The 144,179-nt window shown below is 44.7% G+C and overlaps 1 protein-coding gene, 1 non-coding gene and 1 pseudogene across 4 annotated transcripts; 2 read left to right on the top strand and 1 right to left on the bottom strand.

Moving 5' to 3' along the window:
* The first annotated feature begins 27,171 nt into the window (after window positions 1-27,171).
* Ttc39b (tetratricopeptide repeat domain 39B) lies at window positions 27,172-143,139 on the top strand. Of its 3 annotated transcripts, XM_075947028.1 has the most exons (20): window positions 27,172-27,355; window positions 55,087-55,121; window positions 85,152-85,244; window positions 95,600-95,707; window positions 99,244-99,375; window positions 100,254-100,330; window positions 106,271-106,338; window positions 110,284-110,348; window positions 115,767-115,872; window positions 117,007-117,072; window positions 118,148-118,256; window positions 119,020-119,087; window positions 119,168-119,227; window positions 121,060-121,221; window positions 122,522-122,613; window positions 126,687-126,813; window positions 129,513-129,621; window positions 132,780-132,894; window positions 134,898-135,014; window positions 138,240-138,615. In XM_075947028.1, the coding sequence occupies exons 1-20, from the start codon at window positions 27,314-27,316 to the stop codon at window positions 138,334-138,336; spliced, it is 1,848 nt and encodes a 615-aa protein (XP_075803143.1). In that variant the 5' UTR covers window positions 27,172-27,313; the 3' UTR covers window positions 138,337-138,615. The 3 variants fall into 3 exon arrangements, with proteins under 3 accessions (XP_075803143.1, XP_075803144.1, XP_075803145.1); XM_075947029.1 differs by lacking the exons at window positions 27,172-27,355; window positions 55,087-55,121 and adding an exon at window positions 71,763-72,049 and having other exon boundaries at window positions 138,240-143,139; XM_075947030.1 differs by lacking the exons at window positions 27,172-27,355; window positions 55,087-55,121; window positions 85,152-85,244 and adding an exon at window positions 71,766-72,049 and having other exon boundaries at window positions 138,240-143,139.
* LOC142834495 (5S ribosomal RNA) lies at window positions 36,458-36,576 on the bottom strand. The gene has a single exon (XR_012907588.1). It is a non-coding gene; the product is annotated as a 5S ribosomal RNA (ribosomal RNA).
* LOC142833542 (small ribosomal subunit protein uS2 pseudogene) lies at window positions 38,019-38,955 on the top strand (annotated as a pseudogene).
* Window positions 143,140-144,179: the final 1,040 nt, after the last annotated feature.

Raw genomic sequence — 144,179 nt, 5'->3', positions numbered from 1 at the left:
AACAGGGTATGAGGAACCCACGGGCTGTGGGTAGGAAGACAGCCTCTAAGGACTTTGATTTGACTTTTCCACGTTCTCGGAAGAGCCTGCAATTAAAGCAGAAGTTAACTAGCTGACTTGGCCGGACTCACAGTAACTGCTCTTTGCCCTGTTCTCCAGCAGTTTGCTTCTTTTAACCTCAGCTAAGCAGCTGGGAGTTGGCCTCACGTGGCTGGGATGAACCAGAGGCTGGTGCCAGATTCCACCCCCTCGTTACCTTTACCCTTTTCTAGACTTATCTCCAGTCTCCACCTGCCGTGGCCACCCTGGACTCTGGTTTCTTTGAACTAGTGAAGTTCCTGTGTTGGACCCCATTTCAAGCTAAAAGCCCCCACTCACTCACTATAGGACTTCCTTTGGGGGGGGGGTCATTTATGGTGACTTCAGGTGCTCACTTTCCTCATCTCCTTTCCTTCTAGTCCTAAGTCTGCAGTTGGGAGCTGCGGGAAGACCTGTCTCCCATGAAGGCCTTAGGTGTAACTGGCAATGCAGTGCCCACACCTTTAGCCTGCTCTCTTTTCCTTGACGCCTATCTGGGTCTACCATATTATCAGTAATGGTTTGTTGTTTTATTTTCTGATTGGGTCTCCCTAAGCAGCCCATTCTGACCTTGAACTTCTGATCCTCCTGTCTCAGCCTCCTAAATGTTCAGTTACAGCAATACTGCCTTACCTGACATTTCTTTCTCCCACAGTGGTGTGTAAACTTCGTGAGGACTGAGCGTTTTCTCCGATTTGTTCATTGCTACGTCCCCAGTGCTCAGAACACTTGGCACAGAGTGCCAATGATGATCTAAAGTAGCTCTGAGAGGACTGACTGGAAATGTCTAAAATCCCAGCACTAGGGGTCAACATGCCAGCCTGTGCTCAGAAAGCCAACCAAATACTCAAAACCAAACATGGGTATTTAATAATTAGCATGAGCTGGGCGGTAATGGTGGTACATGCCTTTAATCCCAGCACTTAGGTGGCAGAGGCAGGCAGATATCTGACTTTGAGGCCAGTCTGGTCTACAGAGAGAGTTCCAGGACAGCCAGGGCTACACAGAGAAACCTTGTTTTGAAAATAAGTGAGTAAGTAAGTAAGTAAGTAAATAAATAAATGATAAAAAGAAAAAGCACCAGCTTGATGCCTGGCAATTGGAAATAGTCATGGATAACAAGACATCCATAACAGTGACTTGAACTGAGGGTCAGCTCCTCCTAACACTGCTAATGAACTAAGCCCTCTCTTTCCAGCTGTTAGCAAGTGCGTTTTGAAAGCACAGAGGCCCCACGAGGCCCCTCTATAAGTATGACTGAGTCTGAACAGAAAACAGTTGTCTTTCTGGAAATATAGGACTACATCTATCTCTAAAATTCCTTCTCAGGGAGAAACATGAGCAATGCCTATCGCATCTCCTAAGGTCCCAATTACAGACCACTGCATGATCCCACCGTGGTTCGCCTTGGGGAACCAATGAGTTTGTTGGGCTTCCTTATAGAGCCTAGGTGAGGGGTTATTTAAAGGGGTGTGGACGCTCCTCCCCACAGCTCACACCTCGAAAGCCTTTCCCTCAGTAACTATTTCAGGGATTATGCATACTGTAGTGTGCGTTAATGTTTTGTAGTTAATGAATAATTTTCTATTGTATGAATATATTACATTTTTAATCCACTCAGCCACTGAAGCACATTGGGTTGCTTCCACAGTTTTGAACGGGGCTGCTGAGAACATTTGTGTTTGCTTGAGTGCCTGGCTTCAGTTCTTTGGGTTCTCTGCCTAGGAGGAAGTTACCGACTCACAGAAAGCCTGTGCTTAGCTTGTTGAAGGACTGCCCACCTGTTTCCCACAGCGCCTACACGGTTTTGCATTCCTACCAACAATTTTTTCTGTGCCATTACCAATGCCTTCTTCCCTTTTAACTAAACTTAGTGGTTCTTGTGGGTGTGAAATGCTACTTTATTGTAGCTTTAATTTCCCTAATGACTAATAATGTAGAATATTTCCCCCATATTCTTGTTAACTATTTATATAGCATGTTTGGAGAATTATCAATTCAAATCTCTTCCCACTTTTAAACTGGAGGCTCTAGCTCTCTCTCTCTCAAATATATATCCAAAAATGTAAATCCTCTAACTTTTTAAAAAATATTTGTTTTGGTTGTTCAGGTTTCTTTATGATTGAATATGAACTTTAGTCAGCTTTTCCAGCTCTACAAAAGAAATAATTGAGATTTTTGTAGGGATTATGCTGAATCTGTAGATTACTGTGCACAAGATCTAAAACCTTAATGTGTTGAGTCTTCTAAATCATAAAAAATACAAGGTTGCCTTTCCATTTATGTAGCGCTTTAAAGATTAATTTCACTAACTTTTTGTAGTTTTTAGGGTATAAATCTTCCACCTTCTTGTTAATTTTATTATATAAGTAGCTTTTCCTTTTCGGTTGTTACAGTAGAATTATTTTCATAACTTCCTTTCTGATTGGTCATTCCTAACATGTAAAGATACAGCCGCTTTTTAGCTAGAGAGGTAGCTTAGCAATTAAGAGCGGGAGACTCAGGTTCAACTCCCACAGCCGTTTCTTTATTTACAAGCTTTTCCATAGGTGTATTTCAAAACTCATAACCTTTTTTGTTTGTTGATATTTGTTTTTTTGAGACAGGGTTTCATTGATTAGTGCTGACTGTCCTGGATCTGCTTTATAGACAAGGCTGGCCTTGAACTAACAGTGACCGGCCTGTCTCTGCCTTCAGAGTGTTGGGATTAAAGGCCTGCGCCACCACCGCCTGGCTCAAAGTCTTAAATGCTTATCAGTTCATCAAGGGCCCCCCCCACACACACACGTAACAATTCTTAATTCCAGTCCCAAAGGGTCTATCTAACACCCTCTTCTAGCCTCCTCAGGCGTTGGACACATACAGCACACAGACATAGATGCACGCAGGCAATACACACACAACACAGTTTTTTGAAAACCTCATTTTTCTGGGTTGATCTTACATCTTATAATTTTACTGAATTTTATTACTAGCTGTCTAGGTCTTTGGTGGTTCCTTTGGTTTTCTCCATGTCTGATGTGCCATCTGTGGTTCTTTTCTGATTTGTGTGCCATGATGTTTTCTTCTATTGCCCTGGCTAGGATTTCTAGCACCAATATTGAGCAGAGATGGTGAAAGAGAACATCCTGTCTTGTTCTAGACTTTAAGAGAAAGCATTTCAGTCTTTCAACATTAAGGTTGGTAATGTCCCTGCCTGCAGGCAAGAAGATAGTTTAAAAGAGACACTTAGGACATCAGATCATTGAAGCAAGCACTGGATCCCAAAGCCTTGAATTTTCTCTGGGAATCTCATCTGGGGAAAAGAAAATGCTGAAGTCCTGGTGCCAGTCCAAGGAGGGACTCTCCTCCCTGACAGACGTCACACGTTCCTGACAGCTTATTGGAGCCGAGACAATGGTCAGTAGATGGTGGGTGAAACACATGTGTCCAGGACAGCCCAGCTGGGGACGCCTCTGCTCTTCTGCTTAAACCCAGACCTCATTCCAGTGTCCTGACGATGGACGTGTCGTGGGGCTGTCATGGGGGCTCTTTATTTGTTCCTTTTTCTAATATGGCCACATTGAGTAAACTCTTTTCTCTGTTTTTCACTATTATTTATGTATGTGTCTTTTTAATTGTCGAGTTTAGGATGAGTTTGTTGGGATAACCAAAGTTCAGACTTGTACCCTAAAAGCTTCAGTCGCAATTCTAATAATTGTCTTTTCATATATGGCCTTGATACTGTTGAATACTTTTTTTCTACTCATAGTTTAGTGGATGTTTTATTTTTATATCATAAAAAGGGCTTGGATTTTGATAATTATTTTTCCTGTATTAATTGAGATAATCATGTATGTGTTTTACCTGAGTTCTCACTAGTGTGTTCGTGTCATATAGATCGAACCATCCATGTATTCATGGAACCAATCTCCGTTTGTTGCTGGCCTTGCTTTGCTAGTATTTTATGAAGAGGCTTTTGCACTTATAACCATTAAAAATAAAAATATTTATGTTCTACATAAAGGATTGCTGAGCTGAAGATAATAAAAGAAAAAGCAGAACTCTTCTCCGTTTGCCTAAAAACAAGACAAGGATTCACGATATCCAAGAGCCTTGTTGTCTCGTCCTCCTTCTTTTTCCTACCTGAAGCCTGGACCTAGATCCTGCTTCTCAGTGTTTGCTCGTCAGCTCAGACAGAAGGGCACCAGAGGACCTGCTGACAGCTTTATTGTTCGCCTTCCCACAGTGTCCCACCTCTGCAGTCTGGGACGACTCTTCCTGGGTCCCGTCACTTCTCTAATGTGTATCCTTTGTCGGAATGCACGCCACGTAAGACAGCCTTCCAGGTCACTGCCTTCAGTGAGTTTTCTCCCGGGCTTGTGAATAACCTTGATGCGTTTCTCTCAGAAGTCAATAGCCTTTTATTATAGGACTCTATCTCAGCTACAAGTTTATGAAGGCGGAGGGCAAATTATATCCCTCCCTGAAGAAATTATTTTTCTACTGACTGATAACACACCCACGGCAAGGCAATGTGTAAGAGAATGTGTTTAATTGGGCTTAATTGGGCTTACAGTTCTAGAGGGTCAGAGTCCATGGAGGCGGGAACAGCTGGGAGCTCACATCTGCAAACGGTAAGCAGGAGGCAGAGAGTTCCCCGGGGTTGGTGCAAGGCTTCTCAAACCTCAACCGCAGCATCCCAACCTCAGTGACACACCTCCTCCAAGAAGGCCACACCTCCTCGTTCTTCCTAAACAGTTCACCAACTGGGACTAAGCATTTCGACAGATGAGCTTGTGGAGGCAGTGCAAACCTCCACACCCCCTTTAGTCAGAAGGTATGAGCTTGAGGGTTTTTTTTTGTATGTGAACTTTTTTTGACTGTGATAGCAGGGTAATGTTTCTATGCCCATTTTCCTTTTCATTGTAATTTTTGACTATTTAAAAGTGCAGCCAATATATCTTTTTTGCTGTTGTTTTGAGTGATGGACTTACTTTGCAGATCAGGTTTGCCTTGAATTCACTAGGTAGCTCAGGCTGGACTCCTCTGCTTCTTGCTTAGGATTTCAGGCATGTACTACTTTACCTGGCTTCCAAAATTGTCTTAAAGGTTTTTCTTATGATATTAATATATGTTTTAACTTATAAACTGGTAGCTTTAATTTGCAAAAACCAAACGAAATAAAACAAGTTTTGTCTGTCACATATAGACCAGATACAATAAAACAGAATAAAATAAAATAAATAAAAAATAAAAAAAAAGCACTGGGGAGTCAGGAGGAGGCAGATATCTGTGACTTGGAGGCGATTGCGGGCTACCTAGTAAAACCTGTGAGACTTTATCTCAAAACAAAACAAATCTACGGTAAAATAGTAGCCCAATGGCTAATCTTACTTCAAAAGTTTGCCAGATCTCTGGGGTGGCCAGCACTGCTGCCAGTGACCATGGTGTAAACTGCACGCCGCCCAGGGACCAAGTCTGGATCCACTGTCCTGTTGCAGCCAGGATCTGGCTCCACATCAGTGGCTCCTATTACCACTGAAGGCTGTGCAGGTGGCCAGGGGTTAACACTGGGGCCATGTTGGTGCCCGAGGGTCACACTGCCTCCAGGGCCATACAGATCAGGGTGTACAGCACAGCCCTCTGAGGCCACAGAGATGACATCTCCACCGCCCAGGGCCATGGAGACTCCAGGTCCCGCTGCAGCCTCGGGCCATGTCCGTGTCCATAGCCCGACTACAGCCAGGGACTGTGTTGATGTCTGGGACTCCTGCTATCTTCGAAGGCAGTGCAGAAGCCTGGGCTCTGGGCTGACACCTGAGTCCAAGGGTCAAGCGGCAGCCCTGGGTGCCCTGCGCAGCAACCCGGGGCTATGGGGACACCTGAGTCTGAGATACCGCTGAAGGGCATGTCTGGGGCAGGGGTCTGTGTTGTTATCTATGCTCATCGAAGACTGGGTGGATACCCATAATCTCGGCTGCCCTGAGGGCCATGCTATTGTCTGAGGGCCATTTTGCAGCTGGGATAATATCAATCTGAATGGCATGTGGGGCCATGGTAACATCCAGGCCTGGGATGCTGCCCAGGACCATGTCTGGGTCCATGGTTCAACGGCAATCTGACTCTATGGTGATATCCATGGCCCATGTTGCCACCAAAGGCCACAAGAACCCTGGGCGTCTGGGCTGCCACTTGTGACCATGCTGGAGTCTGAAGGATGTGTCGCTTTCAGGGCCATGACAACCTCAGTGGCATGTACTGCTACCAGTGGCCTTGGTACCATCCAGGCCAAGCTGCTGCAGAGGGCCATGTCTAGGCCAGTGGTCCCACTGCAGTTATTGTCTGTATTGCTGTCTGAGCCTCTGGTTACCACAAAAGGTACTGCAGATGCCTGGGTCTGGACCCTAGCACAGGGAAAAACACCTCCCAACCGTAATAGGACAGCTGGCCCCACACACACTTGGGAAAGCTCGCCTCAGCCCTCACCACAGGCCTGGGAGAGGTGGTTCCTTCCACCCCTCGCCTGAGAGGAGTGGTCCTAACGGCCTGGACTTGAAGAAAGATGCTAAAAAAGAAACCCACACTAGCTCAGAATTGAATATAATAAAAGGTTATTTATTTAGGGGTAGACTCACAGATCACAATCCTCTGCTTGAACGGGGAACAGGAACAGAATCCAGCAACCAGGAAAGAGGCCAGTTGCACGCTTTATGTTGGCATATATAGTATAAGAGGCACACCCAAGTGGGTAGGTAGCTTAAAGGCTACTAGAGCACCTCTCCCTTTTGTTTAAATAAGAAAGTGCTAAGCCTAACACAAAGTTATATACAATAAGAACAAATATCAGGTATAAAAATTAGAATTACAAGCCGGGCGGTGGTGGCGCACGCCTTTAATCCCAGCACTCGGGAGGCAGAGGCAGGCGGATCTCTGTGAGTTCGAGGCCAGCCTGGTCTACAAGAGCTAGTTCCAGGACAGGCTCCAAAGCCACAGAGAAACCCTGTCTCGAAAAACCAAAAAAAAAAAAATTAGAATTACAACCAGCACAAACAATATCAAGCAAGAAACATGTAATAAATGTTTCAATAATTATCCTATCCTAATGAGTTTAAGTCTTGTATAATAAATAACTTGGCCAAGTCATGAGAGGAAAAAAACTACAACTATCTAGTCTTCAACTCCATCAAAGATCCGAGAAGGGAAATAATATTGAGTAAGCAGGAAATGTGACCAGCCAACTCAGCTGTCACACAGGTACACATGCAGGGTTTGGAGTGGGCACACCACCATAATTACCGCATCTATGATCTGCTGGGACCACAGATGCTTGAAGAGACTGGTCCCGTGGAACCATAGCAGGCTCTCCATGTCTTGGGGCAACAGCAGGATACGTTTGCAAGTGAAGCTGTGTGGACAGAAGAGTCTACTGCACGATACACAACAGCTTCCAATACCATTAAGACAAATGAAGAGGTGATGGAGGCGGCAAAGACAGGGGAGTGAACTGTAGACAGCAGGCAGGGGAAAAACTGGGCCTGGCATGGGCTTTCACAACCTCAAAGCCCATCCCTAGAAACACACTTCCTCCCACAAGGCCACACCTCCTGTCAAGTAGTGCCATTCCCTGAATCCCTGAATACTAAGCATTCACATATATGAGCTATGGGGGCATTTGCACTCACATGGGGCTGAACTGATGAAGTTTTAGGATCTTTATCAACTTGATTTTTGTTTGAAACAATGATTTTGTTAGTTTTCTTTCCAAGGCTTATGGAAATTTTACTGTTCTGAAAACTGTCCACGGTCTACAGCAATTTTGGCAGCATTAGATTCAGAGAACAGAATTCAAATGTTTGCTCCCCCCACAAATGATCCCTCCAAAATCTGGACATTTTTGGCAAAGTTCATGAAAATGTAGTTATTTCAAAAATGAAATTAGCACTTTTCGGTTTTTGTTTTTGCTTTTTTTCCTAATAAGAGCCAGGTGGAAATGCTGGCTATACCACCAAAGCTTGACTAGCAGACACAGCCTCAAATGTGACTAGCTAACTTTAAGGAACTGAATTTGACCTCATGGTGTCGGTTAAAATCCCTTGGAATAATTTGCTTTGTAACCCTGAATACTTAGTTTGTAGAGTTGTCTTACAATGAAGAACACCTCCTTTCGGCATGCACAAGAATTCAAATTATCTCAAGAACCCCAAGAGGAGAGGAATTCAGCAGGTGCCACAGGGGAAGGGTGATGGAGAGTCCTTGGCCTGGTTTTCTAGTTTCAAAAGGCTCTTGAAAGTCATCTCTGAACTTCCTTATGGAAGGTTCTAGCAGAGCTAATTGGAGACAATCTCTACAGATCATGATATCCTTCTAAATAAAAGGTGTGTGAATTCTCAGGCCAGGCTTAATGAGACATATTTACAAATGACTATCTTGTTTTGACTATCTTTAATAAAAGAGGAACAATCACTGAGTGTATTCGCAAATGGTAAAACATTGGTATCTTTACTCACAGAACCATATCAGAGCCATCATAGCTCAGACCCATCATAGCTGAGGATGAGGTCAGTTTATTAATCTCCTTTTTCATAGCTATAATGAAAAACCGGAGACAGACTTTTTTTTTGGAAAGGAATATGTTTATTTTAGCTCATCATCTTGGAAGCCTGAGGTCTAGAGCCCCCATCTGGCGATGGCTTTCGTGGTGGTGGGATCTCAGAGAGGTGCTAAGCATTGCAAGAGACAGGAAGCTCTCACACACGTGCTTCTCTCTCTCCTTCCAAAGCCATCAGCATCCGTTCATATGGGCTTTGTTCTAATGACTTAAGCTCTAATCAGTTCCCAAAGCCCCATCTCTAAATCCAACAGCCGGATTAAATTTTCAGCCTCTGAGCACCTCACAGTGCGGATTAAGTTTCAATCCATGAAGACTGGGGCAGGGTGGGGGAGGAATATACAGACCATCTTCAAATCACAGCATTTAGAAACCAGAACCCTGGGTCTCCTGGGGCTAGAGGAAGGGTGTGTACAGCTGGCCTGGTGACTATGTAGGAATTAGACTGTGATTAGCCGCAGTGACAACCTAGGCTCTCCTACCTACTGGTCAACTGGGCAAAATCAAAGTTTATTAATATGAGACCCGTCATGGTGGCTCACCCATTTAACCCCAGCACTCTGGAAGCAGAGGCAGGTGGATGTCTGTGAGTTTGAGGTCAGCCTGGTCTACAGGGTGAGTTCCAGGACAGCCAGGGCTACATGAAGAGACCCTGTCTCAGATAACAAAATTTACACAAACAACATGACTTCTCTACATCATATCAGAAATGGCATAGTCTTATCACTTAGATAGTTTCTCCTATTTTGGAAGAATATCAAAAAGGGTATTGTAAAGGGGTTAAATCAGCTCCCTTTAGAGGGCGGGGTTTGCCTCAGGCGAATCCCTGCCAATAAAGAGTGCGCGGAGAGGCGGCTCGGCCTTTTTGTTCCTCGCTACCTGTGCTACGCTGGAACTTTGGTTCAGTAAGTTTAACAATAAACTGGTAAATATTCTTTGATATCTGCATTGCCTTTATTTTGTGCCGGTACATCTGGCGCCTCCCCCGTGGGGCTTTGCCGAGAACCGGCCCCGAATGGAGTCTCTTGCACCCCGGGGTCGCTGCGGCGGTCTCTCTGGGCGCGCGCGGAAGAAGTAGAGATTCTGAGCAGTCTCTCTGGGCGCGCGCTGAAACAGCTGAGATTCTGAGCGACTCAATTTTCCCTGCTGCTTGTTAGAGTATCAAGCAGTGAGTTTGATATCCACAGAGCCTTTTTAACAGCGCCTAAGCCTCTGTTCCGAGCCGCCCCGGCCAGATTTCCCGTGCGCAACCGCCCGCCGGCGCGCGCGCGCTGCCTGTGTCTGCTCCCCCTCCCACCACCCCCACCGCCGCCAGCGCTCAGGTCACGTGACAGCGGCTTGAGAGCCCCGACAAAAAATACTTATCAGCCTGGTGTCTGTTTCAATTTTGTTTTTGAGTCCTTTTATTTCAGATTTAGGACACGTGGATTCAACTGGGCTCTTTCGCCACCACTGGCAGGAACCAGTTATTACAGGTAAGAGAACTTTTTCTTTTCTAAATAATGTCTGACAACGTGACCGCAGCCTATTTCAATAGTTCTTTTGAATGCACCATTTGGGAGATCTTACAAGAGGTGTCTACCACACCACATATATGGATATTCCTGGGATTCTTAATTTTCCTTAGCACTATTTGGTTTGATAATAGGAAAATGATCAAATCTCTTAAGGCAGAGGTTGAACGTTTAAAAACTATTGAGAGTGACAACAATCTTCTCAAGAATCAGTTTGAAGTTCTCCAGGAAAAAAACAAATCTTTGTTTAACATGACTCGGTTAACTGAGCAAAATTTAAAAAAAGTACAGGTTGATGTTAAGAAGAAATTCATTACTATGGAAGAAGGAACAGCTGAATTGGATCGTAAGTTTCAGCAGTCCCTTTCTGATGTTAAGGAGAAATTCATTACTATGGAAAAAGGAACAGCTGAATTAGATCGTAAGTTTCAGCAGTCCCTTTCTGTAGGAACTGAAACGTTAACTGAGAGAATCAAAACTGCTGAATGTGACAATCAAATTTTGTCTAAAGCGTATGACAGATTGGCGGAAAGATTGTCAATACAAGAAGGCACGGTTTATGCCATAAAAATTATGTCCAAAGATGACAAGTTATCTCTACTGGATAAATTTCATACTCTAGAATCCTCAATGAAGGCTTTAGAACATAATTCTGGGCAGGAGATTCAGACATTACAAAAAGCAATGGTGAATAGAATTGAAAAGATTGAGGAATTTCTAAATTCTGATGAAGAAGAGCAAAGGGTAGAGAGGCAAATTTTAACTACATCTGTGGATAAATCCCTCCGGGACAATTTTCACAAAGCTCTACCTACAGCTCTACATGCCTTTCCTGTAATAACAACAGAAAAGGTGGTTGGTTCCAGAAACCCTAGGGTCATCAAGGAAGATACATGGGAGCCTGTCCGTATGAATGATCTCAAAGAAATTAAACAGGCCATCATGTCTTTTGGGATGCACTCCCCTTTTGTTAAAGAGATGCTAAAATCTTGGGCCACAACAAGCAAAGCAACCCCCTTGGACTGGCTCCAGCTGAGCTCCGCGGTCCTTGAGAGTGGACCGCACTTAAAATGAAAATGCTTATTCAGGCAAGAGGCTAGACTTTTAGAACAGCAGGAAAAGGCAAAGGGAATTGACGTTTCCCTAGATAAAATTCTAGGTAAAGGGCTCTTTTCAGACCCTCAGAAACAAGCTAATTTGGATGAAAACATACTCTCCATGTGTACTACAGCAGCCTTAAGGGCTTGGGACAGAGTACAAGACCCAGGACAGAGAATGGAATCATTTGTCACAGTTAAACAGGGTCAGAGAGAACCCTTCAGTGACTTTTTACAAAGATTAACTAAGGCTGTACAAATGGGGATACCTGACCCAGAAGCAAGACGTATAATAATTGAGTCTTTGGCTTACGAAAATGCTAATGTGGAATGCAAAAGGATCTTGAGGCCTTTAATGTTCAGATCAGCGTCCTTGGAAGAATGGGTCTTGCATACACTAGATGTTGACACATTTGACTATGGCACTGAAGCATGGGTAGAAGAAGCAATTTCCAATGGTAAAAGGAGACACCAGAATACCAAATGTTTTAATTGTGGCAAAATGGGTCATATGAAAAGGAATTGTAAACAACGGGTTTTCAGAAATAATAATAATGCGTCTTCTAGAAATAACAGGAATAGAAGGAATCAGCCTTCAGGTTTATGTAGAAGATGTGGGAAGGGCAGACATTGGACGAATGAATGCAGGTCTACAAGAGATAGACAAGGCAACCTGATACAGACGGGAAACGTGAGAGGGGGGGCCTCTCAGGCCCCCATGGCAAACATGGTTCAGACATTCCCAGTTTCTGCAGAGAACATGCCTCGTCAGGACAATTAGAAAGCCACATGCCTACTGTTACAAGCAATAGTAATCAGAAAGATGAGTTACGTGTGTTTTGGCAAACTTCTATAAATGATCAAAGACCTAAGCTGAGAGTGTGTGTAAATGGCATTTTTATTACTGGCCTACTGGACACAAGTGCTGATGTAAGTATCATTACCCCAGAATCTTGGCATCCATATTGGCCTCTTCAGAATGTAAATGTTCAGCTCCTGGGAATTGGAACCCTATCTCGAGTAAGGCAGAGCACGAGATGGGTTGAATGTATAGGGCCTGAGGGACAAATAGGAAAATTAAGGCCTTATGTAGCCAATATTGCAATGAATTTATGGGGTCGTGACCTATTACAACAATGGAATACTCAAATTAACATTCCTGCTACTTCTAGAGCCCATATTTCTGAAAGGAATATTAAAAGTTATTACAAAAGGACAAAACCGGCCATTAGGGCTGTGCAGGAACAAGCAATTGATGTCCCTTCATAAATACCAACAGCCTTGCCTCTAAAATGGTTGACTGAGAAACCAATATGGACAAAGCAATGGCCTTTAGCTGAGGAAAAGCTACAGGCTTTAGAACAGCTGGTACAAGAGCAACTAGATGCTGGACATATAGAAAAATCTACCAGCCCTTGGAATTCTCCTGTATTTGTGGTTAAGAAAAAATCAGGTAAATGGAGAATGGTGACAGATCTCAGGGCCATCAACAAGGTTATTCAACCTATGGGCCCTCTGCAATCTGGAATTCCGTTGCCCTCTTTATTACCAAAAGGATGGCCTCTCATAGTTATTGATTTGAAGGATTGTTTTTTCACTATACCTTTGCAAAAAGAAGATAGAGAAAAATTTGCCTTCACAGTGCCTACTTATAACAATTCTCAACCTTCGAGGAGGTACCACTGGACCGTCCTCCCCCAGGGTATGTTAAATAGCCCCTCCCTGTGCCAATATTTTGTGAACCAACCATTGCAAATAATACGCAAGAAATTTCCCAAATCTATTGTATACCATTACATGGACGACATATTGTTATCTGATTCAAACATAGATACCTTGAACAGGCTGTTTGAAGAAATACAGATACTGTTACCTAAATGGGGATTGCAAATTGCTCCTGAAAAGATTCAGAAGGGAGATTCTGTTAATTATTTAGGTTATAGAATAGGTTTGCAAAAAATTAAGACACAGAAGTCACAAATTCGGAGAGATCGCTTACGGACTCTTAATGACTTTCAAAGACTGTTAGGAGACATTTCCAGTTTACGACCAACTATTGGGATAACACCTGATCTAATAATTCATTTGAACAAGACCTTGGATGGTGATAAAGATTTAAACAGTCCCAGAGAATTAACAGCTGAAGCAGAAAAGGAACTGACAATGATTGAGGAGAAATTACAACAGGCACATGTGGACAGAGTGAATCCAGAGCTCGATTGTATTCTCGTCATATTACCATCAAAAATTTCTCCTACAGGAATTTTAATGCAGAGAGATGATATTATCTTGGAATGGATCTTTTTACCACATAAACCAAGTAAGAAACTGAAAACTTATGTGGAAAAAGTCTCTGAGTTAATTATAAAAGGCAAGCTGAGACTTCGTCAACTAGCAGGCATAGACCCACCAGAAATTATAGTGCCTTTCACTGCTGATGAACTAAAGAAATTATGGGAAGATAATGAACCATGGCAAAGAGCTTGTGCTATTTTTTTGGGAGACATTAATAACAACTATCCAAAAAGCAAGCGGCTCAACTTCATAAAGAGAACTTCTTGGATCCTTCCTCGAATAGTCCGTGATGCTCCAATAACTGGAGCCCGTACATTCTATACTGATGCCAATAAATCAGGGAAGGCAGGTTACAAATCAGAAGACTTGGGTAAGGTGGAACAAAGTCCTTATGATTCTGTCCAGAAGGCAGAATTATATGCCATTCTTATGGTACTAAGAGATTTTAAAGAACCTATTAATATAGTTACTGATTCACAATATGCAGAAAGAGTTATTTTACATATTGAAACTGCTGAATTTATACCTGATGATACAGAACTAACCTCATTGTTTATCCAGGTTCAAGATTTGATAAGGAACAGGCTTTGCCCTATGTACATAACACACATCCGATCCCATACGGGTCTGCCAGGTCCTCTAGCACAAGGTAATGCAGAAATTGATCAATTATTGATTGGTAGTGTGCTTCAAGCCTCTGAATTTCATAAAAAACATCATGTTAATAGCAAAGGTTTGAAGAAAGAGTTTTCTATTACATGGCAACAAGCTAAGGAGATTGTGAAGAAATGCCCTACCTGCTCTTTCTATAACCAAACGCCACTGCCAGCAGGAGTTAATCCAAAGGGCACTCATAGAAATGAAATCTGGCAGATGGATGTGTTCCACTTTGCAAAATTTGGCAAATTAAAATATGTTCATCACACCATCGACACTTATTCAGGCTTTCAGTGGGCAACTGCTTTAAGTTCAGAAAAAGCTGATTAAGTAATCACTCATTTATTAGAAGTCATGGCTATCATGGGTATACCTACACAAATAAAGACAGATAATGGTCCTGCTTATGTCTCTAGGAAGATGAAACGGTTTTTTGATCATTACAATATCAAGCATGTTACAGGTATACCATACAATCCTACAGGTCAAGCAGTCATAGAAAGATCAAATCGAACTATAAAGGATATGTTGAACAAACAAAAAGGGGTGGAAAACACCCCTAGAAATAGGTTACATAATGCTTTGTTAACCTTAAATTTTCTCAACGCTAACGAGAAGGGAACGACGGCTGCAGAAAGACATTGGATAATGAAAAAGTCTGCTGAACTAAATCAACCAGTTTATTTCAAGGATGTACTAACCTCACAATGGAAGCCAGGAGATGTGCTGCGTTGGGGAAGGGGTTTTGCTCTTATCTCCACAGGTGAGGAAAAATTATGGATACCGTCAAAATTAATAAAGGTTCGGTTTGAGGAAGAGAAGTCACTTGGAAAAGATAAATAACAATTCATTCACAAGGATGACCGACATACAGATGGTAAGGATTACTAATAGGATGGGGGCAGGGTTCTTTTCTTATCTCCACAGGAAAATATTCATCTCCAAAGAATTTGAGGGACCCTGAATATTTAATTACTGATGGATGGAAAATAGATACGACCCATTAAACATCAACAATAAAATTCTATACGTATCGTAAGTATTGGTTTTATATATATTTATTTATATTTATATGTTTTATTGAACACTTCTTTATAAATGTGTAGAGCTGGTTTTGGAGTTGGACTATGGCTCAGTCCTTCTTCAATTCCAAGCCTGTTGATAAGAGATATTTCAAAGTTTCTGTCTCAGGTCAGGAGCCATGAAATGGGACAGAATAAGAATAATTTTATACTTGATAAACTTTCTTTGCCTTCCCTCACATCTGTGTCTTTCTTTATATGTCAGTATAAGTCCTTGTTGTTAATGTTTAAATTTCCCATAACAAGCAACATATTTTCCTACAGTAATTTTTGAAGTTTCCAGGATGAAGATGGGGCCCCACAACATCAACTCAATCTGGTTTTTATGACGTCATGAATTTTTTTTTTTAAGCACTAATTTTGGATCTGTTTTTTGGTACCAATTGCAAGAGACAATTTCATATGATGCACATTTTTGACGACGCTCTGGCCGGACCTTCTCGAAACACACAGAGACTAGTTATAGTCTTCTTAAGTCAAAGGTTAATTTGGGAATTTTACCATCGTTTGCTTTCACAGGGGCCCCTAAGAAGAACGTCGCCCCCATGTCAGCTAGAAGCAATCTAAGAGGACGACGTCCCCTCTCCCAACAGAGTTTGCCCACAGGGTTAGGGACATCTTTTAGTGGTTGGTTTAGGGGTGAGGGGACGGGGAGATATTGTATGGAATTAGGGATATATATAAAAAAAAAATAGAGGGGGATTAACTGGGTTGATGGGATGATTGGTATTTGTGACTTACTGTTTTTAGAAAATTATGTTGGTACTGTTTCTTGTATATTGATATATTGAATATTGAATGTGAGTGTTCCTACCTCTATTTTGGTATAAGAGTATGCTTATATTGTATGGATACATCTATCATATCACAATGTACATTTCTACCTCTGGTACTATTTATGTAATAACATTGTTTACATTTGATAAGTAATGACATTGTTTACAGGTGAAGATCATTGTCTTCATACATTGCACAATTGTTTATTCCCTTAGTTTTCAAATTAGATAGGTATTGAGAATTACATGTTTGTCATATTATTTTTAGGTTAATCAGGTCTTTTAGATACATAGAGATTATTTTCAGTATAGATAGTATAATCTTCAGCTTCTTTGAAGAGCTGTAGAAAATGGCCTTTAATCTAACCTAGAATTCTGTGCCATCGAGACACAATTTACTCCTGGCAACACCACTCTACTCCCGAGAGAACGTTGAGCACCAAAGACACTCCACTGGGAGCTTGTCTTCCTGGCAGAACTGGCCTTTGGGTTAAGAAAAACCCATACCTCAACTACTGACTAAGATATAAACAGGATTGTCTTATCTTGCCAAGACAGGGTAGGATAATCCTAAGAAAGTTCCTTGCATTTGAGAATGGTATGTCAGTTATGTTAGGCCTTAGCCAAAGTTGGTTGACTCAACATTGCAAACGAGATTTTGGGTGATTGCCCAGGCAGTCAGTTGTCTCTGTCATTTGTTGCACATTTTGGATATCTCTTTTTTGTTAAGTAATATTTACTCCCTTCTCAGATCTTTGATGGAGTTGAAGATTATTTAATTGTAGTTACTCTTTAGCAAAACTTTTGCTCTCAATATTGTTTGTTATATTTATCATTTGTTATTATTGTTATAGTTATATTTGGTTTAGTTGTGTCTTATTTAGACAAAAGGGGGAGATAAAGGGGTTAAATCAGCTCCCTTTAGAGGGCGGGGTTTGCCTCAGGCGAATCCCTGCCAATAAAGAGTGCGCGGAGAGGCGGCTCAGCCTTTTTGTTCCTCGCTACCTGTGCTACGCTGGAACTTTGGTTCAGTAAGTTTAACAATAAACTGGTAAATATTCTTTGATATCTGCATTGCCTTTATTTTGTGCCGGTACAGTATTGTGCAATGGGTAATTTATAAATAATAGGAATTATTTATCACTATTTTAGGGACTGGATGGTGGCGCATGTCTATAATCCCAGCACTTAAGAGGCAGCAGGAACGCCATGAGACCAGACTAGACTGAGTAATGTGTTCACGGCAAGCTAGCCAGGACTAGAGTGTGAGACTGTCTAAGGCCCCCCTCTCCCTAGAAAGACCTTGTAGATGCTGGGAAGCCAAGCAGCAAGCAGACCCGGTGTCTGTCACTTATTACACTTCGCTCCTCACAGACTCTCTCGTAAAGGCAGTTACCCCATCACGAGGGCAGCCCTCATCACCAGCCTTTTCCCAAAAGGACACCCCTCCTATTAGAGCTCTAGCTCTCAGCATAAAATGTCTGGGGGCATCAATATTCCGCCCACAGCCCAGCATGAGAGCACTGTTCCTCCTCTCCCTCCTGGGCAGTTAGCCGGTGGGCTGCTCCTGGAAGCCAGGCAAGTTGTTTATGATTGAAGGGCACAGATACCTTGCAAAGCCTAAGATCAGTGACTTTCTTTCTTTCTTTTCTGGTTTTTTGAGACAGGGTTTTTCTTTGTGTAGCCCTGGCTGTCCTGGAACTGGATTTGTAGACCAGGCTGGCCTCAAACTCACAGAGATCCACCTGCCTCTGCATCCAAGAGCTGGGACTAAAGGTGCACGCCACCACCACTATGCAAGTGAAAAAGTTGATTCCTGATTTAGCAGTGATTGGCACCTGCCCCAGACTCAGCACACTAGAAACTGTGGGACTTGGGTTGTGGCCCGTGATCTGTTTTAACAAGCTCCTCAGGTACAGGCTCAAACTTGAGAGCTCTCTCTTTAGAGACATTTGGAACTTACTTATCATCAGAATGCTGAGCCAAAACTGATGTTAGAACATAGGTGTTTCTATATGCCTGGCTTTCAAAGAGGGTTTGTATCACGACCCTCTTTTTAGACTTGTGTAGAAACTACTGCCCAGACAGAAGTGTGGTCAAAACTAAGCTTAAAAGATGCAATTAGAATAGAATTGCTTCCCAGCACTCGGGAGGCAGAGGCAGGCGGATCTCTGTGAGTTCGAGGCCATCCTGGTCTACAAGAGCTAGTTCCAGGACAGGAACCAAAAAGCTATGGAGAAACTGTATCTCGAAAATAAAAAAAAATAAATAAAATAAAATAAAAGAATAGAATTGCTAAAAAACGAATAAAGCCAGCCAGGTATGGAGCTACTCCTGAAATCCTGGTGAGACAGTATTTACTCTTCCCTTAGGCAAGGGAGTGGTGGCTTGAGAGCAAGTCACAAAGCACGAGTGATCACCCCTGATTGAATCAGTGGCACATAGTCTCTCTGCTGATTGGGAGCACGCCTAAGGTATATGGACCCTTGAGTGGCTTGGCCAGTGGGGTACTTCAATAGTGATGACCTCAGTAGGCAATTCTGGCTGTGCATCCCCCACACCCTCTAAAGATCCCTGGGCAAGACAGCAAGATGGCATTCATGGTATTCCTCCCTTGGAGCATCTACTTTGGGCAACACTGTGCCATGTTTTCTTAATATATCTGCATCCACACCTCTCACTCTTGGCCACACTTCCTCATTTTTCTTGGGAATAAGACAAAGAACTCCAAAGCCAGTGGCTTTGATGATCATTGGTTACTTGGCACCCTAACTACTGAGTTAAACTCACTAAAAGCTGAAACTGCTCTGAACCCACATCACTAATATTTGTGAGGTTAAATCCCGAGTTTGTGGCTAGCCTGGACTGAAAGCAAGTTCCCATTTTAAAAAGTCAAACAAAGCCTGGTGGTGGTGGCGCACGCCTTTAATCCCAGCACTCGGGAGGCAGAGGCAGGTGAATCTCTGTGAGTTCGAGACCAGCCTGGTTTACAAAAGCTAGTTCCAGGACAGGCTCTAAAACCACAGAGAAACCCTGTCTCGAGAAACCAAAAAATAAATAAATAAATAAATAAATAAATAAATAGTCAAACAAGGCGCTCAGCGGTTAAGAACACTCTTTGCTCTTGCAGAGGGCTTGAGTTTAATTTCCAGCACCCACATGGTAGTTCACAAACATCTGTCACTTTAGTTCAGGGGATCTCACATCCTATTCTGACCTCCTCAGGCCCCAGCATGCATGTGTGGTGCATACACAGGCAGCCAAGCAAAAATAATTCAGAGAAGGGAAATAAATAAATCTAAAATAAACGGGAAAAAAGAAATGAGATAAAGATAATCACATGTTTACTGTAACTATGCATAAAATGCCACAAGGATATCTTCAGAAAGATGGGAGTGTTCTTCAGAATGTAGGGAATATTTGGAGTGTGGGACAGTGTGCGATCCTAACTTATGAGGGCAAAGATATCAGATAAGGCACAATGGAACAGATAAAGAAGTCTTGGGGAGACCTTCTCTGATGTGGGATTCCCCTCTGTATGCTGGGAATATGTTTTATTACCATTGGTTAATAAAGAAACTGCTTTGGCCTATGGCAGACAGAACAGAGCTAGGTGGGAAAACTAAACTGAATGCAGAGAGAAAGAAGGCAGAGTCAGGCAGACGCCATGTAGCTGTTGAAGGAGAAAGACTCTGGAACCTTACTGGTAGGCCCACAGCCTCATGACAATATACATATTAGTAGAAATGAGTTAATTTAAAATGTAAGAGTTATTTAATAAGAAGCCTGAGCTAATAGGCCAAACAGTGTTGTAATTAAAATAGTTTCTGTGTGATTATTCAGGTCTGGACAGCAGGGAAATTAAACGAATGAGCAGCCTCTGTCTACACTCCTCAGGAGAGAAGCTGTTTGGAGTCCCACGACCCACAACCACTGAAGCTACTCATTCTGATTGGCCACTTGCAGTTCTAAACTGATTTTGCTGGAATGGGTGGGTGTGTGGGACATCCATGCAATGCCACTTGAGTTAGATACTTGTCAGGGTTGTTCTGAAATCTCAGTGTAACAGTGGCTTGGAAGACAGCAGTGGTCTCTCATTCATGCACCGGGAAGCTAAAAGGCTGGTAGTTCAGAGAGACTTGCGTGGTAGCGTCACAGTTCTCAGGAATCCCAGCATTTTGTTCAAGCATCCAAACTTATGCCTTCCGTTCTGATGCTATTACCTCATGATCCCACAGGACAGACGCTCCAACCACAATGAGTGTTTTAGGTGATGAGAGGCTGGTAGAAGAGCAAAATGGAGCTTGTTTTCAGCAGCCTTCCTGTAAGTCAGCTGTAATATATCTCATTGGCCAGCACTTAGCTGTTTAGTCTTTTTTTTTCTTCATTATGGGCCAAACCCAGGACATCCAACTTCTGATCCTCCTGCTTCTACCTCCCAGGCATTGAGATCGTAGGCATGTACCACCAAACACTTTCCTCATTTTTTTGTGTGTGTTTTACTTATTTATTTATTTATTTTTGGTCAGGGTCTCCTATAGCTCAGGCTAGCCTTGAACTCCTTCTATAGCCAAGGGTAACCTTGAAATTCTGATCCTGTTGCTTTCACCTCCCAAGTGTTGGGAGTACAGACACATGCCACAATGTCCTTTTTGTGCAATACTGAGGAGGATTGAACCCAGTGTTTCCTCCATGCTAGGTGAGCACTCTTCCAGCATCTGGCTTCACACTGGCCACTCTTAGTTGCATAGAATTCCTTGGAAATGTAAACTTTTAGCAAGATACTATGCTGTCTTCTACAAAAATTAGATTTTCCTACTCATGGAGCAAGGGGAGCATGGAGGACAGAAGGCAATAAAGAGGCTGCTTTTTTTTTTTTTGAGACATGTTTTCTCTGTGTAATCGTCCTGGCTGTTATGGCACTCAATTTGGAGTCCAGGCTTGGCTTTGAACTCACAGAGATCCACCTGCCTCTGTCTCCGGAATACTGGGATTAGAGGTGCCCACTCCTGGTTTACAGATTTGCTTCTATTTATTCGTCTTGTTTAACTTTTTTCAGTTCTTTCTGGAAATCACATATTACCGAAGTGAGTGTTGGTTTGTTGCTCCTCTAAGTGGGAAGGTGATTGGGGGTGGATGGCAAGGGAGGGAGGGAGGGAGGAAGAGAAAGAGAGGGAAGAGGAGACAGAAAACAAAAAGTAGTCAAGCAGGCAAAATGTGCACTTACTGTGGTAGTTTGAATAAAAATGGACCCCATAGAGCCATAGAGAGTGGTACCATTTGGAGGTGTGGCCTTGTTGGAGGAAGTGTGTCACTAGCAGGTGGGCTTCTAGGTCTTGGAAGCTCATGTCCAGCCAGTGAGTCACTGTCACTTCCTGATGGCTGTGGATCCAGATGTAGAATCCCTCTCAAGCTGCCGTGCTTTCCTGCCATGAGGATAATGGACTAAACCTCTGAACCATAAGCCAGCCCCAATGAAATGGTTCCCTTTATAAGAACTGCTGTGATCATGGTGTCTCTTCACAGCAATAAAACTCTAATTAAGGCTGGGAGGTGGTGGTGCACGCCTTTAATTCCAGCATTCGGGAGGCAAAGGCAGGCAGATCTCTGTGAATTTGAGGCCAGCCTGGCCTACAAGAGTTAGTTCCAGGATAGGCTCCAAAGCTACAGAGAAACCCTGTCTCGAAAAACCAAAACCAAACAACCAAACAAAAACCCTAATAACCTTACCTTATGCCAAATTCTAAGTGTCTCACTTTTCATAATTTTAAAAAAAGTAGGACATGTTAAAGACAGTTACTCATCACATTACCTTAGAAAATAGTGTTTCCTTCCTTCCTTCCTTCCTTCCTTCCTTCCTTCCTTCCTTCCTTCCTTCCTTCCTCACTCCCTCCCTCCCTTCCCCTCCCTCCCTCCCTCCTTCCCTCCCTCCCTCCCTTCCTCCCTTTCTTCCTTTCCTCCTCCTCTCTCTCTTGTTCCTCCTGCCTTTAATTCCTGTGTGCTGAGATAGGCGCCTGCTGTGCCCACCTCCAGTACTTCCTTTGTGTGAAAGCCGGGTACTTGTGTGCGGAGGCCAGAGGATGACCTTGGGTGTCATTCAGGCGCCTCCTGGGTTGTTTTTGTTTTTTTTTTTTTTTAAAAAAAAAAACTTTATTTAACTTTATTTCATGTGCATTGGTATAACGATGTCAGATTCTTCTGGAACTGGAGTTACAGACAGCTGCGAGCTGCTATGTGGGTGCTGGGAATTGAACCCGGGTCCTCTGGAAGAGCAGTCAGTGCTCTTAACCACTGAGCCATCTCACCAGCCCCTGTTTTTGTTTTTTGAGACGTGGGTTCTCATTGACTCTGAACTTGCCAAGTGCGCTAGGCCAGCCCCAGGGCTCTGCCTGTCTTTTCCTTCTCACCTGGGATTCCAAATACATGCCAGCAGACTTGACTTTTGAAAAGCGAATTCTGGGAATTGAACTCAGGTCCTTGTGTTTAGACAGCAAAGTCTTACTGACTGAGCCATTTCCCAGACTCACCTTTTCTTTTCAGACAGCACATACCTTGCATTCTTTAATCTCCAGCATTTTTATGGCTTATGCTAATTATGGGAATTGGCATTGCAAGGTGCAAGCAATAATCTTTCATGTACTCTGAACATTTTATACTTCATTTATTAAACATCTATTAAGTGTTTATTCCATAGTTTTTGCTATAGACATAAATACAGTGATATTTTGTTTGTAATCTAACAAATAAAGTTTGCCTGAAGATCAGAGTGCAGAGCTAAACCACTAGATAGCCACAGAAGCTAGGCAGTGGAGACACACCTTTAATCCCAGCACTTGGGAGGCAGAGGCAGGTGGATCTCTGTGAGTTCAAGGCCACCCAGGGCTATACTAGATTAGAACCAGGCAGTGGTTACACTTTACCTTTAATCCCAGCACTAGGGTGGTGGAGACAGTTAAGGCTGGGCAGAGAGAGGAATGTAAGATGGGAGGAGATGGGAGCTCAGTGCAGTCTGAGGATACAGTCTGAGGACAGGATCGCCCCTTTGGTCTGAGCTTTAGTAGAGGTGAAAGGTCTCTCTGGTGGCTGCTCTGCTTCTCGGATCCTTCAGCCCCCCCCCCCAATATCTGACTCTGGGTTTTATTAAGAACAATTAGAATTTATTAAGAACAATTAGAACACATAAGCAGCTGTAGTTCATGTAACACTCTATCTTACATTGTAGTGGAGGGGGTGTTGCTGAGGGTCACGGAAATCAGCAGGTTAACACTGGCAGAGAGGAAGTCATTCAGGCAGCAAAGGGAGGTAAGTGTGGTAAAGACAGGGGGGGGTGCAGCAGGGGAGAGGGAGGGGCTATTAGGAGGACCTCTCCTTGAAGAACTGAGACAAAGCCGGCCACAAACGTGACTCACTACAAGCACTTGTAGAGATTTGAACTTCTCTTACAAAAGCAAAGGTGTAACTTTTATTTAAACGAAACATCAACAGAACCCCGACCCCAGCCGAGGAATGAGTCCATGAGGACTGAGGAGGAAACCGTCCCCAGTATTAGATTCATTTTGAAGCGGAAACTTCTCCAAGGAGCGTGGCTTTAAAATGAAACAATTCCAACATCATTCTTAATCCCTGTGCTAGCTAACCCAGGAAATGGGATATCTGAGTAATCACACTTGCCTATCAGAGCGTGAGGATTTCTGGCAAGGAGAGCCCTGTTTATTAAATGACTACCTTCTAACTGCTCACGGGGAAAGAACTGAATTATATTTGTCATCTGTGTTCTTATAAAGCTACTCATATGCTGGAAAAAATAAAGCTGACATCTGCTAAGAGCAGACAACCAGAGACGGGATGTTCCAGTGGCTACAACACGCTAATTTATTGCTTATAATTGAAACACAAACAGGCGATCAGAACTGACTGCGGAAGGGACTTGAGGCTTATAATCTCTGATCTAGGTATTCAGCACGGCCTTCCCCAAACCCAAGTTTATAAATAGACATTTCTGAAAAATTAAACTTGATTCTCGCTATAATTATATCACCAATTAGAGCCACATCTTTTGAAGTCTCTTGAAAACTGGAGAAGCAACAGAGCATTTTGGGAGGGAAGTCACCAACAAGATGGTTTCCCATCAAAGCATCACAGGAGTTTAGGAAGCAGCGGACTTTAAAAAGTGGCCCCAGGCAGGGGTAATAGTGTAGAATCTGCTCCAGGACAGGAAGGAGGTGGAGGCAGGGTGGGCAGAGGCAGGTGGAGCTCTGTAAGTTGGAGGCCAGCCTGGTCTGCAGAGTGAGTTCCAAGACAACCAGGACTGTTACAAGGAGAAATCCTGTCTCGAAAAATAAAAACAACGACAAAAAAAGCAGAACAAAAGCAAACAAATAAGAAAGAAAAGAGAAAAAAATGTTTCTAATACCAGTTTCATTGATATTTCTGTATGTATGTAATTATAAAATTCACCCATTTGAAAAGGACAATGCAGTAATTTTAATAAGGATCTTATATAGCCCAGGGTAGTCTCTAACTTGGTGTATAGTGGAACGTGACCTTGACCTTCACTCCCGTGGTCAGAGTTGAGACGTGAGGCGGGTGTGTGCTTGCCAGGTCTTTGTAGTACTGGGATACACCCAGGCCTTTCTACACGCTAGTCAATCTCCAGGCAGAAAAGGCTTCACTAGTGTGTCACCTCAATCGAACCCATTTTTCCTTGTTATTTATGGGCTAGAGATGGTTACCAGCCCTAAGGTCACGGCCTGTGCCCTGAAAGCCAAGTTCAACCACCTGTCTTTCCATAACCAAATTAATTAAAAAACCAAATTAATAGTTAAAAGCAAAAAAAAAAGAAGATTAATTCAATGTGGCCACATTGAGAAGAGGGACAAAGATTAGAGACTCCCAGGTCCATCTGTGGCAGCCAGACGCTGAAGTGCAGTTAAGGTCTCTGTGGCCGTAGGCACCTGAGTCTGGGTGGCCCAGGCCAGGGAGTAGTCCTGCCTGTCTTCTGGTTTTCTGTGTGTTTGTTAAGAGGCCTGTCAAGCTGTAAATCTCTTTCTGAGAGATAAGTTTCCCTTGGGGCTGGCTCATGCTGTAGGCTTTCTCTTCTCCCAGGATGAGGTTCCTGGAGGGGAGTTCTGATTTCTTTTTTTTTTGGGGGGGTTTTTCGAGACAGGGTTTCTCTGTGGTTTTGGAGCCTGTCCTGGAACTAGCTCTTGTAGACCAGGCGAGTTCTGATTTCTTGAGATGCAGTTTCAAAAGTCTAAAAAACAATGTGTGGGACACGTGGTTTTTGTTTTTGAGAAAGGTTATCATCATTCCTGCGTGTCTGGCTACAAAACATTTTTATATTTTTAGTTTAAAGGTGTTGCTAGATTTTTAGGGAGTCCCTTCATGGTAGCTAAAAATGACTCTAGGGCATCAAGGTCTTCTCTTGGGGGTTCTTAGTGTCATTAATGAGACAATTTAAGAATGGGCTCCATTGGAATTTAGAGGACAGTTTTTTTGAGAGTTTAAAATAAAAACTCCAGGGCAGGCAGCTGCCCAGAGGAGGCAAAAGAAGAACGATAATAATAAAAAAATAGAGCTCTTTAAGCCAGCATGGAGGTGAGACACACGAGGGAATAAAGCCTTGGAAAAGGCTTGGAAAAGTTTGGCTTTTCTGAGTAATTTAAAAAAGTGGGCAGATTTAGGAGATTGCATGTCAGCCCCTCAGTAGGATACTTTATAGGGAGGAAAGGATTCTGGGAAGGAAAAGTGAACTATCTCATTAAAGAAAGAAGCAGTCCACTTACCTCTTTAACATGACTTCCCACTGTGGGGGAATATTATTTTCAGGTGTATTACTTTTGTTTATGCTGCATTTGATTAACTGTGAAGCTGTGATACTTTGCCTGTGTAAAACCCAGAGGTTAGAGACGCAGCGTCAGCTTGGGGGGGCGGTCCGATTCTGACAAGGCTGTTTTCCTTAGCTGCCTGACCCCAGGAAACTCTGACATTAGTTTCCTCATCTGTGTCCCACTTCTTAGTGTTATAGAGAAAGAGTGAGACAAAACATACAAGGGCCCCAGCTTAGTAGGGCTGGTACATGATTGGTACTCAGTTAGAATTAGCTTGCTGTGTTTATGTTTATAGGCTGTCAAATGGTGTTTCATAAACTAGATACTGCATATGCAAATGGCTGCATACAACAAGGGGGAAATAGTGATGGATGAAGTTTGGTGTCTACTGGACACCACAGTATAGAGATAGGACATTTTGGGGTGCTCTATATGAATGAGGTGTTTTGTAACACTTGTCACCAAACTACACCCTTAGGGGAATTTAAAATAAAACTGACCCTCAACATATATATATATATATATATATATATATATATATATATATATAGCTTTAATTAATATATATCTATATATCTTTAACTTTTCCAGTTGGATTGCTCAATTATTTTGCAAGTTGGAAGCAGCAATCAATTTCTAAACAGTCAACAGATAATGGAGAAGGCACATGAGACAGCATCCCTAGCTTCATGGATCATTCAAGCACGAATTCCATCCATTTGAATTTACAAAAAGGCAGAGTGAGAGACGCTGTAGCAGGAGTAACCTGGACCTGGTTTTGGAGACGCACAGGGCTCTGAGTTACACGGATGCCTTTGCTTTGCAAACACAGGCAAACAGAGCTCCTGTCTCTTGAAGAGGATGCTCTTCATCCAGCGACTTGGGCATGTGATGTGTCAGATGCCTCCAGGTGACCAGTGACCCGTGGCTGTCCTCTAGCTGCATCTGCCAGACGCGCTGCCCTCTGGGCGAAGTAACGCGCTGGTTCCAGACGAGGGACCAGGTGGACCGCTAGCCACAGAGGGAGCGCAGCCACGACCTTGTGCTGTCAGCTCGGCGCGCTGCAATCTGGGCGCCAGGCTGGTGCAAACCCCTTGGAGAGGCGGGTACCCCAGAGATCCTTTCCCTGAGCGCCCGCTGACTCTGTTGGGTGACTCCGCCCTGCCGAACCCGGTTGGCTGCTCCCTAAGGGACCGCGAGCGTGGGCGGGTTAGTCAGAGGCGGGGGAAGGGAGGGGGCGGGACGCGGGATCGCGGGACCGCGGCTCCGGGGCCAGATCGGTCGGGTGGCTGGGTCGCCCGGTTCCGCTTCCATCCGCACTGGGCTGAACCCCGAACCGAGAACAGAGCCGGTTCTGAGTTCTCTGTGGGTGAGCGGCCGCAGCTGAGGGGAACATGGCGCTCGTGGGCAGCCGAGTGGAACTGGACGCCGATGAGGTGCGAGGACAGGCAGAGGGGGCCGGTCCGGGCGCGGGGGGCGTGAGAGGGATGCGGAGACCCGCGGGGTCCCAGGCTTGCAGGGAGGGTGGGCAGGCTGCCCTTCACGCCTGGGAGCGTCCCGCGGGGCCGGGCAGCGCAGCCCGGAGCCGGCCCGAGCCTTCCTGGACCTTCTGGGTATTTTGCCGGGCCGTTCTGAACCCGACTGTCGTCTTCCGTGGAAGTTCCGCGCAGTGTCCGCCGGGCGGGCGGCGCAGGGCTGCCTGATCACCCCGGGGCCCAGGGCCGGAGCCTCAGTCCCGAGGCTCACCCCGGAGGCCGGGAAACGTCCCTTCTGGTCCAGAACCAGCGGCCTCGTCTGCCTGGGCTACCGAAGTGACCCGCCGCGTCCCCGCGCGACGCCGGGGTCTGAACGCTCTCGGGCGGGGGCGCCCGACCTGTTGATTCGAGCGCTTCCTTCTGCACTCGGCAGCTGCGGGGAGCGCGCTCTCAAGAGTTGAGGGTCAGGCTCCTGCCGCCGCTGCTGCCATTTTACCTGAGTTCAATTTTTACAAGTCGTGGCCTGAGAAAGCTTTGGTTTCAAATGATGCAGAAAGCGGGGATGATCTGGAGGAGGCGAGTTAGGGTTCTGTCTTTACTGCCCGGAGATCCCGGTAACGAATAAATGTCGTGCTTTAAATGTTGGCCTTAGTAAGAACTGGTCAGAAACCGAAGCGCAGATCTCTGTGTTACTGACGTTTAAGGCGGCGATCCAAAGCTCCCTTATGACTTGCGTTCAGTGAGGGCTCAAGACCACACGCCAAGGAACTAGCGCTTGTCTAGGACGTGGATGTGTTGCAGGACCTTCTAACTACACACAAGGCAAACAGTGAGATAGCATATTTGGTACTATTTTCTTCTGTGACGACTTATTTATATCTTTAGGCTGTATTTTTGGTATGACCTGTTGCCTGCCTGACGTTTTTAATTTTACAGTCCTAGATCTTTTCTGTAATCGAGGTAATAACAGCTTTACGGTACTCTGACCATCTATCACTTCCTTAGAAGTTTCTATGGCTCCCTCTTGTGTATACATTAAATATTCATGCCCTTGGCATTGTCGACTCTCTATAGTGTGGTCTCAGTTGCTTATACCAGGCCTGTCTCCAGCTGCTTCCCTGTCCCTAATCAGTTTAATTGTATTGAAAATGAAGGGACAGTCCCGAGCCCGGTGTTAAAAACCTGTAATCTCAGCACTCAGAGGGCCAAGGCAGGAGAATCACAAGTTCAAAGCTACCCAGGACTACATGGTGAGTTCAGGCCAGCCTGGATTATACCCTCATCACTAGCATGTGGTTTTTTCTTCCCCAGTAAAGGAAAAACAAACAAACAAACAAACCAAGCTCAGAGCCTCTCATAGCTGTGGAGTGGTATTTCTGACCCCTGCCCACTTTTGGGGAAGTGCAGTAGGTGTTAACTGGGACTGTCTTGGCATAATTGAGACAAAGGGCACTTGGTGTCAGCTGCCAATTAAAAAAACAAAGCCAGATGACTCAGGAATGGAGAGGAGATGGCTGGTGGATAAGGCTTCAGCTTGTGTGGAAGTTAGGTTTCAGAGCAGCCTGGTACAAAAACTTGAATACATGTTTGTTGAGTGAATGTGTGACTGTAGGAAAGACATGCTTTGATCAGGCCTGAGGTTTTGCCATATCATTGATTATTAAGTTCCTATTGCATACTAGGTATTAGTCTTAGGTGATGAACAAGGCACAAAGAAACTCTGTTCATGTCAAATCTTCCTTAACTCCTCATGTATGTGTGCAGGTATGTATGTGTAGAGGTATGTTGGCATAAACGTGTCCACTCTTTACGGAGTACTGACCCTGTGCTTAAATTTGGTTCCTCAGAAGGAGAAGGTTCAGTTTTGGTTGCCTAGGTCTCAGAGTGGGTAGAGAGATATGTCCTGTATGGAAGAACCCTGTTTAGGGTGGGTAAGCCTGCGTGTGTTAGGGTGTTGTAGAGGGATTCTTGAGATACTGGTAAAAAGGCCCTGATTGTAAGTGGACTAAAGAACCCACCCCGAGTGTACATGGCTGCCCTTCTGCTTCACCGAGTGTGTAGAACGAAGCAGCTTATCCAGGGGTTCATACCCTTGGTAAGGAGAGGGGACAGTGCCGTGTGGCTCAGAGGGCACTAAGCTCTTTGTCTCATTTCTGTGCATGCGTTTGGGCATTAATGTGCCCATGGTCATTTGTCCATTGTCATGGCAAACACCTGATTATCACAGGTGCCAAGCTAGTGCTGATTGGGAGAAACTGCGGAGCCCAAGACAGAAGGGGCCTTGTCCGGCTCTGGTGACCTTGACTGACAAGTCCTTAGTCAGTTTCCTGGTCTTGAGGTGTTAGGACTGTAGATATCTGAATGTCTAGTTTTGTTTTGTGGAGGGGTTTTGATGGCGAATACTATGGGAATCCTTTTTCTTCCTAAGTAGCCAAGGAGACAATAGTGGTGGGGAAATTTACAGTATCCCTTGGGTGGATTTTGTTTTTGAAAACTGTTTTCTTTTATTTTCTTTTTTTCTTTTTCCTGAGACAGGGTTTCTCTGTGTAACAGCTTTGGCTGACTTGGAACTTGATTTGTAGACCAGATTGGCCTTACAGAGATCCACCTGCCTCTACCTCCCAACTGCTTTGCCACCACCGTCTGGCTTGAAAACGGATTTCTTTTTTAGTTTATTTAACTTTATTTATGTGCATTGGCAGGAAGGTATGAGATCTGGAGTTACAGACAGCTGTGAGCTGTCATGTGGGTGCTGGGAATTGAACCTGGGTCCTCTGGAAGAGCAGTCAGTGCTCTTAACTGCTGAGCCATCTCTCCAGCTGTGAGAATTGATTTTTAAAATGATATTTTTAGATTCTACAAAGAGACATGCAGTTACATTTCTATTATTGCACACTTACTGGAAATGAACAATTTGTATTCATATATATGTATGAATAATTTGATAAATTGCATTTTAAATTAAAAGTTAGTCAATAAATACAATAATTAGGCTATTAATAGCTTTAAATTTTGGATTTAATGTTTACAGTTTTATTTTTTCTATGTTTACAGTTTTAATTAGTCATTATTCTGAGCCTATTATTGAGTAACAAAATTAAGCCATACATGTTCTCTATCACAATACATGCAGAGAATTTTATTAAAACTGTATGGAGGATACAACTAGGAAGACATCTAAAAGGGCTACTTAGGGAAGTGATCATGAAAAAAAGTTGAGAAACACTGAATCATGGGAAGAAATGGCTTATTATGTTCCTAATGTGTGTGGGTCTCACTATGACCTCAGATTAGTCTTAACCTCTTTGGCCTTAGCAATCCCCTTGTCTCAGCCTCCTAAGTAGCTGGAACAACAGCCATGGGCTTCCAGCCTGCCTTCATGGCCTGAGGTTTTGTTGTTTTTTTGCTTTTCAAGACAGGGTTTCTCTGTAGCTTTGGAGTCTGTCCTGGAACTAGCTCTTGTAGACCAGGCTGGCCTCGAACTCACAGAGATCCACCTGCCTCTGCCTCCCGAGTGCTGGGATTAAAGGCGTGCGCCACCTCGCCCAGCTCACGGCCTGATTTTTAACCCCAGGGATTTTTAACATTTGATCTGATCTAGAAAACCCTGTCTTGGAGATTTAGAAAATGGCAAGTGTACAGCCATGGAAGGGGAAAGGCCTGAGCTAGTGCTAACTGTGAGAAGTTCTCGTTCTCAGCCAGCGACAGACTTGGGCCACATTCTGAAGTGAAGACTCCCTTTCTTTCCCATGGCTCCATACTTTCCTGTCTTTCTCTCCATCCTCAGGAAGTTCAGATTGTGGGGTTGGTGGCGGAGGAGCAGGAGGCTGTTTCACCAGGTCACGCGGGTTGGGATGGAGCCTGAGGTAGAACAGAGGTGTGGGATTGGAGTAGGGAGGTTATTGCAGGGCCTGATCAAGGAGAGCAAGGAGGAGGACTTGGCTTGGGGCAGAGGTGTGGGAGAAGGAGCATGCAGTGGTAATTCTGGTTTCTGTGCAAGCTCGGGTTGGGTGGAGGTGGTGGAAGGTAAGCAGGAGGATTCATTCCCATTCCTATGGGTGGGGAGCATGGACAGCAAAGGGGGCAGCATCTGGGGATCCTGGGCTTATGATAAGGTTGTCTATAACCCGTAAGGCAGATGAGTGCATGGAAAACAGCATCAGTTACCTTCAGTCCAGCTCAGGTTAACAAGCCGCCCCTGTGGGGAGATGCTGGGTGGTGACCATCTTTGGGGATTCCGTTTCCTCAACAGAACTTTCCCTGGTGTCCCCGGCCCTCCACAGACTTGGGTCCCACTTCCCTCCTTTCAAATTGGTAGCACAGTTGTGCTCCTGTGGGCAGGTGTCAGCTCTTCCAGGTGGCTTCTGCCTGCTCAGTTAGACTCTGCCCATGCGTCTGTTGCTAATGGTCTTCAGTGGGAATCCGCGTGACTCCTCGTTTCCTTCTGGAAGTCTATGGACAGTTCCGCATCCCTGCCCCTCTGGGGCCCAGGAGTCAGTCTTGAGTGGAGTCTCCCAGTCACTTCACTTTTGCTGCCAGGCCTGTGAGGCTTAGGCAGGGAGGAGCAAGAGGGGAAAGCACGCCCCCACCCCCCCTTGTCAACTCATTTTCCATTCTGGGCCCAGTGAGTCTGGGTTTCCTCCTAAAGCTCTGGATCTCTGCATCATGATGGTCAGACAGCCAAGTTGGTGAGGTCGTCACACCTCTCTGAAGGGGCTCTTTCTTGTGACCAGTACCTTGGCTATTATGCTGACACCTGTATGGGCCTACATATTTACTTAAAAGTATTTCAGTAAATGATACATTGTTAGTTGGTTCTTCCAGTAACTAAGAGATGGTGCCCTCTGTCTTGGGTGGGATGGGCTAGGGCTGTGAAAGCTTTCTCTCTTGGTGGGGCTCTGGGGGTGGGGCGAGTATGGCTGAGCTGAGAACCACAGGGGAGGGACACCAGCCTGGACTGGGGACACAGTGGACCGACCTCTCTGGGAGAAGGTCAAAGTTCTCATTACAGGATGAAAGAAGGTTATCTGTAGCCAGGATTTGGTGGTCCTGCCCCCAGAGGGAAGGGAGGTCAAGGCGTGGGTTCCAGACTGAGACCCTGTCTAAGGGCAGCGACTTAGAACCCACCCTTTAATCCTGTGGGCCCGATCCTTAAGGGCAGCAAGCTGTTTGAAACGCATGTGTCTGTGAATTCTTTCCAGTTTTGACACCTCATCCAGAGGGCTTGAACAGGGCTTCAGAGGTGGAATTTCAGTAGCCATGCGGGAACCGAGAGCCAGAGGAGAGCTGTGGTGGATGCGAGACTCTAGGTGGTGCGGCTGTGGCGGAGGGCACCGGGGCTGTTTTTGGCCAGGTTCTGATAGGATAGGCCTTGAGCTAGTTTAGAGTTTAGCTAGTTTAGCTTACCCTCCCCCCTTCTCCCTGCCTCCAGTGGGGAGATGTGTGGTTCTTTCTGTATCTGAGGATTGTTTTTTCTTTCTACTTTTTTTGGGGGAGGTGGTTGTATATGGGGCTTTTTTGTCTTCCTTCCTTCCTTCTTTCCTTCTCTTCCTTTTCCCTCCCTCCCTCCCTTCCCCCCTCCCTCCCTCTCTTTCTTGTTTATTTTGTTTTTAAGACAAGGTTTCTCTGTGTAGCCCTGGCTGTCCTGAAACTTGCGCTATAGACCAGGATGACTTTGATCTCAGATTTGCCTGTCTCTGCCTCCCAAGTGTTGGGATTAAGGGTGTGTGCCGCCACCACCACCCAGCTATATGGGACTTTTAAAGTTTGAGTCAATACTCCTGTAGATATTGCCAGCCATCTCCAGCATTATTGCAGTATGTGTTTTCCTGTACCAAAACATTGCTGAAGACACTTTATACAATCCCTAAGGAAAGAGCAGTGGTGGCGATACCTTAGAAGTGGAAGGAAAGAGCAAGCTGGCATTGTAGCAGTGTTCTGTGGAGTCTGATGGTTTCACCTTTCCAGACCGGAGAGTGTCAGGAAGTTCAGTAATGTGGAGGTCGGATGGGAAAGCCAGGCCCAGAACCCAGCTGCTGCCCACGCCCTCAGAAGCCAGCACTAGAGCACGGTTGATGAGCACCTGGTGGATCGCTTTGTACCAAGTGATCCCTGGGCTTCTGGGAAAGGGCTTTGCAACCAGGCCTCACCATCTTCCTCCTCTGGGGCTCTCGTTCTTTCCAGGTCAGCCTCATATGCCTGCGATATGGGAACCTGAGCGTAGTTTCCTGTGTGCTCAGTGGCTTGAGACTGAGTGGGAGGAAGGGACAAACCTCGGCTGGCCCTGCTGCCCCTGCCGCAGGGACTCATGCTGGCTCTGTCCCAGAGACTGAGAATCGGGTGATGAAACACACACAGCCTGCCTACTTCCTCAGACGAGTCTGACCCTGTCTGGGTCCTTGCTCAGCCCCCGCAGGTTGTAGTCAGGAGCGCTCTGCTCCTGCTCCGGTTTCCAGGAGATGGGGTCTAGAACGGAAAGTGAAAGTAAAGGGCGGGGCAGTCATTGCTGCTTCCTGTTTGGAAACAGAAACCTCTGAAGACTGCCCAGGAGGGTGGAGGTGTTCTCCCCATAGGGGCACAAGTCTGCAGTCCCAGCTACTCCAGAGGCCTCTCTGGACAGGAAGCGATTGGTACCGGGTCGCACAACTGTTGAAGGCAGAGCAGGTTAATTCTGAATTCAGTGTCCCTTCCACTAGGCCAGGGGCCTGAGAACCCCGTGCCTACTTTTGTAACGCAGATGTCACTTACTTTTGTAAGTAAAATTTTTTGGGACAGCAGCCGTGGCCATTTGTTTAGATGCTGCCGGTGGCCACTTTTGCACCACACTTGAGCAGCTGGGTTAAAGGTCTTTTGGTAGCACCTAGTCCTGGGTGGTTTCTAGGAATGTAGTTTATTTATAGATGTTGTAGAGCCTATGATTAAGTTTGCTTACTTCCTAATTACTTAGATTTCAGAATCTAGGAAAAGCTAGTCTGACACAGCCTGTCAAGTGGTGTATGCAGACCTAGAGTAGCGTGGAAGCGGGTTTGAACCTCTGCTTGTACAGCCTTGGGTAAGGCGCTTAATCCCCCGGTTTCTCCATCTTAAGGATGCCTCCTAGCTGCGAAGGTGTAAGGTCAGGCAGAGCTGTAGCACCGGGCATAACCAGTGCTGGCGCAAATGCTGGCTCCTGGCACTGTCATCAAGAGCAACAGTTAGGCTTTCTTCTTCCAGACCCTGCATGAGCCACAGACCCCACTGGGGGTTCCCTTGGTTAATGCAGTTTCCTATTAGGGTGATTCCCAGGACTCCAGGTGAGAAAATGGTGCAGATCTACCATCCTTATGCTTTTCTAAGGGAGAAGAGTGAACTCTGTTCTAGCTCTGTCCACCACTGACCAGGGTCAGCGTGTGTCTGCAGGGGAAGTGCAAAGCTAGTCATCTGGGAGCGGTACCTGCTCTCCCAATGACCTATAGGTGGAAGGTGGGATAACTCTGGTTGCTCTGGATGTTGCGTTGTATAGCCCCTCTTTCAGTTGGTGGACGTCAGTGTTGTTACAGTGTTCTCATGCAGTGCCTTTTTAAGGGGCGAGGATTTTGAAAAGGCATGTTTCTGTGTGGTTACTGTTTCCGCTGTTATTGAGATGGTAACCACCCCCTGGAGAGCAGAGATTCGGTTCTTACAGTTCTAGAGAGTCTGAGATTCAAGACTGGGATGGATGCTTGCTGTGTTAACATGACCAATAGCATCATGTAGGGAAGGAGCATATCATGGAGAGAGTGAACTCATGTGAACCAGTAACCTGTATCCCCATATTTTTTAATAGCAGCGCATAGGATTGAACTCAGGGCCTCATATGTGCAAGGCCATATCCAGCTCAGCCATATCCTCAGACTAATAACCAATGCTAATAGTTACTAGCCCGTTACTGCCCGTGAGCAACCCTCACCTATAGTAATCAATATTAACCCATTCATGAGGCTTTTGTCCTTGTCTTAGTGTTCCATTGCTGGAAAGAGAAACCACGACGAAGGCAACTTCTGAAAGACAGCATAATTGGGGTTTGCTTATAGGTTTAGAGGGTTAGTCCATGATCATCACGGTGGGAAGTGGACAGGCTCGGCACTGGAGCAGTAGTGGGGAGGGAGAGAGAGATACTGGGCCTGGCATGGGCTTTTGAAATCTCAAAGCCCATCCTCCATGATAGATTTCCTCCAATAAGAACACACCTCCTAATCCTTCCCAAATATCTCCACTCACTGGGGACCAAGCACTTAGACACGAGTCTGTGGGGCCGCGCTCCTTCAGACCCCCACACCCACCCTCATGTTGTCATCACTCTCTGAAGACCCCACGTTTCAAGACAGTTGCAGTAAAGAATACAGTAAATGGAGGCCGGCGTGGTCTACAGAGCTAGTTCCAGGACAGCCAGGGCTGGGCTGCACAAGGAAACCCTGTCTCAAAAAACAAACAAAATAATACCAGAAAGCCCAATGTGCCCACTCTGGAGGACCATCTTCATCTGTGGAGTTATAGTATAAGAGGTTAAAGGGTAAAGGGAGTGGTGTGTGAGGACTCTTGGGCACTGGAGGGCGTTCTGGATTCTTGCTCTGCCCCAAAGCAATGTACCAAGCTCACTGGAGGGCATTCTGGATTCTTGCTCTGCCCCAAAGCAATGTACCAAGCTCACTGGAGGGCGTTCTGGATTCTTGCTCTGCCCCAAAGCAATGTACCAAGCTAGACTGTATGTCTAAAATTCAAGTCCATTCTTACCTTGCTTCTTAAAATTGTCTGGGGTTCTCATTGCTTTTGAGGTAAAGTATGATCATTTTATCACGGTGGCTCAGTGGTCCCCACACTTGAGTGTGCACAAAAGTCTCCTTGCTGGAAAGTAGGGATTCCTGAGTTTTCACATCAGTGGGGTTTTTTTTTTTCTTTTGAGACAGGGTTTCTTTGTGAAACCGTCTTAGCTGTCCTGGAATTCACTTTGTAGACCAGATTGGCCTCAAACTCCCAAATGCTGAGATTAAAGGCATGTGCCAATACTGCCTGGCTCTCACCAGTGATTCTTTTTTTTTTTTTTAAAGCCTGCAGCACCCGGTTTTCCCAGGCGGTCTCCCATCCAAGTACTAACCAGGCCCGACCCTGCTTAGCTTCCGAGATCAGACGAGATCGGGCGTGTTCAGGGTGGTGTGGCCGTAAACCTCACCAGTGATTCTTACTAGGTCTGGGGTGAGTCCTAGGTGCTTGGGTTGCTCATGTGGGCATCAGCGTTCCAGTATGCTTATTGCTCCTTGTCTCATGCCCCAAGGCTGGTCCTGTCTCATTCCCACCTGTTCCCTCTGCAGTTCCCATGCAGGCTAATCAAGTCTGTGGCTTTCTGCAGGCACTAGCACACCCACAGTTTTCTCTGCTGGCCCCCCAGCTGTTAGCAGTCTCCCTTTGGCCCATTTATTGTGGCATCATCCAACCATGATGGGATGTGTCCTGGGGTTCAGCAGGAACTGTGGCCTTTCTTCCCCTTAGAAAAAGTGGTTCTATAGTTCCAGTGGCAGGGTGTGTCCTCTGCCGGGAAAGAGACCGTCCCTCCTGGTTGGACTTGTCTGTTGTGTGATGAAAGAGCCTGACAAAGGGAGACAGGATTCCGAGTTCACAGCCATCCTCAGTTGTGCAGTTTGTGGGAGACGGGATTCGGAGTTCACAGCCATCCTCAGCTGTGTAGACAGTTTGTGGGAGACGGGATTCGGAGTTCACAGCCATCCTCAGCTGTGCAGACAGTTTGTGGGGGATGGGATTCCGAGTTCACAGCCATCCTCAGCTGTGTAGACAGTTTGTGGGAGACTGTATTCGGAGTTCACAGCCATCTTCAGCTGTGTAGACAGTTTGTGGGGGATGGGATTCGGAGTTCACAGCCATCACTAGCTACATAGACAGGTTAAGGACAGACAGCTTGGGTTACATGAGACCTTGTCTCAAGAACAATCACACAAGCAAGCAAACAGCCGACCACCTGGCTTTATTGAGCTGTGATTTACACATCATAAAGTTTACTTCTTCGCCCCCTCCGCGTGGTGCTAGGAATCTAATCTGATCTCTCAAATGTGCTGGGCCAGTGAGCTATAGCTCATACCTTTTGTTCAGGGACTTTTGTCTTTTAGAAAATTTAGAGTTGTGTAACTATCTCCTCAATTCCACTCAGCTTTTCTGGATCCCCCTTTCTTTTTAGTTTATTTTTAACACTTAAAATGGTTAGAAAATGAAAATCCCCAGGTGTATTGAAACTGAGCACCTGTTCTGTGTGCAGAAAACAAAGCAGACTGGAGTTCCGGGTGCGTTTGGCTCCGGTTGGGCAGGCACAGATACTGTGATGTCACCAGGAGGCTTGAGGGTTTCGTGAGTTACCGCTGCCCACGACGGGAGAAATGTGTTCTGTTTGCAAGAAGACATTCATAGGTGATGAGGATGACATTCACCCCCTAATTCCCTGTTCATTCCCTGAGGCAGCTGCGGCTTAGCCAGCATGTTTAGGTTTCACTTGGAAGGAAGCACCAGCAGTCAGACTTCTAAGCTCTGGCCTGTTTAGAAAACTGGATGTCGTCTCTCCGCGCTGCCCCGGGACGGGTCTTGATTCCCGACATAACTTAAAGGGAAACTTACACAATGTCCGGAGCCCATGATGTCCTGCAGATGAAAGAGGAGGATGTCCTCAAATTCCTCACTGCAGGCACCCACTTAGGTGGCACCAACCTCCACTTTCAGATGGAGCAGTTCATCTACAGAAGGAAAAGCGACGGCATCCACATCATCAATCTGGAGAGAAGCTGGGAGAAGCTGTTGCGTGCAGCTCGGGCTATTGTTGCCATCGAGAACCCTGCTGATGTCAGCGTCATCTCCTCCAGGAACACTGGGCAGCGAGCAGTGCTGAAGTTTCCTGCCGCCACGGGAGCAACTCCGATTGCTGGCCGTTTCACCCCAGGGACCTTCACTAACCAGATCCAGGCAGCCTTCCGGGAGCCACGGCTTCTAGTGGTGACCGATCCCAGGGCTGACCACCAGCCCCTCACAGAGGCGTCCTACCTGAACCTGCCCACCATTGCCCTATGTAACACAGAGTCACCTCTGCGCGGACATCGCCATCCCGTGCAACAACAAGGGAGCTCACTCAGTGGGCCTGATGTGGTGGATGCTGGCCCGGGAAGTACTCCGCATGCGTGGCACTATCTCCTGTGAGCACCCATGGGAGGTTATGCCTGATCTTTACTTCTACAGAGACCCAGAGGAGACTGAGAAGGAAGAACAGGCTGCTGCTGAGAAGGCCGTGACCAAGGAGGAGTTTCAGGGCGAATGGACGGCACCAGCTCCTGAGTTCACTGCTGCTCAGCCAGAGGTGGCTGACTGGTCTGAGGTGTGCAGGCGCCCTCAGTACCCATCCAGCAGTTCCCTACTGAAGACTGGAGTGCCCAGCCAGCCACTGAGGATTGGTCAGCAGCTCCCACAGTGCAGGCCACCGAGTGGGTTGGAGCCACCACTGAGTGGTTCTGAGCTCCTCTGCAGACACCTGAGCAAAGAAAAAAAGGTGGAAGGAAAATAAAGTTCCTACAAGCTGTAAGAAAGAGAGAGAGAGAGAGAGAGAGAGAGAGAGAGAGAGAGAGAGAGAGAGAGAGAGAAAGAAAAAAAGAAAACTGGACTGCCCTAGCAGCTAGTCTCAAGGAGGACAGAGAGTCAGACAAAATTGCCTGGATTTCAGATTTGTTCTATTTCAAGCAAGACATGTGGGCAGGAGGGGAGAACATAGGTGGGCTTGTAGACATGGGTGGGCTTCTGCTATGGACTGAGTGCTCTTTGGGTCCCTCAGTGGTGTCCTCATCAGCCCACTGGGAACCCTGATGCTCATCTCAGGTCGCTGTGTGTCGCCCTGTCAGATGGCCTCTGGCATAGTCATAGACTTGATTGCACTCCTGGTTAGTAACTAGGTATCAGTCTTGCTTTTTACAAATGCATTCTTACGGCAAGGGTTTTGTAGTGTGGGATAGGCTGTAGTAAGTGGCATTGTTTCCAGTACTGCAGGTAGCCACATTGCTTGTGTTGGCTTTGCATATTAATTTGCTTATAGTAATTTAAAAATGTACTTTAAGTAGGAAAGAGTTTTGTATTTAAATTCAAACAGCAGTAAAAGTCTGCTCGAAGAACTGACTTAAGCTGGCTAATTTTGGTCACTTTGATACCAGTTAGAGTCATCTGCGAAGAGGAAACAAATTAAGAAAATACCCCAAACAAAACAAAACAAAAACCCAGGCTTTAATGTGTAAAGCCTGGCGGTGGTGGCTGTGGTAGTTCACACCTTTAATACCAGTACTCAGGAGGCAGAGGCAGGTGGATCTCTCTGAGTTAGAGGTCAGCCTGGTTTACAGAGCAAGTTCTAGTACTGCCTGGGCTACTCGGAGAAATCCTGTCTTGAAAAACTAAACCAAACAAAGAAAATGCCTCTACTGGATTGACTCGTGTCCAAGTCTATGGGGCATTTTCTTGATTAATGATTGAAATGGGAGAGCCCAGCCCACTGTGGGCAGTGCTACCCCTAAGCAGGTGGTTCCGAGTTGTATAAGAAAGCAGGCTGACCAAGCCAGTAAGCAGTCTTGGTCTCTGCGTTAGTTCTTACCTTGACTTCTCTCAGTGATGGACTATGACCTCTAAGCTCAAGTAAGCCCTTTCCTTCCTTGAGTTGGTTTGTCAGTGTTTTATTATCTCAGGACATAGCTCAAGTCAGGGAAGCAAGGGAAAGGTGTCCTGAGCCAGTTTCCTAGCTCATAGAGCTAAATGAGGCAGTTGCAGCTTGTCTCCTGGGTAGGTGTGGACCATTCATGAATGAGCTTGGCTGTGCTTTGGCCCTAGAGGTGTGGCTTGACCACGCCCATCTTCAGCCACTTGCTTATTTCATAAATCATACACATGGCCTTTTCATATGACTTTTCTAGGTAGAACCATGGAAAACAGACTTCCCTGTTTCCTCCCATCATCCTTCAGCCCAAGTATGAAGTTAGTTTGCTTTGGGTTTTATTTACTAGGATGTTTGTGTTTAAGAATTGCTATTTGAGTTGCTTGAGTTTCACTTAAAAAATGGTCAATGAGAGTTTCCAAATATTTCTGAAATGGCCTAAGCACATTTTTGTTGTTCTATACTGCATTTTTATGTGGTGTTCTTAGCGTTGACTGTTATAGAATCAAAACATTCAACTCTGAAAAGTGCTGAAGATGTCCAGTGTCCTGCAGAAGCAAATATTCAGCCAGGATTTAATTCTTTGTAGAAGAATAACCACATTCTTCTCATTAGAGACAACTTTGTTTTCATCTTTATTTTTATGCTTTTAAAAGTACGTTCCTGTTTGTGAGTATTTTGTTTGAATGGATGTCTGCCATCATGTCTGCCTGGTGTGTTTAGAGTTCAGGACAGCATCAAATCCCCTGGAACTGGTTTAGAGGTGGTGGTGAGCCACCATGTGGGTGCTGAGTAGAACCTGGGTCCTCTGCAAGAGCAACAAGTTCTCTTAACCGCTCAGCCATCTCTTCAGCCCCTTCATCTTTAATAAAAAATAAGATTAGGTGTATGCTCAAGTGCTGTCTTTAAGCAGGTTTTTAAAAAGTGATTTATCAATCAATGTTTGATTTGTACTTCTTTTTGTTTATCTATCTGTATATCTGGTGTTGCATACAGACATCTTGGGCAAAAAGGGGTTGTCAGTAGAGACAATTTAAGAAGCCTCCCATCTGAAAGTACACAAGCCCGTGTGAGAATGAGGGTCTGTTTATCACGTGACAGTGGGTTAGATGTGGACATTGTAAAGAACCCTTGTTCATGTGCTGACGACCACAAAGACCTGGCTCTCCACCGAGGCCGCTGGAGACTGCCATCTTTTTCTAATTTCCTGAAGCAAACAGATGGGTTTTAAATAGCACCACATACCCAAAGGGAGCCTGGCGTCAGCTCCCTCCTCCCTCTCCACCCGCTTGCCCTTTCTCCGCCATCCGCCACTGCTGTGGAGTTGGTAACATGGCTGCATTCTGCTCCTCTGTGCCATCACTTGGGTCCCCTCCTCAGTCCCGTGCTGGGGTCTGACATGGCCCCGCCATTGTGCGAGCGCCCTGTTTGTATCTTTGCCTTCTCTGATCTGTTCTCCATGGTGTCTCCCCTATCCATTTCAGACATTGATTACACGTTTCTTCCCAGTGTACAGACTTTCAGTGACTGTCCATAGTAATTAGAAGAAAGCCATGCTCCTTGTGACCGGAATAGTTCTGCTCTTTCTTCTTCCAGCTGTCTCCTGTCCATTCTCTGCCTCTTTCCCCCTTGGTGTGCCAAGTCATTCCCTACCACAGTGCTCTTGCGTGAGGCTTCCTGACCTAGCTGACTCAGCCGTGGCCAATTCCTGAACTTCCCCTCCTCACCACTTAGGTCATATTTCCAAAGAGGCTGTGCTGGCTGGTTTTATGTCACTATGACACAAGCTAGAGCCACCAATTGAGGAAATACTTCTATAAGATGGACTGTAGGCTAGGATGTAGGGCATTTTCTTAATTAGGGTTTGAAGACCAACTTCGTTGTGGCTGGGGCCACCCTTGGCCTAGTGGTCCTGGGTTCTATAAGAAAGCAGACTGATTAAGCCATGGGGAACAAGCCAGTAAGCAGCTCCCCTCCATGGCCTCTGTGTTAGCTACTGCCTCCAGGTTCCTGTTCTGCTTGAGTTCCTGTCTTGGCTATTTTTTAACGATGGACTGTAATGTAGAAGTGTAAACCCTTTCCTCCTTTTGGTCTCGGTGTTTCATCACAGCGATGATAACCCTAACTGAGGCAGAGGCTTTGCCTGGTCCCTATCTTCACATTGGCTGGGTTCTTTTCTACACAGCGCTTTGTTTTCTTAGCTGTGGTCATTATCAGCATGATCTTGTTTGTTTACATCCTTTTTGTTATCTGTCTCTTCTATCTAATTTTCATTTCAGGAAGCAGCAGTTGATGTAGTTAAAGGAGGAAATGAGGTACTGGAAGGGCGACAAGAGTGTTTGATCTAGGCTCTTGCTCATAAGTCACGTCAGTCCTACCTGGAATTGACCCCGCAAGGGAAGACCCTGGTGCTCTGGGCTGTGTTCCTTAGCTTTCTATTCTTTGACAAGATATCTGCCGTAAACCATTAAAGGAGGAATTGTTTATTTTGGTTTCAATCCGTAGTCAGCTGACTCCATTGCTTTTTGGGCCCTTGGAAAGCAGAACATTCTAGTGGGGAGATGTGGTGGAACTGGTCTCAGGGTGACCTGAAGCTGGGGTGCAAGCGAGAGAACGCTCCCTATGGAGTGACTTCCCTCCACAAGCCTCCATCTCTTATAGGCTCTGCCACAGTTCGGTAGTACTCACGTTGCCAGCACTGCCTTTGAGCATCGAGCCGTCAACATATGGACCGCTGGGGTCGTCCAGGACAAAAGCCATGAGTGCCTTCATGACATTCTGCAATGAGCTAGAGTATATTCCCAGACATTGTTGCTGACATAGTCTGTTCTCACCTCCGCTTGGCAGCAGAAGAAGCCAGAAAGGGGAGAAAGATGGCTCCGGCCCTCTAGGTGGCCAGTGTATCTTGTCGGAAGGAATCTGTGGTTTGTTTTGTTTTGATTTGTTTTGTGTTTTCAATATTTAGCCCTGGCTAGCCCAGAAACATAGGTTCCTCCTTCCTCCAGTCTCCACCTCCAGAGTCTGGGATTACAGGTGTGTGCCCCCTGCCTAGTATAGATAGGTGTGTTAGCAGGTGGAACCTAATCCACTCCCAGGCATTTAGACGGGTTGAGAGATTAACTACTGGCTTGTGATAAAGTCAACATCAGACAGCAACAAGGCCAAACACACTCTCAAAGTCCATTTGGGGCTGTACATTGTGTGTCAGATATGAGAGGCAGTGGCTAGATACGTTAGACAATTGGGAAAAAAATTCAGATACATCTCAGATTCACACATAGAAATTCTGATAAAGGAATTCTCATGATGAGCAAGAACTAAGTATTAGAATTTTCTCAAGAGGAAAGATTGTGAGAATTTACAAGTTATCTGCATCAACTTTTGGGACAATTTGAGCACAGCGATGGTTAAGAGCAGTGGGTATATATTGTAGAGCATTGGAAACAGTAGGAATCTTTGAGTCCATGCTGATGGGAGATTAACACATAGAAGGGTGGCTGTGGTAGAATATCATGGGCAGATCGGAATGGTGTTAGATCGCTGCAGGAGTTGGGTTTGTAAGCCCAGTGCAAGGAAGCCAAATCAGGATGGCTCTGTCCTAGGTGCTGAGTCTAGGGGCATATTTGGGTGAGGCATAAGGTAGTCCTGTGAGCTTACATGCTCTTTTTCCAGCCAACTTTTTTTTTTTTTACATTAGTTAATAAAGTTGTTGTGTGCATATGTGTGGGAGTCGCCAGTTCTGTCCTTTCATCCAGGAACTGAACTCAGGTCTGCTGGTGCAGTGACAAGCGCTCATCTGTTACACTCTCTTGCTAGCCCGCACCATAAACTTCTTAGTAATTGCCAAACAAAAACAGTCTCAGTGCAGTGGAGAAATGGACCGAGGTGCTGGTGATTAAAATCAACACCGCTGGAGGGGCAGGTGTTCCAGATAAAATGTCCTGAGAAGGTATGGAGCCCTTTCTGTCATGGGTTAGTACCTTACTCTACTCATAGAGATCTGTCAAGAAAAAAGACTGTCAATGTTCTAAAAGAGAATAGTATACAAATTCCAGATTAAGAAGCAGGAGAGTCATGAGAGCCGAGTGCACTAGCTGGCTCTGGCTGGAGCTCATCCTGCAGGATTGAAAAGTGCTGAGAAGATGCCACTGGGTCACCTGACATATGGTACCTGGGTAGTAGTATAAAGTGGTCTGATTTATAGAACCGGGCTGTGGAAGAGGTAAACATGTAAACAGATTTTTTTTTCTTTTTTGGTCAACAGCTCCCAAATAACAACACAGAGACAGCTTATTCATTATGAGTGGCTTATAGCTTAGGCTTGTTCCTAACTAGCTCTTATAACTTAAATTAACCAATATTTTTATTAATCTACGTTCTACCATGTGGGTTTTACCTCTATCTCAATCTGTATGTCTGACTCTTCCACATCTGGCTGACTTCTCTGCCTCTCTTCCTCCCAGAGTCCTCTCTGTTCCCGGAAGTTCCACCTATATCTCCTGCCTATTGGTTGTTCAGCTCTGTATTTAACCAATCACAGCAATTTATCTTCACACAGTGTACAAATATCCCACAACATAAACCTCACTGACCTTACTCCCAGATGGTTCAGAAAAATCAATTGTGGGATGGCTAGACAGGAAGTAGGGGAAAGGAGTGGGGGACAAAGGAAGAGCAGGTTATAAAACCAATGTGGCAACGTGGCAAGAGAGGTGAATTTTTGGGTAAGTGGCATACAGGTGTTCCTTGTGCTAGTAACCTGGCGACTAAGTGTGTTAGTTTGCAGTTTTTTCCAAATGATGTTTTATTAAAAAGTTGCCAGGGCAGTGACCCACATCGGAGCACTGGACTGAGCTCCCAAAGTCCAGTTGAAGAGTGGGAGGAATGAGAATATGAGCAAATAGGTCAAGACCATGATGGGTTCACCTACTGAAACAGCTTACCTGAGCTAATGGGGGCTCACCAACACCAGCTGGCCTGGGAAGGAACAAGCATAGGTCCAAACTAGTCCCTCTGAATGTGGTTCACAGTTGTATGGCTGGGGCAGATTGAGGGGTCATTGGCAGTGGAACCAGGATTTATCCCTACTGCATGTACTGGCTTTTTGAGAACCTAATCTCTTTGGATATAAACCTTGCTCAGCCTAGGGATAGTAGGGAGGGCCTTGGACCTTCCACAAAGCAATGTGCCTCACCCTCTCGGAGGAGTGGATAGGGGTGGGGTGGGAGGGTGTATGGAGGGAATGGGAGGAGGGGAGAGAGTGGGAACTTGGATTGGTATTTTTTTAAATCTAATAAAATAAAATAGGGAAACAGAAATACAGTTGGAGAGATATAATAGAATAAATATAATATGAAAAAATTTGCCAGGGTGAGAAGGATCAGGTGTATGGAAGTGCCTCTGGCCTTACTGTGCCCTGCTTTCTTCTGAGGTGCTGGATCTGCTTCTTAAAGGGACAGTCTCCCGTTTAATGGCGTTCAGATTGCTCATGCTCTGTCAGGGACACACAGGCATTCTTGCTAGGAAGTTTAAACCGCTCAGAAGCTAGCACGATCTTCCTTCCTCTTTACCATTCTTCCTCTCCGACCTCAGAAGGAACCTGCTATGTCTTATATGACTTATTGGTTAGCATTCTCACAGGGCGTCTTACAAATATAAATGGGATGCTCCATCATGCATCTCTTCCAGAACTGTGATTTTTTCACTTAATATGTCTTAGAAATAGATCCACTCCTGTTTTTCATGTAACAACTGAAGAGAATTGAGTGAGATAATTGTACTGTAGTTTATCTATGGAAGATCATGCAATCAAATATTTTCCCTAAGACTCTATGTTAACAGGATCCTTGTCCACGGACATTTTTATTAATTTATTAATTGTGTATCACATATGCATGCATATGTGGGCACCTTCATGCCACGGCAGGAGTATGGAGGTCTGGGAACAAATTACAGGCGTCTCTCTACCGTGTGGGGCCTGGGAATTGAACTCTGGCCTCCAGTCTTGGGAGCAGTCATCTTTACCCACGGAGCCGTGTTTTAGCAGTGTGAAACTGAAGAAAGAGCACTGTGGTGTGAACTCTGTTCCTTTTCTTTGAAGAGTACTCCCTTTAGCGATAGTTCAGGTAGCACTAAGTCTTGGTTCTGCTTGCTATTGGTCCCATGAATAAAATTATTCCCCTGCTCCCTCCATACTAGGCCCTTAGCTGTTCTATGAATTGTGGGTAGGTAAGGTATTGGTTAGCACTGGACGGCAGGGGTGTTGCTATAGCAAGTGATCTGCAAGGTTGATTTTGCAACCATAAAGATATTAGCCAAGTAATATCAATGAACATGAAATTACTTTCTCATCTATGCTAAATAAATTCAGTATATATAATTGTAAAAGACCTTTTACAAACAAATGTTATGTTTTGTGCACTGCAATATGCATCTTTTAGAATATCTTTTATGTATTCTTTGACATTCCATACATGTGCATACTGGATCTTGATCATATTTCCTCCTAAATGCAGTGCACATTTTACATGCATGCATTGCTCATTCCTCTGTGGAGTCACGATATGTTATGGTTTTTCAAGACAGAGTTTCTCTTTGTAGCCCTGGCTGTCCTAAATCTCTGTAGACCAGACTGTCTTGAACTCATAGAGATCCGCCAGGCTCCCTGCAGTGTGAGTGCTTAAAAGTCCTGACTTTAGAACTTCTCCCTTAAACTGCAACATCTCCTTATAAAGTTAACTTTGGTTTTTTTATAAAACGTTAATATGTGAGCAAGGGAAGCTAAAGCGCCCTGTCCCAGTCTTTTCGTGAGAGCGACATCTGGTGGTTGAGTTATAATCCCATCACTTCCCTGGGCTTGTTGAAAATTCCAAAGAATCCTTGTGTGAGCTGTTTGCTTTGCTTGGTAGTCACAGCACCCAACTGTGGAGGATGTGGTTGGTGGCGTTGATCCTTGCGCACTCCCAGAAGCCCGGTGCTCCTTTTGGGTGCATCACAATAACCAGCCGTCCCCGAGGTTTGTTTGTGTGTGTGATGGGCAGATGGCTGCACTGAGTTTTATTTTTTTTAACTTAATTTTTTTTTTTATGTATTGCAAAGACTTTATGACTTTGGAACTATGCCATCCTCTCTGCTTTACTCCTGGCTGGATCCCCACAGGTTATGAGTGTGTTGGCCAAGGTCACACTGCTCCCCGGGGCACTGAGGACTGTGAGTCTGTACCAACAGTTCTGCTTCCCATGCTGGGACGTGAACTGTGTGAGAAGGAAATGCAGTGCGGGGTTCCGAGGGAAGAGATGGTGGTTAACATGTGGGGTATCTCTTTGCTACAAACACACTCTCTTCTGATTATTTCCCCCCTTCCAGGAGATGCTCAGAATCTCGGATATAAAAAAAAGAGTTAAGAGCCAGGTGGTGGTTGCCACGCACACCTTTAATCCCAGCACTCCGGAGGCAGAGGCAGGTGGATCTCTGTGAGTTCGAGGCCAGCCTGGTCTACAAGAGGTAGACTCCAAAGCTGCAGAGAAACCCTGTCTCAAAAACAAAGCAGAGAGAGAGAGTGACAGAGACACAGACAGAGAGAGAGTTAAGCATGATGAGGGCTTCTAGCGCTATCTTCAGGAGTCAGCCGACTCACCTAATTTCTGGGGATGAATATCCCCTGCAGCTGTATTGGTGCAACCTGTTTTGAGTCAGGCCTGTCTTAAGAGAGAGAACATTGTGTCACCAAAATCCTTACAGAACTTCTGGAGGGGGTTGAGATTCCCATCAGAGCGTCAGGAAGTGGAGGATTCAAGGGACTTGTCTCAGGTCAAGGGCAGAATCAAGGTCCGCACCCAGACTGGTCTACCTCCCAAGCCTAAGTGGTATTTTCCACCATCCTCTCCTGGCAGTGTGATTAAGTCACTAATGTATATTTATTTATGGTGATAGCGCTCAGACAAGCTTGCCCCTTAGACGGCACAGCACCTGACGGAGCATGTGACCCCCTAGACTTTCCAGGGAGTCCTGCACAGACTTGAAGAGTGCTTTTTGCTGGGGGGTGGGGAGGGAGTTGGTGGGTAGGGCAGGGAGTTGGTGGGAGGGAACTCATTTCATCACGTTGTGGTTACGTCAGTGGGCACTGACTGCCCTTGACTCTCCGATCAGAGATCACCCCGATTCTCCTAATGACTGTCTCCTGTAGGTATTGTGGGTGTCCCCCATCTCCCCAGGTTACAAATGCTGGACTGGGTGGAAAGGGTTTGCTGTGATGAATGAAAAGGAGGTGGGGCAGACAGCTCACGCGAGTGTGCTTGGTTTGTGTCACCCTCCTGCCCTGAAATGATGAACGGTGGTGTGGTGTGGGCACACTTGACACACCCTCCTCCAGGTGTTAGGGCCTCCATGCCACAGTCATCGAGTGACCTCCTAAATCACCTCCGCACATTTCTGCGGCGTTGATCAAGGCTCTTCTGTACTTTAGCAGCATCCTCTGGTGGCGACGTGCCGTGCCGTGCCGTGCCATGACGTGCCATGACGTGCCGTGCCGTGCCGTGCCATGACGTGCCGTGCCGTGCCGTGCCAGCTCCGTGCCGTGCCGTGCCGTGCCGTGCCGTGCCGTGCCAGCTCCGAGCCGATGACGCACCAGCAGTTTTTTACGTGTGTGAAGGGAAAAGCACTTTTGTGTGTTTGACATTTTTTTTAATGAAGATCTTCACGTCATTGTGTGTGAATCATGTGTCGTGTGTAGGCTGCTTCCGTAGTCATCTGGGTAAAATATAACCCACCAAAATGAAGCAGCTGCTTGATACAAGTGGACTGTTTGATTTTTTTTATAGTCCCCCTCCTTTTTTTTTTTTTTAAAAAAAAAGTTTCTGCGATAGGGTCTCACTGTATAGCCAGGGCTATCCTATACCTCACTTTGTAGACCAGGCTGGCCTCGAACTCACAGAGACTCAGTTGTCTCTTCCTTTGAGTGTTGGAATTAAATAGATGTGCCACCATGCCTGGCTATAGTTCCTACATTTATAGAAAATGGTCATTCCCATCAGAATGATTTAATCTATAACCCCAGATTTTTGCTTTTAGATTTGTGATTTAAAAAATTATTATGTTATTTGTAAAAATGAACTTTTAAGCATCAGAAGGCTTAAGCCAAATGCTCGTAGTCTCAGCACTTAGGAGGCTGAAGGGTGGCCTGGTGGGCAGATCCCCTCGAGCGTCAGAGTCCCATATCTGCCGAGACAACAAGGTGAAGGATGTCTGGAGGGGAAAAGAAGGAAGGAAGGAAGGAAGGAAGGAAGGACGAACAGAAGAATGTTTGAAGCCAGACATAATAGCTTTTAATCTCTGTGAATCTGAGGCCAGCCTGGCGTACACAGAAAGTTTTGGGTCAGTGGGTGAACCTTTGTCTGAGTTAGTAAGAGCACATTCCTGGGTGACCCTAGAGCCTGCAGTAGCAGGAGGCAGGAGGCTGCCTGCGAGGAGCCTGCCAGGAGCCTGTGAGGCTACGTGCAGTCGTAAAGGTCCCAGGCAAACTTGCTCTTCTGGTTGGTGATGTCACTATTAACACGATTAGAATTTTGTTTTAAAAGACAGTGTGGTGTTTTGAGATAAGGTCCTGTAGCCCATGCTGGTCTTGAATCTTCAGTCTTTCTGCCTCAGTCTCTGAGTCCTGGGATTAGAAGTCTCTGCCACCAGGTGTGACTTTAAGTTTTCCTGAGGCCTGTTTCTGTTAACTGAAAGTTTTCATTTTTCCTTAAAAATTTTAAATATGAAGGCCAGATTTAAAGACCTGTGGGTCAGAGGCTCAACGGTGCTACTTTCTTTTTCTTCCTTTCCTGTGTTCTAGAAAGTTGTATTTTGTTCACTGCTGGAGCAGTTTCAGGTGCGGCTTTGGAGCTGGTCTCTGCAGCAATAGCATTTATAGCTTGTGATTAAGAGCTCTGTGGTTCAGTTCAGGTCCACAAAGGACTCACTCTGATTTCCTTTCTTTATTTTTGAGACAGAATTTTGCTGTGTAGTCTTGGCTGGCCTAGACTTTATTTATATAATAATGTTCTTCCATTAGATAGTAGAACTGAAAATGACTCAGAAGAAACCAGAGGACAGTTGGGGTGGTGTTTGAGAGGGAAAGCAAACAAACAAAAAACAAAAAACCAGGGTAGGCAAGCTGCCCTCCTGGAAACAGTGGGTGAGGAGAAAGTCAAGTCTTTGGGGCCACAGGCCAGAGAACCTGGCAGGCTCGTTAATGGAAGATCATTAATGGAAGATCGTTTAGGAGCTGGATAGCTGTGTTCAGAGAGAGCGAGAATACCCGGAGCGCCAGCCAAGCTGACTGAGGATTTTGACTGCCGTCTGGAAAGGAGATGGAAGGAGGAAGCTATGCTTTCCTGTTGGAACTTGCGACAGCGGATGGGCTTAGCGAGCAGTGGAGCTCTGTCAGCAGCTGCGCCGAGGCGTGCTTCCAGCCTAGAAAGTCTGTATCTCATCAAGGGGACCATTGTTACTTTCAAATATTTTTTAAAGAAAAGATTTATTTTTATTTATGCGTATGTGTGTGTCTCTCTGCGTGTGTATGCACATGGGTTCACGGTGCCCAAGGAGGCCCAAAGAGGGTGTTGGATTCCGGGGAGCTGGAGTCACAGGCGGCTGTGATCCCCCGATGTAGACGCTGAGAACCAGACTCAGGCCCTAGGCACGAGTGGCCCACATTTATGACAGCTGAGCATCTCTCCAGCCCCACGCTCATCTTAGCATCTTTCAGGTGTGATGGACACGTTTCCTGAAGAATCTTTTCTTGGCCAAGTGATTGGCAAACCCACATGGCTTAACTCTCAAAGGGAAGAAGAAACAGTATTTCTCTGTGATCTAGAATGGCAAGTCACCATCCAGGGCTAGAGATACAGCTCAGTCCCATCCAGGGTTAGAGATACAACTCAGTCCCATCCAGGGCTAGAGGTACAACTCAGGTCACCATCCAGGGCTAGAGGCACAACTCAGGTCACCATCCAGGGCTAGAGGCACAACTCAGTCCCACCCAGAGCTAGAGGTACAACTCAGGTCACCATCCAGGGCTAGAGATACAACTCAGTCCCATCCAGGGCTAGAGGTACAACTCAGGTCACCATCCAGGGCTAGAGATACAACTCAGTCCCATCCAGGGCTAGAGATACAACTCAGTCCCACCCAGAGCTAGAGGCACAACTCAGGTCACCATCCAGGGCTAGAGGCACAACTCAGTCCCACCCAGAGCTAGAGGTACAACTCAGGTCACCATCCAGGGCTAGAGGCACAACTCAGGTCACCATCCAGGGCTAGAGATACAACTCAGTTCCATGCTTCAGGCCAAAAATCACAAAATAGCTGACTAAAAAGCATCAAAAAGCCAGGCAGTAATGGTGCATGCCTTTAATCCCAGCACTGGGGAGGCGGAGGCAGGCGGATCTCTGTGAGTTCGAGACCAGCCTGGTCTACAAGAGCCAGGATAGGCTCCAAAGCTATAGAAAAAAAAAACCTGTCTCAAAAAACCAAAAAAAAAAAGCAACAAAACAAAAAATAGCCATACTTTTCAAAGAGGACAACAAGCCCTGATACCTCAACCTTCCCTTTTATAAGGTATTGCAGATCCTTTTTCTCCAGTTTTTCTTTTATTAAAAAAAAAATACCAATCCAAATTCTCACTCCCTCCCCTCCTCTCACTCTCCTCCTACTCCCTTCACAGACCCTCCCACCCTACCCCCTCTAATCCTAAGAGAGGGCCATGCACCCCACCCTGTGGAAAGTCCAAGGCCCTCCCTATTACATCTAGGTTGAGCAAGGTTTACATCCAAAGAGAATAGGATCCCATGAAGCCGGTATATGCAGTAGAGAAAATCCAAGTGGCACTATCAGTGGCCCCTCAGTCTGCCCCAACTGTGCAAATCTTTTTAAATAACCTAACCAAAAAACTCTGCTATTACTGTGTTTATTGTGTATGAACAGAGCCAAAGTGAGAGGGCATATGCCAGGGCACACTGTCAGAGAACGGCCTTGTGGGCTTTTTTCCTCCCCTCCTGCCTTTTGTGGGTTCTGGGGATTGAACTCAAGTTCTGCGGCTTTGGTGGTGAGCTCATTCAGTTCCCACAGCCACCGCTCACCATCTGGTAGTGGCGGGTGTTTCAGACCTAAAGCAGGGAGCCGCTTCCTCCTTTCACGTGGTATTTTGTATTTTCTCTTTCTTCCAATTAGTTATTTGCAGAGGAAACAAGGAAGATGATTACAGATTATAAGTATTGTGGACGAAAGAAGTCAGCTGATGAGAAATTATAAGTTGCTATTCTTGGTAACTTTAATTAGCGTGATCAAAGACCTGACCTTGAAGAAATGACTTTCCGAGCTGAAACCGACTGAGGAGAGTCAGCCCTGAGCCTGGGGGGGGGGGGGGGGGGGAAGGAGTCGCTGAGAAGAATGATCTGTGGCTGTAGAAGGATAGCTCAGAGTCCGGGGCAGGTGGAGGTGTGCTCAGAAGGGCGGGTGGAGGTGTGCTCAGAGGGGCGGGTGGAGGTGTGCTCAGAGGGGCGGGTGGGTGGAGGTGTGCTCAGAGGGGCGGGTGGGTGGAGGTGTGCTCAGAGGGGCGGGTGGGTGGAGGTGTGCTCAGAGGCTGGGGTGGGTGGAGGTGTGCTCAGAGGGGCGGGTGGGTGGAGGTGTGCTCAGAGGGGCGGGTGGGTGGAGGTGTGCTCAGAGGGGCGGGTGGGTGGAGGTGTGCTCAGAGGGGCGGGTGGGTGGAGGTGTGCTCAGAGGCTGGGGTGGGTGGAAGTGTGCTCAGAAGGGCTGGTGGAGGTGTGCTCAGAGGGGCGGGTGGAGGTGTGCTCAGAGGCTGGGGTGGGTGGAAGTGTGCTCAGAGGGGTGGGTGGAGGTGTGCTCAGAGGGGTGGGTGGGTGGAAGTGTGCTCAGAAGGGCAGGTGGAGGTGTGCTCAGAGGGGCGGGTGGGTGGAGGTGTGCTCAGAGGGGTGGGTGGAGGTGTGCTCAGAGGGGCGGGTGGGTGGAGGTGTGCTCAGAGGGGCGGGTGGGTGGAGGTGTGCTCAGAGGGGTGGGTGGAAGTGTGCTCAGAGGGGTGGGTGGATGGAGGTGTGCTCAGAGGGGTGGGTGGGTGGAGGTGTGCTCAGAGGGGCGGGTGGGTGGAGGTGTGCTCAGAGGGGCGGGTGGAGGTGTGCTCAGAGGGGCGGGTGGAGGTGTGCTCAGAGGGGCGGGTGGGTGGAAGTGTGCTCAGAGGGGCGGGTGGGTGGAGGTGTGTTCAGAGGGGCGGGTGGGTGGAGGTGTGCTCAGAGGGGTGGGTGGAAGTGTGCTCAGAGGGGTGGGTGGAAGTGTGCTCAGAGGGGCGGGTGGGTGGAGGTGTGTTCAGAGGGGCGGGTGGGTGGAGGTGTGCTCAGAGGCTGGGGTGGGTGGAGGTGTGCTCAGAGGGGCGGGTGGGTGGAGGTGTGCTCAGAAGGGCGGGTGGAGGTGTGCTCAGAGGGGCGGGTGGGTGGTGGTGTGCTCAGAGGGGTGGGTGGAGGTGTGCTCAGAGGCTGGTGGGTGGAGGTGTGCTCAGAGGGGCGGGTGGGTGGAGGTGTGCTCAGAGGCTGGGGTGGGTGGAGGTGTGCTCAGAGGGGCGGGTGGAGGTGTGCTCAGAGGGGCGGGTGGGTGGAGGTGTGCTCAGAGGGGCGGGTGGAGGTGTGCTCAGAGGGGCGGGTGGGTGGAGGTGGGCTCAGAGGAGTGGGTGGAGGTGGGCTCCGAGGCTCTCTGGCAGGTCTCTGAAGGCTGTGGGAAGGAGCTGGGTTCAGCACAGCGAAAGCTCCTAAAGGGTTTTGGGGGGGGGGGGGTTGGTGTGTGCAGGGTTAAAGGGAAAAAAGAGGGGGCTATTGTGTGGACATTGGTGGGAGGTAGGGAGGCCGGTGAGGTGGCCCTTGTAGAGGTGCTGGCAGCTTGGACCATGGTGTCATGCTAGGGGTGGAGAGAGAAGGGGCTTTGACACTGAGCTCTTTGGGAAGCATCCCAAGTAGCCGGGAGGCAGTCCCCTTTGAGTTTGTGTGAGTTCTGTGGGAGGATGTGTGTGTCTGAGTGTGGAGTGTATGGTACATGTGAGATGGAGCAGGGGAGAGAAAGGGGGACGGAGGGAGAGGGAATATGAATATGTGAATATGTTCTGGCTAGTTTTATGCCAACTTGACACAAGCTAGAGTCATCAGAGGGGAGGGCTCCTCAATAGAGAACATGCCTCTATGCTCTTGAGCTGTCGGCAAGCCTGTCGGGGGAGGGTCTGGCCCATTGTGTGTAGGGCCACTTTTGGGCTGGCGGTCCTGGGTTCTATAAGAAAGCAGGCTGAACAGGCCTTGGGGAGCAAGCCAGCAAACAGCACCCCTCCATGGCCTCTGTACTAGCTCCCGTCTCCAGGTTCCCGCCTTGACTTCTTTCAGTGCTGAGCAGCAGTGGAGGTGTAAGGTAAACAAACCCTTTCCTCCCGTGCTGCTTTGCTCGTGGTGTTTCATCACAGCGGCAGGAAGCGTAACTAGGACATGGTGATGCTTTTGAGCAGGTTACTGGCATGCAGCAAGCGGCGTGTGGTGGCGGGAAGCCTAGCTCAGGATGAGAGGCTTGGTGGGGAGAGATGGAGAGATGAAGGCCTGGAGGAAGCTGACATGTAGTCAAGGAGAAACTGAAGACTGATTCAGGCATGTCCTGTTACTCACAGATGTTCTACATCAGCGGTGAATGAAACCAAGGAATAAAAGCAACTGAATGCCACAGGCCACACTTTGATACAGGCAACGTTGACTGCGGGCTGAGTGTTTTTTTTTTTTTTATCAGTCTCAATCACAGTAAAAGCAGAGAGAAAGAAATCTCACTTAAATTCAGAGACTGTGTGAGTGGAATTCCATCGGCTGGTAGTTGTAACTGTCCCTGCTCGTCCCTACCCTCTTCCCTAAGCATAGACTCACCCTTTTCACATTAGAAGTTCTTCACTCTGGAGAAACTCACTCTAGTTTTTATTCCTTTCCAGGACATCTTTGAAGATGCCTTGGAGACCATCTCTTTGTAAGTAATAATATAATGAAGAAATGTTATAGTGAGAAATTCATTGTGTATAAAATGTCAATATTTCAGCGGGCAGTGGTGATAAATGCTTTTAATCTCAGCACTGAGGAGAAGGAGATGGGTGGGTTTCTGAGTTCAAAGCGAGCCTGATCTACAGAGAGAATTCCAGGACAGCCAGGACTATTATATAGAGAAACCTTGTCTTGGGAAAAAAAAAGTCAATATTTCATTCTCAATTTTTTGAGCGAAGTGGCCACTGTCTGGAACAAAGTCAGTGGTCTATAGTGAGAGTCAGGATGTGATCACACTCGAGGAGCTACCTAACTTTCTCAGCTGCATTTTAGTTCTTGCATTGTTAAATAAAAAAAAGGGCTTTCCAGCAAATTGTTTTGTTTCTGCTAACATTCTCAATGTTTTCTATATTATTTACATGATTAGTTTAGTTAATAGATTGTTGCTTTTGGTTCGTATTTAACTACTTGTTTGAGCCTGAGTAGTCCTTTGTGTTGTTGTGTGTGTGCTTTGTTTTTTTTGAGATAGGATTTCTCTGTGTAGCCTTGGCTGTCCTAGAACTAACTCTGTAGACCAGGCTGGCCTTGAACTCACAGAGATCTGCCTGCCTCTGCCACCACTGCCTGACCTGAGTGGTTTTTGTAATAATTTAAAATGACTAAATAATATTAGATGTAGTAGGACACCATAGTTCACTACCTCTACATTGTCAGACATTTAAACTGTTACTATTTTAAAAACTTAAAAAAAATTTTATGTGTATGAGTGTTTTACTCAAGTGTATGTCTATGCATCACATGTATGTAGTGCCCTCAGAGGCTAGAAGAGGACATCGAATCCTTTGGAACAGGAATCATGGACAGTTGTGGGCGGCAGTGTAGGTGCTGGGAATTGAACCTGGGTCTTCTGCAAGAGCAGCAAGTGCTATTAGCGGCTGAGCCATCTCTCCAGCTCTAAAAAAAAAAAGGTTCAAGTGATGTATGTTTTCATATTTTGAACTCGGTCACGTGTTTGAATTACTAGTTTATGTTTGAATTATTTGTGTGGCCCAGGCTGGCCTCTAACACTTGATCTTCCTGTCTCTAGAGTGTTAATAGAGGCATAAGCCACCAGCCTGGCTTTCTCTTATGTGCTTATGGATTTTAAATTATATGCATCTTCCATTTGCTATCGTCTACTTAATACTTTTATCTTAGAATTATAAATTTTTATTTTGATCACAATTCTTAATGTTTTTGTTGTTGATTGCCTCTCAGACAAAAAAGAAAAAAAACAAACCACTTTAATCATAGTAAGGATTGGAAAGCCCCTTTCGTTTTGAAATGGTCTCAGATTCTAGGAGTTCCTATAACCTGCCTTGACTTTCCTTATTATTCATTTAGTAACTAGCACATTGTATTTGCCGTACTGATGAGTCAACATGGATCCGCCTACATTTCAGATCTGAGTGTCCTCTCCATGCCTTATTGTGGGCTTTGTCCTTAGCTCTCAGTGTTTTTGCAAAGCTTTGGGAAATTTTAGGAGGCGGGGCACAGTAGCCTTTAGGTCACTGGGGACATGCTGATGGAGGAAATGATGCGGCCCTAGGCTCCCACTTCCCTTTTTGCCTCCTGGCTATCACAAGCTGAATGGCCTTCTTTTGCCCTGCACCTCCATCTACCAAGATGGACTGCCTTGTCATAGACCCCAAAGCAATGAGGCCAGCCAGCTGTGGAGTAAACCTCCAGAGTGTGAGCTCAAATAAACCGTTTGTTATTTTAAGTTGACAGATCTCCAGCATTTGTTACAGTAACGGAAAACCAATGCTGATCATTTTTTGTAACTGTAGCCTGGCCATTGTTCTTATTTCTTTAGATTTTACCTCGTGTCCCTTTTTTCTCTTGCTATCCCAACTAAAATATCATTCTGTATTTAGTCAGCATGTCTGTTTAGGCTGCATTATTATTATTGTTATTATTATTGTTGTTGTTGTTACTTTTCTGGAGACAAGATTTCACTGTCTGGTCTTCGCTGACCTGAATACAAAAATCAGCACAGCCGGGCAGTGGTGGCGCACGCCTTTAATCCCAGCACTCGGGAGGCAGAGGCAGGCAGATCTCTGGGCTCTGGTCTACAAGAGCTAGTTCCGGGACAGGCACCAAAGCTACAGAGAAACTTTGACTCGAAAAACCAAAAAACAAACAAACAAACAAACAAAAAACCCCCAAATATCAGCACATGGACTGTGTCCTTTGAAGAAATTTAAGTTGCTCATGAGTTTCGTGACATGTCTGGAGGTGTGGTCAGTTAGCACCATCTCATAGCATGTAGGTCTGCCATAAGTGCTGACCCACAGCTCTCCACCAGCTCTCCTGTGGGATTCTGTTTCTTGGATGAACCATTAGATGCTGGCATGTGCTCCTTGGTGCACTCACGACAGGCTATTCTTTCCTAGTTTGTGCATACATGCTGTGTATGGAATAATTTGTTCATAAAGCAACCGTGACATTCCATAGGAAGAGACATCATGGGGGGACATGTCACATGTATGTCAGAGCAGTTGCAGGGTTAATGTGTTCTCGGCAGTGGCTTCTCATGCTGCAGCACCCTGATAAAGTTTGAGGAGTTTGTGGGTGTTGGTAGGGTCCCGAGGTTGCATGTGGTGCTGGATGTGTCAGTGCACAAGGACTCCGGAGAGCTCCACAGACTTGGAGAAGGTGAAATAGCTCGGGATTTTCAGCTGGGTGGTTAGTAGCTTACAATGGAAGTAAAAATACTTTGTGAACATCTTTTCTTTCTCATCCTGTTCTTTTCAACCATAAGTTATACATTAGTATGATGTCATAGGGCCATTTTTTTCATTTGATTTGATCAATTGGTGTTAATGTATTATTTTGTCTATTTTAAGGTTTTTTTTTTTTTTTTTGGTTTTTCGAGACAGGGTTTCTCTGTGGTTTTGGAGCCTGTCCTGGAACTAGCTCTTGCAGACCAGGCTGGTCTCGAACTCACAGAGATCCGCCTGCCTCTGCCTCCCAAGTGCTGGGATTAAAGGCGTGCGCCACCACCGCCCGGCTATTTTAAGGTTTTAAGGGTAAATATTGACAAGTAATTGTTAGCAGATATTTAGTTATTTTTTTCATATTGGCTGGGTTCATCAGACACTCCTTCAGTGATGATCATGCCAACCTGCATAGGTGAGCAGTCACTGTACATAAAATCAGGTAAAGGTGTCAGTATTTTATGGTACCTTTAATTACCTTGTGGGTCCAAGTGAGGAGCCAGGGCTTTTTAGCAAAAGCCTGTTTCTGTTCCTCTTTACATGGTGGAAGAGGCAAACCTGTCATAGGAGGCTGCTTGTTTGTTTCCCGACTGCCTGGCTGCCCAGACTCCCAAAATTAACTACACAGAAACTGTACTAATCAAATCACTGCTTAGCCCATTAGCTCTAGTCTCTTATTGGCTCTTACATCTTAATGAACTCATTTCTATTAATCTGTGTATCACCACATGGTTGTAGCTTACCAGCAAGGTTCCAGCATGTCTGTTCCCGGCAGCGGCTACACGGCATCTCCCTGAATCTGCCTTCTTTCTCCCACTGTTCACTTTAGTTTTCTCTCCTAGCTCTGTTCTGTCCTGCTATAGGTCCAAGGCAGGTTCTTTATAAATCAGTGGTAATCACAGCATACTGAGCAGGAATACCACATCAGCTCCCCTTTTCTGTCTAAATGAAAAGGAAGATTTTAATTTTAACATAGTAAAATTACATGTAACAAAACCGTATCAAGTAGGAATTACAGTTACAATATTTATATCTACTTTATCTTTTATGACAACTAAGGAAAACTGTAACTATCTGTTCTTCAACTCCATCAAAGATCCCAGAAGGATATAATATTACCTAAGTAATTAGGAAGTGCATTGTAAACAATTTCCAAAACTCTAGAATTGATAGAGATATTTTGCTGCCTAGATAGTCATCCAAAGTTCTTCTGTAGCGTTGGAGCATCCATCTTCAGCCTACCGGCCCATAGTGTCTGGCAGACTTTTCAATGAAGCAGGAACTCTGAAGGATGGTCTCACCTTCTTTAGACAACTTCAGCAGTCATTTCTCTGTGGGTTCTGCATGTCCAGTTCACACAGCATACCATCAAGCAGTCCAGGGAAAAGCAGTTTCTTGCCCAAATGGCTAGCAAACTCCTTAAGGAGCCTCTTTGGTGCCCATTTTCCTCTTGAAGTTATTGGTGCTGCCAAGAGCAGATGTGTCTCAATGTCATGAAAAGTCCTAAGTTCTTAAAACATTTTAAATGCCATATTCTGAAAGTCTCTGAAAGATTTGAAGAATACCTATCTAACTGAAATATATCCCTGTACATCTAGAAAACCTAACTTACATGACTACAAGCTTGACTATTATTGATGATTATCTATTAACCTATATTTCTTAATTATACATTATATTTTTAAATGAGCTGCCCAAACATAATACCTTAATCAAGAGCAGAAATATACATAGAACAAAACTGACCTTAAATTTGTATCAATAAACCAAGATTCACACCAATGCAAAACTCTATAGCATATCCCCCTTTAAGTGTGAACAAACATTTATAAACAATATTTGGGAATATGGGAGTAGTTATCTCCAAACTGCTTCCTGCTGTTTATTGGGCAAAGTAATTTTTTGAGGGGTGTTCATGGCAACTTTTCAGGAGGTTTTGGTCCATTAAACCACATTAGTCTGGAAGGATTCCAAAGTTTTTCATCCTCTGTAGAAACAAAAAAAACCCCTCCTTTCCAAAGCAGCATATCCTTAGACTCAAATTTTGACATCAAGAAACCTTTAAAACATATATGTTGGTTTAGCTTAGCAGTTCCTAGAATCAAATGTCTCTCTGCAGTCAAAAATTCAAAGAAAACACAATAATATACATAATCCAGACTCTGTGTATATTCCATCTTTATGTGGCTTATTTTTACTCTATTGCTTTGTAGTATTTATTTTATTATCTTTATTCCTTTACTCTATATAACCTATATTTTGTCTCTTTAAAGACTTTGTTTTAGGAGTGGGAGGAGGGGAGGAAGTATAAATTTTTGAATGGAAAAATTAAAAAAAAAAGAAATAGGAACTTAGTTGGATCCTTAGACTTTTGTTTAGAGTATAAAAGTATTTACTTCTCTATTCCTGAAATACAAGGTCTGGCTATTAGCCACACCTGTTGACAATAACCTTGAGAGAGCAGAACTCTCTGATTTAAATCTAGGTGGGACCTTTGTTTGAGGTGGAGACAGACAATAACCTTGAAGTAATAGAGTTCCAAATCTCTGACCTTTGGAAGAGGTGGAAACAGGCTCACATTTTTGGACTTCCACGTGTCTCTGGGTATAAACTTTCATATTTAGAAGATAATTTGACAGATTACCACTTAGAAAAGTAACAATACTAGATTCTCCCCATAGGGCCCATGATTCTCACACCTAGTAATCCAACCCTGGCTGTTCTTTACTTGGACCATAGACTACAAGTCTTGTTTTTGATATAACAACTTACTACTTATCACATGACTTATTCCTCTGGGTCATATTATATGTGGACTATAAATTATTCATAGATGTTTTAAGAGCTACATGGATATGACTGAGACTCCAATTAGTTTTCAAAATAGCTTCAAAAAAACAAAATCCATTAAGAAATTCCATTAGTACTAAAAACTTACTGTGTAGATATCTTTATAATACTCCATTCTATCTCCTTTATACTGAAGCTGCCTGAATTAGTTGTTAATAAGAACTTATATTTTTACAAAGTGTACACAAGTAGTTGAATTAATGCTGGGATGGAGTAAATGCAGCAAATGAATAGAAATAAAGAGACTGTACCCCACTCGAACCATTGTGTGTAGCAAGAAGCCCTCCAGTTGTCATTGTAACCATGGGATTTTGAGATGCCCAGATTAATACCAGACAATGATAATGCTTTCAGTTGTGAGGGAACTTTTTAAACCTTTTTCAGTGACATTCTTAAATTCTCCCATGAAAACATGGGAGTCAGATAATATGTTGAAAAGTATATTGGTAAGTTTAAGTAGAAGGGAGTTGATATTTATAATTCTAACTCGGGATTAAAGGAAAATAAGTAAGTTAATACTACTATATTATGCTTTTAAAAAGTATGCTTTTAAAGTATGAAACGTTGCGATGAAAAACTAATGTTAATGTTTTCGTAGTGAAAAGCACTGTTGCCTGGACCCATGTTGGGCAGTTCATAACCAGTAACTCCAGCTCCATGAGATACAAGACCCTCTTCTGGGGAGCACAGACAATCGTGCCCTCGTGCATATTCCAACACACAGGTGCACACACATATAAAATTATAAATAAAGCGATAATGTTCACCACTTATTAACTTCTCTCACCCATCCTTTCTTCTCTTGCTTTTCCTTCCTAATGCCTTATTTACTTGCATGTGCTTCTTAAGTCTTACATTTTGTTCAAAACAAAACATGTGTTACACATACTTCTGAGCCAGGCTTAATTTGATTAGCAAATCATTGACATCTCTATTCATTTTTTTTGAAAGCAATGAAATGTTTGTGTTGGTTGTTGTGGGCTGCTATACAATTTTGGCTTTTTCTATTTTCTTAATAAATCAGTGTGATCCTCATGATAGGAGTTGTTCTGAGATGCACTTCAGAATATAGTAGAACACCATGCATTTGCAAATGTTCATACATGTAACTGTGAGTATATTTCTGTAATCTGTCCATATATTATGAATAATGTGTGTGTGCACATGGTGTCTGTTTATATGCATATTCCAGAGCTAGTAGTGCAAAGTTCAGTTATAAATCTACATATGAGATGTTCAAAAAACAAACAAAACAAAAACAAGACTTTGTTTTAGTTTTTAAAACCATTTACTTCCTTTTATAACTTTCTATATTCTTCCTCTCTCTCCCAAGCTTATGTATATTTTAAATACACGGTGTCTTGTTTAGAGGTCTTTTAAGTCTGAAACTGTCCTATTGTGCATCTGTAATCCTTTTCTGACCAGGACTGCTTCTTAAAATGCTAAAGCGCTTGGCTTGGACTAAGGCTGCTTTGCCTTTTAGCTCTGTCCAGTCCACTATGGTGAAGGTTCGCTCACTGCCTCTGAGACTGCTGGGTGGGAGCCGTTCTCATCACTTCAACTCTGGTAACCAGTTGGCCTATGCTGCCACCAAGTAACTTGCAGCACGCTGCCCACAAACCCCATTTAAATGCTTGGCCTCTTGAAAGAGCCAGAGTTTGCACTGGCAGCACAGCCCAGGAAGCTGCCTTTCAAAACCACTTGGGTTTCTTTTTTTTCTTTTTTCTTTTTTTTTTTGCTACCACTGAATTGGGAAGACCTTTCTTAAAGGAGCTGAGGCATGCTGCCAGCAAGCAGAGCCCATCCAAAAAAAATGCAGCTAAACTTTGATTTTTAGTGTCTAGAATTCCTTTCCAAGCCCTCTCAGGTTTTATATGCATTTAACTAGCACATGTTGGAGTGTCAATTTGTAATAGGAGGTGAGGCTGCTTGTTTGCTTCCCGACCGCCCAGCTGCCCAGACTCCTGAAATAACCACATAGAAACTGTATTAATTAAATCACTGCTTGGCCCATTGGCTCTAGCTTCTTATTGGCTAACTATTACATCTTAATTTAACCCATTTTTATTAATCTGTGTATTGCCATGTGGCTGTGGCTTACCAGCAAGGTTCTGGCATGTCTGTCCCCACCAGTGGCTACATGGCATCTCCCTTACTCTAACTTCTTTTTCCCAACACTTCCTTTAGTTTTCCCTGCCTAGCTCTGTTCTGCCCTGATATAGGCCCAAGGCAGTTTCTTTATTAATCAATGATAACCACAACATACAGAGTGGAATCCCACATCACAAACCAATCAAATGCACATTATTTTGTAAGGACAGTAAAGCCATTCATGAGAGCAGATCCTTTTAGAAGCCCTGCCTTGTACCCTGTTACCTGGAGATTCAACATAGGAATTTGTAGGTCCACAGATATTCAGACTGAAGCATGCACTGTTGAGAAAATATTCTCAAAGGAGAATGTAAAGATTTACAGTATACTAAAAAAGATTCCAGCCAAGAGATGGTTAAATAGTTAAAAGAAGATACTGCTTTTTGGCTTCTGTGGGTACCAAATACATGCATGGAACACAGACATGCATTCATACAAAGCACTAATACACATAAAATGAAAAATTCCTGTCATCTCTGAGCAATGAAGGATAACTACTGTTACTGTTCAAAGATGGACTGAAGGGGTCTTTTAAAATGTATATTTTTCACAAAGCAATGGTTTGTGGCTGGCTGTGTTTGTCAGCTCATAGATAATTTAGTAGTGTCCAGTCTGGCAATGTGAGCACTACCCATAGCTGGAGGGATCATTTCTGCCATTTCTCAACCATTGGCTGACTTGGTTTTTATTTGAGGTTTATGTAAATGACCTGTCAGTTCTTAAGCAATGAGCTCATTGTCTTTTTACTTCCACTGTCTTCTAGCTGCCTTTCCCCAACACTTCCATCCGTTCTCTTTTCTACCTGTGGTAAAATAGCCACTTAAAAATGACCAATAAAACATTTAAAAGCAGATGCTTGAGAATTTCATCCTTTGGAGTGTGTCACCGTTGCTGTTTTGAAAGTTAATCAGCGGGCTGGAGAGATGGCTCAGCGGTTAAGAGCATTGCCTGCTCTTCCAAAGGTCCTGAGTTCAATTCCCAGCAACCACATGGTGGCTCACAACCATCTGAAATGAGATCTGATGCCCTCTTCTGGCTGCAGGCAGACACACAGACAGAATATTGTATATATAATAAATAAATATAAAAAAAAAAAAAAAAAAGAAAGTTAATCAGCATCTTTGTGACTCTTCTTTCCTCCCACTTCTTTCATTGTGCTCACAGAGCAGCATGTGTAGATCTCCTCTAAGGCTTAGGGACACCTGGCTGAGCATCATTTTACTGGTGTAGTTTAGTGTTGTGTATCATATACATTTAATAAATCTGAAGATTTAATAGCCAGCCACTAACGAATTAAAAGGGCTCACAGTTGCTGAAATCTGAAGAGGTATTAGGGGCTTATATACCTTCCATTATTCTGCAAAGTAATTCCCATGCTATTTATTTTACTGTTGTTGTTCAGAATGGGAGTGTTTAAGACATCAGGAGTTGTCTTCTTACCCATAATCAGAACTTTCTGACTATGTTCGCTGCAGTGCTGAAGGGAAGAGTGCCTCAGGTACTCCATTTGGAAGCTTTGGGTTTCTGTCTACCCTGGCAGCCTTACTTTTGCTTTTGTGTTCTTAAAGGAAGTGTGTGCATATAGAGTTCTGCATGTCAGCTCTCCCATGAATTAAGGGATTATTTGACTTTTAAAAATTGTGAGCCAGAAGAATGTATGATGTGGTCTAACTTCCATAAGAGATATCCCTTCCTTAGCTGTTTGAAGCAACACCTGTGTTTGAAATGAGCCCGCCTGTGGCTTCAGACCAACAATATTGTTTACAGATAGATTAATCCTGTATCTTTATTTTTTAAATTTATTTATTTATTAAAGATTTCTGTCTCTTCTCTGCCACCACCTCCCCCTCCCCCAGTCAAGTCCCCCTCCCTCATCAGCCCAAAGAGCGAATCCTGTATCTTTAATAGAGCTTGGTCACTAAAATAGAATATGGATGCTTTCCCACATAATTCCATGTAAGTAAGGTGTCTTTTGCAATCCCTCCCCTCCCCTCCCCTCCCCTCCCCTCCTCTCCCCTCCCCTCCCCTTCCCTTCCCTTCCCTTCCCTCTGGCTCTCCTGGAACTTGCTCTGTAGAACAAGCTGGCAGTGAACTCAGAGATCCACCTGCTTCTGCCTCCAGAGTGCTGAGATAGAAGGTATGCACCACCACCGCCTGGCTTGTAAAACATATCTTTAACCTGTTAAATAATTGATTTGAAAGTATTTTGTTACCTTAGATATAAAAAAAGCTTCACAGATAAATGCTAATCAACATACAATATATATTGAACAAACACTGCTGTTTTTATAGAGGAAAAATGTGAGACATTTTGCTTATTTTCACGCAGCCCCATATAACATTAAAAAATGTTATGAAAGGAAAAAATAATTCTTGTAAATTTATCAAATAAGATAAAGAATATAGTTTTGCATATTTCCCCATTTCTGGGGATCCATCCTGTCAGACTATGGATAAGAGAATGCCTGCTTTGTGTGGTAGTGATGGTGTTATTGCCTCCTCCCCTTCTTCCTCCTGCTTCTCCTCCTCCTCTCCTGTTACTAGTTTTATGAACTCACAGGACACTCTAGGATATCTGTTGAGCACGTTGTCTACATCATAGGGCATTGAGCTAGTTTGGGGACTTGACCAAAGCTGGTTGTGCATTGATGAAAGTTCTAGGAAGTCTTTAGTCTCCCTTAGGTGCACTTTGCTATGATGACATGCATACCGAGGCAAGTGGTGGAAGAGTTTATTTTGGCTTACACTTCCAGAGGGGAAGTCCACAATGGTGCAAACACTGGAGCAGGACACTGGCTGATCACATCTTCAAACACATGCAAAAGAGAGTGAACTGGAAGTGGGGAGAGGCTGCAGACTCTCAAATCCCTCCCCCAACAACCTACTTCCTTAGGTTAGATAAGGCTCCTAATCTCCCCAAGCAGTGCCACCAACTGGGGACCATGCGTTTAAATACCTGAGCCTGTGGGGAATGTTCTTCTTCAAACCATCACATCCTTTTGATAACCTCCTCAGTATCAGCACTTTTAGGGGAGAGGTACAAACACACATGTGGGATGGATAGCTTGGAATACTAAAGAAAACATACTAGGAAGTTATTCTTTAAACATTAAGAGCAAACAGAGGCAAACATTTTTATATTCATTGGGTAGAGAAGTATGTTTTAAGCAGGGCACCAATGGGAAAAAATGATACTAGTGATCATTATGAGAAAACACTTATAAGATTATTTAAAAGAAGGCCTAAGGCCAAAAGGCTGGGGTTGTGTTTCAGTGGTAGGGAGCTTATATCTAGCATGTTCATAGCTCTAGGTCTGATGTCTAGTCTCTCTCTCTCTCTCTCTCTCTCTCTCTTTCATTCATTCTTTCTCTCTCACATGCACACACGTGCACATGCATGCACACACACACACACACACACATAGAACCCTTAAAACTTTTTTTTAGGGAATCTTTAGCCTTCCTCAGCTTTTGAGCATGTCAGTTAGGTTGGGAATACTTAGAAAACTGTAGTCTCTTTCCACTTAAAAGATTCCTGGAGTTATGTACACATCCTACCTTTTGTTATTTCTTAATTATTATATTCTAATGATTAAATGTATAAAAGACTCTATACACATGATATCAATTATTCTCATATACATTACATTCACAAAGTATGGTTAAAATCTACATTTAAGTTTTCGTATAGGAGAAAGATAAAAGTTGAGAGTTAATTATGATGAACAGTGAAGATGTGAATTACAGTGTACTTAGGATTTTGCAGTTGGATTGCTACTTCTCCCCCATCCCTCAGTGTAAGCTTCACAAGAGCAGGTCTCTGATGTCTTCTTAGGTGTCTCTAGTTCTTTTGGGCAGCACAGTATTAACTACGTCTGCTGAGTAGCTAGCTTTTATGTTACATGGAACTCCAGGAGAACAGCAATTGTGTTTGCTCACCACACCATATAGCAATATAAAGTGTACAAGTATATTAATTGGCATTATATGCACTAACGCTTGTGAGCACTATTAGAAATCTGGGTAGTTGGGCCAGCAAGATGACTCAGTGGATAAAGGTGCTCGCTGTCAAGCCTGACAACCCTGAGTTCACTCCCTGGACACACATCGTATAAGGAGAGAACTAACTCTTGTAGGTTGTTCTGTGGCATCCACGTTCCTCCCCTCCAACAAACAGTAAATAAATGTTTTAAAAAAAAGAAATGATAAGTCACATATATGGACGAATAATCGTATTTTTATGAAGAGAAGTTGTGTATCTAGGGAGAGAGGAAGCTGATAAGATACAGAAAGCTGATTGTGAACACAGGTCATGAAAGCTGGGAGATTGCCTAAATTCCTCCCTACGGTTGTATAAGCAGAGAGCAGTTGCTGGAGGAAGAGGAAGAGGAGACTACCTTTAAGAGAGGTGCCTACAGATTGGTCAGGAAGCGCCAGGTACGGTCTCTCATGAGTTCACCCACATGAATCTAAAACCCTGGGTAGGTCATCTCTGACTCTGACAGGTACTGACAATGTTAAATCCTGTACTTGTACCTTCTTTCCCTGCTCACCAGCTCCTATAATTTCCTCAATCATTTTAAATCTTTTTACTACTGTCTTTTGTAAATCCTGAATCTCTTGGCCTGCATATATTTCTAGTGATTTCATGGAGGCACCCAGCCTCTGGTCCTCATTCTGCACATGTGATTCCAAGGACTGAAGTTTTTCCTTTAAAGATAACATCTCATCCTTGATCATTATTTCGATAGCATGTAGATTGCCTTCCTGGATAGATACTCTATCCGCTAACCTATCATAACTTTTAAACAGATTTTGATTGTCCAATGCATGAATCCAATGTATGAATTCTTTCAGATTATTTCTCAGTACCCTTTGACATGGATTGAATTTTGTCTGTCAAATTAATGTTATCCTTTTCAATAGTATTAATGTTTTCAGGTAACTTTTGATTTTCTATGGTATTAATCCTGTCAGCTATCTGTTCATTATTAGTCTGTAAAGACTGTATCATTTCTAAAAGTGCCTCATTCTTGACTCTGTTATCAAACCATTTTCTTAAGGATATAATATGAAAAACAAAACTAAGTCCCAATATTCAATAAATGGATGTATCAGAAAACCCATATAAACCTTGCAGAATACCATCCTTAGTATAAGCAAAAATGTTATTAAATTCCTGGATGGTAATATTGTCTGCAATTATATAACTTTCAAGTTTATTGATTTATTTATTAATCAAATAGTTATTTTTGTTGTGAGATTTTGGTAAATTGTTGTAGGTTTAATAATTTTTATTGGCCAGCAGGTGTTGTGGTTGCAGTTGTGTGGCAGTGAGATGCAATCAGAGGCAGCACAAAACGTCCCACACCACTTTGGTTTCACATATTTGGTTAAATACTGATAAGTATGCTTTGCTCTTTGCTTAAGTATAACATTGAGACATTTGAAACATTTGACTTTAATACTGAGGTTTGGGTAAGAGAAAATTTCCAAAGGTATGAGGAGACATCAAAATATCAAATGTTTTAATTGTGGTAGAATAGGACATTTGAGAAGGCACTGTAGACAAGGAATTTCTAGAAATAATGTCTCCTCTGGGAATGACAAAAATAAAAGGTATCAATTTTCTGGATTATGTAGGAGGTGTGGCAAAGGCTGACATTGGACCAATGTATGCAGACCAACAAAAGACAGAGAAGGCAACGTGATACCATTGGGAAACTCCTTGGGGGGGGGGGGGCTCTCGCAGGCCCCTGAGTCAAACATGGTCCAGTTATTCCCAGTTACTATGGAGGACTCATCTCACCAGGGAAATTTAAAAATCCATTGCCTGATGTAAAAAAAAAAATACTGTTCTATATGATGGAATAAACATGGAGGATGAATCAAAAATTCCAATAGGAAATAAGAAATGTATATTCTGGCAGATTTCTGTTAATGATCAAAGACAAAAACTGAGAGTGCATATAACTAACACTGTAATTGAGAGATTACTAGACATGGCTGTGGACATGAGTTCATTACTCCAGAATCTTGCATCTGAGTTTTCCTCTTCAAGAGGCAGATGTTCAATTCCTAGGAATTGGAACCCTATCTCAAGTGAAACAAGGCACGAGGTGGATTGACTTCATTGGGCCAGAAAGACAGAGAGGAAGGCTGAGGCCATCTGTGGCTAATAATGCAGTGAATTTATGGGGTTGTGACCTGCTGCAGCAATGGAATACCCAGATTAACATTCCTGCAGTCCCAGAAATGCATGTTTCTGCGAAGGATATTATAAGGCACTATACACAAAGGTCAACAGCGATTCAGGCTGTACAAGAACACAAAGCAACTAGCAAACCTTTACAGGTACCAATGGTCCTGCCTTTAAAATGGTTAACTGAGAAACTAATATGGGTTAAACAATGGCCTTTAACAGAAGACAAAGTGCAGGCTTTAGAACAGCTGGTACAGGAGCAACTAGATGATCACCATATTGAAGAATCAACCAGCCCTTGGAATACTTCTGTATTTGTTGTTAAAAAGAAATCTGGAAAATGGAGAATGGTGACAGATCTAAGAGCTGTCAAAAAAGTAATTCAACCAGAACTCCAAATAGGAACCTCAGAAAAACCCTATTGAATACTCAGACTATTTGCAATTATACCAGATAGTAATCTTGGAACTTAACTATCATTTTACTTTCACAGGATCCCATAGAAAGAACATTACCCCCCATGACAGCTAGAGGTAATTCTGGAAGATTTCATCTCCTCTCCCAACAAAGTTTGTCCTCAGGGTTAGGAACATCATTTAGGGTTGATTATAATTGATATAGGGTTGGGTATTGGGGTGAAAATTATGTATGCTCAGGGATCTCTTTGGAAAAGAAAGAGGGAAATTGGATGGGATAATAGGTGAATTAGTGTGAGCTTACACTAATAATAATAGTGAGTAATAGAGTGAATACTTGTGAGCTATTATTTATAGACAATTTACATTGGTATAGATTTTTGTATATTGATACAAATTCAAATTACATTGAATATGTTCCTATTTCTGTCTACAATATTTGTACACCTAGGCAAAATTATTTTTTTCATATTGTATGCATTCATGCTTCTTCCTCTGTTTAAGATATTTTATATATTGATGCAATTTTAGCATAAATTTATCATATTGTACTATATATTTCTACCTCTGCTCAAGATACTTGTACATTGTTTACATTTTGAGGTCATTGTCCTCATTTGCTGTACAGTTGTTTAAAGATTGTTTAATATTTTAATATGAAGTCAGTCTTTATGCTATATATGTATTAAAAATTATAGACCAATAATCATCCATTTTTTCATACTTACAGTTAGACTAATCAGGTTCTTTAGAAACATAGAGATTATATTCTGCATAAATAAGTAATCTTCAGTCACTTCAAAGAACTGTAGAATATGGTATTTAAATAACTTGGGGTTCTGTTGATGTGAGACACAGTTGCTCCTGATAGCTCTGATCTGTTCCTCAGAGAATGTTGGGCACTGAAGACAATTCACTTGGAGCTTATTTTCTTCTTGGCAAAACTGGCCTTTGGGCAAGGAACTGCCCATGCCTTGACTACTGACAAAATGCAAGATGTCTGGACAGAACAAGCAGGATACAAGAGAAAGACTGTCAAATCTTGCCAAGACAGGATAAGACAGTTCTGAAAATTTTCCTGCCTCTGAAAATGGTCTATCAGCTATTTCTAATACAAGACTTAGATTCCTTAGGATAAGATAATTATTGAAACATTTATCACATGTTTCTTGCTTGATATTGTTTATGCTGGCTGTAATTCTAATTTTTATACTTGATATTTGTTCTTATTGTATATTGTTTTATATTAGGCTTAGACTTCTCTTATTTAAACAAAAAGGGGACGTGCTATAGGAACTCCTCCAGCCAATAGCCTTTAAGATACCAGCTCACTTGGACGTGGCCTCTTACACTATAAATGCTGATGTAAAGCCCGCTAACTCTCTCTTCTGGCTGCTGGATTCGGTTCCTGTTCCCTGTTTGTGGAGAGGACTGTGATCTGTGAGTCTACCCCTAAATAAATAACCCTTTATTATACTCAATTCTGAGCTAGTGTGGGGTTTCTTTTTAGCATCCATCTTCGCGGGATATTTGTTCTCCATCATCCCAGGAACAATCATGCAACTCAAAAATAATACGTAACTTGGAAATCAATATTACTAAAGAAAAAAATGTCAATTGTTAAGTTCCATTCATATGACATAGGACAGAGAAAAATATCCCAAGTAAATTGTTACAGAATATTGACAATGATTATCTCTGTACTATGGGATTGTGTCTGGATTTATTTTTCTTCATTTCCTAGTTCCTATTTATAATCTGGAGATACCACCTTCTTATACTTGGTGGTAACTCCCCGCACACGACAGTGTCTTATATAGCCATATCAACAATCACAACACAGATAAAACTATAACCAAAAAACACAACTCCAAACTCAAGCCCACTTGAAATACTGTTTATCAAATGTCAGTTTCAACCTGGCCTTTCTGGCAGCCTTGCTTTGCCTGTCTCATGATGGGGATTTGTCACTGACACAACCTGCCAGACTGACTTCCCATCTTCAGTGTTCCTTTAAAGTGTGTTTTAAGAAAGTCCATGGGTATAAAATATAAGTCACGCCTGGGAATAGCAGCCTGTCCTTACTTTTTCTTAAAATAACAAAGTAATTGATGCTATCCTTTGATAGAGAAATGCCTAGGTTAGGTGAAAAGTTATTGGATGCTCCTGTGGTTTTTATACACCCGCTCTCTGTAAACAGTGATGGATTAGGACTAGGCTGCAGCAGAGATTGGGGGAAGAAAATCTCCCAGCATCCCTTCCTGCGGAAGCAGCCGCCACAGCAGTGAGTGTAGCTGCCACCGTAACTGACAGGTCTTGAAGTCACCCCGCAGTGCTCCGGGGGCGTCAGATGCCTGGTTACCTCTTTGCCGGGATCTGGAGGCCGGGGAACGAAGCAGAAGTTGAAGATTTCTGCTGGTCTTTATACTGAGGAATGGTTCTTTTAGTTGGCTTTTGAAAAGATCTGGTAGAAGAGAGGGAAGACAGCTTTAATAGTGGAGCTGTGTTCTCTGCTCTGAAGTTACAGCCGCTGGGAGTCTGTGAGTATGCTGTGTTTATTCAGCGGTTCTGGGGACACAATTATAAGGTTCTCTTTAAGTCTGGGAGGATTTATTTAAGGAAACCTTTTGTGTGTGGGGGGAATTAAAGAGTTCCGTTTGAATAGAGACTTGCAGGTTTTGTTAGATGACATTGTCCTTTTAGCTTCCTGTCAAGCTTGCGGGGGCTTCCCACGCCCCCTCCCCTTTTTGAATCGTCTGAGGGTGAGTGCTGTAATTGCAGAAAACAGCATGCCTGCGTCTGTGCACTGCCTGCGCTGCAGAGGCTGTGGTCTTCCCTGGTGCCAGGGCTGCTGACCAATGCTGCAAGGTGTGCCCTGGGGCTCCCCAAGACTCCCACGGCAGAACAATAGCAGCAGGAGGAGCTCACTTGTGCTCTCTGTGCTCCTCTTAGGTCCTCTGCGGCCACTTTCTAGCTTTTTGTTTTGTCTTGTTACGATATTAAAACCTTAAAGATGAGTAAAGTGGTGTTCATTCTGAAATAGCCTGTGTCCTTTATCCTAGACTTTCACCTCCAGCTGGGTGGTGTTAGCTGCAGCCCATGTCTGTGGCAGGTCATGGTGAACGTGAGCCCTGGGAAGTGAGCTCTGCTTCCTGACCTTTTAAAGTTGTACATTGGAATTACTGCTGGTGTGTGTGTGTGTGTGTGTGTGTGTGTGTGTGTGCGAGCGAGCGAGCGAGCGAGAGAGAGAGGGAGGGAGAGAGAGAGAGAGAGAGAGAGAGAGAGATACAGATCCTGAACTCAGAACTTCTGTCCTGAGTCATTGTATGTGTGTGTATATGTGTGTGTGTGTGTGTGTGTGTGTATGTATATGGCACAGATCCTGAACTCAGAACATCTGTCCTGAGTCATTGTGTGTGTGTTTGTATGTGTGTGTGTGTATGCCACAGATCCTGGACTCAGAACTTCTGTCCTGAGTCATTGTGTGTGTGTGTGTGTGTGTGTATGTGTGTGTGTATGCCACAGATCCTGGACTCAGAACTTCTGTCCTGAGTCAGTGTGTGTGTGTGTGTGTCTGTGTGTATGCCACAGATCCTGGACTCAGAACTTCTGTCCTGAGTCATTGTGTGTGTGTGAATGTGAACATATGTGTATGACACAGATCCTGAACTCAGAACATCTGTCCTGAGTCATTGTGTCCCACTTTTCTCTTCTAGAACTCAACATAGGCTGCAACTTCCTTTTCTGGATTGATGAACGCACCCTAAGCATTTTGTTAGCATAAAGATTGGTTTGACCCTAACATGTTCTTACTGGTCTTTGTGAACTGATTCTTATCAGTTGGCTATCGATCTCCTCCCTCCATCTTTAAACCACATAAACGTGACTTTTAGAAGTAATATATCCAGAGAGTGGTAGTCAGAATACTTTTAAACAGCAACCGGTCATAGTTGTCTTTGTACATCTACTTGACTTAGGCAGATATAACATGTAAGCTTTGTGGGTGCCAGGATTTGGTTGATTTTCCACAGAGTAAAAATAAATGGAGGATTTAAAAAAAAAAAAGAAAAAAGAAAAAAATCCCTGCCACCTAGAGATCAAACATCTGCTGCTTTTATTTTTAAACATTTTGTCATACCTAAGTGCAGCAACTTGAATTTAATTAGGAAGGATGCTAAATTTAGGATCTCTGCCTTCAAGCTTGCAAAGACTGTTCATTCATTCATTCATTCACTCATTCATAAATGTTTACATTTGTTGCCAAGATTTTCCCAAGCTCTGGGGATATAACGCTGCAGAAAATACTGTACTTGGACTCCCGGAGCAGATATTTTTAGTAGGCAAAGGAGGCCGTTGAAACCTAATTACCAGGTTATTTCATTCGAGCTGTGGTGAGCCTTTCAGCTCTGTAGCTACAGGCTACTTTGTGAGCAGCTTTATGTGGGCCACATAAATGCTTGTAACCAGCGCTGCCCCAGGCTGTCAGTCACAGAGCCTCTGAGATGGAGGTGTTAGAACTAAGTTCATTAGTTCAACAGGTACGCTGTAAGCACAGGGTTTAGATCAGAAAGGACTGGTTTCTGTTTTGGCTGGTCCACCAGGGAAGGGAGGGAGGGATATTGGTTATTATGTACGCTCTGTGCCATCATTTCCCTGTCCTAGGGGAGAAGATAGAGCTGGGGTCTTCCTCAAAGGTTTTCTGGGCCGGGCCCAGTGCTTTTGGTCATTCTGCTCCTCCTCTTCCTCCTTCTCCTCCTCCTCTCTCTTTATAGTAACGGACCTGTCAGTGGACATACAGATGAGGAAAAGGAAGTTCACAGAGATCAACCCCATCATCGCCTGGGGTCACTCAGAGTGACAATTGTAATGGCACCCCTTGTATGCTGGCAGACCTGTGCTCCTTGGGGTGATTGCATTGTGTGTCCCAGCTGGAGGATGATTGGGGGCAGCGTCCCCCAATTTCTTCTGGTGTAAACTTCAGTGTATTTCTGGATATCGTGCATCATGAACAATAAAGTGATTATTTCCTTTGGCCCCAAGCCCAGGTCTTCCGATCACTTTACAGTTGTTTTCCCCCTGCTGGCATATGCCTCACCCTCGGCTCCCTTCAGAAAGGAGAGCGCTGTGTGTGGACAGGCTGAGCTTCAGCCTGAGCCAGGTGAGCCCACGCGAAAGGCACGGGCGAGGTTCACCCGAGGAAAGGGATGGTGGTGGGAAGAAGCCGTCTTTCCTGTACTTGGTGTGCAGATTGCTGCCCATCAAGTCAGAGCGCTGTCTGTCAACCTCGGCAGTGTTCCCACGGAGTCACACAGCAGCCGTCACTTTCTGCAGTGCGGTAATGAGGCAGGGAGTGACTTCATCCAGCAAGTCTCCCGGACCTGCCACAGTTTCTAGCTGGCCATGTGGCTTCTTGGTGGGAAGTGTGACAAAGAACTTGTGAGCCCAGGGCCCTGTTGACACCACACTCCTCACCCCAGACCCCTTGTGCTCCAGCGTCACCTCACACCTTAAAGCCTGCAACTTTGGCTAAGCTGTGTTGTGCCCTGCAGGTGGGAACAGCTTGTGCTTCCAGAGTTCCTCCTAGCGGGGCTCTTCTGAAGCTTGTTTGAATCTTGACGACTGTGTCCACTTGGAATTGTCTACCCTGTGACTGTACTCCACCCTGAAGGCGCAAACATGTTGGACAGGCCGGGCCTGTGGGTGTTGGAGACCCCTCCCCAGACTGACACCCTGGCAATAACCAAATTGCCAGGTGACCTTGGTGAGAGCGAGGAGCTGAGCGGCAGTGCTGTTTGTTCTAAAGGAGACTTGGGGCTTAGCACGCGGATTTGATGCAAACCTCATGCGTGGTTTCCTCTTCTTTTGACGGTTCACTAGTTCGCAGGTGGGGGCAGCCCTTAGCGACCATTAGGTGGGATGAATGGATTTCTTCAGCGATCCTCTTAGATTCGTGGGTTATAGGATACCTTATTTGAAATCATTGCAGGAGGCTGCACTTTAGAAAGAGAAGAACAGGGGCTACGACTTGAATTTCACCCGTGGTCGGGGCTGTGTTCATTGTCTTAGACAGTAAGGCAGAATTCGAGCCTTACAGTTGTCCACAAACCAGGACGTGTAACATAAACAGGTAGTTTAGTTGCTGTTCACCTTCTCAGTAATTTAGGGTTTCTCCTTCCTTCTTTGCTCCCTCCCTCCGTCTCCCTCCCTCCTCTCTTCTGCAATAGCAGCCGTTCCCTCTGATAGTTTCATACCACACAGCCTGAATAAATATAGCATATCAGCACAGAAGTGTGGGAGAAGAGTCAGTGCCGGTGCTTAATTTCTCGACTATTTATTTCTATGCCTGTCCTTCCATGCACACACACCCATCAGCGTCTACTCACTAATACACTCCCGTGTCCATGTTTCATACACCGCTCACTACAGTTGAAAAAGCAGGCTGACGCTCCTCAGCGAGCAGAGACAAACTCATCTGAGGAAATGGCTTTTGGGTGACTTACTTTTTCTCTTCTCCTGGATTAGGAGGTAAAAGGAAAGGAATTCTTGTCTTTGTAACAGTTGTTATTTAAAGACATCCTGCTATTCCTTGTTTCAACTCTGACTTTTTTTTTTTAAATGAACAACTTCTTCCCAGCCATCCTTACCCTGAAAACCCGCATTTGCTGTACACCCTGCAAAAATCTGCTTCCGTGCCAGGAGGGGCATGGTCACTGGCCAAACACTGCTTTTAGGATTGCTGGAGACATTAGGCAGAAGCGCTGAGTAGCTGGAATGAATGCCTTCCCTGGCCTGTGTCTGGGAAGCTCTTGGCGCTCCTCGTCTTAAGGGGCACAACAACATTGCCACCCTGGCAACCCTTACATTTATTTATGTGCTGGCTCCAGCTAAAAGGTGATTTTACAAACGGAGTACATCGCCTTGTGGGAGCGTCCCCATGAGGTAGACTGAGCCCGGAATTGTTCTTTCCTGCTCTTGCCGAGGCCTGCCATCACGACGGCTGCCACACATGGGGTGGTGCCCGGCTTTGCCTTTCGTCCTGGTAGACTGCTTTCTCAATTCTCGGGGGTACTCTGGTGCGGAAGGATGAGAGCGGTGAAGTAAATTTACTGCTGGAAGCGAGTCCTCCAGTAGAGAAGAGGACCCCCCCCACACACACCGGCCCGCATTTGCCTTTCAGTTAAAAGAGTGAGCTGAGCGGTTGGACCCAGGAGCTGCACACCTCTCCTGCCAGTCTGCCACCCTGTTGTCATTGGTTTCAAGTGACACAGGAAATTTGATTTGCTCTGCCTGAGGGAAGAAGTTGGGAAGGTCTAGGTTCCTGTTCTTGGGAGTTTGCTGTGTCTTTGGGCAAGGAGAACAGCACTGTTTGGGGACAGTTTGAACAGACAGCGGTTTCCCTCTGCCCACTTAGTGAGTCAGGCCTGACATACTCCATACTCAGTGTGGAAATGAACGTTTATTCTTTCCTAGTGATCTTACTTTTCAGCGAAGCCCCAATTCCCACCAGGAACTGAAAACAAACCAACACAAAGCTGTCAGTGAAGCTGGCTTTCAGATTTCCAGGGCTAATTTCTGGAGAGATGGTGGAGTGGGGTGTGGCGAGGGAGGGCCACTACCCAGCGGCCTCCTTCCCTCCCTCCAGGGCGAAGCTGCTACAGTGGGAGGCTGGGGAGGGGCTCCTGGTAGGACCCACTGTCAGGCCTTTGCACTGGCTGTTAGCCCCCGCTGTCTGTGTGTGGCTGTGGGTGTTTGTAGGTGCCTGTGGGGCTTGTGAGTGGGCATGGCCCTGATCCTGGGGCTTAGCACTCTTTCTTGGTCTCGGTTGGCCCACAGGAACCCCAGGTCCTGAAACTACTCCCACTTTGTCACTAAGCTAGCCTGAAAACGTCTTATTTGGTCGTTATCTAAGAGACTCTTTTTCATAGTAGGGTGCATGGGAATCTTTCGAGTAAACTAAGTTGTTTGTTTGTTTGTTTTTCTTGATACAGGGTTTCTTTCTCTGTGTGTCCTTTGGCTATCCTGCAACTCACTCCATAGACGAGGCAGGTCTCAAATTCACAAAGATCCACCTGCCTCTGCCCCCAAGTGCTGGGATTAAAGGTGTGCATCACCGTGCTCTGGTGGCTTGAACAAAGTTTTATTTTATTTTATTTTATTTATGATTATTATTATTATTTTGGAGACAGGGTTTCTCTGTGTAACTCTGTTTTGGAACTCACTTTGTAGATCAGGCTGGCTTTGAACTCACAGAGACCCACCTGCCTCTGCCTCCCGAGTGCTGGGATTAAAGCCTGCACCACCACCATCGCCCCGCTGAGCCAAGCTTTTGATGTGCTTCTGTTTACTTAGTTCTGCCTGTGCGTCTTGCTCTGGAGTTAAAAACTTTATGACCTTGAGAACCAACCTTAAGTGTCTTCTTTCCCTGGCTGTTACTTTTGATTTCCTTTGCTGTCGTTGGTCTTGGCACAGTGAGTGTGTCTAGGTTGGTGGGTAGATCAGGGGTGGCTGGTCTGCTCAGGGGAGGGTGGTGCCACCCTGCAGTTGCTCCCTGGTTCCTCTGTCCAGTCAGCATAATGCTAATCGAAGGTTCCCTTCCCCAGCACGGGGCTAGGTGCTGTGGCACTGTCCTTCAAGATGCTTCCAGTCCCGGGAAGAGTCAGTTGTTTAGGGCTCACTTTGCTCAGCCTGCACACCCTGTCTGTATTAACACCACGTACGTGGCGCCAGTTAGCATCCCGCCATGTTCGTCAGTTCACTTTTAAGGAACTCACTATTTCACTACCATGTCGCTAAGCCACACCTCTCTCAAAAATCATGTATTACTGTCGTGTGTGTGTGTGATGTGTGTGAGAGCGGATGCTCATGTGCCACAGTGTGTGGGGGGTCAGAGAACAGCTTTTGGGAGATGGTACTCTCCTTCCACCTTTATGTGGGTTCCAGAGAGTGATTCAGGTTGTCGGACTTGTGTGGCAAGCACTCTTACCTGCGGAGCCGTGTCTGTGGGCACCACGTCATATCTTCTTCATACAGGACTTATCACTTTGATTTTATTTTGTTTGTGCGTTTTCAGACATCAGCTCTCTATAGAGCCTGGGCTAACCTCACAATATTCAACCCTGGCTGCCATCTCCACAGTCCTGTGTACATAGTCCATGAGCACAGTCTCCAGTACATAGGAAATTCCAGTTGACAGTGTACTACTTCCTGTCCTGTCAGAGCCAGTTCCTCCAGTAAAGAGGAAATCCCCATTCAGCTGCGCCCCCTCGGAAGGTCTGTGATCCCCACTGCCAGGGAGGCTAAGGCAGGAAGAAGATTGAGAACTCAGGGCCTGTCTGGACAACTTAGCGAAGCCTTCTTGGAACACACGTGAGAAGAAGGCTGGGCACTGAGTGGTGGAGCGCTTGCTTCAAGGGCAATCCCCAGGACCTCATGTAAGACGGGAATCGGCCATAGTTCATTTCAGTAAAGGCAGACAAGAGTGAAGAAACAGGCTGAGCAAGACAGGGGTGGCGCACCCCTTTAATCCCAGCACGAGGCAGAGGCAGGTGGATCTCTGTGAGTTCAAGGCCAGCCTGGTCTTCAGAGTGAGTTCCAGTACAGCCAGGACTACACATAGAAACCCTGTTTCGAAAACCCAGAAAGAAAAGCGAAGCGATAAAGCCTGTCCTAGTGGAGGACATAGTAACGTTCAGATAGACACAACCGCAGGGTGAAGGACTTCCTCAGTTTAGCGGAAAATTGAAAGGTTTCTGAGTGGTCTAAAATGGTGTGGGAAAAACATTAGGTAGAGAAACATCCTGACTTCTTCACCTGGGGAGGGCTAAAAGCAATCAATTACGCCGTGCGTGCCTATTTTTAGCTTCATTTTGTGCTGTGTGATCTGCACGGCATGTTCAGAGTTTATTTCCTTAAATTAATACTTGAGTGTTTCCTTAGTGATTTGAGCCTAAATATTCCTTTTCCTGATTGCGAAAACAATGTATGATCTTGTGTGAAAATTTGGAGAAGATAGAGCACAATTACGTTCTTATTACTCTGTCACGTTATCAATTGTATGTTCTTATAAAGAACCAGGGTGGGAAGGAGAGAAAAGGTCAGAGTAATGTTCTTCTGTTCTGATAGCAGTGGTGATGGCTAGGGGTGGTGTGGTGAAGGCTGAAGGGAAAACATGTCAAGTTCTGGGCTGTTTGTGTTTTCTATCTCCCTCCCTCCCTCCCTCCCTCCCTCCCTCCCTCCCTCCCTCCCTCCCTCCTTTCCATCTTTCCTCCCTCCCATCCTCCCTCCCTCCCTTCCTCTCTCTTCCTCCACTGTGTATTTGTTTCTGATTTAAAAGCCAAGATTTATTTTTTATTTGTATGTATGTTCTCTGTCAGGGATGTAGGCATGTACCACATGGGTGAGTTCCAAGATAGCCAGGGCAGCAAAGAGAAACTCTGTTTTGAAAAACAAAACAAATTAACAACAAATAGACCTATGTAGTATTTGAAAATTAGAGTGGAGCTTAAGTCAATAATGAAAAGACAGATAGCCCAATTAGAAATATGAAAAGAATCTGGATAGTTCTCAAAGAAGATACACAAATGGCCAAATAAGTGCCTTCAAAAATTCTTAATGTCATCAGCCATTAGGCAAATGTGAGTCAAAACCGCAGGGCAAGGGCTTGGCTCAGTTAGTAAAGTGTTCTCTGCATGAGCACCAGGATTTGTGTTTGGATCCCAAGCAGCCAGTGCACACATCCATCACCAAAGCCCCACCTTGCAAAGCAATTACCACACTCACCAAAATGACAAATGTTCTTCAAATTGTAAGGAAACTGGAGCTGTCCCATTTTATTGGTTCGATTATAAGTCCACATAACCACTTTGGAAACCAATTGGTAATTCTTTAGTGTTAAATGTAGAGCCATCAATTTCCTGGCCTACTATTTTCACACACAATTTGTACACAAATATTAATAGCATCAGTCTTCAAGATGTACAAAAAGTGTAATGTCCATACATAATGAACAAATGAAATGATCACCAAATTTGGCATATCTTAGCTATGGCATATTATTTAGTATTAGATAGAATGGAGTCTTGTTACCTGTTCCATAGAACATGCATGAGTCTTGGAAACATGGAAAGGGAAAAAAGCCAGTCATCCAAAACAGCATGTATGATAAGTGCTAACTGTCCAGAAAACTAAAACCTGCAGATTCAAAAAGATTAGTGTTTGCGTATAATGAGAGGTCGTGAGGAAATGGAGAAGACAGTTAATAGGTTGGTCCTGGGATGATGGGGTGCTGTATGTTAGATTGTGGTGATAGTTGGAATCCTATGGGAAATATATTTCATAAATCTGTTTAAAACATTTAAGAACCAGAGTGTTCAAAACAATGCAAAATAAAGGCATATTTTACTTATATATTAATAACTGTAATTGAAATATACTATGTGGCCTTCTTTACTGTCAAGCAAATAAGATTTTTTTTAACTATTTGAAAATATACTTTCTAATATAAGTATAGCAGTATTTAGAATAACTGTAGAACTAAGAAGCATTTAGGTAAAATTTAAAAGTTATGGGCCTGGAGAAGTGGCTCAGAGGTTAAGAACATTGGCTCCTCTTCCAGAGGTCCTGAGTTCAATTCCTAGCCACCACATGGTAGCTCACAACATCTATAATGTGTTCTGGTGGCCTCTTCTGGCCTCAATGCAGGCATATATGCAGGCAGAAGCCTGTATACATAATAAATAAATAGATAAATCTTAAATAAGTTGTGCTGATTGTGATGGTACATATTTTAAAACGGATCAATATACAGATTTGGTGTTGCTCTTTTAAATCACTTCAACAGAATACCTGTGGTAGCTAAGCCATACAGAGAAAAGGTTACTTTGCCCACACTTCTGGGAGTTCAGAGTTGTAGATCAGGCAGTCCTCCCCTGTGGTAAGGCTGATAGATGGTAGCTTGTGTAGGAACAGTCATGTTCTGAACAGGAGGAGAGGACGGGGATGGACACGCCAGGTTTGTACCTTTTATAACATTGTTCATGAGAGAACTCACAACACCCCAGTGATCTAAGGCTCTCCCACTAGATTCTACCTCCCTAGGGTTCACCACCTCCTCCTTGGGACCAGGTGTTTAATCACAATGGACTTTGTAGTGGGCAGGGTAGACTCAAGTCATAGAAATGTATATAGATGTAAAGATGCGATACTATAGAGGGTATTTTTGCACAAAACTTGCAATATTATAAAAGGCATTTGTAATAATATAATAAAGTCTGAATAAAAAAATCCAGCAAGACTTCTTAATATAATTTTATAAAGTAACTTTTTACTTATAATGATATAATAGAAAGATCCCCAAATACCAGTTAACAAACCAGATGACTCACATCTGTTGGCCTGCACTGATCAGAAAGCTGAGGTACTGGTCAAGGTGTGAAGCGTGGGGACCAATGGATGTGTGGAATAAATGTGTCCGGAACCAGGCCACTCACGCAGGAGCTTGTCCTCTCTGGTTGCTGCATAGTGTGGCATTGTCAGCAAATACTCACTGCGGCATCAACACCTGTCTGGGGCTGTTGACCAACAGGAAGATCATTGAGGTGATAAAATGCTCCCCAAAGCACTTCGGGGACTGAAGAGAAAACGTTGATACAATGTTGCTAAACTGGTATGAAACACAAAACTGGTTTGTTTATCACTGGCCAGGTGATAAAGCCATACCATTTTCAGACATTTGTGTATCTATTGGAGTAAAATAGATACAAGTTAATGTCAAGCTTTTAATAACTGGATTTATTTTATGTGTATGAATGTTTTGCCTGTGTGTGTGTGTGTATGTGCACCGTGTGTATCCTGTGTGAGCCTGTATCTCCAGGGGTCAGAAGAGGGCATTGGGTCCCTGGGGATCTGGAGCTATGGGTGGTTGTAAGCCATCATGTGGGTTCTGAGAGTCAAACCTGCGTCTTCTCTAAGAGCAACAGATCAACTGCTGAGCCATGTCTCCAGCCCAAATGCCCCATTTTCTAGACTATAAATGTTAGTGGTCAGTGCTGGCCCAGCAAAGGCGAGCAAGTCTCCTGAGAGTGAATTCTCCTGTGTGCCTGCCGGTGCAGTAGGATCCTGTGAGGACGCCAGTCTTCCCTTTGTCTCATTTCTGAGCTAACAAATGGCTGGAGGATGGGATATTGATTGTCTATCTTAGGAGGAAGGAAGGAATTGGGGTGGAGGTTAAGTGTAGAACATATTAAACCCCCAAACCACATTCCAGATGTACTGTGCTGTTTTCTCTACTTCATACATTTGGAACATTCCTAGTTCTCTTTTTTAAAAAAGGAGAAAGTAGGTTCTGGTGAAGTACAGACAGCAGTTTATACTGAATGAGTTAGGTGTGTAAATTCTGAGTGATTGCAGGCAAAAGGCCATAGCATACTTGGTTCTGTGCCTTGTCTGTCTCAGGAGTAAGCTGTGATTTTATAAGCTCTCTGCTACCTAGAGTCCTCGTTTTCTGAAGGGATAAATGTCGTTTGCTTCCCTCCCTCCCTCCCTCCCTCCCTCCCTCCCTCCCTCCCTCTCTCCCTCCCTCCCTCCCCCCTCCCTCCCTTCCTTCATTCATTCATTGGTGTTTTGAGGCAGGGTTTCTCTGTGTAGCCTAGGTAGTCCTGGAACTCATTCCATAGACCAGGCTGGCGTCGAACTCGGAGATCCACCTGCCTTTGCCTCCTGAGTGCTAGGATTAAAGGTGTGCACCACCACCACCTGGCTCATTTGATGAGAGTCTTGGTTGGGAAATGTCATGCTGCAAAGGATGTGACAAAGGCCACCCAAGTCCTGAGGAAGCAGGAATCTGCACTGTCAGCATCCACAGCCCAGTTTCTTTCCCGTTTCTCCGGAAGTCCCTCCTGCCACATCCTTGGCACCCTTCTGAGAAGGCAGTACATCCTCATTGCTCTGCCGAGTAATTTTCTATGGAGCAGTGGAAGAAAGTGCAGACAGAGAGCTGAGACAGAAACTTAAGGCGCTGAAGGCAGAACTGAGCATGCTGACCTTAAGAATGAAATTTTGGCTCCCGCCATAAAAGATGTCATACCCCTTGGTGGCGTATTATGACCAGATCCCTGGAGGAGCCCCTGGAGAAGGGGAGATGAGTAGACACACTTACCTCACTACTGATATTTGCAAGTGAAGTGTGTTACAGAACACATCCACCTCAGGAAAACAGCCGATCCTGAGCAGATCCTGGGGACTTAAAGCAGTTTGTGGCATGGTGGCCTGGTTGTGATCCTGATGTAAAATCTGAAACAATTTCTGGGAATTTAGTGTGTAAAAGTATAAAGGGTGAGAAAGATGTAGTTAAACTTTCGTTAGTAGACTCAGGTCTCGCCATTCACCTAAGCCAGTACTTAGGAAATAAGCTGGTGGAAGGAAATAGCTCTAATTGAAGATCTGGCATTCAGGGCCAAGCGTGGGAACATATACCTGCGGTCCTGGCATTCGTGGGGCTGAGGCAAGGGCTGTATTTAAGGCCAGTCTGGCTTTAGAGCAAACTTCTATCTTTAGAAACATAACAAAACAAAATAAAACTGCAGCAGTACTGGAGAGTTGGCTGACTGGGTAAGGGAGCTGGCTGCTCTGTGAGAGGACCTGAGCTGGATCCCCAGCACCCACATGGCAGCTCATAGCCATCTGTAACTCCAATCTTTGCAGATGTGACACCCATTTCTGGCTTTCTGGGCCACCAGGCTCTCACACATGGTACACACATAAATGCAGGCAAAACCCCCGTATGCATTAGCAGTGATAACAGCCAAGCCCAATACCCTAAGATGGGTAGCCGCCGTCTCAGAGCTCTGCCTTATGACTATAATAAATGTCTTAATGAAATATTCATAGTTTTACTTGGGGAGAAAGGTCTGAGCAGGCAGGGAGGCTCATCTTTGTAATCTCAGCACTTGGGAGTCTGAGGCTGGCCTGGCCACCCGGAGACAGACCCTGACTGAAAACCCACAAAAACCCGGAGGACTATACATATGTATGCATGATCTTAGTCAGGCACAGTGACAGACACACTCATGATCCCAGCATTTGGCAGAGCCAGGAGGATTGCTGCGAGTTTGAGACCAACCTGACCTACGTGCTGAATTCCAGCCAGCCAGGACTATGTAGCCACCCCTTGCCTGTCCTTGCCCTCTTTGTCAAATAAAGGAGCGGGGAAGAATTAAAGAAAAAGGATGCAGAAGATAGCAGGCTGTGGGTGATTTCAGTCTATTGTTCGTGTGTTGAAATATAAGGAAATTCAATCTCCCAGTGGGTTTTCTCTCTCTTTCTTTTTTAGTTTTTGAGACAGAGTTTCTCTGAGTAGTCTTGGCTGTCCTGGAACTGGCTTTGTAGACCAGGCTGGTCTTGAACTCACAGAGATCTGTCCCCTTACCTTCCAAGTGCTGGGATTAAAAGCCTGCACCACCACTGCCCGGCTCCCAGTGGTTTAATTTCAGGAAGTCTAACATGAAATAGAATTAAATTGGAGTAGAAATGAGTTCTAGAAAATGATGGACAGGTGTGTGTTGGTGTGCACTGTGCACTCATGTGTGTGCGGTCCCTTTCTCACAGGACAAAGAGCTAAAGATCTCACTGCTTTCTAATCAACAGATCTCCCTCAGACATGGCCACAAGCGGCTTTCACTTTGTACCATGTGACACCAAACGAGCATCCAGACAGCTTGGAGCATCTGCTGTGGGCAGGTCAGGAGACTGCGGGGGACGCCAGTGAGGTGGGGGTGGACCTAGGCAATTATCACGTTCATTTTATAAGCTAGAGAAGATGCGAGCAAACTAAATTAAACTTTGGGGGCATACCTTCTTGTTTCTAAAAAAAAAATCGCATTATTTTGAGTATGTGCATGTGTGTTAGAGTGAGTACATAGCACATGTGTGTATGTGCATGTGTGTCAGAGTACATAGAACATGTGTGTATGTACATATGTGTTAGAGTGGGTACATAGCACATGTGTGTGCATGTGTGTTAGAGTACATAGCACATGTGTGTATGTGCATGTGTGTTAGAGTGAGTACATAGCACGTGTGTGTATGTGCATGTGTGTTAGAGTGAGTACATAGCACGTGTGTGTATGTGCATGTGTGTTAGAGTGAGTACATAGCACGTGTGTGTATGTGCATGTGTGTTAGAGTGAGTACATAGCACATGTGTGTGTATGTGCATGTGTGTTAGAGTGAGTACATAGCACATGTGTGTGTATGTGCATGTGTGTTAGAGTGAGTACATAGCACATATGTGTATTTGCATGTGTGTATATGTATGTGTGTTAGAGTGAGTATATAGCACATATGTGTGTGTGCATGTGTGTTAGAGTGAGTATATAGCACATGTATGTGTGCATGTGTGTTAGAGTGAGTATATAGCACGTGTGTGTGTGTGCATGTGTGTTAGAGTGAGTATATAGCACATGTGTGTGTGTGCATGTGTGTTAGAGTGAGTATATAGCACATGTGTGTGTGTGCATGTGTGTTAGAGTGAGTATATAGCACATGTGTGTGTGCGCGTGTGTGTTAGAGTGAGTATATAGCACATGTGTGTATGTGCATGTGTGTTAGAGTGAGTATATGGCACATGTGTGTGTGCATGTGTGTCAGAGTGAGTATATAGCACATGTGTGTGTGCGCATGTGTGTTAGAGTGAGTATATAGCACATGTGTGTGTGCGTGTGTGTTAGAGTGAGTATATAGCACATGTGTGTGTGCATGTGTGTTAGAGTGAGTATATAGCACGTGTGTGTGTGTGCATGTGTGTTAGAGTGAGTATATAGCACATGTGTGTGTGTGCATGTGTGTTAGAGTGAGTATATAGCACATGTGTGTGTGTGCATGTGTGTTAGAGTGAGTATATAGCACATGTGTGTGTGCGCGTGTGTGTTAGAGTGAGTATATAGCACATGTGTGTATGTGCATGTGTGTTAGAGTGAGTATATGGCACATGTGTGTGTGCATGTGTGTCAGAGTGAGTATATAGCACATGTGTGTGTGCGCATGTGTGTTAGAGTGAGTATATAGCACATGTGTGTGTGCGTGTGTGTTAGAGTGAGTATATAGCACATGTGTGTGTATGTGCATGTGTGTTAGAGTGAGTATATAGCACATGTGTGTGTTAGAGTGAGTATATAGCACGTGTGTGTGTGCATGTGTGTTAGAGTGAGTATATAGCACGTGTGTGTGTGCATGTGTGTTAGAGTGGGTATATAGCACGTGTGTGTGTGTGTGCATGTGTGTTAGAGTGGGTATATAGCACATGCATATAGTGTAGAGGATAATTTATAGGAGTTAGTTGTCACCTTTCACTGTGTGGGTCGGGAAACTGAACTCAACTCCTCAGGCGAGGTAGCAGGTAACTTTTATTGGCTTTTCTTTAAGTTTTAGAACTTGTTTTGTTTGCTGAAGTGTTTATCTAATTACTCTTTATCAATAAAAACTCGGGAGCCAGGTAGTGGGGTAAAAACCTCATTGATCAGAGAAGCAGTGAAGAAGGGACCAGTAACCTTCACTCTCCTTTCTCAATCCAAAAAGGCTGAGAATCTAAGCCCCACCCTGCTACTTCCTGCGGCTCTCTGTATGTCCTTGGTCCTCCATAAACCCTATGGCTAATTTTGGTCATCTAGTAGCTAGCTCTGCCCTCTGATTCAAAGTAAACGTTATTGGCAGTCTCAGGAGTGTCAGAGGGTGGTCAAAATATTAAGACGTACCCATTGTAGAAACTCTGGAGCCACAGAAAGCACAAAGAGAATGAAATGTAATACCAGAATTTGTAGTCTTTTTAGATTTATTAAATTGTTTAAAATGGGATCATGTTACATTGTTCTATAGTCTGCTTTTTAAACTGGAGGCAATCAACTTAGAAAGGCTTATTGTGTTGTACGAGCTTCAGGTTTGGCGTTTCCAGTTCGTGATGGGCCAGCCCCGCTGGCTGTGACTCTGTGATGAGGCTGCACTTCGTGGAGGGAGTGCACGGCAGCCAGTACCGCGGTCACACCATGGCCAGGGAAGGAGACAGGAGGAGAAAGCCAGGGCACCACAGTCCATCACCGAACCATCTCCCACTTGGACCCTTCCTCTTAGAGACTTTACCGTGACACCTTTGGACACCAACACTAACACATGGGTCCTTTGGGACACTCCAGATGCAATCTAGCAGAGGAGCCATGGTTAGGACACAGAGCAAGCCTGAAGGGAGGTAGAAAAATGAGTGAGATTTGTGTATACGTCTGAGATGGGAAGAGAAAAGGTTAGAGATGAACATCCAGGAGACGTGGAGATCACTTGTGAGAAATGGTGTTAGGGTGTCGAGATGCTTTTATTATTCTTAACACGTGCAGGTTTTGTAGCCCTAGCAAAACGAAATGCCCCCACCCTTTTCATCAGAAGGTATTCTACTGCGGTCAGTGAGGCATCAGCCTTTCTGAAGTTTGTGGGTGTGGCTGGTATCAGGTGGCACAGGAAGTAACCAGTGTCACCTCCTCAAACTCCCTCCCCACAAGCACCAGTGGGCTTCTCCAAACAGTACTATAAGGCAGGCAGGTCTAGAATTTGGGTCACCATTTAATAAACAGGAAGCACTGGGTGTCAGGTGAATTGATTGGGGTGCTGCAGCTAGGCGGTAGTTGGGAGGCAAACATGCTGATTCTGATGCTCTGCCCTCGTTTGTAAATAGGGTGCCTTTTGTCGTTCCACCTGCCCTGGTGATTGACCAGCGTGTGTGCTTAGTTTCACATCAATGATTGTGCTGTTTCTTTTGTTCTTTCAGCCTAGGAATAGGAGAGAAATCTTCCCATCGAAGGTTCTTGATGCCTAGAGAAGTACATGGCCACCAGCTAAGATACTCTGCAGCTCTGAAATTCTTTGAGGTTGCATCTATTACCAGTAGTTTTAAAGGGCACCAGTGATGAAGTTATGGATTTTCATGGTTTCGTGCTTTTCACCTCCAGTTTCTTAATAGACTAGTTGCTGAAGTCGTTGTACTAAGCAGTTTGGAAAAATGAGGGAAGACACCTTGTTGGCCCAGACTTTTCCCATCACTTCATCCTCTTACCACATCCTGTAATTAGCGAGGAGACATGCTTGGGTCTTCACACAGGTGTTTGTCCATGGAAGTGAACTGTTGGAAAGGTTGCTCATTTTCAGATCTCAAGGATAAAGTGTGTCGTAGTTGTTTTGATGTATTGTATTTGAGGAATTCACAAAAGCAGGAGTCAAGGGTCTCAGGCTAAAGGGATGGAGAGAAGCCTTTTATAGATCTTTCTACTCTTCACTTGCTAGCGTGGGTACCACTTCAGCCCCACGTGGGTACAAAGCAGGCTGGTGCCAGGTATTAATGAAGACTGCTTTGGGGAACTCTTAGCACCATGAAATTACAGCCACTGAGGAGGTAGCACTCCAGAGGCTGTTCAGTAGGGTGAGGTTCCCAAATGGTCGAGTCATTAGTTATGGTGAAACTGAGTAGAAGGCAGTGTGGGAAGAGGGGGCTTTGTTTGGATTGTTGGTAAAGAATGTGAGCTAGAGAGAGCCACTGCTGGTCAAGGACAGCATTTCAGTGTTGCAGGTGTAAACGTCTGGATAGCACAATGTGCGGATACACTGGCTATTGATGGACCAGACTCTTTAAGTGGCTGTGGATATTTTATTAAAGTTTTATGTTCTTATTATTATACTGTTCTTTAAGAAAGAATGCTGACACGCCTTTAATCCCAGCACTCGGGAGGCAGAGGCAGGCAGATCTCTGTGAGTTCGAGACCAGCCTGGTCTACAAGAGCTAGTTCCAGGACAGGCTCTAAAGCCACAGAGAAACCCTGTCTCGAAAAAAAAAAAAAAAACCAAAAAAAAAAAAAAAGAAAAAGAAAGAATGCTGGGCGGTGGTGGTGCATGCCTTTAATCCCAGCACTTGGGAGGCAGAGGTAGGCGGATCTCTGTGAGTTCGAGACCAGCCTGGTCTACAAGAGCTAGTTCCAGGACAGGCTCCAAAACCACAGAGAAACCCTGTCTCAAAAAAAAAAAAAAAAAAAAAAGAATGAAGGATAGATTGCCCAGACCATTGAATCTGACCCTTTCTCATTTTTAATTAATAGGTTCATTAATCTGTTTACTTACTGTGTTTGTGGCGGGAGGAGTTGCCCATGCTGCGCTCACAGGATAGCCTTGGCTGTCTGTTCGTCCTCAGAGCCCTCTCCCTTTTGTTTGGGGAAGGATCTGTCACTGGGCTGGAGCGTCACCACCTAGGCCAGGCCGGTGGGTCTGTGAACTCTATGAGTCTGCTTGTCTCCGCCTTCCGTGTCGTCCTTGCTAGGACGTATAGGTGCGCCCACTACATCCTGCTCTGCACATGGTTTCTGGGGATCCAAACTCAGGTCCTCACTCATACAAGGACTTGCTTTACCGACTGACCTACCTCTACAGCCTCCGTGTTGTTGATAAGTGGTTGCACATGTTGTCCAGTTCAGACTTGAATTCATTGTCTAGCTCAAGCTGGCCTTGAGCTCCCAGCAGTCCTCCTGTCTCAGCTTTTTGATTTCTTCTTCCTGACATAGCTGGCATTTGCCCAAGGCACTGACTTTACCTGCTTATCAGTGTCTAGCATTTTTAATAGTAGGCTACACCAGGGTAGTTTCCAATGTTTGCCAAGGAGCCATTTCAAAATAAGTTAATTTTATTAGAGACATATTAGGCATTGCAAAACTAGCACCACACTGGTGCTATATTAAAGAACAGCTCACTGTGCTTAGGTAAACCCGGATAGGAGAGATGGCTGTAACGCAGAACTAGCTTACAGGAGCCCAGCTGTCTCCTGTGAATGCACGTATCTCCTAAGACACACTCGACATGGAGTGCTGCAGCACCGTGGGGGTGGCTCTGAGCCAGACCTGCGTTCTCCTGTGGGACTGAAGGATGAACACATTGTTCTTGTTCATGTGACTAGACTAAGCGTTTTTTTCTTTTCTTTTCCTTTTTCTTTTTTTCCCCTTTCCTTTCCTGTCCTGTCCTTGACAGGGTCTTTCTATGTGGTTCCTGCTGTCCTAGAACTCACTCTGTAGACCAGGCTGGCCTGGAACTCACAGAGATCTGCCTGCCTCTGCCTCCCAATAGCTAGGACTAAAGCCATGTACCACCATCCCTTTTAGTGTCTGAAAGATGACGACTTTTACCTCCTCCCTTTCTGTATTATTTAATCACACTTTTATCTTTCTTATATTCATATTTTTATCATTTCTGGTTCTGCAGCAGTGGTTGATACCTGTGCCACATTTCCTGAGTTCTCCATTAGCTTGTGTATGAGGGACCGGCCCTGCAGATAGATTGAACTTGTTCTCTCCCTGCGCCAGCCTCCCGTGTGATAGCTTTTTGAGTGCCTGGCTGCATCCCTCTCGTTGTGAACTTGTGGTCTCCCCTCTGCCTTGGCTAATTAAAGAGAAAAGAGACTCTGGTTATTTGCTGTGCGTGTCTGAGCCTTTGGATCTGCATGCCTGAATCTTAGGCAAGAGGGTTGCTGGAATCTTTTTAGTACAGTTAGGTTCTTGTGCAAATTACCACATTCTTTGGTAAAGATCTATGAAGAGTAAAGTCTTGTCTCTCCCTGATTTCGCGCATGACATTGGGAGTGTTAAGGCCTCCTGAGGAAGACCTGTTTCCTTAGCATTTTTGTGAGCGCAATGGTTCTCAGCCTCTCTAATGCTGTGACCCTTAAATACAGTTCCTCATGTTGTGGTGACCCCAACCATAACATTATTTTCATTGCTACTTCGTATCTATAATTTTGCTACTTTTATGAATCATAATATAAATATCTGTTTTCTGATAGTCAGTCTCAGGTGACCCCTGTGAGAGGGTCATGTGACTCCAAAGAGTCACAACCCACAGGTTGAGAGCTGCTGGTTTAGAGGCACTTGGGATGTCAGTGAAGGGCTCTGACCTGTGAAGATGGAACTCTAAGCTTTTTTTAAGTCACAAAGACTGCATGAGAGGACGTAGGCTTGTTATGTGGAGACATGCTTTGGGGATTTTGGTTGTTTTGTTTTTACCTCATCCCTGTATGATCTTAGGCCCAAAGTTGTAGGCTTTGCTTCGTGGGTTGGGGTGATAGAGCCTACTCTCCTTGGCTCATTGCATCACAGAGCCAACAGGCGGTACCCCTTTCTTTCTTAAGAAAAGGCTGGATGAGGGCTGGTGCTATAACTCAGTGCCAGAGTATTTGCTGATATTATGTAATCTTGGTTTGCAATCTTTAGTGCCCAAAATAGGAGGCAGGGAGGTGGCGGCAGTGGTGGCTGCAGCTGCAGCGGTTGGGTTACTCACGCCCACTCACCTACTTCGCCTTTTCAAGTCACCACTCAGCTAGCCCACTGGATTTGAACTTGTGATCCTTTTGCTTCAGGGCCTTTATTCTACACAGGGGAGGAATAAAGCAGAAAGGAAACCAACGAAGTCCCTCCCCAGGGAATCTAGCAGGAGGAAGCGCTCCTCTCCTCCACATGTTAATACAGGAGAAGAAAGAGTGCCCTGTCATCCATGGTAGGTTCATGGTTGGGAATCTAGAACAACAACAACAACAACAACAACAACAACAACCAGATAAACAAGAGAAAAGCATATGATGTGTCAAATGGTATGGAACCCCTAAATTCTTCTCAACCTATTATGGAAGAGCAAACCCCCATTTGCTAGCAGGCCTAACCATGACTGCCCAGTCTTCAATTCTCTTCTTGCCCAAAATAAGTCAGTCTAAAAGACTCATCTGAAAGTAGAGACACATCCAGAGAAAATGGGGTTGTGATGGGGTTTGAGATCCTGTTGTTTAGGGCCCCAGTTTGAATAGAGTTGGTGCGGTATGGGAAATCTTTGACTATAGTTCTCGATGCCAAGGAGACCTGGAGGAAACTGGGGAAAGCAGACACTCTATCTGGCTCCACCCGGTGAGGACGCCAGCGATCCCACCTCCTCTCTGCTACCCTACACGTGCTCCTTCCCTCCCACGCACGCACACTCGGGTGTCTTCATGGGACAAAGTCATGAGCCAGCTCTGCCCTAGGCACCATCGTCCCTAAGTTCCCAGTGTGAGTTTCTCCTTCTAGTCACGTGTGTGTCTGCAGAAGGTCTTCATGGGTGAACCCTTCTGATTTTCTGAACTGCCTGTCATTCATCTCCTCTTCCATCTTTATGCTCATTCCCTCTCTAGTCATTGGACATTGCCTGGTGTTATACAGTTGCGTGGATACGTGAACAAATGGCTCCAAATTACTGAAAGCAGTTAAGTTATTACCAAATAATGGTACCAATAGCTGGCATTATCCAAGGACTTCTGCACTGATCTAAGCACAGCACATGTGATAATAGTGCAGCTTATAATGTGGGCACTTTTGCTAGACATATCTTATGAATTAGCAAACTGAGTACTAGGGAAGAAAACCGACTTGTAATGGTCATATGTAGGACTGGGTTGAGGTCAGGAGCAGAACCAAAGCTCAGATCCTCATTCACCGCAAGGCATGCAGCATTTGCTATCAAGTGTATTGTTAAAGGGGAGAGATGCTTGTTATAAGTTATTTTGTGTGGTTTTTAAAGCTATAGGACTGAAAAAAATAATTCTGCCTTGTATTAGCATGTCTTGTAAATTAGAACTAGGAAGGAGTCTGTACTTCACCGAGGATGCGTGGCAGGAAGCCGGCAGGGCTCCGGCGGGTCCAGAATGTGAGTGTGTGGGCCGAGCATCCATAGCGTTTACAAGATTATACACAGCTGCTGACTCACTCGGAGCAGGAACACTCACAAAGCATGCCCATAGCAACCGTTGCCACTATGTCTTTCAAACAGGTTGTGGCTTGTGAAAGCACCTTGGTGTTTCAGAGATGGGCCGGGACCCAGGGGACTCTCCGGAGATGGAAACACCGACTTTTACTTCTGGTTCCGGATTCTTTTCATTCTGTCGTGCCAGGCTTGAGGGGCATCCCGTGTTGATGAACCTTTGAGATGCCTGGTGGTTCTTAAAAATCTTTTGGTGGGCGTATGTTTCCTGGGCCTGTTGAACTTTATGTGGCAGCCCATTTTTGGTTCTTAATCTGAGAAGACAGCGCCATGAATATCTGTTTTAGGAAGAGAAGTCTGACACTGGCGTAGAGGGTGCATTAAAGCAAAACTGGGCTTTCCCTTGGGCTCATGCCAGGCCCCCTGAGTCAGAAGCCTTTGAGTGTGTGGTCCAGCAGTCAGCACTGACAAGCTCACAAAGGTGTCTCTAATGCCTGCTTATAATTGAAATCATGACGTCAAAGCCTCTGTCGTCAGGAAGGCATTCTTGGGGAGAGCTTTAGAGCTTAGGTCTGAAGGGATAACCTTCTGCATTCGTGGGATGGCCTTGGGAGCAGAGAGGGGGGTGTGTCTCCAGGAGGAACCCTAGCCAAGATGGAAGCCAGAGCCTTTGGCAGGCAGTGCTGGGAGTAGTGGGTTCAGTTCCAGGCAGACCTCATACAAGACAACTTTGAAGGGCTGTGGCTTCTTTGTTTACTCCGGGCTGGGACAGGTGTAGTGCATCCTCCAGATGGCAGCTGAGATGCGGAGGTAGCTGTTTGTTGACAGGAGAGCATTCTGGTCACAGCTCATTTCCTGACAATGGAGGATGAGCTGTCACCTTAGAGAGTGGGAGGGGATGCAGAGCAGGTGAGAGAGAAACCTGGAACACAGCGGCTGGGAAGGGAAAGCGGCCCTGGTTGGTCAGGAACTGGACATGTAGATCAGGCTGGCTGAGGACTTCCAGAGGTCGGCCTGTCCCTGCCTTCTGAGTGCTGAGGCTAAAGCCGCACTCTGCCACACCCAGGGGACAGGATTTCTGAGACAATGTTCCTCCCTTTGTTCTTAGAATAGAACCCACCTCCTCTGACACTGTCGTTGCTGACTTTGGCCTAGTTTCGTCTGTTTCTCTCATTTTCTGTCCTGCCTGCTGCATGTGCAGCCTAGAATTCCTTCCCCCTGCACGCAGATATTCTCATGAGTCACTCCTCTGTTAGGGAGCATCTTTCTATGGCAAGGCTCATCAGAATCAGGCCTCCATGTGTGTGACCCCTTCCCTCCACACCCTCATCGAATTGGTACCTACCATGGGCAGTGTTTGTTGGCCGATCTCTTCTTCACAACAGCCCTGGAAATAAATTGCCGTGCTCCCATTTTATAGATAAGAAAGTTGAGGCCCGGGTATGTTATAGACAGGGTTGGCGCTGGGACTTAGAAAATGAGGCCTCTTAGCACATGCCCACCCTAGTGCTTAGGAAGCCAAGGCAGATGGGTTACCATCAGGTCTAGGCTGAGCTTTGGGTCACGGCTACAGTTTACAGAAAGAACGAAAGGATGAAAGATAAAAGGAGGTGGGAGGCCAGAGAGACATGGGTTTTGACGCTCCTGCTTTGATAGCCAGCATGCCGAAGCACTGGACTTTGGGGGTGCCATTTTTTCTTTTTCTGTTTCCCTTGGGAAGAACAGGGAGGACTCTTCTTTGATAAGGGAAGTTGTTCTGGGGAGAAGGCAGTGCTGTGCGCCTCCTCCTTCTATCCTGGCCGCCTAGGAAGATGAGCCAGAGGATAGAACACCAGCGTGGACAGGCTGCACAGTCAGAAGACTCTGCCTGAAAATGGGGTTGAGAGTTTCATGCGTGTGATTGTAGCACTTGGGAGGATAGGGCAGGGAATTGTCAGACTGTTTGAAAGAACAAACCGGAAACACATACAATCTTTTGTTGTCTCTATGTCTCCACTCCCCTCCTCTGCAGAGGTTTAGGTACTTTTAAATGTTAATGTGGGTAATTGGGCACTCACTGTTCGGCCCCTGTGTGCAGTACGCGCATGCTCACGTGCATGTGCCTGTGCTCACGGCCACCTGGTTCTTAGAGATAGATGCAGAGCATTGGCCTTACAGAGGGCAGGGGAAGCTCCTGCCCAGCATTGGGAAGTGGCAAAGGGGGAATTTCAGCTGGTCACCGAGATCCCCTCCCCGACTCCTTGGGACAAGGTGCTAATAGTAAATACTATACAAATCCTTTATCTTTTTTTTTTCTTCAGTTCATCAACCAAGGTGGATCTCAAGAGTGGGCTGGAAGAGTGTGCAGAGGCATTGAACTTATTTCTAAGTAACAAGTTTAAAGATGCCTTGGAGCTGCTTCGTCCATGGTAATTGGCTGTTTCTCATTAGATATTTTTCATGTTTCTCTGATGTCATGCTTCTGTGTTAATGTCTGTATCTGCCCAGTGTTTGTAAGCTAATTGGATTGAGACCCCTTCCCATCAACCAGCTTTAAAGAGATGCTGTTTCAAATTTAGTCAATAGGAATTTTGGATGCTTCTTCCCATGCTTGCTCAGATGTCGTCTCTGGTGTTCGAGGCCCACGTTTGTTCTCTGGAGCGAAGTCTTCACATGAGCACTCCTGTTAGCAATTGTTGAACAGCGTTTCCTCTGAAGCAAACAGGGGAGTGACTAGAGAAGCCTGATCTTGGTGCTAAAATCAAAGTTAAGATGTCAGGAATCCGATAGGGGCTCCCTGCTTCTGTCACTGAGTTTTGCAGACGTGGTAGTGCCCCAGCCCTACCTGCTTACTGACCTCAGCTCTGCTTTTGACAGACTTTGCAGAACTGATCTTGTCTCCAGACTCAGTTCCGGTGAAGCTGAGTTCTTTTGTAACTTGCTAGAGGAAGACTTGATGCTGAAGTTGGGGAGTCTGATCCCTCACATCAAGTGGCCAGTGGTATCCCTCAGACTTCATCTGTCATCGTCTGGACCACTGCTTGTCGAAGATCATTGTTGATCATCATCATTTATGCCTGAGCAACGCTTAAGCATGCATGGGCAGCCTGTTTATTGTGGTCCTCCAGTTCCTCTCCTGGGTAGTCCTAGCTGCTTGTGTTATTGTCATGCCCAAGGCTCCACAGTCTTCCTTTATGCTGTCTGTCCAGCGTTCTTTGTGCCTTCCGCTTCACCTTATCCTGTGCACTCCTCCAAGCAGTGTTGTCTTTGGCTATCTGCTGTCTTTTATTCTCATAACATGGCTGAAGCATCTCAAGTAGCCTATCTCTTCGTGTGACTCCTAGAATCCTCCTGAGACACGCCATCTCAAACACATTTAGATGCTGTTCTGAGGAGCGTCTCACTGTCCAGGTTTCAGAGTTATAAAGGCGGCAGCTCAAGACAAGTGTCTCATATACCTGTCATTTTGTTGTCGTTGTGTCTCTTGCTGACCAAACCTTTCCTAGTGCCTGGAATGCAGCCCTTGCTGTCCCTATTTGCCTCTTGACATCTGAAATAGTTCCCTCCTTTGAACTGAGGTCTCCTCCTGGATAGACAAAGTCGACAGTTTGTTTGAGGTGGAGAACTAAGTCATCAGTTTAAGACAATTGTGGGAGTGTGGCAGGTAGGCATGCCTCCTCTCACCACTACTCTTTAATCCATCCCTGGAATTAACAATAGCAACAGCCCTGCAGGATGGGGAGATAGGCGTGCAGATAGGTGGTGTGCAAATTAACAACTTACATTTCGCCAACGATACAGCGCTACTTGCTGAGAGTCCAAACGAGCTGCAGGCCGTGGTAAATAGAGTGGTGGAAGTCAGTGACAACCTTGGTGTGAAAGTAAACATCGAGAAGACTGAGATTCAACACATGGGAAGGGCGCACAAGGATTTTAACATTGTAATAAAGAATCAGAACAATCAGAACCCCAAGCAAACAGTCAGCTTTGTCTATCTGGGAGGAAACCTCCGTTTAAGGGGGTGGGGTGGGGGTGGGATCCTTGTCAAAGTCTCAGTGAAATTCATACGTTTCAGGGTAGGTGCATGAGGATTAGAATTATTAAGCAAAAGGAACGGAGATCTGAGAGAAATAAGAGACAGAAACACAGAACAGCACCAGGAAGGACATTCAGTGAATCATGGATCCCTTATTTTCCACACTCTTACATACTTCACCCCAAAAGGGAAGCAGGAGGCGACAGACTTCATTAACATGATATAAGGAATAGACTTGAATTCTCCCACCTTTGGTTCGGGTGGAGCGGACCTACCTTTATACCCAAAAACCTAAACCACACCCCAGGTCAGGATCTCCAGTTGTAGCTACTCCTGTGGTCAACAACTTTGAAAGAGCAAACATCCGCTCAAACTCTCTGGCCTCCAGTCAAGGTGGCACAGGCTCACTCCTTGGGCCCTCACAACTGCCTCCCTTCGCCGACTGTCAGCTTGCCTTCTGACTCTGCGGTGTCTTTACCTGTCTCCTTTATTCATTTATTTTTGAAACAGGTCTCTCTTTTTATCTCTACCATCTGCTTATAAAATAGGGATAAAAATAAATCACTAGTTATATAGTCTCTGATCTTTATGCGTAATTCACTGTTAAAATTCCCTTTTTACCTCACTTGAGTGTGAGATTTGAATGTCACGGTGTGAGCAGGCAGTGCCCTCATTCAGGACGAAGGCTCTTTAGACCCTGTCCGAGGCAAAAGGATAATGTTGCATTAGCTTTATGTAGCCTAGGGGTGTTGAGCCATAGCATTTAAATTATAAACAAAACCCCACCTTGATGTTTCCAACATAAATGATCAGCATAAGAGGCTTCGAGGAGAGCAAGCAGCCTCAGGCCATCATCCTGAACTTGATAACCTCAGCCCCCAGACTTTAATCCGGAGACCCAGGTAGTAGACCTGAGGTTTACTTTGGTTGTGATCTAATTGATTGCAAAGATCTTGCTTCCTCCTGGCTTTGACTAGAGAGGAGATAGCAGGTTTTTTTAAAAAAATTTATTTATTTATTAAAGATTTCTGTCTCCTCCCCGCCACTGCCTCCCATTTCCCTCCCCCTCCCCCCGATCAAGTCCCCCTCCCTTATCAGCTCGAAGAGCAATCAGGGTTCCCTGACCTGTGGGAAGTCCAAGGACCACCCACCTCCATCCAGGTCTAGTAAGGTGAGCATCCAAACTGCCTAGGCTCCCCCACAGCCAGTACGTGCAGTAGGATCAAAAACCTCTTTCTTTATTCTTTGTCTTTCACGTCATGCATCCCGATCCCACCCATCTCCCATCCCCTTGCATCTGCTCTGTGCCCTTGCAACCTCCACTGCGAAAAAAAGCAAAATAAAATTTAAGATAAAAAAGGAAGAAAAAAAGAAAAAAAAGGGGAGGGAAAAATCTCATCATTGAAGCTTTAGCATGACATAGTGCGTCACGCAGTGAACCCCTTCATCCATCCACATATCTTTACATGCAGTTGTTCATCACAAAGAATCAGGCTGGCCTCAAACTCGGCTCGAAGATGACCTTGGATTCCTGAACTCCTGTCTCTATTTTTCAGACGCTAGAACTGAAGTTGTGGGCCACCAGGCCTCACTCATTTCAGAAATTAAGATGGTACACTTCCCGCTATCCAATTAGAAAAAAATAAAATAGGTTTGCTTTTAAACTTTTTCTCGGAAATGAATCTCCAGGCTGCCCCCTTGTGCTGAATCAGGGAACGGCATGTTGTTGGCAGCTCTATTCTGCTGAGTTTAAATCAGGGCTTGAGTTTTTAAAGCAGGCCTTTCAGAGGGTGTATCATTTCAGGAACGTGGAGCAGACGTCAACATGCGTGGTGAGGATTTTGTGTTGCTGATGTCAGAAACACCGGGACTTCTGTTTCCTTTTCTTGCATTGATTTGAAATGTGCTAACTGTCTGTGTTCTCTGCAGGGCCAAGGAGAGCATGTACCACGCCTTGGGATACAGCACCATTGTGGTCTTGCAGGCCATCATGACCTTTGAGCAGCAGGACATCCAGAACGGCATTTCCGCCATGAAGGACGCTTTGCAAACCTGCCAAAAGTATGACTGAGTAGTTAATATCTGACTTACGACCCAGACCTTCTTACCTTAGTGCCAAGGGGATGCCGTTTGCTGAGCTAGGGTCTCTGGGTTTGAGGCTGGCCAGAACTATGCCGCAGGTCTTCAGCCTCAATTCCATTGGGTAGAACTGAATTGGCCGAGAAACTTGGAGGCTTCATAATATGGCTCCCAGTTTAGCACCTGCGCCCCCTGCTGGAAACATGGATCTGAACTCTAGTGAGAGCCTGAGGGAGGCTTCAGAGGGTTAGACCTTTTGAGGTCTGCTGAGGTAGACGAGTTAAGAACCGAGTATCTTGTCAGGTCAAGCAGGGAGTGTGCTTCCTCTCTATGGGAGAAACTGCACAACCAGAAGGGAATTTCTATTTGCCTCAGGATGTGCTTAGACACTCTTGGTGGATCAGAGCGAGGCAGAGCATCAGTGTTAAGCTCTACTCTGCATGTAGCAGGCCTCAGTGAAAGCCATTATCTGTACTGGTGAACTTTAATGTGGGCAAGATGAATCTTCATGTAATTATGTTGGAAATCCTCAAATGAAGAGCGTTTTCCCAACAGTGCACTTTACGTCCATTTTTCTCCCGTGGAGATGCTCACCACAGAAATTAGGCTTTTATCCAGGAAGAGGAGCGTAGGTTTATGCACGATTTGTGCCCAGGGTGGTGTGTGGGCTCCTCTGCACTAGGCGTGGTGGATTGAATGCCCATTGTGGTTGGCACGCAGGCCTAGGCACTGTGCATGCAGCACGGGGAGAGGAGGGCTTTGAGTTGCAGCGTGATTCAGGTGGTTATCGGTGACGGTGAACTCGCTCTGATGCCCGTCTTCCCCTCTGTTCTCCTCCCACGTGTCGGTCTCCATCGCAGATACAGGAAGAAATGCACAGTTGTGGAGTCTTTCTCAAGTCTGCTTTCTCGTGGGTCGCTGGAGCAGCTGAGTGAAGGTGAGAGAGGCGGGATGTTGCTCTCCCTTCCCTTTAGAGGGAGGGACGCACCCTGTCCTACGTGTGGAAGATGAGGGGCGAATCCTTCTCTCTTTCCCCATGCCGCTCCTCCTCTGACTCACCTCAGCTCTGGACACATTTGGTACGATCACAGCTGTGTATAAGGGACACACGGAGTTCTGTTTTTCAGTTGCCTTTTTTTGTAAGCCTTGAGCCACACACACGTACACACACGTACACACACACTCCAGTGTCATCTGGACCCACATCAGTGTGTGCTAATGCACTTTATCCGTTTAGAGCTGTGCAGTCATGAGCAGGATGGTGCCACAGTGCGGGGGATTTTTCACATTAAAGGACAGGCTTTAGTTTGCTCATTGTTAGCAAATACTGCTGTGCTAATGAAAGACCCCCAAGGTGGGCTGCCTTTCAGTCTGGGGAGACCCTCCCAAGGAACAGCGAGGCCACTCATACGGCTGCAACAGCAAGAGGTTTATTGAGTTAACACAGGTACCTGCGGGCAACAAGTCTTTCGGAGGACTTGCGCACCTTCAGGTTGGAACAGTGGGTTTTTTATAGGGTAGGGAAGCAGAAGCGTGGGAACAGAAGCGAGAGGCATAGTTACAGGGTTCTGATTGGGCAATTCAAACAAGGCTCGGGTTCAAACTGAGTACAATTTTGCGGTTTCCAAGAAATCAGATATACATGCTGCCCTGGCCTATCTAGGGTGCCATTCTTCCTTTGGACCCCAAGTCCCCTGCTGGCAGTCCAGATGGTTGACCAGAGACATCCTGCCTTGCTCAGCGCCCCTGCCCCTAAGCTGACCACAGCCCTTATGTCTAAGTTAAACTCCCCTGTCCTAACTTTTAATTATATTGCTCAAAAATTTAAGCCTTGTAAAATAGCGTTATTGCTGCTGCTAACTTAATGCTGCTAAGTAGGGGTCTTTCACTAAAAACATTCGTACATGTCTTTGTGTATTCTTTCAAGTATCTTATGGGTCAGTGTTCTAAAAGTAGAATTGCTGCAACTAAGGGCCTGAAATTTTACAATATTTATAGATATTGGTATTTTTTCTCCTGAAAACTTTATATTCAACCACTTTAGAGAGTTTCATTTTATACAGACTTTTAGTATTTTTCCAAGGTGAAAAAGTCCTTTTTTGTTTTTGAGACAGGCTCTTCCTATGTATTCCTCACTGGCCTGAACTTACTGTGTACATCAGACTGGCCTTGAACTCACAGAGATCCGTCTACTCTGCTTCCCAAGTGCTGAGATTAAAAGCATGCACCACTCACTGTATCTGGGTAGTTTTTATATCTTTAAAAATGATAATGCTGTCTACAGAGATGATGAAGATGTTTGGTTTGTGGGCTTTAAGAATATTGATAGCACTCGATAGATAGATGGAGGAAACTAGTTAGTTGTTAGCTGTTTTAGTCCCAGTAAGACAAGGGCCGAAGTGCTCTACGTGACCCTGTAGAGATGGTGACCCACCATCAGGGAGCATCCGGGCAGTTCTGTAGAGGCAACGCTGTCTCTGGAGAATTCGTGTCCATATTGTCGTTTTCAAACTTGTCCTGTGGAGGAGGTAGTTAGTACCAAACACTGGATAAACTAGGGCGCAGCTCTGCGCTTGGCTGTCAGAGGTAGTCAGTGGTCAAGTATAAGCCGCAGACCTCGAATGAGATTTATCATGGGGTTTTCTTTGCTCCGCAGGTGTGTCACCAGCTTGATTGGGACATTGAGTGACATGAGTTATGAATGTTGATTACAGTTGAGGATTGTGACACATCACGTCTTTAGAACTTGCTGAAAACGAGGATAGTGTGGACTCAGCCATGACAGAGGCAGATGGCATTTTGTCGGTTACCGAGGGCAGTTGCACCCCATCCTCTTTTTCATTAGAAACTGACCCCAAGCATCTAAAGGAGTACAGACTGATACTTTGAGGCCCAAAGTTTTCCAGAGATGACCCACGGGAGATGAAATTGGCCCTGGCATGACTCTGGGATCTGTATTCTCCCTCCTGGCACCCTCCAAGTGGCACTGGCTCCTGCTTGCCTTTTTGTGGTCTGAGATTGATAGTGGAGAGTTTTAAATCTTAGTTTTGGGAGGAATGACATACATTATTGGTGTGAGTATAAATAATTTTAAAATACCACAATGCTCTGTTTTCTGAAAGTGTTCTTTGTGCATCAGATTCACTCTTGGTGCTTTCTTTAACATTAACTGTCCTAATATGTTTAACTGATGGTCACAGAGAGTAAGTAGCCAAGGTGGCCAACATCGAAGCAGCATTTAAAATAGTCTACTTTCCCTAAACCTCAGTTCTTCCCACTGGCCCCATGTTCTCCTATAGGGGAGTAGAAAACATCCTTCATGGTTGATGGAAAAATATTGAATTATCACATCTGGAAAATCAATGACTGTGTTCTGATTTTTCCTTCTTGCCTCTGAACAGAGCATTTAAAAAAATCTGGACTTTGTACTAATTATTGAAAAACTAGCCCATGTCTGTAGCTTCTTCTGAACTATTGGTATCTTTAGATTATTTTTTTAAATTTATTTATTTATTAAAGATTTCTGCCTCCTCCCCGCCACCGCCTCCCATTTCCCTCCCCCTCCCCCGATCAAGAGTCCCTCCCTCGTCAGCTCGAAGAGCAATCAGGGTTCCCTGACCTGTGGGAAGTCCAAGGACCGCCCACCTCCATCCAGGTCTAGTAAGGTGAGCATCCAAACTGCTTAGGCTCCCCCACAGCCAGTACGTGCAGTAGGATCAAAAACCCATTGCCATTGTTCTTGAGTTCTCAGTAGTCCTCATTGTCCGCTATGTTCAGCGAGTCTGGTTTTATCCCATGCTTTTTCAGACCCAGGCCAGCTGGCCTTGGTGGGTTCCCGATAGAACATCCCCATTGTCTCAGTGTGTGGGTGCACCCCTCGCGGTCCTGAGTTCCTTGTTCGTGCTCTCTCTCCTTCTGCTCCTGATTTGGAACTTGAGATTTCTGTCCGGTGCTCCAATGTGGGTCTCTGTCTCTGTCTCCTTTCATCACTTGATGAAGGTTAATATTCAGGAGGATGCCTATATGTTTGTCTTTGGGTTCACCTTCTTATTTAGCTTCTCTAGGATCACTAATTATAGGCTCAATGACCTTTATTTATGGCTAGAAACCAAATATGAAGTACATCCCATATTCCTCTTTTTGGGTCTGGCTTACCTCACTCAGGATAGTGTTTTCTATTTCCATCCATTTGTATGCAAAATTCAAGAAGTCCTTGTTTTTTATTGCTGAGTAGTACTCTAATATGTATATATTCCATACTTTCTTCATCGTATCTTTAGATTATTGCAGAAAGACTGCTTAGTTAGCTTTTGAGTACACTGTGAATTTCTTTAATGAACTAAGGAATTTACATTAAGAGGCATTTTGGTAAAGAAATTATACAGTGTAACCCAACCATGATGAAGGGATAAAGCTCTGGAAATTAAGTTGCCTGTTATTCCCAGGGCCTTTGGCTGCTACCGCAATCCAAGCAGACTTTATGTTTGAGGGCCGCTTTCCTTTGCTTTCTGTTGCTGGGGGAGGACAGGACTTATTTGGCTTATAGGTCACAGTTCATTTTTAGGGGAAGCCAAGGCAGGAACTGAAGCAAAGACCATGGAGGGAAGATGGGTACTGGCTTGTTCCCCATGGCTTACTCAGCCTGCTTTCTTACACCACCCAGGACCACCTCCTGGGCCCTCCAACAACAATCATCAATCAAGAAAATGCCCTACAGACTTGCCTGCAGGCCAGCCTCAGCTGAGGGTCCTCTTCCTGGATAGTCTAGGCTTTTATCAGGTTGACTACTAACCATAACAATGGGCATGGCATAACATTGTAGCTTTAGTATGGGATTTGTCTTCCTGTTGGTAATTTTGCTTATGTTCTCAAGTTTCTAGCTGTGTTAAGGAATGAGTATACTACATGAAGTTTCTTTCCATGGGCTTACCATGGGACACACTTGCTCCTCTCCACCGTGTCTGCTGACTGGAGCTGAGTAGCTTCAGGCTGACTTCAGAGAGCCAGTGTGAGGTGCAATGCTTTGGATGTGGAAAGAGTCCCTGCTCTCTCTGCTTCGTGATGTGTCCTGTGTAGGACTCTTTACTGTCTGTCTTGGTCTTGGTAAGGACCTGCTGTTTAGCCTGGCAAATCAGGCCGGCTGTAACATTCGGTACTGTACCGTGTCACCCTGCCTGGCCTTCCCGCCCTGCTGCCCTCTCCTCTCCTCATACATTTCAGGCTGCGGCCAAGGAGCCCCGGTGCCCTTTTAGGAGGGTGCCAGTGTTTTTGTGCCTTGCTTTACCTGGTCCTCTAACAGTGCTTACTTCTCCCCTCTTCACCGGCTCCAGGCAGGTGGTTTCTTCCCAAGGCGGCCTTTGACATTAATAACCCCAGGTGGTTGTCACCTTTACAGTTACCTAAGAAGAGGCTAGTTGGGTGACTGAAAATAAGCCACCATTTTGAATTCCCCTGAAGATATGGCGAGGCTCACCTGGAGGGAAGGTGTCCTGGAGAATGCCACCTTGACTGGTGGCGATGCCCGATGAGTGCTGTCTTCCATGGCTGCCACCCTAGCTGCTGGGGAGCTCAGCTGCGTATTCCTCATAAATTGAAGATCTGAGTCTGTATGAGAAAGCCTGTGGGTTATGTGTGTGTAAAGGAAGGAAAACTTACATTCTTACCTAGTTGGGTCAACACTGTTTCCAGTGACACAGATTGCCCCGAGTTGTCCCGTCAGTTGAATTGCTAAGGCCCACAGGCACGCACATATCCCGGGTTGTATAGGAAGTTGGGGCATGTTTGGGGTGTTGTGCACATATCCCGGGTTGTATAGGAAGTCAGGGCATGTTTGGGGTGTTGTGCACATATCCCAGGTTGTATAGGAAGTCGGGGCATGTTTGGGGTGTTGCGCACATATCCCGGGTTATATAGGAAGTCAGGGCATGTTTGGGGTGTTGTGCACATATCCCGGGTTGTATAGGAAGTCAGGGCACGTTTGGGGTGGTGTGTACATATCCTGGGTTATATAGGAAGTCGGGGCACGTTTGGGGTGGTGTGTACATATCCCGGGTTGTATAGGAAGTCGGGGCACGTTTGGGGTGTTGTGCACATATCCCGGGTTGTATAGGAAGTCGGGGCACATTTGGGGTGGTGTGTACATATTCTGGGTTGTATAGGAAGTTGGGGCACGTTTGGGGTGGTGTGTACATCCCTGGGCACAGCTTTGGCTCCTTTTGGTGAGCACCGCGTGTTTGTGCTCAGGTTGAAAATGCTGTAAGTTGGAAAGGGCTCCTTTGCTGCTGCCTCTAAGGAGTCCTGACTTGTGCACAGGGCAGCAGGTTCTCCTACAACTCCCGGAAGTGGTGGCGGTGTGTCTGACCATCGTCCTGATGGCCATGCCGCCATAGTTTAGAAGCTAGAATTTGTAAGTTTAATGAGCCTTTTCAATCTATACCACTGCTAAACGCTCATGCTACTGTTATTTTTAGGTAGTGTTCTTCTTTCTAAATGGCCTTTGAATTTTGTTTGCCTCAATCAGGCGTGGTGATTCTTGCTTTTAATCACAGCACCAATCAGGTTGTTGAGGCAGGACAGTCTGAGATACCTAGTGAGTTCCAGACCTGCCTGGGCTCCGGCGTGAGGCTCTGTTGCTTTCCTCTGCTGTCCAAGCCTCACTCCGCTGTCATTGTTGAATGGGGCCGAAGATGATTTCCCTGAACAGTTCACAGATTCCAGGAAAGTCTCGTGCCAGGACTAAGAACAAATCATCCTGTTTCCCTGGATGCACAGAAGCTGTCTAGGCCTGTGTATCTCTCATGGGCTCCTCACCTTCCAGCCCTTTTAGAACGTCTAGAGCAATACTGTGTCTTAATATAATTGTGTTTGTTTTTAACAGAGGAAATGCATGCCGAAATCTGCTACGCCGAGTGTCTCCTACAGAAAGCCGCGCTCACATTTGTGCAGGTAATAAAGGTCTGGCTGAATATTGGTGTTGGGTGGGAAGCCTGCCAGCGTTGCTCCTCGTGTGTTAGCACTGGGACTTAGAGTGGTAACGGAAGGTATTTGTCATCCTAATAAAGTCTGTCTGAAAGAAGGCTCCAGAGAGCTGTATTCCCATGCAGGTGTACTTAGTGACTGTTTCAGATGACTTAGGATGCTTCCTGGTGTGGAAACAGAAGGAGATCCAGGTCGCATGTATGTGGTCCTAGGAGCCCTCCCTCCTCGTCCCCAGGGTTTGTCTGTCCTGGAGCTCGCTCTGTAGACCGTGTTGGCCTTAGACTCACAGAAATCTGCCTGCCTCTGCCTCCCGAGTGCTGGGACCTCTGCACATTGTTTACCGTGTCACCTGCTTCTGCGCAGCTCAGTCACACTGCCTTGGTAGCCTCGGTCCGTTCCATGGACCCTTCAGATTTTACCCACCCTGTCCTTTCTATCCTCATTCCCCCCTTTTTTTTCTTTTGCTTTTGTCTCAAGACAGGGGTTCACTGTGTAGCGGTGGCTGGCCTGTAACCCTCTGTAAGACCAGGCTGTCCTTGAACTCATGGAGGTTCACCTGCCCCTGCCTCCCAAGTGCTAGCCACCATCCTGGCCAGAACAGTATTTAAAAGTCAAGGAATCCTTTTCTTAGGAGGTGCCGTACCTGCCACCTGTGTATGCCTCAGTGCTTCTCAAAACATGACTTCAGCATTGTGGCTCAAGGTGACTGTCACGAGGGACAGGAGTAGAGATGAAAAGAAAGCAATCTCAAACTTCGGAATTATCTTGGAAGTTATTGTCCTCTGTTTTTCGGGGGGCGGGGTGGCTTGTCTTGATATTTTTTCCCATGCAAGTTGACCTGTTAGTTTAGATTCTGATTCAGTGCAATTGAATCAGTGTGGCCCTTTTATCTTCTTCCCCCAAGCCCTGTATTAACCCAGATGGGTTGACAACAACGGTCTCACCATCTTAGTAACACCGTGATGTGAGTCACGGAGGCCCCAGAATTTCTCCTTATGTGTTTTCCAAATGGAGATTTGACAATTAAATATTAGGTTTACGAGTTTGTTTTGTAACTGAGGACTTGAAATCAAGCTTCTTGGAGGTGTTCATGACTTACCTGTCTTCCTCATGTCTGCCTGTGGTCACTTCTGTACCCGTGTTTTGGCTGTTTAAAGATCTTCAGTTCTACCCCTTCCTCCATGCTCCCACCATCACTGCCCCTGCAGAGGCACTCATCAGCTCTCCCCCTTCCTCCGTGCTCCCACCGTCACTGCCCCTGCAGAGGTGCTCATCAGCTCTCCCCCTTCCTCCGTGCTCCCACCGTCACTGCCCCTGCAGAGGTGCTCATCAGCTCTCCCCCTTCCTCCGTGCTCCCACCGTCACTGCCCCTGCAGAGGTGCTCATCAGCTCTCCCCCTTCCTCCGTGCTCCCACCATCACTGCCCCTGCAGAGGTGCTCATCAGCTCTCCCCCTTCCTCCGTGCTCCCACCATCACTGCCCCTGCAGAGGTGCTCATCAGCTCTCCCCCTTCCTCCGTGCTCCCACCATCACTGCCCCTGCAGAGGCACTCATCAGCTCTCCCCCTTCCTCCGTGCTCCCACCATCACTGCCCCTGCAGAGGTGCTCATCAGCTCTCCCCCTTCCTCCGTGCTCCCACCATCACTGCCCCTGCAGAGGTGCTCATCAGCTCTCCCCCTTCCTCCGTGCTCCCACCATCACTGCCCCTGCAGAGGCACTCATCAGCTCTCCCCCTTCCTCCGTGCTCCCACCATCACTGCCCCTGCAGAGGTGCTCATCAGCTCCACCTCTTCCTCCGTGCTCCCACCATCACTGCCCCTGCAGAGGTGCTCATCAGCTCCACCTCTTCCTCCGTGCTCCCACCATCACTGCCCCTGCAGAGGTGCTCATCAGCTCCACCTCTTCCTCCGTGCTCCCACCGTCACTGCCCCTGCAGAGGTGCTCATCAGCTCCACCTCTTCCTCCGTGCTCCCACCGTCACTGCCCCTGCAGAGGTGCTCATCAGCTCCACCTCTTCCTCCGTGCTCCCACCGTCATTGCTCCTGCAGAGGTGCTTATCAGCTTTTTGAGTGACTCTGTCTCTAATTTCTTTTCACGTTTAATTTATCCTGCATTCTGTGATTGAGGACTATCAGAAATGAGATTCTCACCTTGTTATTTTCTGTTTCTGCATTTCATGACTTTCGTGGACTCTGTCAGTGTTCTCTATCAGAATATCACAAATTGGGAAGGGGTTTCCAGGCTGCACTGGTGCCTCTCCTTAAGTCCCCTGCTTCTCCTCTTAGGGTTGTCCTCAGGTGCTAACCCTGGGCACAGGGATCAATGCAGCTTCCCTCCTCCTCAACTCCTTCCTTCTCTTCAGTAGCTGCTCAATCTCCATATATGCAGATGTCAGAGTGTTAGCTCTCATCTCTGTACATGCAGATGCCAGCATGGCCTTCACTGCTCCCTGCCATGTCCAGCTGAGGTTTCCTTTGCATGCAAATTTAGGGCTGCTTTGCCTTCCTTCATCTGCTCATCCCTTGAACAACGCTTCAGGAGGGTTTTCTGGCTCATGTCATGTGCACTTTGTGTTCTTTCTCTTGACGTCTGTGTGTGTCTCCATCACTGCGCATGCCTAGTCACTTAGCACATCATGTTGCTTTTGCATTCAGGTGCCCAGCACAAAATAAGCATTTGGTCAGTGTTTGCTGAATCACAAAATAAAATGAAACACCCTTATTTGAATCAGACTTTAACCTAAGAAATTTTTTTCTACCTGTATTTGAACTTCTGTAAATATAAGAGTTCTTAAATAAGAATGTAAACACTTAAGTTGTGTAGTGAATTTTGTATTTACTGATTTGTATATTAATGGGAATGCTAAACATTTAAGTAGCTAATGAGAATAGTGAACTAAAACAGCTTCTCTTTCACCAGTCTCCTTAGAAGTGTGGAGCATAGGCTCGTCTCTGTCAGCACCATTAGCATAATGTCCTTCAGTGGATTATAGGATATAATTTATTAGGAGACTCTTAGAATGCTGGTTCTGAAAATGCCATTCATCTAGGCCAACTGCCTCAGTTTCATGATGGATAACCTTCAGGCAGAGAGAAGTAAAATGATCCCCTACCCCCAAATTGCATATTAGTGACAACCTCTTCAGAATTTAGATCATTGTTTTTTGGTCTGCAAATTTATAGGATTAAAATGTACAATGTTAAGTAGACTGCTTGTCCATTGATTGCTGAAAGAAGAACCATTTACTGGGTGGGATGGATAGGAAAGTTTGGCCTTCAAGCTGATTTGTGTAGCCAAGTGTTCTGGATACCACTGCCCCTGGGGGAGTGTTGCTCAGTAGATGCTCAGCTTTGGACTACATTCGCCTCAAAATTTGTGAGGATTACTTCTTTAGAAATACAAGGTATAGCTCAGCAGCTAAGAACACTGCCTGCTCTTCTTAAGGTCCTGAGTTCAATTCCTGACAACCACATGGTGGCTCACAACCATCTGTAATGAGATCTAGTGCCCTCTTCTGGCCTGCAGGCACACATGCAGGCAGAACACTGTATACATAATAAATAAATAAATCTTAAAATACAAGGCAATGCAAACATTTTTTAAAAAAATATATATTTTTTTACTACCTTCAAACTTGTAAGAAAATTACAAAATGGCACATTTCAAATGTAAAGCAAGACTCATGTCAGTTTCAAAAGTGTGTGCTCAAAATACGTTTGGGACTAGGGATGCTGATTAGTAGGAGTGCTGTAGGTTCAATTCCCAGTAAACACGCGCGCACACACACACACACACACACTCTCTCTCTCTCTCTCTCTCTCTCTCTCTCTCTCTCTCTCTCATATTATACAAATACATACTGTTTAACTTTCCCCCCTAAATGCTCTAATTATTTAATTGTATTATTTTCAGGATGAAAATATGATCAACTTCATCAAAGGTGGACTCAAAATTAGAACAAGTTACCAAATATATAAGTAAGTTACAAAGTAAAATGTGACTTAAATTGAAATTCAGTTAACTACTTTTGAAGACAGGCTCTTATTCTATAGCCTCGGCTAGCCTGGAACTCTTGATTTTCCTGCCTCAGCTTCCCAAGTGTCACCACACTTAAGATTGGCTTTTAAATAGATTGATTCTTGGGCTGTACAATTTTGTTCTTCCAAATTCTTATGAACCCAGCATGGCTAGATTTCTTCATTTGGTGTTGGTAAATCTCTTGACTCTTGCCTGAGTGTACTTGGTGCTGTAGGACAGAGAGTTCTAAATTTACATGCATTTCAAGAGCAAATATTGAAAGAGAAAATGGGAGACACCGTTTCTGGTTAGGTAACCTTTACTTATTTCTCCTAAGAATTATTTGTATATTTTGTATTTGTGCTGTTTTTTATGTATTGTCTTCTTGAGACTCACATATAGCACAGCCTGGCTTTAAACCTCTGATTCTCCTGCCTCAGACTTTGGAGTGCTGGAATTACAATCACGTGCCATTACATTTGGCTTGCTTTAATAAAAACTTTTTAAAAATCTGCTATAATTTTGTACCTCTATTTCTTATGGTTACTATAGTGATTATAACGTCCTTTGCTTATTATAGTTAGCGTAGAGTTACTACGTACTATTATGTGTAAAATGTAAGAGCTTTGTAAAAAGTTTCCTTTGCTACCAGTTGGCCTTGTTTTGGCTTCGTTTCTCCTGCTGTGATAAAACCCTCAAACCAAAAACAACTTAGGGGAGGGGAGGGCTTATTTGGCTCACACTTCCAAGTCCATGGCCATCACTCAGAACAGGATCTCAAGCCAGAACTTGAAGCAGAAACCATGTTTACTGTGTCCTGGCTCACACATAGGCTCATGCTCAGCTTTCTTACTCTGCCCAGGACCTTCCCTGGGAATGATGCCGCCCAGAGTGGGCTGTGTCTTCTAAAGCAATTAGTAGTCATTCTTTCAGATTCGCCCACAGGCCAGTCTAAATTTTACAATCCCTCAATGGAGACTCCCTTCTCAGGCAACTCCAGGACTGGTCAAGCTGACCGCTTTAATTATTAACATATTAACAGGACAGCCTTTTAACTATTACGATGTGTTCTATATGAGCATCATTAAACCCACAACACAACATCAGCTCTTTGTTTTAAAGTCCTTTGTCTCACTCTGGTCTGCTCACCACTGTATTCCGCACCCTTTCTGTTCACTCATCTGCCGATGAACTTCCTTAGCTTCTCTCCTCGTATGAACTTTCAACATTTTTCTTCTGTTTTCATTTATTTGCAAACCTGCTTATTTTGGCTTTCACCTTCAAGGACATTCTTGCTAACTCTAGTATTCGGAGTTGTTAGGGTGCCTGTTTTTCAGCACCTAAAACCATCACGCTGTTGCATCAGCGCTCGTGTGGTTGAGACCTCTGCCGTGTGTGTAATTGTTTCCTAGCTCTAATGAGCCATTGTTTCTGTCTCCGGAAGAACAAGTTGTATCTGCGTCTCAGCAGTTTGAGTGTGGTTTTGGCGTTGGCTTTTATGGCCATTATTTCCTCAAAGTTGTTGCTGTTGTTGTTGTTTTTTCTGCATCTCTTCTCACTTATTTCCTCTGAACCTCTAATGGCACACGAGTCAGTCTGATTGGGTTTAGTAAGTTACATACAGTTTTTAATTTTAGCTTAGACCCAGCGTGTGGGTCATCCTGGAATCAGTTTCTTTTCTTTGCTTTTCTGTTGACTGTATGTCATGTTTTCCCATGGAATGGTGTTTAAATTGGATACTGATGTATCTGTGGAGACTCTGGATTCTTTCATCCTTCCCCTGAAGTGTACCAACCTCTGTTCTAGAAAGCAATTCATTTGCTTAGACCTGGGCTCTGGATTCTTACTGTTGTAGGACATCACGCCTGCACCTCTGCTGCCTCTGGACCTTCCCCTAGTCACATGGCTGATGGGTTCCTACCAGTAGAGAGTTCCCGCCTCTCATCTGTGGAAATGCCCTTATATCCACCCAGCCCCTCTAGCGCAGGGAGTCTGTGGTGTCCTGGTGGTGTTCTGTGTACCCTGTAAGGAGCGGGGCTTGCTTTCAGGAACAGACACGTGGATATAAAGTTGATTCGTGAGCTATTTCCTGCTTTCGAATTTAACTCTTCTCCAGTTTCTGCCTACTCCACCTTCAGTTTCCGAGCCTGCAGAAATATTTTAAATATATTTTTGTGTATTTTTTAGGGTTTATAATTGTTATGTGTGGGAGAACAAGTCTCACATAAGCTTCCTGCCCCTACTGGGAACAAATCCCATTACCAGAAGCAGAACCCGAATCGGTACTGCAAGAGGCGCTTTTACCAGTACTCCTTATGTAAACTTGGAATCCATAAAAAAGAAAGGAAGGAAGGAAGGAAGGAAGGAAGGAAGGAAGGAAGGAAGGAAGAAAGAAAGAAAGAAAGAAAGAAAGAAAGAAAGAAAGAAAGAAAGAAAGAAAGAAGGAAAATGTTGCAAGAGGGAGCTGATGTGGGAAACTTGGCATTATGTTTTTAAATTTCCTTTCCAAGTATTTTTCAGAAGACTAAAGAGGTGGTTGCTCTTCCAGTCATCAAAACTTTAAAATACAAATTTAAGTAGTCCTATGGTAACGAAGACCACCTTTATCACTATAGTGACAGGGATTTTATGTGTGTGTGTGCGCAAGTACTTATACACACAGATGTTTAGTTAGAAGTTCACACTACTAAATTCCTATTTACACATGAGTCCTTTCAAAATAGTGGAGAAAGAGAAATACTTTAAATATTTTTTTGAAAACTGTTTAAAGACAAAAAATACACCATTAGCCTGGCGGTGGTGATACCTGTCTTTAATCCCGGTACTCAGGAGGCAGAGGCAGGAGGATCTCTATGAGTTCAGGGCCAGGCTCCAAAGCTAGAGAGAAACCCTATCTTGAAAAACAAAACAACAACAAAAAAAGCCCATCATTAATACAAAAATAAATTGCAACAAGATTTAGTATTTTTAAAAATTTTAAGTTATTAGGAAAGAACATAGGGTAATATTTTATGATCTTAAAATTAAAAGCTTGGGGAAGGAGACATGTCTTTGGTGTTAAGTGCTACCTTCTGATTTGTTACAGGACCAAAGTTTGGATCTCAGGATCCACACTGGGTGACTCACAAATCCCTATGATTTCAGTTCAAGGCATTTAGAGGCAAATTGTGTGTATGCGTGCACACACACACACACACACACACACATACTAAAATAAAAATAAAAACCTTTTAAACTTAAATGAAAATTTTCTACTTTGAAATAATTTGTTATTATAATTTTTATATATCTATTCAGATTTAAGATACACTCATCCTACAAAATAAAAAGCTCGATTATAGTTTAAAATCAGCTTTTAACCTTCCATGAAAACTTTCCACTGTGAGAGCTGGAATGACTGAGTGGCTAAGAGTTCCTACTACTAATGCAGTGGACCAAATTCAGGTCCTAGCTCCCACGTCAGCAGTTCACTGCCTGGAATTCCCGATCCCAAGGATCCTATGCCTCTGGTCTTCTCGGGTACCGATACAGAGCACAACACATCCACATGCAGACATTAACATATATATCAGAGACATTTTTCATTAGAAAGGATTTTCACGGCTCTTTCACTTAGATGCAGAAATACGTACTGCATAATCACAGCTCATTGTTAAACTGACATCTATGCCTTTACAGTGTCCAGCTGTCTCAGTGTTCCTTTTGTTCGAGGGTATAATCTGAGAGTCACGTTTAGTTGCCACGTCCCCTTAATCTCTATCTGCTGAGACAGGCTCTCATTCTAGCCCATACTGGCCTTGAACTCAGACAGTAACCCAGGCTGACTTTGAACTCCTGGAAATCCTCCTGTTTCAGCCTCTTGAGTGCTAGGATTGCAATCCTGTGCCACCAAGTCTGTTTTGTTTGTTTGTTTTGTTTTGTTTGTTTTAAAGACAATGAATGTGTCTCGGGGCAGACAGCAGTCTGGGCAAGGTTGGAAGGATCTGAATCACAGTAGTTCTTGTCAGTTAGTACCGTTTAGAAGCTAGGTTAGCTCTGAGCTTGCTAGATTTGCCTAGAAAGTGTCCTAAGGGAAACTGTGCCTTACACATTACATTGCATTGGTGATAGGAGATACCTGGTTACACCCTATGAAAAATTTTGTCATGTTGCTCTTTGTGGCACTGGGATGGAACGTGGGGCCTTGGGGACAATATAAAGGTGTCCTGTCACCGAGACACATCCTCTGCATTCCCTTCTCAAAGGGCTGTTTCCCAGTCCAGTAGGCAGTTGCCACTTACTTTTTTACATGCCTTTGATTGTTTGTCTTTTGAAGATGATCTGGGGTCTGGGGATGTAGTTTAGGGGCACTTTCCTAGCGAGTGGGAGCCTGGGGTTCAGACACCACTACCACCACCAGCAGCACCCACCACCAGAACCAGCACCACCAGCACCACCCCCACCCCACCTCACTCCTACCCACCCCCACCAGCACATCCTCCTCACACCCTTTTGCTTCTTTCTGCAAAGGGAAAGCTCAGACAAATGGTGCAGCTGTGATGGCAATAGTCTCAGTAAGCTCTGACCAATCTCTGTGAGTCTTTGGTAGCTACAGGGAATCGAAATCTTTGCCTGCAGCACCTGAATTTCAAGGTGGCGGGCAGGGCTGTGACGTGTTCACAGCAGTGGAGACCTAAACACTCCGGAAGCCTTCCTGGAAATGCTCCAGGAAACTAAGGTTGATGCCCTGAGATTCTGTGGCTCCTAAATTGAGCTTGCTGATGGCTGATCCCTCTTTTCCTTTAAATTTACAAACACTATTCCCTAAACACTGTACAAATGGATGTTTCCTTTCTCCTTGGTGGGAATTACCCAGTAGCTTTGGGAGCAGATGGGCTTAAAATCATATGAAGCACGATTAATAAAAACTCAGAAAGAGAAATTGGGTTTCAACCTGAAGGTCCAAAAAGCAAAACAGCCAGCTCTTACCTCTACCTCAGTCTGAAATAGCGATCCTGCCTCTAAGAATCTTAGAATGAGATTCTGCCTGAAAGCTGTTTCCTCTCATTTTATAATTCTCTCTAGGGCTGGGTTTAAAGGCATGCACTGCCTGGTTTCTATGGCAACTAGTGTGGCAGCTGGGATTAGAGGTGTGTGTTACCACTACCTGCTCTGTAAGACTGACCAGTCGGGCTGTTTTACTCTCTGATTTTCAGGCAGGCTTTATTTATTAAAATACAAATGAAATGCCTTCACAATCATATCTTGCATTTTTGTAATGACATTTATAGAATGCAATTTGTATATTTATAGTGTATAATACAAGTAGAAAACCTGACTTAACATTTGTCTGTCAGAGTCCCAGGAAACTGATGCTCTCCTCTTCTTTCTCGCCCTAGAGAGTGCCTTTCCATCCTGCATGTAATTCAGAAGAACAAACAGGAGCAGCACTTCTTCTATGAGTTCGAAGGCGGTGTCAAGCTTGGCACGGGGGCCTTTAATTTGGTAAGGAAGCATTTATAAAGAAACTGGAACCTTTTGTAGACAAAACCAAGTATCCCTCATCTGTATTTGAATGCCATCCCAAACCTTTACCTCTGTTTGATTGATGGACCAGTTTTCCTGTGTCGTGAATGTTACTAAGTTCTGCATGCACTTAGATAGCACAGGGCAAGGGAAGCGTGGGCACCCTGACTGAACTGTTAAAGCCTTTAGTAGTGAGGAGCCTAGAACCTGTTCTGTTTCTGCCTTGGAAGTTTTGTTATCATGGTAATGGTGGCTCTGGAGTGGAAAACGCAGGGGCAGGGGAGTGATCTAACTCAAGGAATGATTGTTCATAGTCTCTGGGGAGATGCAGAGTGAGTAAGACTGTCTGAATACAATGTGTTATTTGGAGATCTGGAGATTTTACAAGATTTAGCTGGTTAGAAAATGAAGTAGCGAAAAGAATCATGTGCGTTGCTCAGTGTCAGGAGTGTGCAGATTTTTCTCCATAGATTGCCCGTTCTGTTAAAGCCCTCATCATTGACCTGGTCCACAATGTCTTCCATTCAGAGAGAAATATCCAAAACCTCTTCCTTCCTCCTAAGTCCCTGACTCTCTAGCCCCAGCCCATTGGTTCCAGCCATGGATTGGTATGTCAGTACACATACAGCCATTTCTGGGAGATTGTCCCTTCTCCACTCTCCTCCAGGGATGTCCCAGGAAGGAGCTGAGCTGCTGCGGCTGTCTGCTTCTATCAGTGCTGGAGCATCTCCCACGTTACCTTAGGACCTCGCTTAAAGCAGGATGGTGCTCATGCCTGTAATCCAGCACTCAGGAGCAGGAAGCAGGATCAAGTCTAGCTTAAGCTGCAGATGAGACCTATCTCAACAAAACACAGCAAAACGGAAAAAAAAGAAAGCGCCCTCCCCCACAGTTACTTTCACGTCACTTCTCTTCACGCAACAAGAGTCAAGACAGTACTTCGAGGGTTGTGGGAAGGCCAGGCTTTGTCTCCTCACCGCTTCATACTCAGTTTAACGTGGCTTAGTTTGTAGGAGCTTTTGAACTTGTGACCAGCTTGGGCAACCATTGGGTTGTCAATAGTTAAAGTTTTCTAAAACCCAGGTACACTCACATTTCTGTTTTTTCTTACAGATGCTGTCTCTTCTACCAGCAAGAATTATCAGACTGCTAGAATTTATTGGATTTTCTGGAAACAGGGTACGAACGGCATTTTGTCTTCATGTGGACAGGAATTTCCGCTTCTCTCTGTTGTAGTGTTCTTCCCCAGCAGCTTTTGGGTGATGTTCTCTCAGCAGTGCCTCCTCTCCTAGGTTTCAGATCAATGCCATCGCTTCCACAGAGTGCCCTCAGACTGTCCCAGTGAGGCTCAAGTCTCCCTAACTTCAGAATCATCTAGTCTTCTTTTTGAGGGAGCTCACTCTGGTCCCATAAAAGAGTGAGTTCCTGTCTCACTGCCCCACTGGGTGGCAGTCTCTGCGGGCATAGAGTCCTTTGTTCTTGCCTGTTCTAGCATCTTGAGCTTGTACCTCAGGATGATTTTCTGTGGGGCTGGGGATGAAGCCCAAGCCTGGGGTTGCACGTGGTTGGGTAAGTGCTCTACTGTTGATACAAGTTCCTACCAACTCAGAATCAGTAATTTTATCAAAGGAATTCAGTATTTCTTGGACATGAGCAATTTATTCCTCTTCATAGGATCACATAATAGAGATGATTAGTTTGACCACTGTCGCTGCTATGAGGAAACACCGAGCAAACACAGTGTAGGGGAGGAAGAGGCTCATTTACACCTGCAGATTGTAGTCTGTCCTTGAGGGAAGTCAGGGCTGGAACCTAGAGGAAGGAACTTGGGGGGAGGTCTGTTTGCTGACTTACTGTACTGCTTGCTCAAAGGCTTGTGCTTAGATAGCTTCCCTATACAGCCCCACACCAGCTGCCTAGGGATTGGCATTCCTCACAGTGGGCTGTCTTCTTGTTTTAAGCATGGTCCCCGACAGGCGTGTTTATAGACCAGTCTGTACCCGGCAGTTCCTCCATGTCAGCTTTCCCTTCAGTTGTTTCTGTGTGAAGTGAGCAATTGCAGAGGTTTGGCCAGGTTGTCTCCTGCCGGTTTAAAATGGGAAGTTTGTTTCTGTTTAAATGGTATCATCATTCCAAGTTGGTGAAGAAAACACCAAAGTTCACAGAGGGCAGGACATACGAATGACATGTGAAAATTTATAAACGTGCTTTTTCAGTTGGATTTTTTTTTCTGTGATGCAATTATTCTCCGCAGGACCTGGGCCTTCTGCAGCTGCGGGAAGGTGCGTTGGGAAGCAGCATGCGGTCCCCGCTCTGCTGCCTTACCATCCTGGCTTTCCATACCTACATCTCCCTTATTCTTGGTAAGAGCTACTAGGCTCCAGCTGTTTACCTATGGCTTTTTTGAGTTGGAAGATAGATTTGTCATAGTCATCTTTGGCAGAGACACTTGACTGGTTGTTCTCACTGAACATTTTTTAAAGTTACTTATATTTATGTATGTATTTAATTTATGTGTGTGAGTGTTTTGTCTGCATGTATGCCTGTGCACCGTGTGCATGCTTAGTGCCCACAGTGGCCAGAAGAGGGCATTGGATCCCCTGGTACTGGAGTGACAGTCTACTCTCAAATAAGATTTATGTAGTAGGCTGCTAAATTTCACCACCTTCATGTTAGACTTTCAATATTTTTATAAATTTAAATTTAGAGGTAAAGTAAGTCGATATTGTCTTGAAAAGTAGAAATGCCAGTGGGGATCTGAAGTAGCCATCTCAATTCTTTTTTTTTTTGTTTTTGTTTTTTCGAGACAGGGCTTCTCTGTGGCTTTGGAGCCTGTCCTGGAACTAGCTCTGTAGACCAGGCTGGTCTCGAACTCACAGAGATCCGCCTGCCTCTGCCTCCCGAGTGCTGGGATTAAAAGCGTGCGCCACCACCGCCTGGCAGCCATCTCCATTCTTAAGAATTTGTCTTCCCTCGAGCTCTTTAGATCATGTGCTTCTCAGATGTAAACAAAGACAAAATAATCCCCTTCTGTGTCTGTATTCGCTGTGTATGGTGACGTTTGAGAGTTGGTTGTAAATGTGTACCACGTCTGTGAGCACTGAGCCGTGTCTGTTCCATTTCCAGGTACAGGAGAAGTGAACGTGGTGGAAGCAGAGAGTCTCCTGGCGCCCTTCCTTCAGCAGTTCCCCAATGTATGCTCAGTGTTCCGGTGTCTGTCAGCAGCCGTCCAGCCGCCGCGGTCTGCTCAAGTGTGTTTCTCCTTTCTCTGCAGGGCTCACTCATACTGTTCTACCACGCCCGGATCGAGCTGCTGAAAGGCAATGCTGAGAAGGTAGCTATTCCAGCAAAGGTTGTCTGGGGCACTGTCTGTGTCCAGCACACACTCACTCAACATAAGTAAATCTGTCTATGTGGACTAGAATAAAAAAAAAGAAATAGGTAATATAATTCTGAAAAGCCACGCTTTTACTTTGTACACATATGTTGCCATATTTAGTAATTTATCTCAATTCATGTTTATGCATAAAGTATGTGAAATAGTTTATTGTAGAATGTATAAAATATTTTTTAAAGAATGTATAAAATAACACATAGGCAATCTAAGAGGTCTCAGAAAGCTTTGAGAATTATCGGTTTCTGCAAAGGTTTTGGAACCTATCTTTTGCCCACCATGCAACTGCACTGGTTCCTCCTCAGAGGCACTAGTTGGTTAATTCCCTTGATGTACAAGAGAAGAAGGTGTGTGTATCTGTGTATCCTTCTACACAAATGAGAGCAAACATTGTTTCTATTCATATTAAACCCTAGATCTTCCTCCAGGTCAGTGTATTTAAGTCTCCTGTTTATTTTAATGGCTCTACTTCCTTTTATGAGATGGATATTTATATTTACTAACGTGGCTACTTGTGAAAATCCAAACGTCCTGTAGCGCCCAGACCACTACAAGACGGTATGCGAGCCAGGACTTAAGCTGGAGACTTAAAAAGACACTCACACAGACAGAGAGAGAGAGAGACAGACATGGGCCATCCTTGATACAAGAATGCCAAGTTTATTGTGCTCAGGGGCAGCCTGCAGACTCCTCAGGCCCAGAACAGCTGCTAGGGACTGATCACTAAGCCACTGTTATGTGCATTTCTGTGCACAGGTCCATCGGGATAGGATTCTGGGGCACGTGCTGCTTGCATTCTTGCCATGCAGGCAAATCGCCTCTCTTACCGAAGAGTCTTCAACCTCTGTAAAGAAATGAGAAACAGACTGGAGAGATACCTCAGTGGTTAAGAGCACTTGCTCTTCTCACAGGCTCAGTCCCCAGCACCCCCATCAGGTGGCTCACAGCTGCCTATAACTCCAATTCCAAGGGATCTGACACCCTCTTCTGGCCTCTGTAGAACCAGGCATGCATGTGGTGCAATACGTGTGTGCTGCGGGTACTCACAAATACACATAAAAATTAATAAATCTTCAAACATGAGAATCTATATTTTTAGTACTCTTTGTCAACTCTGGAAATCTCTGTCCTTTAATTTTTTTTGCCCAGATGATGAGCATAAAAAAGGAATTGAATTTCTGACTTAATTTCATTCTTAACTATTGTTATTTGTTGTGCTTGTCAAATCTAGGGTCTTGTGAATGTATGCTGGCCAAGTGCTTTGCCACTAAGCTATGCCTAGCCCAAAGTTTCAAATTCGATTAACTAGTTTGTGAATTTGATATATATTTATTGATGGTTTATTCTTTTCTCCGATTTGCCTGGTTACATTTTTACCAATTTTTCTGATAAAATCGGCTGATTTGTGGGCAGCAATACCTTCTTTGCCTACCCAGTGTTTGCAATTTTTTTTTTAAAGTGTGTTTTGATCAGTGAGGTTCTTACACTGTTGTGGTCTGTGTTTTATGAAAGAATTTTGGCATTTCTCTCTCATTGGAAAGGGCTTTTCTATTTCTGTGTTATAAAGTACAAGGTCCCCTCACAAAGTGAAGTTACACGGCAGAATCTAACTGTATCATTGCACGTAAGGAAGAGAACGTAATGTCATATTGCGTGGCTTACTGAGTGATGCTTTTGTTCTCTCTGTACAAAGTGTTTTATGTATTTTTCCATTAGGTTATTATCTCCTTGTCTAATATCTGGATGATCAGCTTTATGCAATTGACTTATAGGCTCAAGAAACGTTTCGAAAATGCATTTCAGTTCAAGAAGAGTGGAGACAGTTTCACCATCTCTGTTACTGGGAATTAATGTGGATTTACATATACCAGCAGAATTGGATGCAGGCGTATCATTATTCAGACCTACTCTGCAAAGAGAGTAAATGGTCCAAGGTAAAGTCCTACTGCTGTCTGCCTTTTCTGCTGCTGCTTGGCTACGGTGTTTGTCGTTTAAGATCGATTTTTCAAGACACTGATGTGGACACTTTGCTCAGTTTAGAGACCTGCAGGAGGAGGGGGTGGCGGTGATTAGCTAGTACAGAATCGAGGTGCTGTCCTCAGCACTCCAGGCGTAAAAAGTCCCCCAAAGTGCTGTCCAACAGAGGCGTTTTACTGCCAGGATAAACGGCATCTGGGTTTACAATCTCCCATATCAGTATTGTGATCTTGGTGATCTCTGTAGACTCCCAGTGCCCTGACCAGGTTTTTGGTGATAATTAAAGTTAGCTCTGAGCCATTTTTGAGAAGTTGAGAGGAAGAGATGACGATTTTTGTTTGTTCTGCCCACTTTCCTACCCATGATGGCACGTTCCTGTCATAGGAAAATGACCTCTGAAAACTTACTGTCATCTGGAACAAACATTTTTTTAATAGTTAGTGGTATTTTTAAATCAGTTTTGAAAACTGTGCAGATGTATTTGAGCACCTGGTTTCCCCCCCACTTTTTTTGAGACATAATTTCCCTTTGTAGCCAAGGCTAGCCTGGAGCTCACTGTGAACCCCAGGTTGACCTTAAACTTGTGGCAGCCTCCTGCCTAAGCTTCCCAAGTGCTGGGATGATAGACATGCCATTGGGCCCAGCTTCATCAGAGTGCTTCAGCGCTTCAGTCTGAGCAGAGAGCTAAAGCCTCTGTCTGTTTCATTTTTAAAATTAAATATTTCATTTATACAGCGTACTTTTATCACGTTCCCTTCCCTAACTCCTCCCAGATCCTCTCTACCTACCCAACTTATGTTCTCTCCCTTTCTTTAAAAAAAAAAAAACCTTAAATTACAAAAATGAAAATCATACCACCCACAAAGAGTAAATAAACCAAAAGTCTCAGAACAAACCAAAAATCACACACACACACACAAAATAAAACGAACAAAAACCAAAAACATGGAGTTCGTTTTATGTTGGCCAGCTCCTCCTCGCATGGAGCTGCGTCCTGCTCTGGGAGTTTAGTCAGTGTACCCAGTGACACTCCATTGTGGAAGCCGGGTTCCCCTTTCCCAGTAGCGTCAACTGCAAATAGCTTCTGGTTAGACATTGGAGCCCCATATCCACTCACCCCTCTTAGTGCTGGGACTGTTGAAACAGACAGCTCACCCGACACCTTTAAATATGACATGTGGGAGGGTTCTAGGTCACTTCTGTGTGCAAGCTAAAATCTCATGTTCTCTAGTGAGCCCTTGTCTTTGTTTCCTCAAGGCAACATATGTGTTCTTGAAAGCTGCCATTCTGAGCATGCTTCCGGAGGAGGAGGTGGCAGTGACCAATGAGAACGTGGTGGCTCTGTTCAGGTGAGCACAACGCTGTTTCTGTCACAGGGACCCTGCGGGGTTAGACACATCTGACTTCTTCCCTTCACACTCTACTCCCCTAGCTTCTAATTTCTCTACTCACCGATGTGGACGCACTTAGAGGAATACACTTAGCTGAGAGCCAGCCTGTCATTCTTTAGCATGATTTTCAGATGTGTTTGCATGTCTGGGAATCATGGAAACATGCCTTGTACTTGTTTTTTAGAGCTAGAGTTTAGTTATCAGGCATTTGTTCCTGCTCTTTCACACTAAGGTTCTCTTCCTCCTCATTTGATTCTTTCAGTGATGTAACCGGATATTTTCTTGAATCCTTTCCCTTGTTTATGCACTCATAAAATTATGCATAACAAAGAGACCCCACAAACACAGTCTCTTCCAGGAACATGGGGTCTCTGTCTATCCTAGTTTCATTCCCATGTGCTTAGATGGGGGGGCAGTGTGTCTGTGTGCATCATGTGTAGGAGTGTGTGTGCATACCCAGACATTTGCAGAGGACAGAGGATGCCGTTAGGAGTTCCAGTCCACTCCCTTCTTCTCTCCAAGGTCTCACTGAATCTGGAGCCAGGCTCTTGGCCAGCAAATCCTGGGGCCCCTATGTCTCCTGTCTCTAGGGAACCAACCTGGGTTCCGAGGATTTGAGCTCAGTTCTTCATGCTTGCACTGCCAATATTTGTACTAAATCATCTCCCAGTCCAAATTTCTTAGACTTTTGAAAATAGTAAATCCTAAAATGATTATTTACAAAATTAGCTATGTTTGGTTAGCTATCTCAAATATGCATAAGTGGATGGTTGTCTTCTGAGATACATTATGTTATAGATCTGTGCAATATCTGCAGAGATAAACAGGAAATGTACCAATTTACATGGTTCCTGTAATTGGAGGTTTCTTTCCTGCCCGCCAGTTTTCGAATAACCACTCTGAGGCTTAATATTACTTATAAATGCTTGGCCAATGACCCAGACTTATTACTAGCTAGCTCTTACATTTAAATTAGCCCATTTCTATTAATCTATATATTGCCATTTGCATTACCTCGTTATTTACATAGCTTGCTTCCTTGTCAGCTGACTGGCATCTCTCTCTTCTCCACTCTTCTTTTCCCTGTATTCAGTTTGGCTTTCCCACCTTGCTATGTTCTTCCTGGCTATAGGCCAAATCAGCTTTATCAACCAATGGGGGAAAAACATATTCACAGCATACAAAAAGACCATCCTACAGCATTTCCCCCTTTCTGTCTAATTGAAAAGGAAGGTTTTAACTTTAACATAGTAAAATTGTATACAACAAAAACAAGTATTAAGTAAGAATCACAGTTACAATATTTAGTCTGTTTGTATTGGCAAAATTAAAGAAAATACTCTATTATCTATTCTATCTTTGTAAGTCTAAAGTTTCATATCTAATTTATCTTTTATTATAACTAAGGAAAACAGTTATAACTGTCTAGTCTTCAACTCCATCAAAGACCCCGGAAGGATATAATATTACCTGAGTAAACAGGAAGTGCATTGCAAGCAACTTCCAAAATTCTAGAAGTAACAGAGATATCTGACTGCCTGGACAGTCACCCAAAGGTTTTTGCTACATTGGGGCATCCATTTTCAACCTACAGGCCCATAGCATTTAGCAGGCTTTTCAATGAAGCAGGAAGTTTGAAAGGCTGCCTTATCTATGTTGGCAGCTCGTCAGTCACTTTCCTGTCCAGCAGAATGCCTGGCAGTTTCTTCTGTGAAGCAGGAACTCTGAAGTGGTGGTCATTTTCCTGTGGGTCCTGCATGTCCAGTTTATACAACATATTATCAAGCAGTCCAGGAAAGAGTAACTTCTTGCCCAAATGGCTAGTATTGCCACATTGAAAGAAAACTCCATAAAGAACATTTTTGAGGCCCATCATACCCCTAAAATAATTGGTGCTGCCAGGATCAGATGTGTCTGTCGATAAAAGTCTAAGTTTTTAAGACATATGAATGCCATATTCCATAGGTCTTTGAAGTGTTTGAAGATTACCTATCTGAACTATTTCTCTGTATTACCTTGAAAATCTAACATAACTATAAATTTGACAGATATGGGGTCACTATTAGCCTGTATTTCTTTATTAGCCAAAATAGCTTTTAAGGACTAAAACTTCATATTGTATAATTAAACAAGTTTTATAGGTATGAGCTGTATAGGTAATACCTTAAGCAAAAATAGAAAACGTATGTGCAGCATAAGGACAGTAACCTTATATTTGTATCAATATATAAAAATACCTTAAACAGAAGTAGAAACAGATATACAGTATAACAAAAATAACCTTAAATTTGTAATAATATACAAAAATAATTTAAACAAGAATAGAAACATACATACTTTGTAACAAAATTAGCTTTAAATTTATTTTATTATACCTTCCTATATTCCCATAAATATAACAAATGTCCATAACCCACCAAATAACCAAAGACCATCCATACACCCAACTCTGGGGAATGTGGACATCAGTGTCTCCAAACTGCTTCCTGCTGTCTGTGAACAAAGTATCGTTAGGGTTCCTGAGAAAATTTGAGATAATGGCTAAGTCCTGAGAAGATTGGTTATAATCTTTGTTGAGAGATTTCACCTGACAAGGTCAGGTGGTCTTGATCACAGCTGGTCCATCTTAATCTGTAATGTATCCATAGCCTCTCGTTTCCTGTGGAAACAAAACAACTTCTCCAAAGCAATGCATCTTTTAAGTTCCATTTTACAAATATATTTTTGACTTTCGTTTTAAAACCAAGGCGTTTATAAAATATTTATGTCGGTTTTTTTATTAGTCGCTCTTTGAATCACATGTCTCTCAACAGCTATCTCTTGACCATCAGCTATCAAAGAGTTCAAAATCAACACAGTAACACATAGGCTCCAGACTCCCTGTGGATTTCCCATATTTATATGGCTTTTTCTTTTATATTATTTTTACTGTCTCTTTAAAGATTTTTATTTTGTTTTTTAAAACAATTGTATTTATTTCTACAACTACTTATATCCATTTTCTTTCTTAAGCCTACACACATTGTAAAACACACTGGAACCTGTTTAAAGGTTTTTCCATCTGGACTGCTTTTACTGTGGATCTTTTAGACTTTTTTGTCTCTATGAGCAAACGCTAAATCCACCACGCAACTGTTGCCCAGCTTTCAGGAATCTGCCACGCTGTGCTCAAGCCTGCATGTTGTGGCATCTCTGTATTGTCGCCCTCGTGAGAGACATAACTAGGAAGCTGTTTTTAGCTCCATTGCTGTGTGTTTAGAAGCCCCATTTTAAGCTTTTTCAGGCCTTATGGAAATTTGAGAGCTTCACGTTGGTACATCTTTATGTAATCGGAGGTTTCTCTCTCACCCTCCAGTTCCCAAATATTACTTATATATACTGAGGCTTAATATTACTTATAAGTGCTTGGCTGATGGCTCAGTCTTATTGCTCACTAGCTCTTACATTTAAATTAATCCATTTCTATTAGTTTATATATTGCCACATGGCCATGGTGTTACCTCATTTATTATCCTGTCTTGCTTCCTCAGCAGCTGGTCTCTCTCTCTCTCTCTCTCTCTCTCTCTCTCTCTCTCTCTCTCTCTCTCTCTCTCTCTCCACCCTTTTTCCTGTACTCAGTCTGACTTTCCCGCCAGCTATATTATCCCTGGCTTTAGGCCAAATCAGCTTTACTTATCAACCAATGATAACAAGACAAATACAGCACACAGAAAGACCATCCCATAGCCTCTTCCCTTCTCTTTTCTGCGTATTTATGGAAATAGACAATTTTACACCTAGATTAGCCTGGACTGTGTTTGACACCTGTAGGACGCCAGCTAAGATGACTGGAAGGAAATATGTGAGTTACTGGCTCTCTTGGAATTGTGTATCCCATATTACCTGAATGTGTGTCCTCATGGAGATTGCTGGTCCCAACCTTAGGACTGCCGGTTCATGGGGAACGCCCGGTAATGTGCGTTTGGAACAGGTTCCCGGCTGCTACTGGCCTATGATGTGTGCTCATTGCCCTCTGCGTGGTCTCTCCACAGACAGGTAGATGGTTTGAAGCAGAGGATCGCGGGGAAATCTCTCCCGACAGAGAAGTTCGCTGTGAGGAAGGCTCGCCGGTACTCACCCTCCGCAGGAGCCCCGGGGAAGCTCGTCTTACCTGCCCTGGTATCTGCTTCTATGCACTGTCTCCATGCTAGAGATAAAGTCACTATTGAGAGCATCAAGGAATGTACTTAGCTTTGGATGGGAAGCTTATAGAACTATTGTGTATTTTTCTATTCATACATAGTAAGTAATTTTAAAACATTGAAAATTTTACCTGTTGCCTTTTGACCAGTTCATATGTCCTAGACATTGTGATAAAGGCAAATCCAAAAAAGTCACGTCATTTGACTTTCATCATAATGATAAGAATGGTCTTAGTTCCATGTTTCAGATGAGGACGTTCAGGCCTAAAGGGAGAACACGGCTTCACTGAAGTGAAACTGAATTACAAAACAAACCACAAATTCAGTTTTATATTTTCTAATAGATATGTAAAAGGGTAAAAGAAAGCCTTTAGAGAATAATTTTCCAAGAATATAGTTTGTTTGATCTGGAGTTTGTTTATTCTGGGCATGATGACTCATACCTGTAATCTTAGCACTTGGGCGGCCAAGGCCAGAGAGTTGCTGCAGATTTGAGGCCAGCTTGGGCTGCACAGGGAATGCCTGACCACCCTGGACTACCTGTGAAGCAAAGCTTTGCCATTGTGATGTGGGATTGTAAACAAGGAAGACTCGTGGCTGTGGTGTGCCACGCCCTTTTGCGGTACAGCCTTTGGTAGGCGTGGCTCTCCCACCAGAGAGGAACCCCTTCGGGCTAGTGGACTAGCGTGTTCTTCTGCAGGGGGCCCTGGGCAGCTGGCTGCTCCAGTGTTGCTGGAGTTCACCCTCCTCATCACCCCTCTGTTTTGGCAAAGCCTCTGTGAAAACACCATTGACTTGAATATTTTAAACAAAGCCTTCTTTCGAGAGTGTGGCTATGCTGCTCTGCCTGACTCTCAGCCTGGGCCCAGGAAGTTTTCAGTGCACCCCGGTGTCACAGTCCTCCCCCCCCCCCCCGGGCTGGTTCCGTGAGACCTCTGTCCCTTGGATTATTTAATCATTCTCCTTTGAAAGTTATGTGCCGTTTTCCAGTGTTTTACTGTCATAGGCATCGCTGCAATGAACATGATTGACATGCACATGTCATTCTCTGGGAATGTTTTCAAAGACCTGGGATTCTTAGCTGAAGGCTGTGTGTTAATGTTTGGGTAGAGGAGATAACATTAACTTTCTACCCCCGCACTGTATCAATTCAAACGGCTGATACTACATCCTTTTAACTTGCATTTCTATATTAACATTTTTCAGTGTCTTCCTCTGCTTATTCATTTTTAGTTTTTTTCTCCATTGTTCGTATCATTTTTGTTTCATTGGGTGATTTTTGTTTTGTTGCTGACTCTCAGAAGTTCTTTGTCTATTTTAAGAGGAATAAGAATACAGCCCCTGACAGGGGTCAGATAGGAGCTAGCCTGCAGCTGGTAGCACTCAGACCGGGTGTTTCCCACAGAACCCTGTGATTAGACCGACAGGATGAGGTAGGAATATGATGGGCCTATAATTGTGTCTTGAGCACAGACAATAACAAGATCACTGTGCTAAACACAGAGACCGCAAACCCCTCTCCCGGTTGGTGCCTATTGTTGCCTTGATTAGCTTTAGTCCTGTTCCACATTCATTGCTATCAAGTGGTTTGCACTGGGAGATTCTATGTCAAAGAATTTTCCAGAAACTTTACTTGACCATCATCTCTCTTTGTCTACCTTAGTACTTAGACCCTGGTGTGTATGAGGCTCTGTCATGCTTTGAATCACTGATGGTTGGTGGGTATACAATGACAAAGAATTCACTAGAATCGTTCATACCGAGGGATGTTGCCACAGCCTGTTTTTCATAAAAATCTCAAACCAAGCTTGCTTCTCCCTTGGATAAATACTACACTCATAAAGAAATTTAAATCATCAGTTTAAAAATGTCATTCCTGAATTGTGCCCCTAGCTTCCAGTGCCATAAAGCAAGCCTGTGACACCATCATTTGATGCCTCATTTCCATGACGGCTCTGGCTCAGAAGATTCTCAAATAGTATCTGTTGTATTTTAAAATTCATGCTCATTGTATACCCTTCAAAATATGAACGGCACTATCTGGACATTAGAAAAATATTTTCAAGCAAAAACACATTTGCTTTTGATCCAAAAAAAAATTCTCATCTGTTAGCCCATTAAATATAATCTGCAATGAGAAGCCATTAGTTTACATTTCAGGAGCTGTCATTCAGCCATATGGCCTTTAAACAAACGTGTTTTCTGCATATTGGATCGCATTACTGGGCCGACACATGTTTTTAATGATATAAAAGAACCTGAGCCCAGTAAAATAAATATTCCAATGATCATTTCTAGTGATATGCTTGGAAACACTTTATGTAAACAATTAGCAGACATTTTAAAATATTTCCCTTTACTTAAAAGTAACAACCAAAGTTTACATTAAACAAAATTGTTTATAGTGTCAGTTTAAAATATTATTTTACTTCTGTATCTCTGTTCCATCCAAAGGATTGTACGCTAGTAGATACTTAGTGTGTTTGTTGAGTGAATGAGTATCAGGTATATGCTTGCTTACCTCAGAGCGTGGAAGACAAAAGGCATATATATAATAAACCAGGGGAACTTATGTCACTGAATTCCAGATGAAGGAAAGTTAGAACAAGATCGCGACTGTCATGCTGAAGTCCTTAGCAGACACCTCACATGTGGTTTTCCATCCTTCCTCCTTAGGAAATGATGTACGTCTGGAATGGCTTTTCAATAGTAGCCAAAAGGAAGGACCTTTCTGAAAACCTCTTGGTGACTGTGGAGAAGGCTGAGGCGGCTCTGCAAACTCAGAGTAAGTGTGCAAGGTCTTTTGTCTTGGCTCTGATGCCTCTCTGGTCTCACCCTGGGACATATCTGCCCATGTCGTTCTGTGTGCATCTCAAGAGCAAAGCTGGAGCTTCTGCTGTCTGGGTGCTTCTCATCAAGATGGAGTGAGGATGGCACCTCCTGATGCACCAAAGAATGGGTGTCTGTCACAAGAGACCATGTAGGATGTGATTCCACTTTTATGGCATAGCCATTGTGGGCCAGTTTAAAGTTTCTGTTTTTAAGGACCTGCTTTTCTTTTTCTGCTGCTATAACAGAATATCATAGGCCGGGTGATGGATGGAGGAAAACCAGTGTGTTTTCCACAGGTCTGGAGCCTAGGGGCTGTCGGATCCAGGTGCTACAGCTGATGAGGACCTTCTTGCTGCCTTGTCGCATGGCAGACTGAGGCACACAGCACGCATTGCCACCCTCTTGAAGTTCTTACCTCTCAACACTGGCGTGGTGACAGTTAGGTCTCAGTATGCTGTAACGCCACTGTCCTGTGTTTTGAGTGGTTCATCATGTTATGTTCAGACACCCAATACAGTCTGTGCCCTCTTTTGGACTCCATGGATACCATGCACAGACATATATGCAAGCAAAACACTCATGCATAAAACAAAATTAAATAGTAGCCGACAGTCCTGTCCTCTGTTTCTCCTCCGGGCGAAATAATTGGTTTATTGTCAGGGTCACCTCTATTTCAATACACGTTAGGGTTATCATGGTTTTGAGGGGGACATTATCTTCCCTGCCCTCAAACTTCTGACTCTCGGTTAATTAAACTTCCATTCTTCAGAGTGAGTGTGGGGATCTTGATTGGAAAATTGAGTGACGTTCCAAGCCTGAGGTTGTGGGGCTTCTACCCCTGCCCATTATTAGATACCATACCAGATATGGTTCTGGTTTTCTATCTGTCAGTTGCGGTTAAAGGGCAGAGGGTAGCAGGCACTATTGGCCTGTTGTAGGGCCTGACTGTGGTACGTAAAGGTTGTTGTCCACACAAAGGGTACAGCTAGATGCCAGAGCACGTGGTGACATGCTTAGCGGCGGCACGTGGCGGTAAGTTTTGTACTGTTTTCCTTGGGATTCTAACCAAATTCATCATGTAGCCAGAAGTCGGCAGCAGACCCACTGTGTCTGTCATTGCGATTAATCTGTGTGGTGACTTTAATAGCAAACAGAGTCAGCTACATAAAGGAAGGTGTGACGGCCTGACCACTTCTCCCGTTTCGGCCAGGTCCCATGTTTCCCTCTCGGTGCCGCAGTGGGTTTCTGTGATGCCCAGTGTGGATATTTTTGTAGTTTTCAGATGTCTGTCTTTTGTAGCCTGCCCGCATTTAGGACATCAGCAGCCTTGCTGTGCCACCTGTGAGCATGGGCATTGTTCCTGTGATTTAAACAAACAAACAAAAACGTCTCAAACCCTATTTCTCTGTGTGTGTGTGAGAGAGAGAGAGAGGAGAGTTTGTGGGCACTGGTACTGTCCTCCCACCATGTGGGTCCTTGGGATCGAACTCAGGCCATCAGACTTAGAGTCTTCACCCACAGGACATCTCAGCAGCCTTATCTCCAGTTCAGCCCTTCTTCTTGTGTACGAGTGCAGGTCATGACAAGGAGTGATCATGTGATAATGTGCTATGGTCAGGGGAACTGGGCTTTGCTTCTGAGTTTGTGGAAGAGGTGGCATATGAAGCCCTGTTACATTGCTAACTTAAGAGCTCCACAGAGTGCCCTACTGGGTTTTTAGTAGTCATTGTCTGTACTACCTCCAACATTATTCATTGAGCAAGCAGAAGTTGTCAGAACATTAGAAAACTGCTTCTCAGAATTCAATAGAATCCACAGAAATGAGACGGAAAGGTAGTGGCCAGTGTGGACCCGGCTTTGGGCTTGGGTCTGACTCCCTGATAGAAGCGTGGATTACGAGTGGGAGGATGTAAGGTAAGGGGTTCCACGTTCATAATAGGAAAGGTCAGAGGTGTTGGTATCTGTGGTTTTCCGAGTGTGTGGCCCATGACATATGAGCACTTGACAGTTCAAGGTGAATCTCATGGGTTGAACACTTAGAAGTGAAGTGAGCCCCTTCCAGTTGGGTGAGGAGCACTGTTGCTTCCCATAGGTGAGGGTTTACCAACTGAAACACCAGCATGTGTCACCGACGGGGTCTGAGACTCGAACCCAAAGCGTGCGGCTGCAGTATGGAGACTCCCAGGATCCAGTCCTCTTCCCCCTAACCGCCCCTCCACACTGCTGTCACAGGCAGAAACGTGTAAATTAGCAGTCTGTCTTAGAATGACTTCTTTGCCTGTCACTTGCAAAAGAAGAAAGCAGAAAAATCTTCACGAACAGAACACGTGGCGTGGCTACCTTTGACAGATAGCCATGACACCATGTGGCTCACTCAGCTTGACACATCTTCAGACTGTGCTGGAGAAGACAGGGACCTGGATAGGAAAAGGAAACCCTTGACATTTTCCCAGAGCATGGCCGTTTGTGGCGACTTTAGGTGCCTTTCCTGTATTTCAGAATCATTTTGTGGCATAATCCTCCCCCGAAAGAACATAACCTGGGAGAATTGCTAGGTTGTAAACATAATGATCTGGAAGAGAGGTTTCTGCTTCCTGCATTTTGAACGGGTGGGAGGCCATCTGCTTCTCCATATGGAGGTGCTACCCTCTCCTGCGCGGACGCCAGCGCAGTTAGAAGCCAAAACAACAGGAGGAGACAGCCTGCTTCCTCCTCCTTTACCTCTGAGAGAATTAATGAGGCTCATTCTTTATTTAGAGATCAGATTTCCTGTTGTAGCTAAGGGCACAGAATTTACTATGACCACCTGAAAATCTGCCTGTGCAGTCTCCCTAGATGAATGACGTAGAATGTGTAAGCTCAGTGTTCTTCTGAACAAGCGTTTCCATTGTTTTATGTAGTAGGTTAGTAAGCTTATTATTAAACGGTTCCCCCTAAAGCCCAACATCAGTTAGTTTTCTTCTCAATTAGGATTTCTGGCAAGTATTTTTGTGCTGGCAAGGCAGCTCAGGGTGTTCGCCTCATATAGACGAGGCACTAGCTAGTGTTCATCCCAGGCACCACAGAAAACAATGAACTCTTCCCCCTGTTGTTTCATCTTGTTGTTTTAAGACTCTGCTGACTCTGTGGATGATGAGTGCTTGGTGAAATTACTGAAGGGATGCTGCCTCAAGAACTTAGAGCGACCCTTGCAAGCTGAGTTGTGTTTCAACCACATTGTGGAAAGGTAAGAGCCAGCCTGGGTTCAAGTTGTGGCTTCAGGGGTCTCGGAGGCAAAGTGATGTGCCAAGCTATGGCATGGAATATGGCTTTATGTATTTCCACTCACTGTTTAAAGATAACCCATTTCTTTATATACACTGATCTTTCTTTCTAACAATGATAGTGCTGACCTGATGAGAGTCGGAGCAAGGCTGAATGCTTGGGGGTGAACTGGGAACCCCTGTTTTCTCCGAAGACTGTGACTATGAAACTCTTCACTTTGCACAGCGTGGGCCCAGCAACTGTGGTCCCTACAGAAAGAAGTGGAAGCTGCATCTAAAGTCAGATCTCCTGATTTTTGTTTGTTTGTTTTTCCGAGACAGGGTTTCTCTGTAGCTTTGGAGCCTGTCCTGGAACTAGCTCTTGTAGACCAAGCTGGCCTCGAACTCACAGAACTCCCTCTGCCTCTGCCTCTCAAGTGCTGGGATTAAAGGCGTGCGCCACCACTGCCCAGTCAGATCTCCTGATTTTTAAACATTGGCTCTGTGTTTTTGAGAACAGCGCACACCGTGAAGCTGGAGGCCACACAGTGTCCTCCCTCATGACAGCATTTGTGAGAATGTAGGACATATTTTCTAGTCCCCAAATAAGGTCGTATACTATATTTGGTGAGCACTAGGAAACTAGATACGCAGTTCTAGTTTACTGGCGACAACAGTGACCGTGTGTGCTGCCTGCTTTGTTTCATTGCCTCTCACAGGGAGGCATTTGCTCCTGTGCTTTCCAGGGTTTGGATTGTGAAATCCCCTTCAGTGGGGTTAAGTTGTGGAAGAGTTTTCCTATACCACTTATTTTGGCTTCTACCAAAGCCAACATCGTGTTAATATCATGTGTAGCAGTGTTTGGACCTCCTGAGCAGTGTAAAACTGAATTGCAGATTTCTGTGAGGACTGGCCTATGTGTTGTTAATTTCCAAAGAGATGTGTTTTGTTTTTTCTTCATGTCAAAATTGCTGGCAAAAGGAGGCCATCGTCTCTGTCTTGTCCCTTGCCAGTGAGTGGGTTTCTTCTAATCTGCTTTCTCCAGAGGACAGATTCAACATTCCAAGCTTAAGGTGTTCCGCTCCAGCCATTGCTTTCTGTGGGTCTAGGGCCTCATCTCCTGCCTGGCCATTGAGACTCAAAGTCTCAGGTCTCTCTGCAGACCCCAGGGCAGGGTCAGCACTAGTCTTCCGGTCTTGCTCTTACTTCTCCTTGGCATCTGAGAGTAGTTTGGGCTATAGCCTGGCAAACTGAGCTATAGATTATTGTCCTTATGTTTAATTTATTTTAAACTTTACTTAAAAAGTTACAAATAAAAATAAATGTTACACACTAACGTTAACCTGGCACAAACACTATACAGATCAGTGAACAGAGTAGCCATTCAGAATGGTAGCTGTGGGGTTTTGCATTGGATTTTCTGCTTTAATCGTCAATATATTTTTATGTACTTATCCACCACCAAAAATGAAAAATCCATTGCAGTTAGAACTAGAGCAACAATTTGCTCTAGATTTAAAAGACTGTTTGTTACTCAGTCTTTTTCCTGAATTTCTAGTTTTCAAAATGATGCTGAAACGGAACCGCCAGCCGTGTAGTCATTGACGTTTTGAAGAATTCTAAGCCTTAAGTATGAAGGAAATTGATGCCTTGTGAAACACAAAACTAAGGAGACTTCCTTATTACTAACTTTAGAGCCACATGCTCGCAAAGCTGATCTCGTCTTCTCGAGGGTCATCTCGAAGGTCTGTGTGTATTGATCTGCCTGAGAGGTGGTGCTGCACCGTGCTAGCTGTATGTTAAGGAACTAACGATTTAGTATGGAAGCATACTTCATTCCCTAGGGTGTTCAGTGCCATAGCTGTGACCGCAGCCTTCCTCTGTGATAGTCTCAGTATTGTCTGGGAATTCAAGAAGAATGATACATGTTTCGAATGGTACTTTTGTGTTCTGTTAAGACTTACTTGATTCTCATTTGCTTCTTTAGCGAGAAACTACTGAAGTACGACCACTATCTGGTGCCGTTCACTCTGTTTGAGCTGGCGTGTTTGTATAAAAGCCAAGGGGACATTGACAAGGCCATAAAGACCCTAGAAACTGCAAGGTGGGTATTGACGGTAACTTGTCCTGGTGACGTGGAGGGGGGGGACATCGTGCCAGTGCAGCAGCCCTGAGTGCCATTGTGCTCCATAAAGCTAGTGAGCCGATGCAAGTTAGCATGAGTACTTTTGCTAATGTGGTTTGTTTGTTTGGAACATGGGTTTTCACTGTAGTTGTGCTGTTTGGAGCCGCTCGGTCCATCACTCTGGCTACCTAGAGATGTTATGTGTGCACCTAGCTGGCCAGCTTCGGCTTATGCTCTTCCACTGCAAATGGCCTTAGAGTGAGTATTGATTTTAGAGCGTGAGGTGCCCATTGACTGCACTTAACATATTGTAAGTACCCGCAGTGTAGAAGATAAGTGGGCACAGGATGTGGCTGCAGTTTGCTGAGCAGGTGGGTGGACAGTGATGCTTTTTCCCGACTGGCAAGCACTCAGAGCAGTGAGTTTTTGCGCAGAGATAATACCTCTCAGGGCTCTCATACTTGGAGGTGGCTGTCATGTGTCAGATGTCCACATGGAGAGGGTGAGCTGGCGATGAGATGTGCAGGTGTGTTCAGTGCTAAAGTCAGGACCACATGGATACAAACCAGAGTCCCCAGCCCAGAGAGCGTGCTGGTCAAAGCTGTCATTCCTGAGGTCGTTAGAGCGCAGGGTAGGTGACAGAGGTCTTGACCAGTGCCTGGAAAAAGGGCCGGGATAAGAGTAAGAGGGTAGTAAGTTGTTGCTGTTTCATTTTCTACATGCCAAGGTTTACTCAAGGTTGTGCAACACAAGGCACAGAGTCAAGACCTGAGTTCTATTCTCAGAACCTAAAGAACCAAGCAGGGGAAAGAACCAAGTCCATAGAGTTGTCCTCTGACCTCCTCACAGGTTCTGCGGCGTGCCTTCCCCACCAGTACAGCATGTCCACATCCAGTAATAATGGTGGAATCTCGGAATTCCTAGAGCTAGTTAGCAGCTAAGAAGCATTCAAATATGAAAGCCAAAAAACTTGAAAATATTGAGCATGGTTGCTAATGAGGGCAGCAGCCAAGATGTTGAGCAACATAACAGAGAGCGGCCATGCGTGACCTTGACAGGGAGACGAGGAGAGGAGTGGAGTCAGCGGCTCTGCTATTGTAAGATTAGGGATGTTTGCCATGAACAGAGTGCAGTAGGAGGAAGAAGCCTTTAGGGGCAGGGCGCCCCCAAGTTTGTCCTAAGAGAAATGAGCACTGTAGGAAGAAGCCACTTTAAAAGGTAACTTGTTGAACCTGAGGACAGTTAATGCTTCAGCTGTGGTGTTTGTGCGTCCCTGGAGGAAGCTATGGGGTCACCCTGCCCTGTGCACCCCTAGAGGAAGCTATGGGGTCACTCTACCCTGTGCACCCCCAGAGGAAGCTATGGGGTCACTGCCCTGTGCACCTCCAGAGGAAGCTATGGGGACCGCACTGTGCACCCCCAGAGGAAGCTATGGGGACTCTGCACTGTGCACCCCCAGAGGAAGCTATGGGGACACGGCACTGTACACCCCCAGAGGAAGCTATGGGGACACAGCACTGTGCACCCCCAGAGGAAGCTATGGGGACACGGCACTGTGCACCCCCAGAGGAAGCTATGGGGACACGGCACTGTGCACCCCCAGAGGAAGCTATGGGGACACGGCACTGTGCACCCCCAGAGGAAGCTATGGGGTCACTCTGCCCTGTGCATCCCCAGAGGAAGCTATGGGGACTCTGCCCTGTGCACCCCCAGAGAAAGCTATGGGGACTCTGCCCTGTGCATACTGATACTTCAGGCATTCCCAGTTGGCACATAGTCAGCACTACTTTGTGTAAATGGAGCAGCAGGTGACACAGAAAGACATTTCTTCACCACTGAAAAGCACACAAAGCCACCACGGACCCAGACAGTACCTGTAGGGCAAATATAAACACTTCACCGTGATCTCAGGACCATCTCTGTCTGCAGTTTTTCTCCACAGCATGGGCTTTTCAAAGCGGCCAGAAATCGAGAGAATACTCAGTTGTTCTTAGGTAAATCTTAGTAAGAGGTTATTCTGTGAACAATACATCATACTAACACTCATCAAAGTTAAGAGGAAAGTGTGTTTTTAAAAAAGATAGGAACACTACTTCAAAGGAGGCATCAGCTGCCTTGTCTGCCAAGGCAGGGCTTGAGATCAGGAGGCCTAAATTGAAGCCAGTTCCTACCAATTTTAGCAACATGAATGAGTTAAATCATTGCTGTGAAGAGATCACGACCACAGAAACTCTTATAGAGGAAAACATTTGATTAGGGCCGGCTTATAGTTCAGAGATTTAGACCATTATTGTCATGGTGGGAAGCGTGGTGGCACACAGGTGGACCTGGTCCTGGAGAAGAAGCTTGAGGGTTCTACATCGGAGTCTGCCAGCAGCAGGAAGAGAGACACTGGACCTGGCTTGAGCATTTTGAAACCTCAAAGGCTACCCACCGTGACACACTTCCTCCACCAAGGCCACACCTCCTATTAGTGCTATTCCCTATGAGCCTATGGGGTCATTTTCATTTAAACCATTATAGTCAGGTTTTCAAGTAATTTTTGGATTTTGTTTGCCCTGCTTTTCTTTTCCATGGTTCTGGGGATTGACCCCAGATGCTCCGTGTCCCAGGCAGTTTCTCTAGTGCTGTGTTCCACCCCGGCCTTCTGACTTCTCTTCACCCCTTCTTGTGGCCCCTTCTGGCACTGTCCTAATTTGAGTCATTAGTGACAAAACCACTGGTAACTTGCATGAGAATTGGAAGAAATGGTTTAGGGGTCACAGGGCAGCCCTGCTGTCTTTGTTAGAGTAGCTTCATGTGGATTCTGAAGTACTTTTCTTCTGTTGAATAATGGATTGTTTATGACCATTGTGTTACATGAACCTACCTCAACATTTTTCTCTAAAAATAGAAATTGAACCACTCAGCAATACTTAACAAAATATGCCATGATCTCATGACCGTGTTATAGTAGTGGTTTGTAGTTAGGATATTGCACCTCAAAAGTATGACCTTTTAAATCACCACCGGGGAAGCTTCTAGAAACCCAAAATGCAGACTCGCCCGTCCCACAGAAAGAGTCTGCTTTTAGACTCAGCTCTGCTGATACGCTTGTTGAAGTTAGAAAGTAAACAGGAGACCAGAGGGCAGAAGAGGAGGGTGGTGGTGCCCTGCTAGCCAGAGAAATGCTGACTGGATCATTTTATTCTTCCTTGTCTTCAGAAACAACTACAAAGATTACTCCTTGGAGTCCAGACTACACTTCAGGATTCAAGCAGCCCTTCATCTCTGGAAAAAACCATCCTCTTCCTCAGACTGATCAGAATGCACAGGATGGAATCCCCCCAGTTAACATGGACTCTTGCTGTGGAGATCAGTCCCAGTTAAGGTGGAAGCGAGATCCTTCGAATAAGAAAGGAAATTCTATTGTCAGGCGCTTCCTGTCACCCGAGTGGCTTCCTGTTCCCCTATGGAATGGCAATCAATATTGTATAGAGATTCTTATACTCTGCCTTTAAAAAGAATTTCACGTTAGATTTCAATTGAGGGGTGAAGTCTTTTAAAAGACTGACAGGTACAATAAAGTCTAGTTAGATTATTTATTTTTTTAATGCAAAAATTAATATTGTTCAAGTAGCAAATGGCTTTATAGGCTGAGCCATTTTTAGATTGGCTTGTCCTTTAAACTTCAGAGATATTTTATTGCTTAGTATTTAAATCTCAGAGTGGGAATAAATATCGCATCTAAAATAATATAACAATGAGCTTCTGAAGGTTCTGGAAGAGAGAAGCAGAGGGCCCGAGGGGTGAAGTCTTCCTAGACTGAAGGACCTGCATCTCTTTAGGATGATGCAGCCATGAATTCTCGGGTTTCCGCTCTCAGTGATTGAAATGGTGGCATTTTTCAGAAACCATTCTGTCTTTGAATGTACTCATATCTGATCGAACAATAGCATTCAATCATATAGACACATCTCCCATGTATCTACAGGAAGAAAACGCGGTATTTTAGGACCCCCCCCCCAACCTTAGTGCTAAAGCCTGAGATATAGACTCTGACTACTTTTCTTACAGGGAGGAAAAAAAATCCCTGTTGCTTTAAATGATATGTAAAATATCAGTCATTTTTACACTTAGGATGTGGCTGGCCCAGCACTGACGGCTTTTTTCTTTCTTTCTTTCTTTCTTAAACATCTGGGCTGGGTTTTGGTTCTCTGAGTAGAATATAGAACCAGAGCATGGGGCTGGAAGAGCCAGGCTCTGCTACTGGTGAGCAGAGAGCAGTTGGATTTTCTGGAGTCCCCACACCTGCCAATTACTGTATCTTCCTCTCTTGTGAAATAGAAAAAGAACAGGTGACTTCAACGTTCTCTCTGAGTTTTATAACCATGAGTCTGTGTATTAGGTACTTCCAGCACTCTTTAGCATTCAATCCACATTCTCCCCATTTAGAATGTTTTATAGTATTTTTTTCAATGCCACTCCCTTTCCTTCCAATCCAATGCCTATAGTAGTTACAGCTAAGGGCCAGATCCCATCCAGTGAGGAGAAGCAGTTCACGAGTCCATGAGTCAGGGTTTTGTTCCGTTTTTTTGTCTATATGGTAGTTGACTCCACATTCCCCAGGTGACACCCCGAGTTTGTAGTTAGGAGTCTCTCCCTGTTGATGAATAGTTAGCAACGAAAAACAAATAACTTGGCCTTTCTAGGACTTGGACTTCCCAGTGGGAATGACAAGGTAGACGCAGTGCTCTGAGGCCTCAGTGAGGTGGTGCATTTGGTAGCTTTCTGTACACTGGGGAGGCTATCGACACAGGAGTGAGTCTGACCGTTAGGGCTTTGTGCATGGATTACAGTGTCTGTATGAAAGTATCTCTGAGTCTGTGGTCTGTGCCGTAAGATGAAGTGAACATGGGCAGTCAGAAGCCTCTCGGTTTATGCAGTTACCACTGAGAGCAGTCCAGATCATGGAGTGGCTCCTGCTCTCCCCTCCTGCAGTTCCCATGCTCAGCATTGGTGCTGTGTTACATAAGGTACCATTTTTTGACCAACATTGAGGAAGCATTTCTTGAAGAAGGTGATTAATAACACTTCTTCAACATGGGGGCAGATAACATTATGTCACATTAATATGAATTATACAACCAGCTACAGATAGAAGGGAAAATAAATTGTCATGATACTATAGAAATATATTCTATAATTATATATATATAAGACTTTGAAGAAAAGTTTATAAATTCTTTAGGAGAACATTGATAACATTATTTTAAAAACATATATTATTAAAGAATATATCTGGGAGTAGTGGCACATTCCTTTAATCCCAGCACCTGGGAAGCAGGGGCAGGTGGATCTCTAAGTTTGAGGCCAGCCTGGTCTGCATAGTGAGTTCCAGGCCAGCCATAACTACATAGTGAAACCATGTCTCCAAAAAGAAACAAACAAAAAGAATATATATCCATATTTTGTGAGAAACTGTCAGAGCTCATGGTCTGTAACAATAAATTCCCATTCTGGTATAAAATGAAAAACAATGAAGCTAAAAACAGCTATTGTAGGCTGGTGAGATGGGTCAGCAGTTAGAATCCTTCCTGCTTCTCCCGGGACCAGAGCCTGTTTTTCACTACCATGTCAGACAGTTCTCACCTGCTGGAACTCCAGAAGAGCTGACAGGCACCCAGACAAACATGGCATATGCTCACACAGAAGAAGTACACATGTGTACATAAGTAGATAATCTTTTTTAAAATGACTGCTTTTACATTATCAAACAAATTTATCTGTGCCATTTTTTTTGATTTGTGGGGTTTTTACTTGTATTCCTCATATTCTCTTTGCCAGTTAGCCGTGTGGATCATCTATCTAGTGAGCTTATAAATACTGTAATAGACATTTATCTGTTTCCTGTCATGTTCAAGACATTGTACAGGCACCGTTTTCTTAGGATGTTTGTAAGGGTCATCTTCTACAACCTGTTTCGTGATTTAGGATGTTTGCCTAAGAGACACCATTTTATCTGTCATCTTTGTGAGGCACTGGTAGTGGCTTGGGACTCTGGTATGTCTAAGGACAGTTTGTATAGCCACTGGCAAAATTGCTTCTGTTTATTTTTAAGTAGCGAGGCAGTGTTCTGATTGGTGCTTTGCCTTGGCGAGTAGGAAAGCCTGGAAGGTTAACACCACCAACTCCTGTGTATATTTGAATGCTTGCTCTTCCTGCATGTAGAATTACAGAGCACACAGTTTTGTGGCTTTCTGTATGTTCTGAGGACTGGAGGTAGGAGCTACAGGGAGATAAACTCCACATTCCTCTGTGGGAAGGACAATGTGCGGTCATTAGAGCAATGCAGCAGGCTAGCCAGCTTCTTAGAAAGGGGTGAGTTAGCAGCCCTGGGTGACTGTCGTCCCTCCCTGGCCTAAGGGCCTGGGTTAATTGAATTGAAGGTCAAGTCATTCTACAATTTTTTGATTTGGTATGGAAGGGTGAAAAGCGAGTGCCTCCTCTTCAAGTAGAAGTGCCCGCTCTTTCTCTAGTCATTTCATTGTGATGGGCACTAGCAGCCACTGCTGTCAAAGCTCACGTGATTCTGTCTCCCATCTATCCCGTGAGGTTTAGTGATCTTGTGAGTAGAGCCCTGCTCCCTGGACAGCAAGAGTGATTTAAGAACAGTCTGTATGACCGAGTGGAAAAATCAATTCTTGTCAATTCCCTAGACATTTCATTTTTCCTGTGTCCTTTTCCCCCCCTTTGTTGAATTCCCTCGGTTTCTGAATCACCAGTTCTGGTGTGGTTAGTTGTAATTAGTGAAGCCTCTGATGACTGAAATCCTACGCGCTTGTGATCCATCGGGTCTGGATCTTAGCAAATCATTTTGTCCTTTTCGGCCATTGAACATACTGCGTCTGCTGTCCTTCTCAGTCAGCTGTGGCTGCCCGGCTCCTGAAATGGCCCTGGGCAGTGGCACCTTTCTTCTTGCCTGCAGCAGTTCTCAGAGGCTCCAGGGTTCTTGCCCCCTGGCACTCTGGCATTTGCTTGCTGTCCGCAGTGACTGCCCATTCCTCATCCATTGCACCACCTTGTCAGCTGTCTCTCAGTAGTTACTCTTTCTGTTTAAGTGCCCTGAAACTTTGATTCTCCCATGTATTTGGCGTATGAACATTGGTCTCACCCCTGTGAACTCTTTGTGTGCTCGTCTATAAGTCCCTGTTTTTAAGATTACTTGGGTAGTCTAATTTTGTAAACTGTCTCTGCATGTTGCAATTGTTAGGTCGCTTTCGTGAATATGATAATTTCTGAAAAATTTAATGAACACTTTGTGATACGTTTACATCACCAACATGCTAACGTTGACCCTCTTAGCTATTTCAATATGCTACTTACAGATTGTTTGACACAATTGATACACTTAAGGGATAATATGGAAGATGATTTATCTAAATTTAAATATTTTATGCCTTCCAGTTGCCTATTGTGAGTAATTTAAGCTCTTTAAGGATCTCTGTATTAGATACAGTGATAGATCTAATGTGTCACTAGATTGGTCTATACATAAGTAATATAAAACAACCCATATTGGCTAATCTTTCATGCCCTTTCAGGAGTGGAGTTGTTTCTCCCACCATCCAGTTATTTACATATTTTACATGTGTATTAGATTGCTAGAAGCCTGCCTCCCAGTTAGTATTTTGGTCTATTGTACGTTTGCTGTTAGCTTTTATTATTTTAGAATGTTGAACTTGAAATGTAAAGGGCCCATCAGACTCTATCAAGGAAGATGGTCTTGCTGTTGAACAGTTCCATCTGATCTGGACAGACCTTCATATGCGAGGACAAACTTAAGTCCGTTCCAGTCCATTTATAAAACTTGATCACTTCAGAAGGAAGTGATAGGAGAGCTATTCCGTGTACTGAGACGGCTGAGCAGGTTCTCAGCCTGAACCACGTAGAGGATATATATAGACTGAACACTAGAGAAGACTAAGCCCCACCCCCGCCTGTTTGCAGTATACAGTGAGTGACATGTGTTCATCACAGATAGTCATATTGCAACAGGACTGTGCAAAAACTTAAAGCAGATGCTTCACTGTATTTAAATAATAAAGAATTCTGTACATGCCTACAGGTTGAATTTTATTTTATTTTTGCGGTGCTAGAAATGAAACCCCGAGGGCTGGTGTTTGCTTTGTAAGTGTTCTACAACTGAGCCACATCCTCGGCCCCAGGTTGAATATTGAATAGGAAAAATCAAGGTACAATAGTAGCAAACTTACTGACAATAAACACATAGGACACTTTGTCAACCGAGCACTTCCTAGAAGTGTGTAATTTAAAGGCTGAACACGGGACATGTGCATATTATATCAGGTGCATTTGTTTTATTGCTCCTTAGCTTTTTCTTCAGGGCTTTGAAGAAAATAAAAAGAAGTTGTTTTCAGCGGAACACAACTGATAATGAGGGTCTCTGAAAGAATATTGCTTACATTTACTTTGGAAGGAGTTGTATTCTTCTGAGTTTGAAGGTGTGGCACTTTCTGCTTGAGGAATTACACAGGCCTCTAGCTTCAGTCTTACTCTGAATAGGGCAGACTGCCCAGGTTGCAGTTTGGGAGCTAGCAAATGAGTATAAATGAGTTTTCACAAATTTCCTTTTCTCCTGAAATGTTCCCCCTACCACCACCACCACCACCACCACCACCACCACCACCACCACCACCACCACCACCACCACCACCGTAGACTAAATGCTTTCTGTATGGCTCTCCTCTTGCCTACTCCTATCCTAGGGCATAAATCATGCACATTGGCGCACGGCTAAGGAAACACTGGACCACTGAGCACCCAGCCCAAGTAGTTTCCAGGAAAAAGGAGGTTGTGGTAAACATCTTAAATCTCGGGCTTTTGGTTGTGTTCAATGATGTAAGAAAACATAGCACTGTTTGGGTCCAAGATTTACAGAGAGGCACACGTGTGCCACAGATGTGTGCTGTGCACTAAGGCACATAACTGTTAACCGTGTGCCACACCCAGCCACCATGTCATGGGAATTCTAGAGCCGAGTGTTTTTCATCACTTTTCCTTTTGCTGACTGTTGGTATTTGAACACCTGAACGGATATTAGTTGTCTCTTTATCGATTGCTATTTTAAAATATTTATTGCAG

This window comes from Microtus pennsylvanicus, chromosome 13 (genome assembly GCF_037038515.1).
Source record: "Microtus pennsylvanicus isolate mMicPen1 chromosome 13, mMicPen1.hap1, whole genome shotgun sequence".
Lineage (NCBI taxonomy): Eukaryota > Metazoa > Chordata > Mammalia > Rodentia > Cricetidae > Microtus > Microtus pennsylvanicus.
This window is presented reverse-complemented; position numbering and strand designations above follow the sequence as displayed.

Excerpts from the sequence above, each read along its gene's own strand:
- Ttc39b (XM_075947028.1), top strand. The coding sequence starts at position 27,314 with ATGGCGCTCGTGGGCAGCCGAGTGGAACTGGACGCCGATGAG. Across the intron at positions 55,122-85,151 it reads GCCTTGGAGACCATCTCTTT|ATCTCCCTCAGACATGGCCA; the intron begins GTAAGTAATAAT and ends TCTAATCAACAG. Across the intron at positions 99,376-100,253 it reads GCTTTGCAAACCTGCCAAAA|ATACAGGAAGAAATGCACAG; the intron begins GTATGACTGAGT and ends TCTCCATCGCAG.